Raw genomic sequence first — 144,179 nt, 5'->3', positions numbered from 1 at the left:
GTGAATTCGTTTTGAGTTTCTTCCAGAGAGATACCAGAGATCGATGATTACCTATGTATGCACAAAGCAGGATTTGTCCTATAATACAGAAGTTTTATGCTGGTGTATGTGATTCTAGAAAAAAACTTTCCCTCCATCTCCCTATAGCGTTCTTAGAAATGAATGTGTTACCGCAAAAGATTTAAACTGTTAACTGTACAAAGGAGGATTATAATGGTTTCTAAGGCTAAATCTGTCACCGTGTCTCTCCCTTATTCATCATTTTCTAATTTATCTGTTTCTTTTAAATCTTAACAAAGATTATTTTAACTAAATAATTACTCTGTAAGACTTAGAAATGAAGAGAAAACGAATAAACTGCTTTTGATGCAAAATTTATGAATGACAAAGGAGAATAGGAATTAAGTTATGTGAATTTCTTTCCTGGCTCTACGGAAAAGGTGATTGAGGACACTTTTCTTTCTTTAAGTAACCCACAGTTGTTTTGACTCTTCAGTGAATTAAAGTTTTCGTAAAAGCTTCAGATTGCCCTAACAATCCATTTCTCATTCTATGAAATCCTGGAGTCAGAAGAGATCCCGATACATGAAACACCCATAGAAATTATTCTTTATAAATGCCAAAAGGAAAAATGTCAACAATGACATTTGTCAGGTGAATTTCGGACACCAAAATAATCTGTTCCTTTTTTGACAAAGGTAGATTTCCCAAAGTGAATAAAACATAACGGATTAAGAATTCTGCCTTGAAGAAAAAAGTGTTAATTCACCGAACCGCTGAAATTTAATCAAAGGCGCCCCGTGGTGGTGAGCAAGAAAGTGTTTTGCCGGATTTCTTCTCAGTGTTTTAGGGTGCAAAAACACAGTTAGTACCACTGCTGTTCCTACTGAGTGCATTTGACATCTCAGCAAAAGTTCTACCGTCAGAATTCATTTTTAAGAGGGGAATGACTGAAAAGATTTAGTATAGATAATTTTTTGACAACTAGACTCTGGGTATACTCTGGATTTTTCCGTGTCCCTGCCATAAAGTCATGTTGAAAATGCTTTCATGCCTGAATATTGTGATCAGTATCAAGTGTAAAAAGGTTTTTGTAAAGGCAGTGAAGTACAGGCAGTGGCTAAAACCGCAGGTTTCAAGAGAGAGTGCTGGGCGCACATTATGCACTTGTTTTCCTGGACGCCAGGGCACGTCAGGAAACGATTTAACCTCACTGGGCGTGTGATTCCCTCAATTTTAACATAGGGACAGTAAAACCGACCTTCCTTGATAAAATGAATATGAAGGATATAGTAAACAATACATTCAAAATGCCTCGGAGAAAGCATGGCGCTTGGAATGTCGGGTGTAACTGTCATCCGTGATGAGAGCAAGAGCAGTGCTGGTATCCTTGGCACCCATTGTGTGAGGTGGGCATGTGCCATGATTCCGAGCAAGGCGCGAACGCATGAACGGCACTCAGGACTGCTGCTCCTCGCTGCAGAAGTGCCCAGAGAGGTTCAGGCTGCATCCTACTTTTGAAGGAAAAGCCGATATTTAAACATTTTTCTTAACCTTCCCACCAAAGGCATTCTCTCCCAAGAAAGAAGTGTAATTTAATATAAAAATTGTTTTACAAGGTTTATTTTGCTAGTACGTTTATCCTATGGATCGACATACTTCTTGGGACTATAAATAAGGTCATGTCGCAGTGAATTCGTTTTGAGTTTCTTCCAGAGAGATACCAGAGATCGATGATTACCTATGTATGCACAAAGCAGGATTTGTCCTATAATACAGAAGTTTTATGCTGGTGTATGTGATTCTAGAAAAAAACTTTTCCTCCATCTCCCTATAGCGTTCTTAGAAATGAATGTGTTACCGCAAAAGATTTAAACTGTTAACTGTACAAAGGAGGATTATAATGGTTTCTAAGGCTAAATCTGTCACCGTGTCTCTCCCTTATTCATCATTTTCTAATTTATCTGTTTCTTTTAAATCTTAACAAAGATTATTTTAACTAAATAATTACTCTGTAAGACTTAGAAATGAAGAGAAAACGAATAAACCGCTTTTGATGCAAAATTTATGAATGACAAAGGAGAAAAGGAATTAAGTTATGTGAATTTCTTTCCTTGCTCTACGGAAAAGGTGACTGAGGACACTTTTCTTTCTTTAAGTAACCCACAATTGTTTTGACTCTTCAGTGAATTAAAGTTTTCGTAAAATCTTCAGATTGCCCTAACAATCCATTTCTCATTCTATGAAATCCTGGAGTCAGAAGAGATCCCGATACATGAAACACCCATAGAAATTATTCTTTATAAATGCCAAAAGGAAAAATGTCAACAATGACATTTGTCAGGTGAATTTCGGACACCAAAATAATCTGTTCCTTTTTTGACAAAGGTAGATTTCCCAAAGTGAATAAAACATAACGGATTAAGAATTCTGCCTTGATGAAAAAAGTGTTAATTCACCGAACCGCTGAAATTTAATCAAAGGCGCCCCGTGGTGGTGAGCAAGAAAGTGTTTTGCCGGATTTCTTCTCAGTGTTTTAGGGTGCAAAAACACAGTTAGTACCACTGCTGTTCCTACTGAGTGCATTTGACATCTCAGCAAAAGTTCTACCGTCAGAATTCATTTTTAAGAGGGGAATGACTGAAAAGATTTAGTATAGATAATTTTTTGACCACTAGACTCTGGGTATACTCTGGATTTTTCCGTGTCCCTGCCATAAAGTCATGTTGAAAATGCTTTCATGCCTGAATATTGTGATCAGTATCAAGTGTAAAAAGGTTTTTGTAAAGGCAGTGAAGTACAGGCAGTGGCTAAAACCGCAGGTTTCAAGAGAGAGTGCTGGGCGCACATTATGCACTTGTTTTCCTGGACGCCAGGGCACGTCAGGAAACGATTTAACCTCACTGGGCGTGTGATTCCCTCAATTTTAACATAGGGACAGTAAAACCGACCTTCCTTGATAAAATGAATATGAAGGATATAGTAAACAATACATTAAAAATGCCTCGGAGAAAGCATGGCGCTTGGAATGTCGGGTGTAACTGTCATCCGTGATGAGAGCAAGAGCAGTGCTGGTATCCTTGGCACCCATTGTGTGAGGTGGGCATGTGCCATGATTCCGAGCAAGGCGCGAACGCATGAACGGCACTCAGGACTGCTGCTCCTCGCTGCAGAAGTGCCCAGAGAGGTTCAGGCTGCATCCTACTTTTGAAGGAAAAGCCGATATTTAAACATTTTTCTTAACCTTCCCACCAAAGGCATTCTCTCCCAAGAAAGAAGTGTAATTTAATATAAAAATTGTTTTACAAGGTTTATTTTGCTAGTACGTTTATCCTATGGATCGACATACTTCTTGGGACTATAAACAAGGTCATGTCGCAGTGAATTCGTTTTGAGTTTCTTCCAGAGAGATACCAGAGATCGATGATTACCTATGTATGCACAAAGCAGGATTTGTCCTATAATACAGAAGTTTTATGCTGGTGTATGTGATTCTAGAAAAAAACTTTTCCTCCATCTCCCTATAGCGTTCTTAGAAATGAATGTGTTACCGCAAAAGATTTAAACTGTTAACTGTACAAAGGAGGATTATAATGGTTTCTAAGGCTAAATCTGTCACCGTGTCTCTCCCTTATTCATCATTTTCTAATTTATCTGTTTCTTTTAAATCTTAACAAAGATTATTTTAACTAAATAATTACTCTGTAAGACTTAGAAATGAAGAGAAAACGAATAAACCGCTTTTGATGCAAAATTTATGAATGACAAAGGAGAATAGGAATTAAGTTATGTGAATTTCTTTCCTTGCTCTACGGAAAAGGTGACTGAGGACACTTTTCTTTCTTTAAGTAACCCACAATTGTTTTGACTCTTCAGTGAATTAAAGTTTTCGTAAAAGCTTCAGATTGCCCTAACAATCCATTTCTCATTCTATGAAATCCTGGAGTCAGAAGAGATCCCGATACATGAAACACCCATAGAAATTATTCTTTATAAATGCCAAAAGGAAAAATGTCAACAATGACATTTGTCAGGTGAATTTCGGACACCAAAATAATCTGTTCCTTTTTTGACAAAGGTAGATTTCCCAAAGTGAATAAAACATAACGGATTAAGAATTCTGCCTTGATGAAAAAAGTGTTAATTCACCGAACCGCTGAAATTTAATCAAAGGCGCCCCGTGGTGGTGAGCAAGAAAGTGTTTTGCCGGATTTCTTCTCAGTGTTTTAGGGTGCAAAAACACAGTTAGTACCACTGCTGTTCCTACTGAGTGCATTTGACATCTCAGCAAAAGTTCTACCGTCAGAATTCATTTTTAAGAGGGGAATGACTGAAAAGATTTAGTATAGATAATTTTTTGACAACTAGACTCTGGGTATACTCTGGATTTTTCCGTGTCCCTGCCATAAAGTCATGTTGAAAATGCTTTCATGCCTGAATATTGTGATCAGTATCAAGTGTAAAAAGGTTTTTGTAAAGGCAGTGAAGTACAGGCAGTGGCTAAAACCGCAGGTTTCAAGAGAGAGTGCTGGGCGCACATTATGCACTTGTTTTCCTTGACGCCAGGGCACGTCAGGAAACGATTTAACCTCACTGGGCGTGTGATTCCCTCAATTTTAACATAGGGACAGTAAAACCGACCTTCCTTGATAAAATGAATATGAAGGATATAGTAAACAATACATTCAAAATGCCTCGGAGAAAGCATGGCGCTTGGAATGTCGGGTGTAACTGTCATCCGTGATGAGAGCAAGAGCAGTGCTGGTATCCTTGGCACCCATTGTGTGAGGTGGGCATGTGCCATGATTCCGAGCAAGGCGCGAACGCATGAACGGCACTCAGGACTGCTGCTCCTCGCTGCAGAAGTGCCCAGAGAGGTTCAGGCTGCATCCTACTTTTTAAGGAAAAGCCGATATTTAAACATTTTTCTTAACCTTCCCACCAAAGGCATTCTCTCCCAAGAAAGAAGTGTAATTTAATATAAAAATTGTTTTACAAGGTTTATTTTGCTAGTACGTTTATCCTATGGATCGACATACTTCTTGGGACTATAAATAAGGTCATGTCGCAGTGAATTCGTTTTGAGTTTCTTCCAGAGAGATACCAGAGATCGATGATTACCTATGTATGCACAAAGCAGGATTTGTCCTATAATACAGAAGTTTTATGCTGGTGTATGTGATTCTAGAAAAAAACTTTCCCTCCATCTCCCTATAGCGTTCTTAGAAATGAATGTGTTACCGCAAAAGATTTAAACTGTTAACTGTACAAAGGAGGATTATAATGGTTTCTAAGGCTAAATCTGTCACCGTGTCTCTCCCTTATTCATCATTTTCTAATTTATCTGTTTCTTTTAAATCTTAACAAAGATTATTTTAACTAAATAATTACTCTGTAAGACTTAGAAATGAAGAGAAAACGAATAAACCGCTTTTGATGCAAAATTTATGAATGACAAAGGAGAATAGGAATTAAGTTATGTGAATTTCTTTCCTGGCTCTACGGAAAAGGTGACTGAGGACACTTTTCTTTCTTTAAGTAACCCACAATTGTTTTGACTCTTCAGTGAATTAAAGTTTTCGTAAAAGCTTCAGATTGCCCTAACAATCCATTTCTCATTCTATGAAATCCTGGAGTCAGAAGAGATCCCGATACATGAAACACCCATAGAAATTATTCTTTATAAATGCCAAAAGGAAAAATGTCAACAATGACATTTGTCAGGTGAATTTCGGACACCAAAATAATCTGTTCCTTTTTTGACAAAGGTAGATTTCCCAAAGTGAATAAAACATAACGGATTAAGAATTCTGCCTTGATGAAAAAAGTGTTAATTCACCGAACCGCTGAAATTTAATCAAAGGCGCCCCGTGGTGGTGAGCAAGAAAGTGTTTTGCCGGATTTCTTCTCAGTGTTTTAGGGTGCAAAAACACAGTTAGTACCACTGCTGTTCCTACTGAGTGCATTTGACATCTCAGCAAAAGTTCTACCGTCAGAATTCATTTTTAAGAGGGGAATGACTGAAAAGATTTAGTATAGATAATTTTTTGACAACTAGACTCTGGGTATACTCTGGATTTTTCCGTGTCCCTGCCATAAAGTCATGTTGAAAATGCTTTCATGCCTGAATATTGTGATCAGTATCAAGTGTAAAAAGGTTTTTGTAAAGGCAGTGAAGTACAGGCAGTGGCTAAAACCGCAGGTTTCAAGAGAGAGTGCTGGGCGCACATTATGCACTTGTTTTCCTGGACGCCAGGGCACGTCAGGAAACGATTTAACCTCACTGGGCGTGTGATTCCCTCAATTTTAACATAGGGACAGTAAAACCGACCTTCCTTGATAAAATGAATATGAAGGATATAGTAAACAATACATTAAAAATGCCTCGGAGAAAGCATGGCGCTTGGAATGTCGGGTGTAACTGTCATCCGTGATGAGAGCAAGAGCAGTGCTGGTATCCTTGGCACCCATTGTGTGAGGTGGGCATGTGCCATGATTCCGAGCAAGGCGCGAACGCATGAACGGCACTCAGGACTGCTGCTCCTCGCTGCAGAAGTGCCCAGAGAGGTTCAGGCTGCATCCTACTTTTGAAGGAAAAGCCGATATTTAAACATTTTTCTTAACCTTCCCACCAAAGGCATTCTCTCCCAAGAAAGAAGTGTAATTTAATATAAAAATTGTTTTACAAGGTTTATTTTGCTAGTACGTTTATCCTATGGATCGACATACTTCTTGGGACTATAAATAAGGTCATGTCGCAGTGAATTCGTTTTGAGTTTCTTCCAGAGAGATACCAGAGATCGATGATTACCTATGTATGCACAAAGCAGGATTTGTCCTATAATACAGAAGTTTTATGCTGGTGTATGTGATTCTAGAAAAAAACTTTCCCTCCATCTCCCTATAGCGTTCTTAGAAATGAATGTGTTACCGCAAAAGATTTAAACTGTTAACTGTACAAAGGAGGATTATAATGGTTTCTAAGGCTAAATCTGTCACCGTGTCTCTCCCTTATTCATCATTTTCTAATTTATCTGTTTCTTTTAAATCTTAACAAAGATTATTTTAACTAAATAATTACTCTGTAAGACTTAGAAATGAAGAGAAAACGAATAAACCGCTTTTGATGCAAAATTTATGAATGACAAAGGAGAATAGGAATTAAGTTATGTGAATTTCTTTCCTGGCTCTACGGAAAAGGTGATTGAGGACACTTTTCTTTCTTTAAGTAACCCACAGTTGTTTTGACTCTTCAGTGAATTAAAGTTTTCGTAAAAGCTTCAGATTGCCCTAACAATCCATTTCTCATTCTATGAAATCCTGGAGTCAGAAGAGATCCCGATACATGAAACACCCATAGAAATTATTCTTTATAAATGCCAAAAGGAAAAATGTCAACAATGACATTTGTCAGGTGAATTTCGGACACCAAAATAATCTGTTCCTTTTTTGACAAAGGTAGATTTCCCAAAGTGAATAAAACATAACTGATTAAGAATTATGCCTTGAAGAAAAAAGTGTTAATTCACCGAACCGCTGAAATTTAATCAAAGGCGCCCCGTGGTGGTGAGCAAGAAAGTGTTTTGCCGGATTTCTTCTCAGTGTTTTAGGGTGCAAAAACACAGTTAGTACCACTGCTGTTCCTACTGAGTGCATTTGACATCTCAGCAAAAGTTCTACCGTCAGAATTCATTTTTAAGAGGGGAATGACTGAAAAGATTTAGTATAGATAATTTTTTGACCACTAGACTCTGGGTATACTCTGGATTTTTCCGTGTCCCTGCCATAAAGTCATGTTGAAAATGCTTTCATGCCTGAATATTGTGATCAGTATCAAGTGTAAAAAGGTTTTTGTAAAGGCAGTGAAGTACAGGCAGTGGCTAAAACCGCAGGTTTCAAGAGAGAGTGCTGGGCGCACATTATGCACTTGTTTTCCTGGACGCCAGGGCACGTCAGGAAACGATTTAACCTCACTGGGCGTGTGATTCCCTCAATTTTAACATAGGGACAGTAAAACCGACCTTCCTTGATAAAATGAATATGAAGGATATAGTAAACAATACATTAAAAATGCCTCGGAGAAAGCATGGCGCTTGGAATGTCGGGTGTAACTGTCATCCGTGATGAGAGCAAGAGCAGTGCTGGTATCCTTGGCACCCATTGTGTGAGGTGGGCATGTGCCATGATTCCGAGCAAGGCGCGAACGCATGAACGGCACTCAGGACTGCTGCTCCTCGCTGCAGAAGTGCCCAGAGAGGTTCAGGCTGCATCCTACTTTTGAAGGAAAAGCCGATATTTAAACATTTTTCTTAACCTTCCCACCAAAGGCATTCTCTCCCAAGAAAGAAGTGTAATTTAATATAAAAATTGTTTTACAAGGTTTATTTTGCTAGTACGTTTATCCTATGGATCGACATACTTCTTGGGACTATAAATAAGGTCATGTCGCAGTGAATTCGTTTTGAGTTTCTTCCAGAGAGATACCAGAGATCGATGATTACCTATGTATGCACAAAGCAGGATTTGTCCTATAATACAGAAGTTTTATGCTGGTGTATGTGATTCTAGAAAAAAACTTTCCCTCCATCTCCCTATAGCGTTCTTAGAAATGAATGTGTTACCGCAAAAGATTTAAACTGTTAACTGTACAAAGGAGGATTATAATGGTTTCTAAGGCTAAATCTGTCACCGTGTCTCTCCCTTATTCATCATTTTCTAATTTATCTGTTTCTTTTAAATCTTAACAAAGATTATTTTAACTAAATAATTACTCTGTAAGACTTAGAAATGAAGAGAAAACGAATAAACCGCTTTTGATGCAAAATTTATGAATGACAAAGGAGAATAGGAATTAAGTTATGTGAATTTCTTTCCTGGCTCTACGGAAAAGGTGACTGAGGACACTTTTCTTTCTTTAAGTAACCCACAATTGTTTTGACTCTTCAGTGAATTAAAGTTTTCGTAAAAGCTTCAGATTGCCCTAACAATCCATTTCTCATTCTATGAAATCCTGGAGTCAGAAGAGATCCCGATACATGAAACACCCATAGAAATTATTCTTTATAAATGCCAAAAGGAAAAATGTCAACAATGACATTTGTCAGGTGAATTTCGGACACCAAAATAATCTGTTCCTTTTTTGACAAAGGTAGATTTCCCAAAGTGAATAAAACATAACGGATTAAGAATTCTGCCTTGATGAAAAAAGTGTTAATTCACCGAACCGCTGAAATTTAATCAAAGGCGCCCCGTGGTGGTGAGCAAGAAAGTGTTTTGCCGGATTTCTTCTCAGTGTTTTAGGGTGCAAAAACACAGTTAGTACCACTGCTGTTCCTACTGAGTGCATTTGACATCTCAGCAAAAGTTCTACCGTCAGAATTCATTTTTAAGAGGGGAATGACTGAAAAGATTTAGTATAGATAATTTTTTGACAACTAGACTCTGGGTATACTCTGGATTTTTCCGTGTCCCTGCCATAAAGTCATGTTGAAAATGCTTTCATGCCTGAATATTGTGATCAGTATCAAGTGTAAAAAGGTTTTTGTAAAGGCAGTGAAGTACAGGCAGTGGCTAAAACCGCAGGTTTCAAGAGAGAGTGCTGGGCGCACATTATGCACTTGTTTTCCTGGACGCCAGGGCACGTCAGGAAACGATTTAACCTCACTGGGCGTGTGATTCCCTCAATTTTAACATAGGGACAGTAAAACCGACCTTCCTTGATAAAATGAATATGAAGGATATAGTAAACAATACATTCAAAATGCCTCGGAGAAAGCATGGCGCTTGGAATGTCGGGTGTAACTGTCATCCGTGATGAGAGCAAGAGCAGTGCTGGTATCCTTGGCACCCATTGTGTGAGGTGGGCATGTGCCATGATTCCGAGCAAGGCGCGAACGCATGAACGGCACTCAGGACTGCTGCTCCTCGCTGCAGAAGTGCCCAGAGAGGTTCAGGCTGCATCCTACTTTTGAAGGAAAAGCCGATATTTAAACATTTTTCTTAACCTTCCCACCAAAGGCATTCTCTCCCAAGAAAGAAGTGTAATTTAATATAAAAATTGTTTTACAAGGTTTATTTTGCTAGTACGTTTATCCTATGGATCGACATACTTCTTGGGACTATAAATAAGGTCATGTCGCAGTGAATTCGTTTTGAGTTTCTTCCAGAGAGATACCAGAGATCGATGATTACCTATGTATGCACAAAGCAGGATTTGTCCTATAATACAGAAGTTTTATGCTGGTGTATGTGATTCTAGAAAAAAACTTTCCCTCCATCTCCCTATAGCGTTCTTAGAAATGAATGTGTTACCGCAAAAGATTTAAACTGTTAACTGTACAAAGGAGGATTATAATGGTTTCTAAGGCTAAATCTGTCACCGTGTCTCTCCCTTATTCATCATTTTCTAATTTATCTGTTTCTTTTAAATCTTAACAAAGATTATTTTAACTAAATAATTACTCTGTAAGACTTAGAAATGAAGAGAAAACGAATAAACCGCTTTTGATGCAAAATTTATGAATGACAAAGGAGAATAGGAATTAAGTTATGTGAATTTCTTTCCTGGCTCTACGGAAAAGGTGATTGAGGACACTTTTCTTTCTTTAAGTAACCCACAGTTGTTTTGACTCTTCAGTGAATTAAAGTTTTCGTAAAAGCTTCAGATTGCCCTAACAATCCATTTCTCATTCTATGAAATCCTGGAGTCAGAAGAGATCCCGATACATGAAACACCCATAGAAATTATTCTTTATAAATGCCAAAAGGAAAAATGTCAACAATGACATTTGTCAGGTGAATTTCGGACACCAAAATAATCTGTTCCTTTTTTGACAAAGGTAGATTTCCCAAAGTGAATAAAACATAACTGATTAAGAATTATGCCTTGAAGAAAAAAGTGTTAATTCACCGAACCGCTGAAATTTAATCAAAGGCGCCCCGTGGTGGTGAGCAAGAAAGTGTTTTGCCGGATTTCTTCTCAGTGTTTTAGGGTGCAAAAACACAGTTAGTACCACTGCTGTTCCTACTGAGTGCATTTGACATCTCAGCAAAAGTTCTACCGTCAGAATTCATTTTTAAGAGGGGAATGACTGAAAAGATTTAGTATAGATAATTTTTTGACCACTAGACTCTGGGTATACTCTGGATTTTTCCGTGTCCCTGCCATAAAGTCATGTTGAAAATGCTTTCATGCCTGAATATTGTGATCAGTATCAAGTGTAAAAAGGTTTTTGTAAAGGCAGTGAAGTACAGGCAGTGGCTAAAACCGCAGGTTTCAAGAGAGAGTGCTGGGCGCACATTATGCACTTGTTTTCCTGGACGCCAGGGCACGTCAGGAAACGATTTAACCTCACTGGGCGTGTGATTCCCTCAATTTTAACATAGGGACAGTAAAACCGACCTTCCTTGATAAAATGAATATGAAGGATATAGTAAACAATACATTCAAAATGCCTCGGAGAAAGCATGGCGCTTGGAATGTCGGGTGTAACTGTCATCCGTGATGAGAGCAAGAGCAGTGCTGGTATCCTTGGCACCCATTGTGTGAGGTGGGCATGTGCCATGATTCCGAGCAAGGCGCGAACGCATGAACGGCACTCAGGACTGCTGCTCCTCGCTGCAGAAGTGCCCAGAGAGGTTCAGGCTGCATCCTACTTTTGAAGGAAAAGCCGATATTTAAACATTTTTCTTAACCTTCCCACCAAAGGCATTCTCTCCCAAGAAAGAAGTGTAATTTAATATAAAAATTGTTTTACAAGGTTTATTTTGCTAGTACGTTTATCCTATGGATCGACATACTTCTTGGGACTATAAATAAGGTCATGTCGCAGTGAATTCGTTTTGAGTTTCTTCCAGAGAGATACCAGAGATCGATGATTACCTATGTATGCACAAAGCAGGATTTGTCCTATAATACAGAAGTTTTATGCTGGTGTATGTGATTCTAGAAAAAAACTTTCCCTCCATCTCCCTATAGCGTTCTTAGAAATGAATGTGTTACCGCAAAAGATTTAAACTGTTAACTGTACAAAGGAGGATTATAATGGTTTCTAAGGCTAAATCTGTCACCGTGTCTCTCCCTTATTCATCATTTTCTAATTTATCTGTTTCTTTTAAATCTTAACAAAGATTATTTTAACTAAATAATTACTCTGTAAGACTTAGAAATGAAGAGAAAACGAATAAACCGCTTTTGATGCAAAATTTATGAATGACAAAGGAGAATAGGAATTAAGTTATGTGAATTTCTTTCCTGGCTCTACGGAAAAGGTGATTGAGGACACTTTTCTTTCTTTAAGTAACCCACAGTTGTTTTGACTCTTCAGTGAATTAAAGTTTTCGTAAAAGCTTCAGATTGCCCTAACAATCCATTTCTCATTCTATGAAATCCTGGAGTCAGAAGAGATCCCGATACATGAAACACCCATAGAAATTATTCTTTATAAATGCCAAAAGGAAAAATGTCAACAATGACATTTGTCAGGTGAATTTCGGACACCAAAATAATCTGTTCCTTTTTTGACAAAGGTAGATTTCCCAAAGTGAATAAAACATAACGGATTAAGAATTCTGCCTTGAAGAAAAAAGTGTTAATTCACCGAACCGCTGAAATTTAATCAAAGGCGCCCCGTGGTGGTGAGCAAGAAAGTGTTTTGCCGGATTTCTTCTCAGTGTTTTAGGGTGCAAAAACACAGTTAGTACCACTGCTGTTCCTACTGAGTGCATTTGACATCTCAGCAAAAGTTCTACCGTCAGAATTCATTTTTAAGAGGGGAATGACTGAAAAGATTTAGTATAGATAATTTTTTGACCACTAGACTCTGGGTATACTCTGGATTTTTCCGTGTCCCTGCCATAAAGTCATGTTGAAAATGCTTTCATGCCTGAATATTGTGATCAGTATCAAGTGTAAAAAGGTTTTTGTAAAGGCAGTGAAGTACAGGCAGTGGCTAAAACCGCAGGTTTCAAGAGAGAGTGCTGGGCGCACATTATGCACTTGTTTTCCTGGACGCCAGGGCACGTCAGGAAACGATTTAACCTCACTGGGCGTGTGATTCCCTCAATTTTAACATAGGGACAGTAAAACCGACCTTCCTTGATAAAATGAATATGAAGGATATAGTAAACAATACATTAAAAATGCCTCGGAGAAAGCATGGCGCTTGGAATGTCGGGTGTAACTGTCATCCGTGATGAGAGCAAGAGCAGTGCTGGTATCCTTGGCACCCATTGTGTGAGGTGGGCATGTGCCATGATTCCGAGCAAGGCGCGAACGCATGAACGGCACTCAGGACTGCTGCTCCTCGCTGCAGAAGTGCCCAGAGAGGTTCAGGCTGCATCCTACTTTTGAAGGAAAAGCCGATATTTAAACATTTTTCTTAACCTTCCCACCAAAGGCATTCTCTCCCAAGAAAGAAGTGTAATTTAATATAAAAATTGTTTTACAAGGTTTATTTTGCTAGTACGTTTATCCTATGGATCGACATACTTCTTGGGACTATAAATAAGGTCATGTCGCAGTGAATTCGTTTTGAGTTTCTTCCAGAGAGATACCAGAGATCGATGATTACCTATGTATGCACAAAGCAGGATTTGTCCTATAATACAGAAGTTTTATGCTGGTGTATGTGATTCTAGAAAAAAACTTTCCCTCCATCTCCCTATAGCGTTCTTAGAAATGAATGTGTTACCGCAAAAGATTTAAACTGTTAACTGTACAAAGGAGGATTATAATGGTTTCTAAGGCTAAATCTGTCACCGTGTCTCTCCCTTATTCATCATTTTCTAATTTATCTGTTTCTTTTAAATCTTAACAAAGATTATTTTAACTAAATAATTACTCTGTAAGACTTAGAAATGAAGAGAAAACGAATAAACCGCTTTTGATGCAAAATTTATGAATGACAAAGGAGAATAGGAATTAAGTTATGTGAATTTCTTTCCTGGCTCTACGGAAAAGGTGATTGAGGACACTTTTCTTTCTTTAAGTAACCCACAGTTGTTTTGACTCTTCAGTGAATTAAAGTTTTCGTAAAAGCTTCAGATTGCCCTAACAATCCATTTCTCATTCTATGAAATCCTGGAGTCAGAAGAGATCCCGATACATGAAACACCCATAGAAATTATTCTTTATAAATGCCAAAAGGAAAAATGTCAACAATGACATTTGTCAGGTGAATTTCGGACACCAAAATAATCTGTTCCTTTTTTGACAAAGGTAGATTTCCCAAAGTGAATAAAACATAACTGATTAAGAATTATGCCTTGAAGAAAAAAGTGTTAATTCACCGAACCGCTGAAATTTAATCAAAGGCGCCCCGTGGTGGTGAGCAAGAAAGTGTTTTGCCGGATTTCTTCTCAGTGTTTTAGGGTGCAAAAACACAGTTAGTACCACTGCTGTTCCTACTGAGTGCATTTGACATCTCAGCAAAAGTTCTACCGTCAGAATTCATTTTTAAGAGGGGAATGACTGAAAAGATTTAGTATAGATAATTTTTTGACCACTAGACTCTGGGTATACTCTGGATTTTTCCGTGTCCCTGCCATAAAGTCATGTTGAAAATGCTTTCATGCCTGAATATTGTGATCAGTATCAAGTGTAAAAAGGTTTTTGTAAAGGCAGTGAAGTACAGGCAGTGGCTAAAACCGCAGGTTTCAAGAGAGAGTGCTGGGCGCACATTATGCACTTGTTTTCCTGGACGCCAGGGCACGTCAGGAAACGATTTAACCTCACTGGGCGTGTGATTCCCTCAATTTTAACATAGGGACAGTAAAACCGACCTTCCTTGATAAAATGAATATGAAGGATATAGTAAACAATACATTCAAAATGCCTCGGAGAAAGCATGGCGCTTGGAATGTCGGGTGTAACTGTCATCCGTGATGAGAGCAAGAGCAGTGCTGGTATCCTTGGCACCCATTGTGTGAGGTGGGCATGTGCCATGATTCCGAGCAAGGCGCGAACGCATGAACGGCACTCAGGACTGCTGCTCCTCGCTGCAGAAGTGCCCAGAGAGGTTCAGGCTGCATCCTACTTTTGAAGGAAAAGCCGATATTTAAACATTTTTCTTAACCTTCCCACCAAAGGCATTCTCTCCCAAGAAAGAAGTGTAATTTAATATAAAAATTGTTTTACAAGGTTTATTTTGCTAGTACGTTTATCCTATGGATCGACATACTTCTTGGGACTATAAATAAGGTCATGTCGCAGTGAATTCGTTTTGAGTTTCTTCCAGAGAGATACCAGAGATCGATGATTACCTATGTATGCACAAAGCAGGATTTGTCCTATAATACAGAAGTTTTATGCTGGTGTATGTGATTCTAGAAAAAAACTTTCCCTCCATCTCCCTATAGCGTTCTTAGAAATGAATGTGTTACCGCAAAAGATTTAAACTGTTAACTGTACAAAGGAGGATTATAATGGTTTCTAAGGCTAAATCTGTCACCGTGTCTCTCCCTTATTCATCATTTTCTAATTTATCTGTTTCTTTTAAATCTTAACAAAGATTATTTTAACTAAATAATTACTCTGTAAGACTTAGAAATGAAGAGAAAACGAATAAACCGCTTTTGATGCAAAATTTATGAATGACAAAGGAGAATAGGAATTAAGTTATGTGAATTTCTTTCCTGGCTCTACGGAAAAGGTGACTGAGGACACTTTTCTTTCTTTAAGTAACCCACAATTGTTTTGACTCTTCAGTGAATTAAAGTTTTCGTAAAAGCTTCAGATTGCCCTAACAATCCATTTCTCATTCTATGAAATCCTGGAGTCAGAAGAGATCCCGATACATGAAACACCCATAGAAATTATTCTTTATAAATGCCAAAAGGAAAAATGTCAACAATGACATTTGTCAGGTGAATTTCGGACACCAAAATAATCTGTTCCTTTTTTGACAAAGGTAGATTTCCCAAAGTGAATAAAACATAACGGATTAAGAATTCTGCCTTGATGAAAAAAGTGTTAATTCACCGAACCGCTGAAATTTAATCAAAGGCGCCCCGTGGTGGTGAGCAAGAAAGTGTTTTGCCGGATTTCTTCTCAGTGTTTTAGGGTGCAAAAACACAGTTAGTACCACTGCTGTTCCTACTGAGTGCATTTGACATCTCAGCAAAAGTTCTACCGTCAGAATTCATTTTTAAGAGGGGAATGACTGAAAAGATTTAGTATAGATAATTTTTTGACCACTAGACTCTGGGTATACTCTGGATTTTTCCGTGTCCCTGCCATAAAGTCATGTTGAAAATGCTTTCATGCCTGAATATTGTGATCAGTATCAAGTGTAAAAAGGTTTTTGTAAAGGCAGTGAAGTACAGGCAGTGGCTAAAACCGCAGGTTTCAAGAGAGAGTGCTGGGCGCACATTATGCACTTGTTTTCCTGGACGCCAGGGCACGTCAGGAAACGATTTAACCTCACTGGGCGTGTGATTCCCTCAATTTTAACATAGGGACAGTAAAACCGACCTTCCTTGATAAAATGAATATGAAGGATATAGTAAACAATACATTAAAAATGCCTCGGAGAAAGCATGGCGCTTGGAATGTCGGGTGTAACTGTCATCCGTGATGAGAGCAAGAGCAGTGCTGGTATCCTTGGCACCCATTGTGTGAGGTGGGCATGTGCCATGATTCCGAGCAAGGCGCGAACGCATGAACGGCACTCAGGACTGCTGCTCCTCGCTGCAGAAGTGCCCAGAGAGGTTCAGGCTGCATCCTACTTTTGAAGGAAAAGCCGATATTTAAACATTTTTCTTAACCTTCCCACCAAAGGCATTCTCTCCCAAGAAAGAAGTGTAATTTAATATAAAAATTGTTTTACAAGGTTTATTTTGCTAGTACGTTTATCCTATGGATCGACATACTTCTTGGGACTATAAATAAGGTCATGTCGCAGTGAATTCGTTTTGAGTTTCTTCCAGAGAGATACCAGAGATCGATGATTACCTATGTATGCACAAAGCAGGATTTGTCCTATAATACAGAAGTTTTATGCTGGTGTATGTGATTCTAGAAAAAAACTTTCCCTCCATCTCCCTATAGCGTTCTTAGAAATGAATGTGTTACCGCAAAAGATTTAAACTGTTAACTGTACAAAGGAGGATTATAATGGTTTCTAAGGCTAAATCTGTCACCGTGTCTCTCCCTTATTCATCATTTTCTAATTTATCTGTTTCTTTTAAATCTTAACAAAGATTATTTTAACTAAATAATTACTCTGTAAGACTTAGAAATGAAGAGAAAACGAATAAACCGCTTTTGATGCAAAATTTATGAATGACAAAGGAGAATAGGAATTAAGTTATGTGAATTTCTTTCCTGGCTCTACGGAAAAGGTGATTGAGGACACTTTTCTTTCTTTAAGTAACCCACAGTTGTTTTGACTCTTCAGTGAATTAAAGTTTTCGTAAAAGCTTCAGATTGCCCTAACAATCCATTTCTCATTCTATGAAATCCTGGAGTCAGAAGAGATCCCGATACATGAAACACCCATAGAAATTATTCTTTATAAATGCCAAAAGGAAAAATGTCAACAATGACATTTGTCAGGTGAATTTCGGACACCAAAATAATCTGTTCCTTTTTTGACAAAGGTAGATTTCCCAAAGTGAATAAAACATAACTGATTAAGAATTATGCCTTGAAGAAAAAAGTGTTAATTCACCGAACCGCTGAAATTTAATCAAAGGCGCCCCGTGGTGGTGAGCAAGAAAGTGTTTTGCCGGATTTCTTCTCAGTGTTTTAGGGTGCAAAAACACAGTTAGTACCACTGCTGTTCCTACTGAGTGCATTTGACATCTCAGCAAAAGTTCTACCGTCAGAATTCATTTTTAAGAGGGGAATGACTGAAAAGATTTAGTATAGATAATTTTTTGACCACTAGACTCTGGGTATACTCTGGATTTTTCCGTGTCCCTGCCATAAAGTCATGTTGAAAATGCTTTCATGCCTGAATATTGTGATCAGTATCAAGTGTAAAAAGGTTTTTGTAAAGGCAGTGAAGTACAGGCAGTGGCTAAAACCGCAGGTTTCAAGAGAGAGTGCTGGGCGCACATTATGCACTTGTTTTCCTGGACGCCAGGGCACGTCAGGAAACGATTTAACCTCACTGGGCGTGTGATTCCCTCAATTTTAACATAGGGACAGTAAAACCGACCTTCCTTGATAAAATGAATATGAAGGATATAGTAAACAATACATTCAAAATGCCTCGGAGAAAGCATGGCGCTTGGAATGTCGGGTGTAACTGTCATCCGTGATGAGAGCAAGAGCAGTGCTGGTATCCTTGGCACCCATTGTGTGAGGTGGGCATGTGCCATGATTCCGAGCAAGGCGCGAACGCATGAACGGCACTCAGGACTGCTGCTCCTCGCTGCAGAAGTGCCCAGAGAGGTTCAGGCTGCATCCTACTTTTGAAGGAAAAGCCGATATTTAAACATTTTTCTTAACCTTCCCACCAAAGGCATTCTCTCCCAAGAAAGAAGTGTAATTTAATATAAAAATTGTTTTACAAGGTTTATTTTGCTAGTACGTTTATCCTATGGATCGACATACTTCTTGGGACTATAAATAAGGTCATGTCGCAGTGAATTCGTTTTGAGTTTCTTCCAGAGAGATACCAGAGATCGATGATTACCTATGTATGCACAAAGCAGGATTTGTCCTATAATACAGAAGTTTTATGTGGTGTATGTGATTCTAGAAAAAAACTTTCCCTCCATCTCCCTATAGCGTTCTTAGAAATGAATGTGTTACCGCAAAAGATTTAAACTGTTAACTGTACAAAGGAGGATTATAATGGTTTCTAAGGCTAAATCTGTCACCGTGTCTCTCCCTTATTCATCATTTTCTAATTTATCTGTTTCTTTTAAATCTTAACAAAGATTATTTTAACTAAATAATTACTCTGTAAGACTTAGAAATGAAGAGAAAACGAATAAACCGCTTTTGATGCAAAATTTATGAATGACAAAGGAGAATAGGAATTAAGTTATGTGAATTTCTTTCCTGGCTCTACGGAAAAGGTGATTGAGGACACTTTTCTTTCTTTAAGTAACCCACAGTTGTTTTGACTCTTCAGTGAATTAAAGTTTTCGTAAAAGCTTCAGATTGCCCTAACAATCCATTTCTCATTCTATGAAATCCTGGAGTCAGAAGAGATCCCGATACATGAAACACCCATAGAAATTATTCTTTATAAATGCCAAAAGGAAAAATGTCAACAATGACATTTGTCAGGTGAATTTCGGACACCAAAATAATCTGTTCCTTTTTTGACAAAGGTAGATTTCCCAAAGTGAATAAAACATAACGGATTAAGAATTCTGCCTTGAAGAAAAAAGTGTTAATTCACCGAACCGCTGAAATTTAATCAAAGGCGCCCCGTGGTGGTGAGCAAGAAAGTGTTTTGCCGGATTTCTTCTCAGTGTTTTAGGGTGCAAAAACACAGTTAGTACCACTGCTGTTCCTACTGAGTGCATTTGACATCTCAGCAAAAGTTCTACCGTCAGAATTCATTTTTAAGAGGGGAATGACTGAAAAGATTTAGTATAGATAATTTTTTGACCACTAGACTCTGGGTATACTCTGGATTTTTCCGTGTCCCTGCCATAAAGTCATGTTGAAAATGCTTTCATGCCTGAATATTGTGATCAGTATCAAGTGTAAAAAGGTTTTTGTAAAGGCAGTGAAGTACAGGCAGTGGCTAAAACCGCAGGTTTCAAGAGAGAGTGCTGGGCGCACATTATGCACTTGTTTTCCTGGACGCCAGGGCACGTCAGGAAACGATTTAACCTCACTGGGCGTGTGATTCCCTCAATTTTAACATAGGGACAGTAAAACCGACCTTCCTTGATAAAATGAATATGAAGGATATAGTAAACAATACATTAAAAATGCCTCGGAGAAAGCATGGCGCTTGGAATGTCGGGTGTAACTGTCATCCGTGATGAGAGCAAGAGCAGTGCTGGTATCCTTGGCACCCATTGTGTGAGGTGGGCATGTGCCATGATTCCGAGCAAGGCGCGAACGCATGAACGGCACTCAGGACTGCTGCTCCTCGCTGCAGAAGTGCCCAGAGAGGTTCAGGCTGCATCCTACTTTTGAAGGAAAAGCCGATATTTAAACATTTTTCTTAACCTTCCCACCAAAGGCATTCTCTCCCAAGAAAGAAGTGTAATTTAATATAAAAATTGTTTTACAAGGTTTATTTTGCTAGTACGTTTATCCTATGGATCGACATACTTCTTGGGACTATAAATAAGGTCATGTCGCAGTGAATTCGTTTTGAGTTTCTTCCAGAGAGATACCAGAGATCGATGATTACCTATGTATGCACAAAGCAGGATTTGTCCTATAATACAGAAGTTTTATGCTGGTGTATGTGATTCTAGAAAAAAACTTTCCCTCCATCTCCCTATAGCGTTCTTAGAAATGAATGTGTTACCGCAAAAGATTTAAATTGTTAACTGTACAAAGGAGGATTATAATGGTTTCTAAGGCTAAATCTGTCACCGTGTCTCTCCCTTATTCATCATTTTCTAATTTATCTGTTTCTTTTAAATCTTAACAAAGATTATTTTAACTAAATAATTACTCTGTAAGACTTAGAAATGAAGAGAAAACGAATAAACCGCTTTTGATGCAAAATTTATGAATGACAAAGGAGAATAGGAATTAAGTTATGTGAATTTCTTTCCTTGCTCTACGGAAAAGGTGACTGAGGACACTTTTCTTTCTTTAAGTAACCCACAATTGTTTTGACTCTTCAGTGAATTAAAGTTTTCGTAAAAGCTTCAGATTGCCCTAACAATCCATTTCTCATTCTATGAAATCCTGGAGTCAGAAGAGATCCCGATACATGAAACACCCATAGAAATTATTCTTTATAAATGCCAAAAGGAAAAATGTCAACAATGACATTTGTCAGGTGAATTTCGGACACCAAAATAATCTGTTCCTTTTTTGACAAAGGTAGATTTCCCAAAGTGAATAAAACATAACGGATTAAGAATTATGCCTTGATGAAAAAAGTGTTAATTCACCGAACCGCTGAAATTTAATCAAAGGCGCCCCGTGGTGGTGAGCAAGAAAGTGTTTTGCCGGATTTCTTCTCAGTGTTTTAGGGTGCAAAAACACAGTTAGTACCACTGCTGTTCCTACTGAGTGCATTTGACATCTCAGCAAAAGTTCTACCGTCAGAATTCATTTTTAAGAGGGGAATGACTGAAAAGATTTAGTATAGATAATTTTTTTACAACTAGACTCTGGGTATACTCTGGATTTTTCCGTGTCCCTGCCATAAAGTCATGTTGAAAATGCTTTCATGCCTGAATATTGTGATCAGTATCAAGTGTAAAAAGGTTTTTGTAAAGGCAGTGAAGTACAGGCAGTGGCTAAAACCGCAGGTTTCAAGAGAGAGTGCTGGGCGCACATTATGCACTTGTTTTCCTGGACGCCAGGGCACGTCAGGAAACGATTTAACCTCACTGGGCGTGTGATTCCCTCAATTTTAACATAGGGACAGTAAAACCGACCTTCCTTGATAAAATGAATATGAAGGATATAGTAAACAATACATTCAAAATGCCTCGGAGAAAGCATGGCGCTTGGAATGTCGGGTGTAACTGTCATCCGTGATGAGAGCAAGAGCAGTGCTGGTATCCTTGGCACCCATTGTGTGAGGTGGGCATGTGCCATGATTCCGAGCAAGGCGCGAACGCATGAACGGCACTCAGGACTGCTGCTCCTCGCTGCAGAAGTGCCCAGAGAGGTTCAGGCTGCATCCTACTTTTGAAGGAAAAGCCGATATTTAAACATTTTTCTTAACCTTCCCACCAAAGGCATTCTCTCCCAAGAAAGAAGTGTAATTTAATATAAAAATTGTTTTACAAGGTTTATTTTGCTAGTACGTTTATCCTATGGATCGACATACTTCTTGGGACTATAAATAAGGTCATGTCGCAGTGAATTCGTTTTGAGTTTCTTCCAGAGAGATACCAGAGATCGATGATTACCTATGTATGCACAAAGCAGGATTTGTCCTATAATACAGAAGTTTTATGCTGGTGTATGTGATTCTAGAAAAAAACTTTCCCTCCATCTCCCTATAGCGTTCTTAGAAATGAATGTGTTACCGCAAAAGATTTAAACTGTTAACTGTACAAAGGAGGATTATAATGGTTTCTAAGGCTAAATCTGTCACCGTGTCTCTCCCTTATTCATCATTTTCTAATTTATCTGTTTCTTTTAAATCTTAACAAAGATTATTTTAACTAAATAATTACTCTGTAAGACTTAGAAATGAAGAGAAAACGAATAAACCGCTTTTGATGCAAAATTTATGAATGACAAAGGAGAATAGGAATTAAGTTATGTGAATTTCTTTCCTGGCTCTACGGAAAAGGTGATTGAGGACACTTTTCTTTCTTTAAGTAACCCACAGTTGTTTTGACTCTTCAGTGAATTAAAGTTTTCGTAAAAGCTTCAGATTGCCCTAACAATCCATTTCTCATTCTATGAAATCCTGGAGTCAGAAGAGATCCCGATACATGAAACACCCATAGAAATTATTCTTTATAAATGCCAAAAGGAAAAATGTCAACAATGACATTTGTCAGGTGAATTTCGGACACCAAAATAATCTGTTCCTTTTTTGACAAAGGTAGATTTCCCAAAGTGAATAAAACATAACTGATTAAGAATTATGCCTTGAAGAAAAAAGTGTTAATTCACCGAACCGCTGAAATTTAATCAAAGGCGCCCCGTGGTGGTGAGCAAGAAAGTGTTTTGCCGGATTTCTTCTCAGTGTTTTAGGGTGCAAAAACACAGTTAGTACCACTGCTGTTCCTACTGAGTGCATTTGACATCTCAGCAAAAGTTCTACCGTCAGAATTCATTTTTAAGAGGGGAATGACTGAAAAGATTTAGTATAGATAATTTTTTGACCACTAGACTCTGGGTATACTCTGGATTTTTCCGTGTCCCTGCCATAAAGTCATGTTGAAAATGCTTTCATGCCTGAATATTGTGATCAGTATCAAGTGTAAAAAGGTTTTTGTAAAGGCAGTGAAGTACAGGCAGTGGCTAAAACCGCAGGTTTCAAGAGAGAGTGCTGGGCGCACATTATGCACTTGTTTTCCTGGACGCCAGGGCACGTCAGGAAACGATTTAACCTCACTGGGCGTGTGATTCCCTCAATTTTAACATAGGGACAGTAAAACCGACCTTCCTTGATAAAATGAATATGAAGGATATAGTAAACAATACATTCAAAATGCCTCGGAGAAAGCATGGCGCTTGGAATGTCGGGTGTAACTGTCATCCGTGATGAGAGCAAGAGCAGTGCTGGTATCCTTGGCACCCATTGTGTGAGGTGGGCATGTGCCATGATTCCGAGCAAGGCGCGAACGCATGAACGGCACTCAGGACAGCTGCTCCTCGCTGCAGAAGTGCCCAGAGAGGTTCAGGCTGCATCCTACTTTTGAAGGAAAAGCCGATATTTAAACATTTTTCTTAACCTTCCCACCAAAGGCATTCTCTCCCAAGAAAGAAGTGTAATTTAATATAAAAATTGTTTTACAAGGTTTATTTTGCTAGTACGTTTATCCTATGGATCGACATACTTCTTGGGACTATAAATAAGGTCATGTCGCAGTGAATTCGTTTTGAGTTTCTTCCAGAGAGATACCAGAGATCGATGATTACCTATGTATGCACAAAGCAGGATTTGTCCTATAATACAGAAGTTTTATGCTGGTGTATGTGATTCTAGAAAAAAACTTTTCCTCCATCTCCCTATAGCGTTCTTAGAAATAAATGTGTTACCGCAAAAGATTTAAACTGTTAACTGTACAAAGGAGGATTATAATGGTTTCTAAGGCTAAATCTGTCACCGTGTCTCTCCCTTATTCATCATTTTCTAATTTATCTGTTTCTTTTAAATCTTAACAAAGATTATTTTAACTAAATAATTACTCTGTAAGACTTAGAAATGAAGAGAAAACGAATAAACCGCTTTTGATGCAAAATTTATGAATGACAAAGGAGAATAGGAATTAAGTTATGTGAATTTCTTTCCTGGCTCTACGGAAAAGGTGATTGAGGACACTTTTCTTTCTTTAAGTAACCCACAGTTGTTTTGACTCTTCAGTGAATTAAAGTTTTCGTAAAAGCTTCAGATTGCCCTAACAATCCATTTCTCATTCTATGAAATCCTGGAGTCAGAAGAGATCCCGATACATGAAACACCCATAGAAATTATTCTTTATAAATGCCAAAAGGAAAAATGTCAACAATGACATTTGTCAGGTGAATTTCGGACACCAAAATAATCTGTTCCTTTTTTGACAAAGGTAGATTTCCCAAAGTGAATAAAACATAACTGATTAAGAATTATGCCTTGAAGAAAAAAGTGTTAATTCACCGAACCGCTGAAATTTAATCAAAGGCGCCCCGTGGTGGTGAGCAAGAAAGTGTTTTGCCGGATTTCTTCTCAGTGTTTTAGGGTGCAAAAACACAGTTAGTACCACTGCTGTTCCTACTGAGTGCATTTGACATCTCAGCAAAAGTTCTACCGTCAGAATTCATTTTTAAGAGGGGAATGACTGAAAAGATTTAGTATAGATAATTTTTTGACCACTAGACTCTGGGTATACTCTGGATTTTTCCGTGTCCCTGCCATAAAGTCATGTTGAAAATGCTTTCATGCCTGAATATTGTGATCAGTATCAAGTGTAAAAAGGTTTTTGTAAAGGCAGTGAAGTACAGGCAGTGGCTAAAACCGCAGGTTTCAAGAGAGAGTGCTGGGCGCACATTATGCACTTGTTTTCCTGGACGCCAGGGCACGTCAGGAAACGATTTAACCTCACTGGGCGTGTGATTCCCTCAATTTTAACATAGGGACAGTAAAACCGACCTTCCTTGATAAAATGAATATGAAGGATATAGTAAACAATACATTCAAAATGCCTCGGAGAAAGCATGGCGCTTGGAATGTCGGGTGTAACTGTCATCCGTGATGAGAGCAAGAGCAGTGCTGGTATCCTTGGCACCCATTGTGTGAGGTGGGCATGTGCCATGATTCCGAGCAAGGCGCGAACGCATGAACGGCACTCAGGACTGCTGCTCCTCGCTGCAGAAGTGCCCAGAGAGGTTCAGGCTGCATCCTACTTTTGAAGGAAAAGCCGATATTTAAACATTTTTCTTAACCTTCCCACCAAAGGCATTCTCTCCCAAGAAAGAAGTGTAATTTAATATAAAAATTGTTTTACAAGGTTTATTTTGCTAGTACGTTTATCCTATGGATCGACATACTTCTTGGGACTATAAATAAGGTCATGTCGCAGTGAATTCGTTTTGAGTTTCTTCCAGAGAGATACCAGAGATCGATGATTACCTATGTATGCACAAAGCAGGATTTGTCCTATAATACAGAAGTTTTATGCTGGTGTATGTGATTCTAGAAAAAAACTTTTCCTCCATCTCCCTATAGCGTTCTTAGAAATGAATGTGTTACCGCAAAAGATTTAAACTGTTAACTGTACAAAGGAGGATTATAATGGTTTCTAAGGCTAAATCTGTCACCGTGTCTCTCCCTTATTCATCATTTTCTAATTTATCTGTTTCTTTTAAATCTTAACAAAGATTATTTTAACTAAATAATTACTCTGTAAGACTTAGAAATGAAGAGAAAACGAATAAACCGCTTTTGATGCAAAATTTATGAATGACAAAGGAGAAAAGGAATTAAGTTATGTGAATTTCTTTCCTTGCTCTACGGAAAAGGTGACTGAGGACACTTTTCTTTCTTTAAGTAACCCACAATTGTTTTGACTCTTCAGTGAATTAAAGTTTTCGTAAAATCTTCAGATTGCCCTAACAATCCATTTCTCATTCTATGAAATCCTGGAGTCAGAAGAGATCCCGATACATGAAACACCCATAGAAATTATTCTTTATAAATGCCAAAAGGAAAAATGTCAACAATGACATTTGTCAGGTGAATTTCGGACACCAAAATAATCTGTTCCTTTTTTGACAAAGGTAGATTTCCCAAAGTGAATAAAACATAACGGATTAAGAATTCTGCCTTGATGAAAAAAGTGTTAATTCACCGAACCGCTGAAATTTAATCAAAGGCGCCCCGTGGTGGTGAGCAAGAAAGTGTTTTGCCGGATTTCTTCTCAGTGTTTTAGGGTGCAAAAACACAGTTAGTACCACTGCTGTTCCTACTGAGTGCATTTGACATCTCAGCAAAAGTTCTACCGTCAGAATTCATTTTTAAGAGGGGAATGACTGAAAAGATTTAGTATAGATAATTTTTTGACCACTAGACTCTGGGTATACTCTGGATTTTTCGTGTCCCTGCCATAAAGTCATGTTGAAAATGCTTTCATGCCTGAATATTGTGATCAGTATCAAGTGTAAAAAGGTTTTTGTAAAGGCAGTGAAGTACAGGCAGTGGCTAAAACCGCAGGTTTCAAGAGAGAGTGCTGGGCGCACATTATGCACTTGTTTTCCTGGACGCCAGGGCACGTCAGGAAACGATTTAACCTCACTGGGCGTGTGATTCCCTCAATTTTAACATAGGGACAGTAAAACCGACCTTCCTTGATAAAATGAATATGAAGGATATAGTAAACAATACATTCAAAATGCCTCGGAGAAAGCATGGCGCTTGGAATGTCGGGTGTAACTGTCATCCGTGATGAGAGCAAGAGCAGTGCTGGTATCCTTGGCACCCATTGTGTGAGGTGGGCATGTGCCATGATTCCGAGCAAGGCGCGAACGCATGAACGGCACTCAGGACTGCTGCTCCTCGCTGCAGAAGTGCCCAGAGAGGTTCAGGCTGCATCCTACTTTTGAAGGAAAAGCCGATATTTAAACATTTTTCTTAACCTTCCCACCAAAGGCATTCTCTCCCAAGAAAGAAGTGTAATTTAATATAAAAATTGTTTTACAAGGTTTATTTTGCTAGTACGTTTATCCTATGGATCGACATACTTCTTGGGACTATAAATAAGGTCATGTCGCAGTGAATTCGTTTTGAGTTTCTTCCAGAGAGATACCAGAGATCGATGATTACCTATGTATGCACAAAGCAGGATTTGTCCTATAATACAGAAGTTTTATGCTGGTGTATGTGATTCTAGAAAAAAACTTTCCCTCCATCTCCCTATAGCGTTCTTAGAAATGAATGTGTTACCGCAAAAGATTTAAACTGTTAACTGTACAAAGGAGGATTATAATGGTTTCTAAGGCTAAATCTGTCACCGTGTCTCTCCCTTATTCATCATTTTCTAATTTATCTGTTTCTTTTAAATCTTAACAAAGATTATTTTAACTAAATAATTACTCTGTAAGACTTAGAAATGAAGAGAAAACGAATAAACCGCTTTTGATGCAAAATTTATGAATGACAAAGGAGAATAGGAATTAAGTTATGTGAATTTCTTTCCTGGCTCTACGGAAAAGGTGATTGAGGACACTTTTCTTTCTTTAAGTAACCCACAGTTGTTTTGACTCTTCAGTGAATTAAAGTTTTCGTAAAAGCTTCAGATTGCCCTAACAATCCATTTCTCATTCTATGAAATCCTGGAGTCAGAAGAGATCCCGATACATGAAACACCCATAGAAATTATTCTTTATAAATGCCAAAAGGAAAAATGTCAACAATGACATTTGTCAGGTGAATTTCGGACACCAAAATAATCTGTTCCTTTTTTGACAAAGGTAGATTTCCCAAAGTGAATAAAACATAACTGATTAAGAATTATGCCTTGAAGAAAAAAGTGTTAATTCACCGAACCGCTGAAATTTAATCAAAGGCGCCCCGTGGTGGTGAGCAAGAAAGTGTTTTGCCGGATTTCTTCTCAGTGTTTTAGGGTGCAAAAACACAGTTAGTACCACTGCTGTTCCTACTGAGTGCATTTGACATCTCAGCAAAAGTTCTACCGTCAGAATTCATTTTTAAGAGGGGAATGACTGAAAAGATTTAGTATAGATAATTTTTTGACCACTAGACTCTGGGTATACTCTGGATTTTTCCGTGTCCCTGCCATAAAGTCATGTTGAAAATGCTTTCATGCCTGAATATTGTGATCAGTATCAAGTGTAAAAAGGTTTTTGTAAAGGCAGTGAAGTACAGGCAGTGGCTAAAACCGCAGGTTTCAAGAGAGAGTGCTGGGCGCACATTATGCACTTGTTTTCCTGGACGCCAGGGCACGTCAGGAAACGATTTAACCTCACTGGGCGTGTGATTCCCTCAATTTTAACATAGGGACAGTAAAACCGACCTTCCTTGATAAAATGAATATGAAGGATATAGTAAACAATACATTCAAAATGCCTCGGAGAAAGCATGGCGCTTGGAATGTCGGGTGTAACTGTCATCCGTGATGAGAGCAAGAGCAGTGCTGGTATCCTTGGCACCCATTGTGTGAGGTGGGCATGTGCCATGATTCCGAGCAAGGCGCGAACGCATGAACGGCACTCAGGACTGCTGCTCCTCGCTGCAGAAGTGCCCAGAGAGGTTCAGGCTGCATCCTACTTTTGAAGGAAAAGCCGATATTTAAACATTTTTCTTAACCTTCCCACCAAAGGCATTCTCTCCCAAGAAAGAAGTGTAATTTAATATAAAAATTGTTTTACAAGGTTTATTTTGCTAGTACGTTTATCCTATGGATCGACATACTTCTTGGGACTATAAATAAGGTCATGTCGCAGTGAATTCGTTTTGAGTTTCTTCCAGAGAGATACCAGAGATCGATGATTACCTATGTATGCACAAAGCAGGATTTGTCCTATAATACAGAAGTTTTATGCTGGTGTATGTGATTCTAGAAAAAAACTTTTCCTCCATCTCCCTATAGCGTTCTTAGAAATGAATGTGTTACCGCAAAAGATTTAAACTGTTAACTGTACAAAGGAGGATTATAATGGTTTCTAAGGCTAAATCTGTCACCGTGTCTCTCCCTTATTCATCATTTTCTAATTTATCTGTTTCTTTTAAATCTTAACAAAGATTATTTTAACTAAATAATTACTCTGTAAGACTTAGAAATGAAGAGAAAACGAATAAACCGCTTTTGATGCAAAATTTATGAATGACAAAGGAGAAAAGGAATTAAGTTATGTGAATTTCTTTCCTTGCTCTACGGAAAAGGTGACTGAGGACACTTTTCTTTCTTTAAGTAACCCACAATTGTTTTGACTCTTCAGTGAATTAAAGTTTTCGTAAAATCTTCAGATTGCCCTAACAATCCATTTCTCATTCTATGAAATCCTGGAGTCAGAAGAGATCCCGATACATGAAACACCCATAGAAATTATTCTTTATAAATGCCAAAAGGAAAAATGTCAACAATGACATTTGTCAGGTGAATTTCGGACACCAAAATAATCTGTTCCTTTTTTGACAAAGGTAGATTTCCCAAAGTGAATAAAACATAACGGATTAAGAATTCTGCCTTGATGAAAAAAGTGTTAATTCACCGAACCGCTGAAATTTAATCAAAGGCGCCCCGTGGTGGTGAGCAAGAAAGTGTTTTGCCGGATTTCTTCTCAGTGTTTTAGGGTGCAAAAACACAGTTAGTACCACTGCTGTTCCTACTGAGTGCATTTGACATCTCAGCAAAAGTTCTACCGTCAGAATTCATTTTTAAGAGGGGAATGACTGAAAAGATTTAGTATAGATAATTTTTTGACCACTAGACTCTGGGTATACTCTGGATTTTTCCATGTCCCTGCCATAAGTCATGTTGAAAATGCTTTCATGCCTGAATATTGTGATCAGTATCAAGTGTAGAAAGGTTTTTGTAAAGGCAGTGAAGTACAGGCAGTGGCTAAAACCGCAGGTTTCAAGAGAGAGTGCTGGGCGCACATTATGCACTTGTTTTCCTGGACGCCAGGGCACGTCAGGAAACGATTTAACCTCACTGGGCGTGTGATTCCCTCAATTTTAACATAGGGACAGTAAAACCGACCTTCCTTGATAAAATGAATATGAAGGATATAGTAAACAATACATTCAAAATGCCTCGGAGAAAGCATGGCGCTTGGAATGTCGGGTGTAACTGTCATCCGTGATGAGAGCAAGAGCAGTGCTGGTATCCTTGGCACCCATTGTGTGAGGTGGGCATGTGCCATGATTCCGAGCAAGGCGCGAACGCATGAACGGCACTCAGGACTGCTGCTCCTCGCTGCAGAAGTGCCCAGAGAGGTTCAGGCTGCATCCTACTTTTTAAGGAAAAGCCGATATTTAAACATTTTTCTTAACCTTCCCACCAAAGGCATTCTCTCCCAAGAAAGAAGTGTAATTTAATATAAAAATTGTTTTACAAGGTTTATTTTGCTAGTACGTTTATCCTATGGATCGACATACTTCTTGGGACTATAAATAAGGTCATGTCGCAGTGAATTCGTTTTGAGTTTCTTCCAGAGAGATACCAGAGATCGATGATTACCTATGTATGCACAAAGCAGGATTTGTCCTATAATACAGAAGTTTTATGCTGGTGTATGTGATTCTAGAAAAAAACTTTTCCTCCATCTCCCTATAGCGTTCTTAGAAATAAATGTGTTACCGCAAAAGATTTAAACTGTTAACTGTACAAAGGAGGATTATAATGGTTTCTAAGGCTAAATCTGTCACCGTGTCTCTCCCTTATTCATCATTTTCTAATTTATCTGTTTCTTTTAAATCTTAACAAAGATTATTTTAACTAAATAATTACTCTGTAAGACTTAGAAATGAAGAGAAAACGAATAAACCGCTTTTGATGCAAAATTTATGAATGACAAAGGAGAATAGGAATTAAGTTATGTGAATTTCTTTCCTGGCTCTACGGAAAAGGTGATTGAGGACACTTTTCTTTCTTTAAGTAACCCACAGTTGTTTTGACTCTTCAGTGAATTAAAGTTTTCGTAAAAGCTTCAGATTGCCCTAACAATCCATTTCTCATTCTATGAAATCCTGGAGTCAGAAGAGATCCCGATACATGAAACACCCATAGAAATTATTCTTTATAAATGCCAAAAGGAAAAATGTCAACAATGACATTTGTCAGGTGAATTTCGGACACCAAAATAATCTGTTCCTTTTTTGACAAAGGTAGATTTCCCAAAGTGAATAAAACATAACTGATTAAGAATTATGCCTTGAAGAAAAAAGTGTTAATTCACCGAACCGCTGAAATTTAATCAAAGGCGCCCCGTGGTGGTGAGCAAGAAAGTGTTTTGCCGGATTTCTTCTCAGTGTTTTAGGGTGCAAAAACACAGTTAGTACCACTGCTGTTCCTACTGAGTGCATTTGACATCTCAGCAAAAGTTCTACCGTCAGAATTCATTTTTAAGAGGGGAATGACTGAAAAGATTTAGTATAGATAATTTTTTGACCACTAGACTCTGGGTATACTCTGGATTTTTCCGTGTCCCTGCCATAAAGTCATGTTGAAAATGCTTTCATGCCTGAATATTGTGATCAGTATCAAGTGTAAAAAGGTTTTTGTAAAGGCAGTGAAGTACAGGCAGTGGCTAAAACCGCAGGTTTCAAGAGAGAGTGCTGGGCGCACATTATGCACTTGTTTTCCTGGACGCCAGGGCACGTCAGGAAACGATTTAACCTCACTGGGCGTGTGATTCCCTCAATTTTAACATAGGGACAGTAAAACCGACCTTCCTTGATAAAATGAATATGAAGGATATAGTAAACAATACATTCAAAATGCCTCGGAGAAAGCATGGCGCTTGGAATGTCGGGTGTAACTGTCATCCGTGATGAGAGCAAGAGCAGTGCTGGTATCCTTGGCACCCATTGTGTGAGGTGGGCATGTGCCATGATTCCGAGCAAGGCGCGAACGCATGAACGGCACTCAGGACTGCTGCTCCTCGCTGCAGAAGTGCCCAGAGAGGTTCAGGCTGCATCCTACTTTTGAAGGAAAAGCCGATATTTAAACATTTTTCTTAACCTTCCCACCAAAGGCATTCTCTCCCAAGAAAGAAGTGTAATTTAATATAAAAATTGTTTTACAAGGTTTATTTTGCTAGTACGTTTATCCTATGGATCGACATACTTCTTGGGACTATAAATAAGGTCATGTCGCAGTGAATTCGTTTTGAGTTTCTTCCAGAGAGATACCAGAGATCGATGATTACCTATGTATGCACAAAGCAGGATTTGTCCTATAATACGGAAGTTTTATGCTGGTGTATGTGATTCTAGAAAAAAACTTTTCCTCCATCTCCCTATAGCGTTCTTAGAAATGAATGTGTTACCGCAAAAGATTTAAACTGTTAACTGTACAAAGGAGGATTATAATGGTTTCTAAGGCTAAATCTGTCACCGTGTCTCTCCCTTATTCATCATTTTCTAATTTATCTGTTTCTTTTAAATCTTAACAAAGATTATTTTAACTAAATAATTACTCTGTAAGACTTAGAAATGAAGAGAAAACGAATAAACCGCTTTTGATGCAAAATTTATGAATGACAAAGGAGAATAGGAATTAAGTTATGTGAATTTCTTTCCTGGCTCTACGGAAAAGGTGACTGAGGACACTTTTCTTTCTTTAAGTAACGCACAATTGTTTTGACTCTTCAGTGAATTAAAGTTTTCGTAAAAGCTTCAGATTGCCCTAACAATCCATTTCTCATTCTATGAAATCCTGGAGTCAGAAGAGATCCCGATACATGAAACACCCATAGAAATTATTCTTTATAAATGCCAAAAGGAAAAATGTCAACAATGACATTTGTCAGGTGAATTTCGGACACCAAAATAATCTGTTCCTTTTTTGACAAAGGTAGATTTCCCAAAGTGAATAAAACATAACGGATTAAGAATTCTGCCTTGATGAAAAAAGTGTTAATTCACCGAACCGCTGAAATTTAATCAAAGGCGCCCCGTGGTGGTGAGCAAGAAAGTGTTTTGCCGGATTTCTTCTCAGTGTTTTAGGGTGCAAAAACACAGTTAGTACCACTGCTGTTCCTACTGAGTGCATTTGACATCTCAGCAAAAGTTCTACCGTCAGAATTCATTTTTAAGAGGGGAATGACTGAAAAGATTTAGTATAGATAATTTTTTGACCACTAGACTCTGGGTATACTCTGGATTTTTCCATGTCCCTGCCATAAGTCATGTTGAAAATGCTTTCATGCCTGAATATTGTGATCAGTATCAAGTGTAGAAAGGTTTTTGTAAAGGCAGTGAAGTACAGGCAGTGGCTAAAACCGCAGGTTTCAAGAGAGAGTGCTGGGCGCACATTATGCACTTGTTTTCCTGGACGCCAGGGCACGTCAGGAAACGATTTAACCTCACTGGGCGTGTGATTCCCTCAATTTTAACATAGGGACAGTAAAACCGACCTTCCTTGATAAAATGAATATGAAGGATATAGTAAACAATACATTCAAAATGCCTCGGAGAAAGCATGGCGCTTGGAATGTCGGGTGTAACTGTCATCCGTGATGAGAGCAAGAGCAGTGCTGGTATCCTTGGCACCCATTGTGTGAGGTGGGCATGTGCCATGATTCCGAGCAAGGCGCGAACGCATGAACGGCACTCAGGACTGCTGCTCCTCGCTGCAGAAGTGCCCAGAGAGGTTCAGGCTGCATCCTACTTTTGAAGGAAAAGCCGATATTTAAACATTTTTCTTAACCTTCCCACCAAAGGCATTCTCTCCCAAGAAAGAAGTGTAATTTAATATAAAAATTGTTTTACAAGGTTTATTTTGCTAGTACGTTTATCCTATGGATCGACATACTTCTTGGGACTATAAATAAGGTCATGTCGCAGTGAATTCGTTTTGAGTTTCTTCCAGAGAGATACCAGAGATCGATGATTACCTATGTATGCACAAAGCAGGATTTGTCCTATAATACAGAAGTTTTATGCTGGTGTATGTGATTCTAGAAAAAAACTTTTCCTCCATCTCCCTATAGCGTTCTTAGAAATAAATGTGTTACCGCAAAAGATTTAAACTGTTAACTGTACAAAGGAGGATTATAATGGTTTCTAAGGCTAAATCTGTCACCGTGTCTCTCCCTTATTCATCATTTTCTAATTTATCTGTTTCTTTTAAATCTTAACAAAGATTATTTTAACTAAATAATTACTCTGTAAGACTTAGAAATGAAGAGAAAACGAATAAACCGCTTTTGATGCAAAATTTATGAATGACAAAGGAGAATAGGAATTAAGTTATGTGAATTTCTTTCCTGGCTCTACGGAAAAGGTGATTGAGGACACTTTTCTTTCTTTAAGTAACCCACAGTTGTTTTGACTCTTCAGTGAATTAAAGTTTTCGTAAAAGCTTCAGATTGCCCTAACAATCCATTTCTCATTCTATGAAATCCTGGAGTCAGAAGAGATCCCGATACATGAAACACCCATAGAAATTATTCTTTATAAATGCCAAAAGGAAAAATGTCAACAATGACATTTGTCAGGTGAATTTCGGACACCAAAATAATCTGTTCCTTTTTTGACAAAGGTAGATTTCCCAAAGTGAATAAAACATAACTGATTAAGAATTATGCCTTGAAGAAAAAAGTGTTAATTCACCGAACCGCTGAAATTTAATCAAAGGCGCCCCGTGGTGGTGAGCAAGAAAGTGTTTTGCCGGATTTCTTCTCAGTGTTTTAGGGTGCAAAAACACAGTTAGTACCACTGCTGTTCCTACTGAGTGCATTTGACATCTCAGCAAAAGTTCTACCGTCAGAATTCATTTTTAAGAGGGGAATGACTGAAAAGATTTAGTATAGATAATTTTTTGACCACTAGACTCTGGGTATACTCTGGATTTTTCCGTGTCCCTGCCATAAAGTCATGTTGAAAATGCTTTCATGCCTGAATATTGTGATCAGTATCAAGTGTAAAAAGGTTTTTGTAAAGGCAGTGAAGTACAGGCAGTGGCTAAAACCGCAGGTTTCAAGAGAGAGTGCTGGGCGCACATTATGCACTTGTTTTCCTGGACGCCAGGGCACGTCAGGAAACGATTTAACCTCACTGGGCGTGTGATTCCCTCAATTTTAACATAGGGACAGTAAAACCGACCTTCCTTGATAAAATGAATATGAAGGATATAGTAAACAATACATTCAAAATGCCTCGGAGAAAGCATGGCGCTTGGAATGTCGGGTGTAACTGTCATCCGTGATGAGAGCAAGAGCAGTGCTGGTATCCTTGGCACCCATTGTGTGAGGTGGGCATGTGCCATGATTCCGAGCAAGGCGCGAACGCATGAACGGCACTCAGGACTGCTGCTCCTCGCTGCAGAAGTGCCCAGAGAGGTTCAGGCTGCATCCTACTTTTGAAGGAAAAGCCGATATTTAAACATTTTTCTTAACCTTCCCACCAAAGGCATTCTCTCCCAAGAAAGAAGTGTAATTTAATATAAAAATTGTTTTACAAGGTTTATTTTGCTAGTACGTTTATCCTATGGATCGACATACTTCTTGGGACTATAAACAAGGTCATATCGCAGTGAATTCGTTTTGAGTTTCTTCCAGAGAGATACCAGAGATCGATGATTACCTATGTATGCACAAAGCAGGATTTGTCCTATAATACAGAAGTTTTATGCTGGTGTATGTGATTCTAGAAAAAAACTTTCCCTCCATCTCCCTATAGCGTTCTTAGAAATGAATGTGTTACCGCAAAAGATTTAAACTGTTAACTGTACAAAGGAGGATTATAATGGTTTCTAAGGCTAAATCTGTCACCGTGTCTCTCCCTTATTCATCATTTTCTAATTTATCTGTTTCTTTTAAATCTTAACAAAGATTATTTTAACTAAATAATTACTCTGTAAGACTTAGAAATGAAGAGAAAACGAATAAACCGCTTTTGATGCAAAATTTATGAATGACAAAGGAGAATAGGAATTAAGTTATGTGAATTTCTTTCCTTGCTCTACGGAAAAGGTGACTGAGGACACTTTTCTTTCTTTAAGTAACCCACAATTGTTTTGACTCTTCAGTGAATTAAAGTTTTCGTAAAAGCTTCAGATTGCCCTAACAATCCATTTCTCATTCTATGAAATCCTGGAGTCAGAAGAGATCCCGATACATGAAACACCCATAGAAATTATTCTTTATAAATGCCAAAAGGAAAAATGTCAACAATGACATTTGTCAGGTGAATTTCGGACACCAAAATAATCTGTTCCTTTTTTGACAAAGGTAGATTTCCCAAAGTGAATAAAACATAACGGATTAAGAATTCTGCCTTGATGAAAAAAGTGTTAATTCACCGAACCGCTGAAATTTAATCAAAGGCGCCCCGTGGTGGTGAGCAAGAAAGTGTTTTGCCGGATTTCTTCTCAGTGTTTTAGGGTGCAAAAACACAGTTAGTACCACTGCTGTTCCTACTGAGTGCATTTGACATCTCAGCAAAAGTTCTACCGTCAGAATTCATTTTTAAGAGGGGAATGACTGAAAAGATTTAGTATAGATAATTTTTTGACAACTAGACTCTGGGTATACTCTGGATTTTTCCGTGTCCCTGCCATAAAGTCATGTTGAAAATGCTTTCATGCCTGAATATTGTGATCAGTATCAAGTGTAAAAAGGTTTTTGTAAAGGCAGTGAAGTACAGGCAGTGGCTAAAACCGCAGGTTTCAAGAGAGAGTGCTGGGCGCACATTATGCACTTGTTTTCCTTGACGCCAGGGCACGTCAGGAAACGATTTAACCTCACTGGGCGTGTGATTCCCTCAATTTTAACATAGGGACAGTAAAACCGACCTTCCTTGATAAAATGAATATGAAGGATATAGTAAACAATACATTAAAAATGCCTCGGAGAAAGCATGGCGCTTGGAATGTCGGGTGTAACTGTCATCCGTGATGAGAGCAAGAGCAGTGCTGGTATCCTTGGCACCCATTGTGTGAGGTGGGCATGTGCCATGATTCCGAGCAAGGCGCGAACGCATGAACGGCACTCAGGACTGCTGCTCCTCGCTGCAGAAGTGCCCAGAGAGGTTCAGGCTGCATCCTACTTTTGAAGGAAAAGCCGATATTTAAACATTTTTCTTAACCTTCCCACCAAAGGCATTCTCTCCCAAGAAAGAAGTGTAATTTAATATAAAAATTGTTTTACAAGGTTTATTTTGCTAGTACGTTTATCCTATGGATCGACATACTTCTTGGGACTATAAATAAGGTCATGTCGCAGTGAATTCGTTTTGAGTTTCTTCCAGAGAGATACCAGAGATCGATGATTACCTATGTATGCACAAAGCAGGATTTGTCCTATAATACAGAAGTTTTATGCTGGTGTATGTGATTCTAGAAAAAAACTTTCCCTCCATCTCCCTATAGCGTTCTTAGAAATGAATGTGTTACCGCAAAAGATTTAAACTGTTAACTGTACAAAGGAGGATTATAATGGTTTCTAAGGCTAAATCTGTCACCGTGTCTCTCCCTTATTCATCATTTTCTAATTTATCTGTTTCTTTTAAATCTTAACAAAGATTATTTTAACTAAATAATTACTCTGTAAGACTTAGAAATGAAGAGAAAACGAATAAACCGCTTTTGATGCAAAATTTATGAATGACAAAGGAGAATAGGAATTAAGTTATGTGAATTTCTTTCCTGGCTCTACGGAAAAGGTGATTGAGGACACTTTTCTTTCTTTAAGTAACCCACAGTTGTTTTGACTCTTCAGTGAATTAAAGTTTTCGTAAAAGCTTCAGATTGCCCTAACAATCCATTTCTCATTCTATGAAATCCTGGAGTCAGAAGAGATCCCGATACATGAAACACCCATAGAAATTATTCTTTATAAATGCCAAAAGGAAAAATGTCAACAATGACATTTGTCAGGTGAATTTCGGACACCAAAATAATCTGTTCCTTTTTTGACAAAGGTAGATTTCCCAAAGTGAATAAAACATAACTGATTAAGAATTATGCCTTGAAGAAAAAAGTGTTAATTCACCGAACCGCTGAAATTTAATCAAAGGCGCCCCGTGGTGGTGAGCAAGAAAGTGTTTTGCCGGATTTCTTCTCAGTGTTTTAGGGTGCAAAAACACAGTTAGTACCACTGCTGTTCCTACTGAGTGCATTTGACATCTCAGCAAAAGTTCTACCGTCAGAATTCATTTTTAAGAGGGGAATGACTGAAAAGATTTAGTATAGATAATTTTTTGACCACTAGACTCTGGGTATACTCTGGATTTTTCCGTGTCCCTGCCATAAAGTCATGTTGAAAATGCTTTCATGCCTGAATATTGTGATCAGTATCAAGTGTAAAAAGGTTTTTGTAAAGGCAGTGAAGTACAGGCAGTGGCTAAAACCGCAGGTTTCAAGAGAGAGTGCTGGGCGCACATTATGCACTTGTTTTCCTGGACGCCAGGGCACGTCAGGAAACGATTTAACCTCACTGGGCGTGTGATTCCCTCAATTTTAACATAGGGACAGTAAAACCGACCTTCCTTGATAAAATGAATATGAAGGATATAGTAAACAATACATTCAAAATGCCTCGGAGAAAGCATGGCGCTTGGAATGTCGGGTGTAACTGTCATCCGTGATGAGAGCAAGAGCAGTGCTGGTATCCTTGGCACCCATTGTGTGAGGTGGGCATGTGCCATGATTCCGAGCAAGGCGCGAACGCATGAACGGCACTCAGGACTGCTGCTCCTCGCTGCAGAAGTGCCCAGAGAGGTTCAGGCTGCATCCTACTTTTGAAGGAAAAGCCGATATTTAAACATTTTTCTTAACCTTCCCACCAAAGGCATTCTCTCCCAAGAAAGAAGTGTAATTTAATATAAAAATTGTTTTACAAGGTTTATTTTGCTAGTACGTTTATCCTATGGATCGACATACTTCTTGGGACTATAAATAAGGTCATGTCGCAGTGAATTCGTTTTGAGTTTCTTCCAGAGAGATACCAGAGATCGATGATTACCTATGTATGCACAAAGCAGGATTTGTCCTATAATACAGAAGTTTTATGCTGGTGTATGTGATTCTAGAAAAAAACTTTTCCTCCATCTCCCTATAGCGTTCTTAGAAATGAATGTGTTACCGCAAAAGATTTAAACTGTTAACTGTACAAAGGAGGATTATAATGGTTTCTAAGGCTAAATCTGTCACCGTGTCTCTCCCTTATTCATCATTTTCTAATTTATCTGTTTCTTTTAAATCTTAACAAAGATTATTTTAACTAAATAATTACTCTGTAAGACTTAGAAATGAAGAGAAAACGAATAAACCGCTTTTGATGCAAAATTTATGAATGACAAAGGAGAAAAGGAATTAAGTTATGTGAATTTCTTTCCTTGCTCTATGGAAAAGGTGACTGAGGACACTTTTCTTTCTTTAAGTAACCCACAATTGTTTTGACTCTTCAGTGAATTAAAGTTTTCGTAAAATCTTCAGATTGCCCTAACAATCCATTTCTCATTCTATGAAATCCTGGAGTCAGAAGAGATCCCGATACATGAAACACCCATAGAAATTATTCTTTATAAATGCCAAAAGGAAAAATGTCAACAATGACATTTGTCAGGTGAATTTCGGACACCAAAATAATCTGTTCCTTTTTTGACAAAGGTAGATTTCCCAAAGTGAATAAAACATAACGGATTAAGAATTCTGCCTTGATGAAAAAAGTGTTAATTCACCGAACCGCTGAAATTTAATCAAAGGCGCCCCGTGGTGGTGAGCAAGAAAGTGTTTTGCCGGATTTCTTCTCAGTGTTTTAGGGTGCAAAAACACAGTTAGTACCACTGCTGTTCCTACTGAGTGCATTTGACATCTCAGCAAAAGTTCTACCGTCAGAATTCATTTTTAAGAGGGGAATGACTGAAAAGATTTAGTATAGATAATTTTTTGACCACTAGACTCTGGGTATACTCTGGATTTTTCCATGTCCCTGCCATAAGTCATGTTGAAAATGCTTTCATGCCTGAATATTGTGATCAGTATCAAGTGTAGAAAGGTTTTTGTAAAGGCAGTGAAGTACAGGCAGTGGCTAAAACCGCAGGTTTCAAGAGAGAGTGCTGGGCGCACATTATGCACTTGTTTTCCTGGACGCCAGGGCACGTCAGGAAACGATTTAACCTCACTGGGCGTGTGATTCCCTCAATTTTAACATAGGGACAGTAAAACCGACCTTCCTTGATAAAATGAATATGAAGGATATAGTAAACAATACATTCAAAATGCCTCGGAGAAAGCATGGCGCTTGGAATGTCGGGTGTAACTGTCATCCGTGATGAGAGCAAGAGCAGTGCTGGTATCCTTGGCACCCATTGTGTGAGGTGGGCATGTGCCATGATTCCGAGCAAGGCGCGAACGCATGAACGGCACTCAGGACTGCTGCTCCTCGCTGCAGAAGTGCCCAGAGAGGTTCAGGCTGCATCCTACTTTTGAAGGAAAAGCCGATATTTAAACATTTTTCTTAACCTTCCCACCAAAGGCATTCTCTCCCAAGAAAGAAGTGTAATTTAATATAAAAATTGTTTTACAAGGTTTATTTTGCTAGTACGTTTATCCTATGGATCGACATACTTCTTGGGACTATAAATAAGGTCATGTCGCAGTGAATTCGTTTTGAGTTTCTTCCAGAGAGATACCAGAGATCGATGATTACCTATGTATGCACAAAGCAGGATTTGTCCTATAATACAGAAGTTTTATGCTGGTGTATGTGATTCTAGAAAAAAACTTTTCCTCCATCTCCCTATAGCGTTCTTAGAAATGAATGTGTTACCGCAAAAGATTTAAACTGTTAACTGTACAAAGGAGGATTATAATGGTTTCTAAGGCTAAATCTGTCACCGTGTCTCTCCCTTATTCATCATTTTCTAATTTATCTGTTTCTTTTAAATCTTAACAAAGATTATTTTAACTAAATAATTACTCTGTAAGACTTAGAAATGAAGAGAAAACGAATAAACCGCTTTTGATGCAAAATTTATGAATGACAAAGGAGAATAGGAATTAAGTTATGTGAATTTCTTTCCTGGCTCTACGGAAAAGGTGATTGAGGACACTTTTCTTTCTTTAAGTAACCCACAGTTGTTTTGACTCTTCAGTGAATTAAAGTTTTCGTAAAAGCTTCAGATTGCCCTAACAATCCATTTCTCATTCTATGAAATCCTGGAGTCAGAAGAGATCCCGATACATGAAACACCCATAGAAATTATTCTTTATAAATGCCAAAAGGAAAAATGTCAACAATGACATTTGTCAGGTGAATTTCGGACACCAAAATAATCTGTTCCTTTTTTGACAAAGGTAGATTTCCCAAAGTGAATAAAACATAACTGATTAAGAATTATGCCTTGAAGAAAAAAGTGTTAATTCACCGAACCGCTGAAATTTAATCAAAGGCGCCCCGTGGTGGTGAGCAAGAAAGTGTTTTGCCGGATTTCTTCTCAGTGTTTTAGGGTGCAAAAACACAGTTAGTACCACTGCTGTTCCTACTGAGTGCATTTGACATCTCAGCAAAAGTTCTACCGTCAGAATTCATTTTTAAGAGGGGAATGACTGAAAAGATTTAGTATAGATAATTTTTTGACCACTAGACTCTGGGTATACTCTGGATTTTTCCGTGTCCCTGCCATAAAGTCATGTTGAAAATGCTTTCATGCCTGAATATTGTGATCAGTATCAAGTGTAAAAAGGTTTTTGTAAAGGCAGTGAAGTACAGGCAGTGGCTAAAACCGCAGGTTTCAAGAGAGAGTGCTGGGCGCACATTATGCACTTGTTTTCCTGGACGCCAGGGCACGTCAGGAAACGATTTAACCTCACTGGGCGTGTGATTCCCTCAATTTTAACATAGGGACAGTAAAACCGACCTTCCTTGATAAAATGAATATGAAGGATATAGTAAACAATACATTCAAAATGCCTCGGAGAAAGCATGGCGCTTGGAATGTCGGGTGTAACTGTCATCCGTGATGAGAGCAAGAGCAGTGCTGGTATCCTTGGCACCCATTGTGTGAGGTGGGCATGTGCCATGATTCCGAGCAAGGCGCGAACGCATGAACGGCACTCAGGACTGCTGCTCCTCGCTGCAGAAGTGCCCAGAGAGGTTCAGGCTGCATCCTACTTTTGAAGGAAAAGCCGATATTTAAACATTTTTCTTAACCTTCCCACCAAAGGCATTCTCTCCCAAGAAAGAAGTGTAATTTAATATAAAAATTGTTTTACAAGGTTTATTTTGCTAGTACGTTTATCCTATGGATCGACATACTTCTTGGGACTATAAACAAGGTCATATCGCAGTGAATTCGTTTTGAGTTTCTTCCAGAGAGATACCAGAGATCGATGATTACCTATGTATGCACAAAGCAGGATTTGTCCTATAATACAGAAGTTTTATGCTGGTGTATGTGATTCTAGAAAAAAACTTTTCCTCCATCTCCCTATAGCGTTCTTAGAAATGAATGTGTTACCGCAAAAGATTTAAACTGTTAACTGTACAAAGGAGGATTATAATGGTTTCTAAGGCTAAATCTGTCACCGTGTCTCTCCCTTATTCATCATTTTCTAATTTATCTGTTTCTTTTAAATCTTAACAAAGATTATTTTAACTAAATAATTACTCTGTAAGACTTAGAAATGAAGAGAAAACGAATAAACCGCTTTTGATGCAAAATTTATGAATGACAAAGGAGAATAGGAATTAAGTTATGTGAATTTCTTTCCTTGCTCTACGGAAAAGGTGACTGAGGACACTTTTCTTTCTTTAAGTAACCCACAATTGTTTTGACTCTTCAGTGAATTAAAGTTTTCGTAAAAGCTTCAGATTGCCCTAACAATCCATTTCTCATTCTATGAAATCCTGGAGTCAGAAGAGATCCCGATACATGAAACACCCATAGAAATTATTCTTTATAAATGCCAAAAGGAAAAATGTCAACAATGACATTTGTCAGGTGAATTTCGGACACCAAAATAATCTGTTCCTTTTTTGACAAAGGTAGATTTCCCAAAGTGAATAAAACATAACGGATTAAGAATTCTGCCTTGATGAAAAAAGTGTTAATTCACCGAACCGCTGAAATTTAATCAAAGGCGCCCCGTGGTGGTGAGCAAGAAAGTGTTTTGCCGGATTTCTTCTCAGTGTTTTAGGGTGCAAAAACACAGTTAGTACCACTGCTGTTCCTACTGAGTGCATTTGACATCTCAGCAAAAGTTCTACCGTCAGAATTCATTTTTAAGAGGGGAATGACTGAAAAGATTTAGTATAGATAATTTTTTGACAACTAGACTCTGGGTATACTCTGGATTTTTCCGTGTCCCTGCCATAAAGTCATGTTGAAAATGCTTTCATGCCTGAATATTGTGATCAGTATCAAGTGTAGAAAGGTTTTTGTAAAGGCAGTGAAGTACAGGCAGTGGCTAAAACCGCAGGTTTCAAGAGAGAGTGCTGGGCGCACATTATGCACTTGTTTTCCTGGACGCCAGGGCACGTCAGGAAACGATTTAACCTCACTGGGCGTGTGATTCCCTCAATTTTAACATAGGGACAGTAAAACCGACCTTCCTTGATAAAATGAATATGAAGGATATAGTAAACAATACATTCAAAATGCCTCGGAGAAAGCATGGCGCTTGGAATGTCGGGTGTAACTGTCATCCGTGATGAGAGCAAGAGCAGTGCTGGTATCCTTGGCACCCATTGTGTGAGGTGGGCATGTGCCATGATTCCGAGCAAGGCGCGAACGCATGAACGGCACTCAGGACTGCTGCTCCTCGCTGCAGAAGTGCCCAGAGAGGTTCAGGCTGCATCCTACTTTTGAAGGAAAAGCCGATATTTAAACATTTTTCTTAACCTTCCCACCAAAGGCATTCTCTCCCAAGAAAGAAGTGTAATTTAATATAAAAATTGTTTTACAAGGTTTATTTTGCTAGTACGTTTATCCTATGGATCGACATACTTCTTGGGACTATAAATAAGGTCATGTCGCAGTGAATTCGTTTTGAGTTTCTTCCAGAGAGATACCAGAGATCGATGATTACCTATGTATGCACAAAGCAGGATTTGTCCTATAATACGGAAGTTTTATGCTGGTGTATGTGATTCTAGAAAAAAACTTTTCCTCCATCTCCCTATAGCGTTCTTAGAAATGAATGTGTTACCGCAAAAGATTTAAACTGTTAACTGTACAAAGGAGGATTATAATGGTTTCTAAGGCTAAATCTGTCACCGTGTCTCTCCCTTATTCATCATTTTCTAATTTATCTGTTTCTTTTAAATCTTAACAAAGATTATTTTAACTAAATAATTACTCTGTAAGACTTAGAAATGAAGAGAAAACGAATAAACCGCTTTTGATGCAAAATTTATGAATGACAAAGGAGAATAGGAATTAAGTTATGTGAATTTCTTTCCTGGCTCTACGGAAAAGGTGATTGAGGACACTTTTCTTTCTTTAAGTAACCCACAGTTGTTTTGACTCTTCAGTGAATTAAAGTTTTCGTAAAAGCTTCAGATTGCCCTAACAATCCATTTCTCATTCTATGAAATCCTGGAGTCAGAAGAGATCCCGATACATGAAACACCCATAGAAATTATTCTTTATAAATGCCAAAAGGAAAAATGTCAACAATGACATTTGTCAGGTGAATTTCGGACACCAAAATAATCTGTTCCTTTTTTGACAAAGGTAGATTTCCCAAAGTGAATAAAACATAACTGATTAAGAATTATGCCTTGAAGAAAAAAGTGTTAATTCACCGAACCGCTGAAATTTAATCAAAGGCGCCCCGTGGTGGTGAGCAAGAAAGTGTTTTGCCGGATTTCTTCTCAGTGTTTTAGGGTGCAAAAACACAGTTAGTACCACTGCTGTTCCTACTGAGTGCATTTGACATCTCAGCAAAAGTTCTACCGTCAGAATTCATTTTTAAGAGGGGAATGACTGAAAAGATTTAGTATAGATAATTTTTTGACCACTAGACTCTGGGTATACTCTGGATTTTTCCGTGTCCCTGCCATAAAGTCATGTTGAAAATGCTTTCATGCCTGAATATTGTGATCAGTATCAAGTGTAAAAAGGTTTTTGTAAAGGCAGTGAAGTACAGGCAGTGGCTAAAACCGCAGGTTTCAAGAGAGAGTGCTGGGCGCACATTATGCACTTGTTTTCCTGGACGCCAGGGCACGTCAGGAAACGATTTAACCTCACTGGGCGTGTGATTCCCTCAATTTTAACATAGGGACAGTAAAACCGACCTTCCTTGATAAAATGAATATGAAGGATATAGTAAACAATACATTCAAAATGCCTCGGAGAAAGCATGGCGCTTGGAATGTCGGGTGTAACTGTCATCCGTGATGAGAGCAAGAGCAGTGCTGGTATCCTTGGCACCCATTGTGTGAGGTGGGCATGTGCCATGATTCCGAGCAAGGCGCGAACGCATGAACGGCACTCAGGACTGCTGCTCCTCGCTGCAGAAGTGCCCAGAGAGGTTCAGGCTGCATCCTACTTTTGAAGGAAAAGCCGATATTTAAACATTTTTCTTAACCTTCCCACCAAAGGCATTCTCTCCCAAGAAAGAAGTGTAATTTAATATAAAAATTGTTTTACAAGGTTTATTTTGCTAGTACGTTTATCCTATGGATCGACATACTTCTTGGGACTATAAACAAGGTCATATCGCAGTGAATTCGTTTTGAGTTTCTTCCAGAGAGATACCAGAGATCGATGATTACCTATGTATGCACAAAGCAGGATTTGTCCTATAATACAGAAGTTTTATGCTGGTGTATGTGATTCTAGAAAAAAACTTTTCCTCCATCTCCCTATAGCGTTCTTAGAAATGAATGTGTTACCGCAAAAGATTTAAACTGTTAACTGTACAAAGGAGGATTATAATGGTTTCTAAGGCTAAATCTGTCACCGTGTCTCTCCCTTATTCATCATTTTCTAATTTATCTGTTTCTTTTAAATCTTAACAAAGATTATTTTAACTAAATAATTACTCTGTAAGACTTAGAAATGAAGAGAAAACGAATAAACCGCTTTTGATGCAAAATTTATGAATGACAAAGGAGAATAGGAATTAAGTTATGTGAATTTCTTTCCTTGCTCTACGGAAAAGGTGACTGAGGACACTTTTCTTTCTTTAAGTAACCCACAATTGTTTTGACTCTTCAGTGAATTAAAGTTTTCGTAAAAGCTTCAGATTGCCCTAACAATCCATTTCTCATTCTATGAAATCCTGGAGTCAGAAGAGATCCCGATACATGAAACACCCATAGAAATTATTCTTTATAAATGCCAAAAGGAAAAATGTCAACAATGACATTTGTCAGGTGAATTTCGGACACCAAAATAATCTGTTCCTTTTTTGACAAAGGTAGATTTCCCAAAGTGAATAAAACATAACGGATTAAGAATTCTGCCTTGATGAAAAAAGTGTTAATTCACCGAACCGCTGAAATTTAATCAAAGGCGCCCCGTGGTGGTGAGCAAGAAAGTGTTTTGCCGGATTTCTTCTCAGTGTTTTAGGGTGCAAAAACACAGTTAGTACCACTGCTGTTCCTACTGAGTGCATTTGACATCTCAGCAAAAGTTCTACCGTCAGAATTCATTTTTAAGAGGGGAATGACTGAAAAGATTTAGTATAGATAATTTTTTGACAACTAGACTCTGGGTATACTCTGGATTTTTCCGTGTCCCTGCCATAAAGTCATGTTGAAAATGCTTTCATGCCTGAATATTGTGATCAGTATCAAGTGTAGAAAGGTTTTTGTAAAGGCAGTGAAGTACAGGCAGTGGCTAAAACCGCAGGTTTCAAGAGAGAGTGCTGGGCGCACATTATGCACTTGTTTTCCTGGACGCCAGGGCACGTCAGGAAACGATTTAACCTCACTGGGCGTGTGATTCCCTCAATTTTAACATAGGGACAGTAAAACCGACCTTCCTTGATAAAATGAATATGAAGGATATAGTAAACAATACATTCAAAATGCCTCGGAGAAAGCATGGCGCTTGGAATGTCGGGTGTAACTGTCATCCGTGATGAGAGCAAGAGCAGTGCTGGTATCCTTGGCACCCATTGTGTGAGGTGGGCATGTGCCATGATTCCGAGCAAGGCGCGAACGCATGAACGGCACTCAGGACTGCTGCTCCTCGCTGCAGAAGTGCCCAGAGAGGTTCAGGCTGCATCCTACTTTTGAAGGAAAAGCCGATATTTAAACATTTTTCTTAACCTTCCCACCAAAGGCATTCTCTCCCAAGAAAGAAGTGTAATTTAATATAAAAATTGTTTTACAAGGTTTATTTTGCTAGTACGTTTATCCTATGGATCGACATACTTCTTGGGACTATAAATAAGGTCATGTCGCAGTGAATTCGTTTTGAGTTTCTTCCAGAGAGATACCAGAGATCGATGATTACCTATGTATGCACAAAGCAGGATTTGTCCTATAATACGGAAGTTTTATGCTGGTGTATGTGATTCTAGAAAAAAACTTTTCCTCCATCTCCCTATAGCGTTCTTAGAAATGAATGTGTTACCGCAAAAGATTTAAACTGTTAACTGTACAAAGGAGGATTATAATGGTTTCTAAGGCTAAATCTGTCACCGTGTCTCTCCCTTATTCATCATTTTCTAATTTATCTGTTTCTTTTAAATCTTAACAAAGATTATTTTAACTAAATAATTACTCTGTAAGACTTAGAAATGAAGAGAAAACGAATAAACCGCTTTTGATGCAAAATTTATGAATGACAAAGGAGAATAGGAATTAAGTTATGTGAATTTCTTTCCTGGCTCTACGGAAAAGGTGATTGAGGACACTTTTCTTTCTTTAAGTAACCCACAGTTGTTTTGACTCTTCAGTGAATTAAAGTTTTCGTAAAAGCTTCAGATTGCCCTAACAATCCATTTCTCATTCTATGAAATCCTGGAGTCAGAAGAGATCCCGATACATGAAACACCCATAGAAATTATTCTTTATAAATGCCAAAAGGAAAAATGTCAACAATGACATTTGTCAGGTGAATTTCGGACACCAAAATAATCTGTTCCTTTTTTGACAAAGGTAGATTTCCCAAAGTGAATAAAACATAACTGATTAAGAATTATGCCTTGAAGAAAAAAGTGTTAATTCACCGAACCGCTGAAATTTAATCAAAGGCGCCCCGTGGTGGTGAGCAAGAAAGTGTTTTGCCGGATTTCTTCTCAGTGTTTTAGGGTGCAAAAACACAGTTAGTACCACTGCTGTTCCTACTGAGTGCATTTGACATCTCAGCAAAAGTTCTACCGTCAGAATTCATTTTTAAGAGGGGAATGACTGAAAAGATTTAGTATAGATAATTTTTTGACCACTAGACTCTGGGTATACTCTGGATTTTTCCGTGTCCCTGCCATAAAGTCATGTTGAAAATGCTTTCATGCCTGAATATTGTGATCAGTATCAAGTGTAAAAAGGTTTTTGTAAAGGCAGTGAAGTACAGGCAGTGGCTAAAACCGCAGGTTTCAAGAGAGAGTGCTGGGCGCACATTATGCACTTGTTTTCCTGGACGCCAGGGCACGTCAGGAAACGATTTAACCTCACTGGGCGTGTGATTCCCTCAATTTTAACATAGGGACAGTAAAACCGACCTTCCTTGATAAAATGAATATGAAGGATATAGTAAACAATACATTCAAAATGCCTCGGAGAAAGCATGGCGCTTGGAATGTCGGGTGTAACTGTCATCCGTGATGAGAGCAAGAGCAGTGCTGGTATCCTTGGCACCCATTGTGTGAGGTGGGCATGTGCCATGATTCCGAGCAAGGCGCGAACGCATGAACGGCACTCAGGACTGCTGCTCCTCGCTGCAGAAGTGCCCAGAGAGGTTCAGGCTGCATCCTACTTTTGAAGGAAAAGCCGATATTTAAACATTTTTCTTAACCTTCCCACCAAAGGCATTCTCTCCCAAGAAAGAAGTGTAATTTAATATAAAAATTGTTTTACAAGGTTTATTTTGCTAGTACGTTTATCCTATGGATCGACATACTTCTTGGGACTATAAACAAGGTCATATCGCAGTGAATTCGTTTTGAGTTTCTTCCAGAGAGATACCAGAGATCGATGATTACCTATGTATGCACAAAGCAGGATTTGTCCTATAATACAGAAGTTTTATGCTGGTGTATGTGATTCTAGAAAAAAACTTTTCCTCCATCTCCCTATAGCGTTCTTAGAAATGAATGTGTTACCGCAAAAGATTTAAACTGTTAACTGTACAAAGGAGGATTATAATGGTTTCTAAGGCTAAATCTGTCACCGTGTCTCTCCCTTATTCATCATTTTCTAATTTATCTGTTTCTTTTAAATCTTAACAAAGATTATTTTAACTAAATAATTACTCTGTAAGACTTAGAAATGAAGAGAAAACGAATAAACCGCTTTTGATGCAAAATTTATGAATGACAAAGGAGAATAGGAATTAAGTTATGTGAATTTCTTTCCTTGCTCTACGGAAAAGGTGACTGAGGACACTTTTCTTTCTTTAAGTAACCCACAATTGTTTTGACTCTTCAGTGAATTAAAGTTTTCGTAAAAGCTTCAGATTGCCCTAACAATCCATTTCTCATTCTATGAAATCCTGGAGTCAGAAGAGATCCCGATACATGAAACACCCATAGAAATTATTCTTTATAAATGCCAAAAGGAAAAATGTCAACAATGACATTTGTCAGGTGAATTTCGGACACCAAAATAATCTGTTCCTTTTTTGACAAAGGTAGATTTCCCAAAGTGAATAAAACATAACGGATTAAGAATTCTGCCTTGATGAAAAAAGTGTTAATTCACCGAACCGCTGAAATTTAATCAAAGGCGCCCCGTGGTGGTGAGCAAGAAAGTGTTTTGCCGGATTTCTTCTCAGTGTTTTAGGGTGCAAAAACACAGTTAGTACCACTGCTGTTCCTACTGAGTGCATTTGACATCTCAGCAAAAGTTCTACCGTCAGAATTCATTTTTAAGAGGGGAATGACTGAAAAGATTTAGTATAGATAATTTTTTGACCACTAGACTCTGGGTATACTCTGGATTTTTCCATGTCCCTGCCATAAGTCATGTTGAAAATGCTTTCATGCCTGAATATTGTGATCAGTATCAAGTGTAGAAAGGTTTTTGTAAAGGCAGTGAAGTACAGGCAGTGGCTAAAACCGCAGGTTTCAAGAGAGAGTGCTGGGCGCACATTATGAACTTGTTTTCCTGGACGCCAGGGCACGTCAGGAAACGATTTAACCTCACTGGGCGTGTGATTCCCTCAATTTTAACATAGGGACAGTAAAACCGACCTTCCTAGATAAAATGAATATGAAGGATATAGTAAACAATACATTCAAAATGCCTCGGAGAAAGCATGGCGCTTGGAATGTCGGGTGTAACTGTCATCCGTGATGAGAGCAAGAGCAGTGCTGGTATCCTTGGCACCCATTGTGTGAGGTGGGCATGTGCCATGATTCCGAGCAAGGCGCGAACGCATGAACGGCACTCAGGACTGCTGCTCCTCGCTGCAGAAGTGCCCAGAGAGGTTCAGGCTGCATCCTACTTTTGAAGGAAAAGCCGATATTTAAACATTTTTCTTAACCTTCCCACCAAAGGCATTCTCTCCCAAGAAAGAAGTGTAATTTAATATAAAAATTGTTTTACAAGGTTTATTTTGCTAGTACGTTTATCCTATGGATCGACATACTTCTTGGGACTATAAATAAGGTCATGTCGCAGTGAATTCGTTTTGAGTTTCTTCCAGAGAGATACCAGAGATCGATGATTACCTATGTATGCACAAAGCAGGATTTGTCCTATAATACAGAAGTTTTATGCTGGTGTATGTGATTCTAGAAAAAAACTTTTCCTCCATCTCCCTATAGCGTTCTTAGAAATGAATGTGTTACCGCAAAAGATTTAAACTGTTAACTGTACAAAGGAGGATTATAATGGTTTCTAAGGCTAAATCTGTCACCGTGTCTCTCCCTTATTCATCATTTTCTAATTTATCTGTTTCTTTTAAATCTTAACAAAGATTATTTTAACTAAATAATTACTCTGTAAGACTTAGAAATGAAGAGAAAACGAATAAACCGCTTTTGATGCAAAATTTATGAATGACAAAGGAGAATAGGAATTAAGTTATGTGAATTTCTTTCCTGGCTCTACGGAAAAGGTGATTGAGGACACTTTTCTTTCTTTAAGTAACCCACAGTTGTTTTGACTCTTCAGTGAATTAAAGTTTTCGTAAAAGCTTCAGATTGCCCTAACAATCCATTTCTCATTCTATGAAATCCTGGAGTCAGAAGAGATCCCGATACATGAAACACCCATAGAAATTATTCTTTATAAATGCCAAAAGGAAAAATGTCAACAATGACATTTGTCAGGTGAATTTCGGACACCAAAATAATCTGTTCCTTTTTTGACAAAGGTAGATTTCCCAAAGTGAATAAAACATAACTGATTAAGAATTATGCCTTGAAGAAAAAAGTGTTAATTCACCGAACCGCTGAAATTTAATCAAAGGCGCCCCGTGGTGGTGAGCAAGAAAGTGTTTTGCCGGATTTCTTCTCAGTGTTTTAGGGTGCAAAAACACAGTTAGTACCACTGCTGTTCCTACTGAGTGCATTTGACATCTCAGCAAAAGTTCTACCGTCAGAATTCATTTTTAAGAGGGGAATGACTGAAAAGATTTAGTATAGATAAGTTTTTGACCACTAGACTCTGGGTATACTCTGGATTTTTCCGTGTCCCTGCCATAAAGTCATGTTGAAAATGCTTTCATGCCTGAATATTGTGATCAGTATCAAGTGTAAAAAGGTTTTTGTAAAGGCAGTGAAGTACAGGCAGTGGCTAAAACCGCAGGTTTCAAGAGAGAGTGCTGGGCGCACATTATGCACTTGTTTTCCTGGACGCCAGGGCACGTCAGGAAACGATTTAACCTCACTGGGCGTGTGATTCCCTCAATTTTAACATAGGGACAGTAAAACCGACCTTCCTTGATAAAATGAATATGAAGGATATAGTAAACAATACATTCAAAATGCCTCGGAGAAAGCATGGCGCTTGGAATGTCGGGTGTAACTGTCATCCGTGATGAGAGCAAGAGCAGTGCTGGTATCCTTGGCACCCATTGTGTGAGGTGGGCATGTGCCATGATTCCGAGCAAGGCGCGAACGCATGAACGGCACTCAGGACTGCTGCTCCTCGCTGCAGAAGTGCCCAGAGAGGTTCAGGCTGCATCCTACTTTTGAAGGAAAAGCCGATATTTAAACATTTTTCTTAACCTTCCCACCAAAGGCATTCTCTCCCAAGAAAGAAGTGTAATTTAATATAAAAATTGTTTTACAAGGTTTATTTTGCTAGTACGTTTATCCTATGGATCGACATACTTCTTGGGACTATAAACAAGGTCATATCGCAGTGAATTCGTTTTGAGTTTCTTCCAGAGAGATACCAGAGATCGATGATTACCTATGTATGCACAAAGCAGGATTTGTCCTATAATACAGAAGTTTTATGCTGGTGTATGTGATTCTAGAAAAAAACTTTTCCTCCATCTCCCTATAGCGTTCTTAGAAATGAATGTGTTACCGCAAAAGATTTAAACTGTTAACTGTACAAAGGAGGATTATAATGGTTTCTAAGGCTAAATCTGTCACCGTGTCTCTCCCTTATTCATCATTTTCTAATTTATCTGTTTCTTTTAAATCTTAACAAAGATTATTTTAACTAAATAATTACTCTGTAAGACTTAGAAATGAAGAGAAAACGAATAAACCGCTTTTGATGCAAAATTTATGAATGACAAAGGAGAATAGGAATTAAGTTATGTGAATTTCTTTCCTTGCTCTACGGAAAAGGTGACTGAGGACACTTTTCTTTCTTTAAGTAACCCACAATTGTTTTGACTCTTCAGTGAATTAAAGTTTTCGTAAAAGCTTCAGATTGCCCTAACAATCCATTTCTCATTCTATGAAATCCTGGAGTCAGAAGAGATCCCGATACATGAAACACCCATAGAAATTATTCTTTATAAATGCCAAAAGGAAAAATGTCAACAATGACATTTGTCAGGTGAATTTCGGACACCAAAATAATCTGTTCCTTTTTTGACAAAGGTAGATTTCCCAAAGTGAATAAAACATAACGGATTAAGAATTCTGCCTTGATGAAAAAAGTGTTAATTCACCGAACCGCTGAAATTTAATCAAAGGCGCCCCGTGGTGGTGAGCAAGAAAGTGTTTTGCCGGATTTCTTCTCAGTGTTTTAGGGTGCAAAAACACAGTTAGTACCACTGCTGTTCCTACTGAGTGCATTTGACATCTCAGCAAAAGTTCTACCGTCAGAATTCATTTTTAAGAGGGGAATGACTGAAAAGATTTAGTATAGATAATTTTTTGACAACTAGACTCTGGGTATACTCTGGATTTTTCCGTGTCCCTGCCATAAAGTCATGTTGAAAATGCTTTCATGCCTGAATATTGTGATCAGTATCAAGTGTAAAAAGGTTTTTGTAAAGGCAGTGAAGTACAGGCAGTGGCTAAAACCGCAGGTTTCAAGAGAGAGTGCTGGGCGCACATTATGCACTTGTTTTCCTTGACGCCAGGGCACGTCAGGAAACGATTTAACCTCACTGGGCGTGTGATTCCCTCAATTTTAACATAGGGACAGTAAAACCGACCTTCCTTGATAAAATGAATATGAAGGATATAGTAAACAATACATTAAAAATGCCTCGGAGAAAGCATGGCGCTTGGAATGTCGGGTGTAACTGTCATCCGTGATGAGAGCAAGAGCAGTGCTGGTATCCTTGGCACCCATTGTGTGAGGTGGGCATGTGCCATGATTCCGAGCAAGGCGCGAACGCATGAACGGCACTCAGGACTGCTGCTCCTCGCTGCAGAAGTGCCCAGAGAGGTTCAGGCTGCATCCTACTTTTGAAGGAAAAGCCGATATTTAAACATTTTTCTTAACCTTCCCACCAAAGGCATTCTCTCCCAAGAAAGAAGTGTAATTTAATATAAAAATTGTTTTACAAGGTTTATTTTGCTAGTACGTTTATCCTATGGATCGACATACTTCTTGGGACTATAAATAAGGTCATGTCGCAGTGAATTCGTTTTGAGTTTCTTCCAGAGAGATACCAGAGATCGATGATTACCTATGTATGCACAAAGCAGGATTTGTCCTATAATACAGAAGTTTTATGCTGGTGTATGTGATTCTAGAAAAAAACTTTCCCTCCATCTCCCTATAGCGTTCTTAGAAATGAATGTGTTACCGCAAAAGATTTAAACTGTTAACTGTACAAAGGAGGATTATAATGGTTTCTAAGGCTAAATCTGTCACCGTGTCTCTCCCTTATTCATCATTTTCTAATTTATCTGTTTCTTTTAAATCTTAACAAAGATTATTTTAACTAAATAATTACTCTGTAAGACTTAGAAATGAAGAGAAAACGAATAAACCGCTTTTGATGCAAAATTTATGAATGACAAAGGAGAATAGGAATTAAGTTATGTGAATTTCTTTCCTTGCTCTACGGAAAAGGTGATTGAGGGCACTTTTCTTTCTTTAAGTAACCCACAGTTGTTTTGACTCTTCAGTGAATTAAAGTTTTCGTAAAAGCTTCAGATTGCCCTAACAATCCATTTCTCATTCTATGAAATCCTGGAGTCAGAAGAGATCCCGATACATGAAACACCCATAGAAATTATTCTTTATAAATGCCAAAAGGAAAAATGTCAACAATGACATTTGTCAGGTGAATTTCGGACACCAAAATAATCTGTTCCTTTTTTGACAAAGGTAGATTTCCCAAAGTGAATAAAACATAACGGATTAAGAATTATGCCTTGAAGAAAAAAGTGTTAATTCACCGAACCGCTGAAATTTAATCAAAGGCGCCCCGTGGTGGTGAGCAAGAAAGTGTTTTGCCGGATTTCTTCTCAGTGTTTTAGGGTGCAAAAACACAGTTAGTACCACTGCTGTTCCTACTGAGTGCATTTGACATCTCAGCAAAAGTTCTACCGTCAGAATTCATTTTTAAGAGGGGAATGACTGAAAAGATTTAGTATAGATAATTTTTTGACCACTAGACTCTGGGTATACTCTGGATTTTTCCGTGTCCCTGCCATAAAGTCATGTTGAAAATGCTTTCATGCCTGAATATTGTGATCAGTATCAAGTGTAAAAAGGTTTTTGTAAAGGCAGTGAAGTACAGGCAGTGGCTAAAACCGCAGGTTTCAAGAGAGAGTGCTGGGCGCACATTATGCACTTGTTTTCCTGGACGCCAGGGCACGTCAGGAAACGATTTAACCTCACTGGGCGTGTGATTCCCTCAATTTTAACATAGGGACAGTAAAACCGACCTTCCTTGATAAAATGAATATGAAGGATATAGTAAACAATACATTCAAAATGCCTCGGAGAAAGCATGGCGCTTGGAATGTCGGGTGTAACTGTCATCCGTGATGAGAGCAAGAGCAGTGCTGGTATCCTTGGCACCCATTGTGTGAGGTGGGCATGTGCCATGATTCCGAGCAAGGCGCGAACGCATGAACGGCACTCAGGACTGCTGCTCCTCGCTGCAGAAGTGCCCAGAGAGGTTCAGGCTGCATCCTACTTTTGAAGGAAAAGCCGATATTTAAACATTTTTCTTAACCTTCCCACCAAAGGCATTCTCTCCCAAGAAAGAAGTGTAATTTAATATAAAAATTGTTTTACAAGGTTTATTTTGCTAGTACGTTTATCCTATGGATCGACATACTTCTTGGGACTATAAACAAGGTCATATCGCAGTGAATTCGTTTTGAGTTTCTTCCAGAGAGATACCCGAGATCGATGATTACCTATGTATGCACAAAGCAGGATTTGTCCTATAATACAGAAGTTTTATGCTGGTGTATGTGATTCTAGAAAAAAACTTTTCCTCCATCTCCCTATAGCGTTCTTAGAAATGAATGTGTTACCGCAAAAGATTTAAACTGTTAACTGTACAAAGGAGGATTATAATGGTTTCTAAGGCTAAATCTGTCACCGTGTCTCTCCCTTATTCATCATTTTCTAATTTATCTGTTTCTTTTAAATCTTAACAAAGATTATTTTAACTAAATAATTACTCTGTAAGACTTAGAAATGAAGAGAAAACGAATAAACCGCTTTTGATGCAAAATTTATGAATGACAAAGGAGAATAGGAATTAAGTTATGTGAATTTCTTTCCTTGCTCTACGGAAAAGGTGACTGAGGACACTTTTCTTTCTTTAAGTAACCCACAATTGTTTTGACTCTTCAGTGAATTAAAGTTTTCGTAAAAGCTTCAGATTGCCCTAACAATCCATTTCTCATTCTATGAAATCCTGGAGTCAGAAGAGATCCCGATACATGAAACACCCATAGAAATTATTCTTTATAAATGCCAAAAGGAAAAATGTCAACAATGACATTTGTCAGGTGAATTTCGGACACCAAAATAATCTGTTCCTTTTTTGACAAAGGTAGATTTCCCAAAGTGAATAAAACATAACGGATTAAGAATTCTGCCTTGATGAAAAAAGTGTTAATTCACCGAACCGCTGAAATTTAATCAAAGGCGCCCCGTGGTGGTGAGCAAGAAAGTGTTTTGCCGGATTTCTTCTCAGTGTTTTAGGGTGCAAAAACACAGTTAGTACCACTGCTGTTCCTACTGAGTGCATTTGACATCTCAGCAAAAGTTCTACCGTCAGAATTCATTTTTAAGAGGGGAATGACTGAAAAGATTTAGTATAGATAATTTTTTGACAACTAGACTCTGGGTATACTCTGGATTTTTCCGTGTCCCTGCCATAAAGTCATGTTGAAAATGCTTTCATGCCTGAATATTGTGATCATTATCAAGTGTAAAAAGGTTTTTGTAAAGGCAGTGAAGTACAGGCAGTGGCTAAAACCGCAGGTTTCAAGAGAGAGTGCTGGGCGCACATTATGCACTTGTTTTCCTTGACGCCAGGGCACGTCAGGAAACGATTTAACCTCACTGGGCGTGTGATTCCCTCAATTTTAACATAGGGACAGTAAAACCGACCTTCCTTGATAAAATGAATATGAAGGATATAGTAAACAATACATTCAAAATGCCTCGGAGAAAGCATGGCGCTTGGAATGTCGGGTGTAACTGTCATCCGTGATGAGAGCAAGAGCAGTGCTGGTATCCTTGGCACCCATTGTGTGAGGTGGGCATGTGCCATGATTCCGAGCAAGGCGCGAACGCATGAACGGCACTCAGGACTGCTGCTCCTCGCTGCAGAAGTGCCCAGAGAGGTTCAGGCTGCATCCTACTTTTGAAGGAAAAGCCGATATTTAAACATTTTTCTTAACCTTCCCACCAAAGGCATTCTCTCCCAAGAAAGAAGTGTAATTTAATATAAAAATTGTTTTACAAGGTTTATTTTGCTAGTACGTTTATCCTATGGATCGACATACTTCTTGGGACTATAAATAAGGTCATGTCGCAGTGAATTCGTTTTGAGTTTCTTCCAGAGAGATACCAGAGATCGATGATTACCTATGTATGCACTAAGCAGGATTTGTCCTATAATACGGAAGTTTTATGCTGGTGTATGTGATTCTAGAAAAAAACTTTTCCTCCATCTCCCTATAGCGTTCTTAGAAATGAATGTGTTACCGCAAAAGATTTAAACTGTTAACTGTACAAAGGAGGATTATAATGGTTTCTAAGGCTAAATCTGTCACCGTGTCTCTCCCTTATTCATCATTTTCTAATTTATCTGTTTCTTTTAAATCTTAACAAAGATTATTTTAACTAAATAATTACTCTGTAAGACTTAGAAATGAAGAGAAAACGAATAAACCGCTTTTGATGCAAAATTTATGAATGACAAAGGAGAATAGGAATTAAGTTATGTGAATTTCTTTCCTGGCCCTACGGAAAAGGTGATTGAGGACACTTTTCTTTCTTTAAGTAACCCACAGTTGTTTTGACTCTTCAGTGAATTAAAGTTTTCGTAAAAGCTTCAGATTGCCCTAACAATCCATTTCTCATTCTATGAAATCCTGGAGTCAGAAGAGATCCCGATACATGAAACACCCATAGAAATTATTCTTTATAAATGCCAATAGGAAAAATGTCAACAATGACATTTGTCAGGTGAATTTCGGACACCAAAATAATCTGTTCCTTTTTTGACAAAGGTAGATTTCCCAAAGTGAATAAAACATAACTGATTAAGAATTATGCCTTGATGAAAAAAGTGTTAATTCACCGAACCGCTGAAATTTAATCAAAGGCGCCCCGTGGTGGTGAGCAAGAAAGTGTTTTGCCGGATTTCTTCTCAGTGTTTTAGGGTGCAAAAACACAGTTAGTACCACTGCTGTTCCTACTGAGTGCATTTGACATCTCAGCAAAAGTTCTACCGTCAGAATTCATTTTTAAGAGGGGAATGACTGAAAAGATTTAGTATAGATAATTTTTTGACCACTAGACTCTGGGTATACTCTGGATTTTTCCGTGTCCCTGCCATAAGTCATGTTGAAAATGCTTTCATGCCTGAATATTGTGATCAGTATCAAGTGTAGAAAGGTTTTTGTAAAGGCAGTGAAGTACAGGCAGTGGCTAAAACCGCAGGTTTCAAGAGAGAGTGCTGGGCGCACATTATGCACTTGTTTTCCTTGACTCCAGGGCACGTCAGGAAACGATTTAACCTCACTGGGCGTGTGATTCCCTCAATTTTAACATAGGGACAGTAAAACCGACCTTCCTTGATAAAATGAATATGAAGGATATAGTAAACAATACATTCAAAATGCCTCGGAGAAAGCATGGCGCTTGGAATGTCGGGTGTAACTGTCATCCGTGATGAGAGCAAGAGCAGTGCTGGTATCCTTGGCACCCATTGTGTGAGGTGGGCATGTGCCATGATTCCGAGCAAGGCGCGAACGCATGAACGGCACTCAGGACTGCTGCTCCTCGCTGCAGAAGTGCCCAGAGAGGTTCAGGCTGCATCCTACTTTTGAAGGAAAAGCCGATATTTAAACATTTTTCTTAACCTTCCCACCAAAGGCATTCTCTCCCAAGAAAGAAGTGTAATTTAATATAAAAATTGTTTTACAAGGTTTATTTTGCTAGTACGTTTATCCTATGGATCGACATACTTCTTGGGACTATAAATAAGGTCATGTCGCAGTGAATTCGTTTTGAGTTTCTTCCAGAGAGATACCAGAGATCGATGATTACCTATGTATGCACAAAGCAGGATTTGTCCTATAATACGGAAGTTTTATGCTGGTGTATGTGATTCTAGAAAAAAACTTTTCCTCCATCTCCCTATAGCGTTCTTAGAAATGAATGTGTTACCGCAAAAGATTTAAACTGTTAACTGTACAAAGGAGGATTATAATGGTTTCTAAGGCTAAATCTGTCACCGTGTCTCTCCCTTATTCATCATTTTCTAATTTATCTGTTTCTTTTAAATCTTAACAAAGATTATTTTAACTAAATAATTACTCTGTAAGACTTAGAAATGAAGAGAAAACGAATAAACCGCTTTTGATGCAAAATTTATGAATGACAAAGGAGAATAGGAATTAAGTTATGTGAATTTCTTTCCTGGCTCTACGGAAAAGGTGATTGAGGACACTTTTCTTTCTTTAAGTAACCCACAGTTGTTTTGACTCTTCAGTGAATTAAAGTTTTCGTAAAAGCTTCAGATTGCCCTAACAATCCATTTCTCATTCTATGAAATCCTGGAGTCAGAAGAGATCCCGATACATGAAACACCCATAGAAATTATTCTTTATAAATGCCAAAAGGAAAAATGTCAACAATGACATTTGTCAGGTGAATTTCGGACACCAAAATAATCTGTTCCTTTTTTGACAAAGGTAGATTTCCCAAAGTGAATAAAACATAACTGATTAAGAATTATGCCTTGAAGAAAAAAGTGTTAATTCACCGAACCGCTGAAATTTAATCAAAGGCGCCCCGTGGTGGTGAGCAAGAAAGTGTTTTGCCGGATTTCTTCTCAGTGTTTTAGGGTGCAAAAACACAGTTAGTACCACTGCTGTTCCTACTGAGTGCATTTGACATCTCAGCAAAAGTTCTACCGTCAGAATTCATTTTTAAGAGGGGAATGACTGAAAAGATTTAGTATAGATAATTTTTTGACCACTAGACTCTGGGTATACTCTGGATTTTTCCGTGTCCCTGCCATAAAGTCATGTTGAAAATGCTTTCATGCCTGAATATTGTGATCAGTATCAAGTGTAAAAAGGTTTTTGTAAAGGCAGTGAAGTACAGGCAGTGGCTAAAACCGCAGGTTTCAAGAGAGAGTGCTGGGCGCACATTATGCACTTGTTTTCCTTGACGCCAGGGCACGTCAGGAAACGATTTAACCTCACTGGGCGTGTGATTCCCTCAATTTTAACATAGGGACAGTAAAACCGACCTTCCTTGATAAAATGAATATGAAGGATATAGTAAACAATACATTCAAAATGCCTCGGAGAAAGCATGGCGCTTGGAATGTCGGGTGTAACTGTCATCCGTGATGAGAGCAAGAGCAGTGCTGGTATCCTTGGCACCCATTGTGTGAGGTGGGCATGTGCCATGATTCCGAGCAAGGCGCGAACGCATGAACGGCACTCAGGACTGCTGCTCCTCGCTGCAGAAGTGCCCAGAGAGGTTCAGGCTGCATCCTACTTTTGAAGGAAAAGCCGATATTTAAACATTTTTCTTAACCTTCCCACCAAAGGCATTCTCTCCCAAGAAAGAAGTGTAATTTAATATAAAAATTGTTTTACAAGGTTTATTTTGCTAGTACGTTTATCCTATGGATCGACATACTTCTTGGGACTATAAATAAGGTCATGTCGCAGTGAATTCGTTTTGAGTTTCTTCCAGAGAGATACCAGAGATCGATGATTACCTATGTATGCACAAAGCAGGATTTGTCCTATAATACAGAAGTTTTATGCTGGTGTATGTGATTCTAGAAAAAAACTTTTCCTCCATCTCCCTATAGCGTTCTTAGAAATGAATGTGTTACCGCAAAAGATTTAAACTGTTAACTGTACAAAGGAGGATTATAATGGTTTCTAAGGCTAAATCTGTCACCGTGTCTCTCCCTTATTCATCATTTTCTAATTTATCTGTTTCTTTTAAATCTTAACAAAGATTATTTTAACTAAATAATTACTCTGTAAGACTTAGAAATGAAGAGAAAACGAATAAACCGCTTTTGATGCAAAATTTATGAATGACAAAGGAGAAAAGGAATTAAGTTATGTGAATTTCTTTCCTTGCTCTACGGAAAAGGTGACTGAGGACACTTTTCTTTCTTTAAGTAACCCACAATTGTTTTGACTCTTCAGTGAATTAAAGTTTTCGTAAAATCTTCAGATTGCCCTAACAATCCATTTCTCATTCTATGAAATCCTGGAGTCAGAAGAGATCCCGATACATGAAACACCCGTAGAAATTATTCTTTATAAATGCCAAAAGGAAAAATGTCAACAATGACATTTGTCAGGTGAATTTCGGACACCAAAATAATCTGTTCCTTTTTTGACAAAGGTAGATTTCCCAAAGTGAATAAAACATAACGGATTAAGAATTCTGCCTTGATGAAAAAAGTGTTAATTCACCGAACCGCTGAAATTTAATCAAAGGCGCCCCGTGGTGGTGAGCAAGAAAGTGTTTTGCCGGATTTCTTCTCAGTGTTTTAGGGTGCAAAAACACAGTTAGTACCACTGCTGTTCCTACTGAGTGCATTTGACATCTCAGCAAAAGTTCTACCGTCAGAATTCATTTTTAAGAGGGGAATGACTGAAAAGATTTAGTATAGATAATTTTTTGACCACTAGACTCTGGGTATACTCTGGATTTTTCCATGTCCCTGCCATAAGTCATGTTGAAAATGCTTTCATGCCTGAATATTGTGATCAGTATCAAGTGTAGAAAGGTTTTTGTAAAGGCAGTGAAGTACAGGCAGTGGCTAAAACCGCAGGTTTCAAGAGAGAGTGCTGGGCGCACATTATGCACTTGTTTTCCTTGACTCCAGGGCACGTCAGGAAACGATTTAACCTCACTGGGCGTGTGATTCCCTCAATTTTAACATAGGGACAGTAAAACCGACCTTCCTTGATAAAATGAATATGAAGGATATAGTAAACAATACATTCAAAATGCCTCGGAGAAAGCATGGCGCTTGGAATGTCGGGTGTAACTGTCATCCGTGATGAGAGCAAGAGCAGTGCTGGTATCCTTGGCACCCATTGTGTGAGGTGGGCATGTGCCATGATTCCGAGCAAGGCGCGAACGCATGAACGGCACTCAGGACTGCTGCTCCTCGCTGCAGAAGTGCCCAGAGAGGTTCAGGCTGCATCCTACTTTTGAAGGAAAAGCCGATATTTAAACATTTTTCTTAACCTTCCCACCAAAGGCATTCTCTCCCAAGAAAGAAGTGTAATTTAATATAAAAATTGTTTTACAAGGTTTATTTTGCTAGTACGTTTATCCTATGGATCGACATACTTCTTGGGACTATAAATAAGGTCATGTCGCAGTGAATTCGTTTTGAGTTTCTTCCAGAGAGATACCAGAGATCGATGATTACCTATGTATGCACAAAGCAGGATTTGTCCTATAATACGGAAGTTTTATGCTGGTGTATGTGATTCTAGAAAAAAACTTTTCCTCCATCTCCCTATAGCGTTCTTAGAAATGAATGTGTTACCGCAAAAGATTTAAACTGTTAACTGTACAAAGGAGGATTATAATGGTTTCTAAGGCTAAATCTGTCACCGTGTCTCTCCCTTATTCATCATTTTCTAATTTATCTGTTTCTTTTAAATCTTAACAAAGATTATTTTAACTAAATAATTACTCTGTAAGACTTAGAAATGAAGAGAAAACGAATAAACCGCTTTTGATGCAAAATTTATGAATGACAAAGGAGAATAGGAATTAAGTTATGTGAATTTCTTTCCTGGCTCTACGGAAAAGGTGATTGAGGACACTTTTCTTTCTTTAAGTAACCCACAGTTGTTTTGACTCTTCAGTGAATTAAAGTTTTCGTAAAAACTTCAGATTGCCCTAACAATCCATTTCTCATTCTATGAAATCCTGGAGTCAGAAGAGATCCCGATACATGAAACACCCATAGAAATTATTCTTTATAAATGCCAAAAGGAAAAATGTCAACAATGACATTTGTCAGGTGAATTTCGGACACCAAAATAATCTGTTCCTTTTTTGACAAAGGTAGATTTCCCAAAGTGAATAAAACATAACTGATTAAGAATTATGCCTTGAAGAAAAAAGTGTTAATTCACCGAACCGCTGAAATTTAATCAAAGGCGCCCCGTGGTGGTGAGCAAGAAAGTGTTTTGCCGGATTTCTTCTCAGTGTTTTAGGGTGCAAAAACACAGTTAGTACCACTGCTGTTCCTACTGAGTGCATTTGACATCTCAGCAAAAGTTCTACCGTCAGAATTCATTTTTAAGAGGGGAATGACTGAAAAGATTTAGTATAGATAATTTTTTGACCACTAGACTCTGGGTATACTCTGGATTTTTCCGTGTCCCTGCCATAAAGTCATGTTGAAAATGCTTTCATGCCTGAATATTGTGATCAGTATCAAGTGTAAAAAGGTTTTTGTAAAGGCAGTGAAGTACAGGCAGTGGCTAAAACCGCAGGTTTCAAGAGAGAGTGCTGGGCGCACATTATGCACTTGTTTTCCTGGACGCCAGGGCACGTCAGGAAACGATTTAACCTCACTGGGCGTGTGATTCCCTCAATTTTAACATAGGGACAGTAAAACCGACCTTCCTTGATAAAATGAATATGAAGGATATAGTAAACAATACATTCAAAATGCCTCGGAGAAAGCATGGCGCTTGGAATGTCGGGTGTAACTGTCATCCGTGATGAGAGCAAGAGCAGTGCTGGTATCCTTGGCACCCATTGTGTGAGGTGGGCATGTGCCATGATTCCGAGCAAGGCGCGAACGCATGAACGGCACTCAGGACTGCTGCTCCTCGCTGCAGAAGTGCCCAGAGAGGTTCAGGCTGCATCCTACTTTTGAAGGAAAAGCCGATATTTAAACATTTTTCTTAACCTTCCCACCAAAGGCATTCTCTCCCAAGAAAGAAGTGTAATTTAATATAAAAATTGTTTTACAAGGTTTATTTTGCTAGTACGTTTATCCTATGGATCGACATACTTCTTGGGACTATAAATAAGGTCATGTCGCAGTGAATTCGTTTTGAGTTTCTTCCAGAGAGATACCAGAGATCGATGATTACCTATGTATGCACAAAGCAGGATTTGTCCTATAATACAGAAGTTTTATGCTGGTGTATGTGATTCTAGAAAAAAACTTTTCCTCCATCTCCCTATAGCGTTCTTAGAAATGAATGTGTTACCGCAAAAGATTTAAACTGTTAACTGTACAAAGGAGGATTATAATGGTTTCTAAGGCTAAATCTGTCACCGTGTCTCTCCCTTATTCATCATTTTCTAATTTATCTGTTTCTTTTAAATCTTAACAAAGATTATTTTAACTAAATAATTACTCTGTAAGACTTAGAAATGAAGAGAAAACGAATAAACCGCTTTTGATGCAAAATTTATGAATGACAAAGGAGAATAGGAATTAAGTTATGTGAATTTCTTTCCTTGCTCTACGGAAAAGGTGACTGAGGACACTTTTCTTTCTTTAAGTAACCCACAATTGTTTTGACTCTTCAGTGAATTAAAGTTTTCGTAAAATCTTCAGATTGCCCTAACAATCCATTTCTCATTCTATGAAATCCTGGAGTCAGAAGAGATCCCGATACATGAAACACCCATAGAAATTATTCTTTATAAATGCCAAAAGGAAAAATGTCAACAATGACATTTGTCAGGTGAATTTCGGACACCAAAATAATCTGTTCCTTTTTTGACAAAGGTAGATTTCCCAAAGTGAATAAAACATAACGGATTAAGAATTCTGCCTTGATGAAAAAAGTGTTAATTCACCGAACCGCTGAAATTTAATCAAAGGCGCCCCGTGGTGGTGAGCAAGAAAGTGTTTTGCCGGATTTCTTCTCAGTGTTTTAGGGTGCAAAAACACAGTTAGTACCACTGCTGTTCCTACTGAGTGCATTTGACATCTCAGCAAAAGTTCTACCGTCAGAATTCATTTTTAAGAGGGGAATGACTGAAAAGATTTAGTATAGATAATTTTTTGACCACTAGACTCTGGGTATACTCTGGATTTTTCCATGTCCCTGCCATAAGTCATGTTGAAAATGCTTTCATGCCTGAATATTGTGATCAGTATCAAGTGTAGAAAGGTTTTTGTAAAGGCAGTGAAGTACAGGCAGTGGCTAAAACCGCAGGTTTCAAGAGAGAGTGCTGGGCGCACATTATGCACTTGTTTTCCTGGACGCCAGGGCACGTCAGGAAACGATTTAACCTCACTGGGCGTGTGATTCCCTCAATTTTAACATAGGGACAGTAAAACCGACCTTCCTTGATAAAATGAATATGAAGGATATAGTAAACAATACATTCAAAATGCCTCGGAGAAAGCATGGCGCTTGGAATGTCGGGTGTAACTGTCATCCGTGATGAGAGCAAGAGCAGTGCTGGTATCCTTGGCACCCATTGTGTGAGGTGGGCATGTGCCATGATTCCGAGCAAGGCGCGAACGCATGAACGGCACTCAGGACTGCTGCTCCTCGCTGCAGAAGTGCCCAGAGAGGTTCAGGCTGCATCCTACTTTTGAAGGAAAAGCCGATATTTAAACATTTTTCTTAACCTTCCCACCAAAGGCATTCTCTCCCAAGAAAGAAGTGTAATTTAATATAAAAATTGTTTTACAAGGTTTATTTTGCTAGTACGTTTATCCTATGGATCGACATACTTCTTGGGACTATAAATAAGGTCATGTCGCAGTGAATTCGTTTTGAGTTTCTTCCAGAGAGATACCAGAGATCGATGATTACCTATGTATGCACAAAGCAGGATTTGTCCTATAATACGGAAGTTTTATGCTGGTGTATGTGATTCTAGAAAAAAACTTTTCCTCCATCTCCCTATAGCGTTCTTAGAAATGAATGTGTTACCGCAAAAGATTTAAACTGTTAACTGTACAAAGGAGGATTATAATGGTTTCTAAGGCTAAATCTGTCACCGTGTCTCTCCCTTATTCATCATTTTCTAATTTATCTGTTTCTTTTAAATCTTAACAAAGATTATTTTAACTAAATAATTACTCTGTAAGACTTAGAAATGAAGAGAAAACGAATAAACCGCTTTTGATGCAAAATTTATGAATGACAAAGGAGAATAGGAATTAAGTTATGTGAATTTCTTTCCTGGCTCTACGGAAAAGGTGATTGAGGACACTTTTCTTTCTTTAAGTAACCCACAGTTGTTTTGACTCTTCAGTGAATTAAAGTTTTCGTAAAAGCTTCAGATTGCCCTAACAATCCATTTCTCATTCTATGAAATCCTGGAGTCAGAAGAGATCCCGATACATGAAACACCCATAGAAATTATTCTTTATAAATGCCAAAAGGAAAAATGTCAACAATGACATTTGTCAGGTGAATTTCGGACACCAAAATAATCTGTTCCTTTTTTGACAAAGGTAGATTTCCCAAAGTGAAAAAAACATAACTGATTAAGAATTATGCCTTGAAGAAAAAAGTGTTAATTCACCGAACCGCTGAAATTTAATCAAAGGCGCCCCGTGGTGGTGAGCAAGAAAGTGTTTTGCCGGATTTCTTCTCAGTGTTTTAGGGTGCAAAAACACAGTTAGTACCACTGCTGTTCCTACTGAGTGCATTTGACATCTCAGCAAAAGTTCTACCGTCAGAATTCATTTTTAAGAGGGGAATGACTGAAAAGATTTAGTATAGATAATTTTTTGACCACTAGACTCTGGGTATACTCTGGATTTTTCCGTGTCCCTGCCATAAAGTCATGTTGAAAATGCTTTCATGCCTGAATATTGTGATCAGTATCAAGTGTAAAAAGGTTTTTGTAAAGGCAGTGAAGTACAGGCAGTGGCTAAAACCGCAGGTTTCAAGAGAGAGTGCTGGGCGCACATTATGCACTTGTTTTCCTGGACGCCAGGGCACGTCAGGAAACGATTTAACCTCACTGGGCGTGTGATTCCCTCAATTTTAACATAGGGACAGTAAAACCGACCTTCCTTGATAAAATGAATATGAAGGATATAGTAAACAATACATTCAAAATGCCTCGGAGAAAGCATGGCGCTTGGAATGTCGGGTGTAACTGTCATCCGTGATGAGAGCAAGAGCAGTGCTGGTATCCTTGGCACCCATTGTGTGAGGTGGGCATGTGCCATGATTCCGAGCAAGGCGCGAACGCATGAACGGCACTCAGGACTGCTGCTCCTCGCTGCAGAAGTGCCCAGAGAGGTTCAGGCTGCATCCTACTTTTGAAGGAAAAGCCGATATTTAAACATTTTTCTTAACCTTCCCACCAAAGGCATTCTCTCCCAAGAAAGAAGTGTAATTTAATATAAAAATTGTTTTACAAGGTTTATTTTGCTAGTACGTTTATCCTATGGATCGACATACTTCTTGGGACTATAAACAAGGTCATATCGCAGTGAATTCGTTTTGAGTTTCTTCCAGAGAGATACCCGAGATCGATGATTACCTATGTATGCACAAAGCAGGATTTGTCCTATAATACAGAAGTTTTATGCTGGTGTATGTGATTCTAGAAAAAAACTTTTCCTCCATCTCCCTATAGCGTTCTTAGAAATGAATGTGTTACCGCAAAAGATTTAAACTGTTAACTGTACAAAGGAGGATTATAATGGTTTCTAAGGCTAAATCTGTCACCGTGTCTCTCCCTTATTCATCATTTTCTAATTTATCTGTTTCTTTTAAATCTTAACAAAGATTATTTTAACTAAATAATTACTCTGTAAGACTTAGAAATGAAGAGAAAACGAATAAACCGCTTTTGATGCAAAATTTATGAATGACAAAGGAGAATAGGAATTAAGTTATGTGAATTTCTTTCCTTGCTCTACGGAAAAGGTGACTGAGGACACTTTTCTTTCTTTAAGTAACCCACAATTGTTTTGACTCTTCAGTGAATTAAAGTTTTCGTAAAAGCTTCAGATTGCCCTAACAATCCATTTCTCATTCTATGAAATCCTGGAGTCAGAAGAGATCCCGATACATGAAACACCCATAGAAATTATTCTTTATAAATGCCAAAAGGAAAAATGTCAACAATGACATTTGTCAGGTGAATTTCGGACACCAAAATAATCTGTTCCTTTTTTGACAAAGGTAGATTTCCCAAAGTGAATAAAACATAACGGATTAAGAATTCTGCCTTGATGAAAAAAGTGTTAATTCACCGAACCGCTGAAATTTAATCAAAGGCGCCCCGTGGTGGTGAGCAAGAAAGTGTTTTGCCGGATTTCTTCTCAGTGTTTTAGGGTGCAAAAACACAGTTAGTACCACTGCTGTTCCTACTGAGTGCATTTGACATCTCAGCAAAAGTTCTACCGTCAGAATTCATTTTTAAGAGGGGAATGACTGAAAAGATTTAGTATAGATAACTTTTTGACAACTAGACTCTGGGTATACTCTGGATTTTTCCGTGTCCCTGCCATAAAGTCATGTTGAAAATGCTTTCATGCCTGAATATTGTGATCAGTATCAAGTGTAAAAAGGTTTTTGTAAAGGCAGTGAAGTACAGGCAGTGGCTAAAACCGCAGGTTTCAAGAGAGAGTGCTGGGCGCACATTATGCACTTGTTTTCCTTGACTCCAGGGCACGTCAGGAAACGATTTAACCTCACTGGGCGTGTGATTCCCTCAATTTTAACATAGGGACAGTAAAACCGACCTTCCTTGATAAAATGAATATGAAGGATATAGTAAACAATACATTCAAAATGCCTCGGAGAAAGCATGGCGCTTGGAATGTCGGGTGTAACTGTCATCCGTGATGAGAGCAAGAGCAGTGCTGGTATCCTTGGCACCCATTGTGTGAGGTGGGCATGTGCCATGATTCCGAGCAAGGCGCGAACGCATGAACGGCACTCAGGACTGCTGCTCCTCGCTGCAGAAGTGCCCAGAGAGGTTCAGGCTGCATCCTACTTTTGAAGGAAAAGCCGATATTTAAACATTTTTCTTAACCTTCCCACCAAAGGCATTCTCTCCCAAGAAAGAAGTGTAATTTAATATAAAAATTGTTTTACAAGGTTTATTTTGCTAGTACGTTTATCCTATGGATCGACATACTTCTTGGGACTATAAATAAGGTCATGTCGCAGTGAATTCGTTTTGAGTTTCTTCCAGAGAGATACCAGAGATCGATGATTACCTATGTATGCACTAAGCAGGATTTGTCCTATAATACGGAAGTTTTATGCTGGTGTATGTGATTCTAGAAAAAAACTTTTCCTCCATCTCCCTATTGCGTTCTTAGAAATGAATGTGTTACCGCAAAAGATTTAAACTGTTAACTGTACAAAGGAGAATTATAATGGTTTCTAAGGCTAAATCTGTCACCGTGTCTCTCCCTTATTCATCATTTTCTAATTTATCTGTTTCTTTTAAATCTTAACAAAGATTATTTTAACTAAATAATTACTCTGTAAGACTTAGAAATGAAGAGAAAACGAATAAACCGCTTTTGATGCAAAATTTATGAATGACAAAGGAGAATAGGAATTAAGTTATGTGAATTTCTTTCCTGGCCCTACGGAAAAGGTGATTGAGGACACTTTTCTTTCTTTAAGTAACCCACAATTGTTTTGACTCTTCAGTGAATTAAAGTTTTCGTAAAAGCTTCAGATTGCCCTAACAATCCATTTCTCATTCTATGAAATCCTGGAGTCAGAAGAGATCCCGATACATGAAACACCCATAGAAATTATTCTTTATAAATGCCAATAGGAAAAATGTCAACAATGACATTTGTCAGGTGAATTTCGGACACCAAAATAATCTGTTCCTTTTTTGACAAAGGTAGATTTCCCAAAGTGAATAAAACATAACTGATTAAGAATTATGCCTTGATGAAAAAAGTGTTAATTCACCGAACCGCTGAAATTTAATCAAAGGCGCCCCGTGGTGGTGAGCAAGAAAGTGTTTTGCCGGATTTCTTCTCAGTGTTTTAGGGTGCAAAAACACAGTTAGTACCACTGCTGTTCCTACTGAGTGCATTTGACATCTCAGCAAAAGTTCTACCGTCAGAATTCATTTTTAAGATGGGAATGACTGAAAAGATTTAGTATAGATAATTTTTTGACCACTAGACTCTGGGTATACTCTGGATTTTTCCATGTCCCTGCCATTAGTCATGTTGAAAATGCTTTCATGCCTGAATATTGTGATCAGTATCAAGTGTAGAAAGGTTTTTGTAAAGGCAGTGAAGTACAGGCAGTGGCTAAAACCGCAGGTTTCAAGAGAGAGTGCTGGGCGCACATTATGCACTTGTTTTCCTTGACTCCAGGGCACGTCAGGAAACGATTTAACCTCACTGGGCGTGTGATTCCCTCAATTTTAACATAGGGACAGTAAAACCGACCTTCCTTGATAAAATGAATATGAAGGATATAGTAAACAATACATTCAAAATGCCTCGGAGAAAGCATGGCGCTTGGAATGTCGGGTGTAACTGTCATCCGTGATGAGAGCAAGAGCAGTGCTGGTATCCTTGGCACCCATTGTGTGAGGTGGGCATGTGCCATGATTCCGAGCAAGGCGCGAACGCATGAACGGCACTCAGGACTGCTGCTCCTCGCTGCAGAAGTGCCCAGAGAGGTTCAGGCTGCATCCTACTTTTGAAGGAAAAGCCGATATTTAAACATTTTTCTTAACCTTCCCACCAAAGGCATTCTCTCCCAAGAAAGAAGTGTAATTTAATATAAAAATTGTTTTACAAGGTTTATTTTGCTAGTACGTTTATCCTATGGATCGACATACTTCTTGGGACTATAAATAAGGTCATGTCGCAGTGAATTCGTTTTGAGTTTCTTCCAGAGAGATACCAGAGATCGATGATTACCTATGTATGCACAAAGCAGGATTTGTCCTATAATACGGAAGTTTTATGCTGGTGTATGTGATTCTAGAAAAAAACTTTTCCTCCATCTCCCTATAGCGTTCTTAGAAATGAATGTGTTACCGCAAAAGATTTAAACTGTTAACTGTACAAAGGAGGATTATAATGGTTTCTAAGGCTAAATCTGTCACCGTGTCTCTCCCTTATTCATCATTTTCTAATTTATCTGTTTCTTTTAAATCTTAACAAAGATTATTTTAACTAAATAATTACTCTGTAAGACTGAGAAATGAAGAGAAAACGAATAAACCGCTTTTGATGCAAAATTTATGAATGACAAAGGAGAATAGGAATTAAGTTATGTGAATTTCTTTCCTGGCTCTACGGAAAAGGTGATTGAGGACACTTTTCTTTCTTTAAGTAACCCACAGTTGTTTTGACTCTTCAGTGAATTAAAGTTTTCGTAAAAGCTTCAGATTGCCCTAACAATCCATTTCTCATTCTATGAAATCCTGGAGTCAGAAGAGATCCCGATACATGAAACACCCATAGAAATTATTCTTTATAAATGCCAAAAGGAAAAATGTCAACAATGACATTTGTCAGGTGAATTTCGGACACCAAAATAATCTGTTCCTTTTTTGACAAAGGTAGATTTCCCAAAGTGAAAAAAACATAACTGATTAAGAATTATGCCTTGAAGAAAAAAGTGTTAATTCACCGAACCGCTGAAATTTAATCAAAGGCGCCCCGTGGTGGTGAGCAAGAAAGTGTTTTGCCGGATTTCTTCTCAGTGTTTTAGGGTGCAAAAACACAGTTAGTACCACTGCTGTTCCTACTGAGTGCATTTGACATCTCAGCAAAAGTTCTACCGTCAGAATTCATTTTTAAGAGGGGAATGACTGAAAAGATTTAGTATAGATAATTTTTTGACCACTAGACTCTGGGTATACTCTGGATTTTTCCGTGTCCCTGCCATAAAGTCATGTTGAAAATGCTTTCATGCCTGAATATTGTGATCAGTATCAAGTGTAAAAAGGTTTTTGTAAAGGCAGTGAAGTACAGGCAGTGGCTAAAACCGCAGGTTTCAAGAGAGAGTGCTGGGCGCACATTATGCACTTGTTTTCCTGGACGCCAGGGCACGTCAGGAAACGATTTAACCTCACTGGGCGTGTGATTCCCTCAATTTTAACATAGGGACAGTAAAACCGACCTTCCTTGATAAAATGAATATGAAGGATATAGTAAACAATACATTCAAAATGCCTCGGAGAAAGCATGGCGCTTGGAATGTCGGGTGTAACTGTCATCCGTGATGAGAGCAAGAGCAGTGCTGGTATCCTTGGCACCCATTGTGTGAGGTGGGCATGTGCCATGATTCCGAGCAAGGCGCGAACGCATGAACGGCACTCAGGACTGCTGCTCCTCGCTGCAGAAGTGCCCAGAGAGGTTCAGGCTGCATCCTACTTTTGAAGGAAAAGCCGATATTTAAACATTTTTCTTAACCTTCCCACCAAAGGCATTCTCTCCCAAGAAAGAAGTGTAATTTAATATAAAAATTGTTTTACAAGGTTTATTTTGCTAGTACGTTTATCCTATGGATCGACATACTTCTTGGGACTATAAATAAGGTCATGTCGCAGTGAATTCGTTTTGAGTTTCTTCCAGAGAGATACCAGAGATCGATGATTACCTATGTATGCACAAAGCAGGATTTGTCCTATAATACGGAAGTTTTATGCTGGTGTATGTGATTCTAGAAAAAAACTTTTCCTCCATCTCCCTATAGCGTTCTTAGAAATGAATGTGTTACCGCAAAAGATTTAAACTGTTAACTGTACAAAGGAGGATTATAATGGTTTCTAAGGCTAAATCTGTCACCGTGTCTCTCCCTTATTCATCATTTTCTAATTTATCTGTTTCTTTTAAATCTTAACAAAGATTATTTTAACTAAATAATTACTCTGTAAGACTTAGAAATGAAGAGAAAACGAATAAACCGCTTTTGATGCAAAATTTATGAATGACAAAGGAGAATAGGAATTAAGTTATGTGAATTTCTTTCCTGGCTCTACGGAAAAGGTGATTGAGGACACTTTTCTTTCTTTAAGTAACCCACAGTTGTTTTGACTCTTCAGTGAATTAAAGTTTTCGTAAAAGCTTCAGATTGCCCTAACAATCCATTTCTCATTCTATGAAATCCTGGAGTCAGAAGAGATCCCGATACATGAAACACCCATAGAAATTATTCTTTATAAATGCCAAAAGGAAAAATGTCAACAATGACATTTGTCAGGTGAATTTCGGACACCAAAATAATCTGTTCCTTTTTTGACAAAGGTAGATTTCCCAAAGTGAAAAAAACATAACTGATTAAGAATTATGCCTTGAAGAAAAAAGTGTTAATTCACCGAACCGCTGAAATTTAATCAAAGGCGCCCCGTGGTGGTGAGCAAGAAAGTGTTTTGCCGGATTTCTTCTCAGTGTTTTAGGGTGCAAAAACACAGTTAGTACCACTGCTGTTCCTACTGAGTGCATTTGACATCTCAGCAAAAGTTCTACCGTCAGAATTCATTTTTAAGAGGGGAATGACTGAAAAGATTTAGTATAGATAATTTTTTGACAACTAGACTCTGGGTATACTCTGGATTTTTCCGTGTCCCTGCCATAAAGTCATGTTGAAAATGCTTTCATGCCTGAATATTGTGATCAGTATCAAGTGTAAAAAGGTTTTTGTAAAGGCAGTGAAGTACAGGCAGTGGCTAAAACCGCAGGTTTCAAGAGAGAGTGCTGGGCGCACATTATGCACTTGTTTTCCTGGACGCCAGGGCACGTCAGGAAACGATTTAACCTCACTGGGCGTGTGATTCCCTCAATTTTAACATAGGGACAGTAAAACCGACCTTCCTTGATAAAATGAATATGAAGGATATAGTAAACAATACATTCAAAATGCCTCGGAGAAAGCATGGCGCTTGGAATGTCGGGTGTAACTGTCATCCGTGATGAGAGCAAGAGCAGTGCTGGTATCCTTGGCACCCATTGTGTGAGGTGGGCATGTGCCATGATTCCGAGCAAGGCGCGAACGCATGAACGGCACTCAGGACTGCTGCTCCTCGCTGCAGAAGTGCCCAGAGAGGTTCAGGCTGCATCCTACTTTTGAAGGAAAAGCCGATATTTAAACATTTTTCTTAACCTTCCCACCAAAGGCATTCTCTCCCAAGAAAGAAGTGTAATTTAATATAAAAATTGTTTTACAAGGTTTATTTTGCTAGTACGTTTATCCTATGGATCGACATACTTCTTGGGACTATAAATAAGGTCATGTCGCAGTGAATTCGTTTTGAGTTTCTTCCAGAGAGATACCAGAGATCGATGATTACCTATGTATGCACAAAGCAGGATTTGTCCTATAATACGGAAGTTTTATGCTGGTGTATGTGATTCTAGAAAAAAACTTTTCCTCCATCTCCCTATAGCGTTCTTAGAAATGAATGTGTTACCGCAAAAGATTTAAACTGTTAACTGTACAAAGGAGGATTATAATGGTTTCTAAGGCTAAATCTGTCACCGTGTCTCTCCCTTATTCATCATTTTCTAATTTATCTGTTTCTTTTAAATCTTAACAAAGATTATTTTAACTAAATAATTACTCTGTAAGACTTAGAAATGAAGAGAAAACGAATAAACCGCTTTTGATGCAAAATTTATGAATGACAAAGGAGAATAGGAATTAAGTTATGTGAATTTCTTTCCTGGCTCTACGGAAAAGGTGATTGAGGACACTTTTCTTTCTTTAAGTAACCCACAGTTGTTTTGACTCTTCAGTGAATTAAAGTTTTCGTAAAAGCTTCAGATTGCCCTAACAATCCATTTCTCATTCTATGAAATCCTGGAGTCAGAAGAGATCCCGATACATGAAACACCCATAGAAATTATTCTTTATAAATGCCAAAAGGAAAAATGTCAACAATGACATTTGTCAGGTGAATTTCGGACACCAAAATAATCTGTTCCTTTTTTGACAAAGGTAGATTTCCCAAAGTGAATAAAACATAACTGATTAAGAATTATGCCTTGAAGAAAAAAGTGTTAATTCACTGAACCGCTGAAATTTAATCAAAGGCGCCCCGTGGTGGTGAGCAAGAAAGTGTTTTGCCGGATTTCTTCTCAGTGTTTTAGGGTGCAAAAACACAGTTAGTACCACTGCTGTTCCTACTGAGTGCATTTGACATCTCAGCAAAAGTTCTACCGTCAGAATTCATTTTTAAGAGGGGAATGACTGAAAAGATTTAGTATAGATAATTTTTTGACAACTAGACTCTGGGTATACTCTGGATTTTTCCGTGTCCCTGCCATAAAGTCATGTTGAAAATGCTTTCATGCCTGAATATTGTGATCAGTATCAAGTGTAAAAAGGTTTTTGTAAAGGCAGTGAAGTACAGGCAGTGGCTAAAACCGCAGGTTTCAAGAGAGAGTGCTGGGCGCACATTATGCACTTGTTTTCCTGGACGCCAGGGCACGTCAGGAAACGATTTAACCTCACTGGGCGTGTGATTCCCTCAATTTTAACATAGGGACAGTAAAACCGACCTTCCTTGATAAAATGAATATGAAGGATATAGTAAACAATACATTCAAAATGCCTCGGAGAAAGCATGGCGCTTGGAATGTCGGGTGTAACTGTCATCCGTGATGAGAGCAAGAGCAGTGCTGGTATCCTTGGCACCCATTGTGTGAGGTGGGCATGTGCCATGATTCCGAGCAAGGCGCGAACGCATGAACGGCACTCAGGACTGCTGCTCCTCGCTGCAGAAGTGCCCAGAGAGGTTCAGGCTGCATCCTACTTTTGAAGGAAAAGCCGATATTTAAACATTTTTCTTAACCTTCCCACCAAAGGCATTCTCTCCCAAGAAAGAAGTGTAATTTAATATAAAAATTGTTTTACAAGGTTTATTTTGCTAGTACGTTTATCCTATGGATCGACATACTTCTTGGGACTATAAATAAGGTCATGTCGCAGTGAATTCGTTTTGAGTTTCTTCCAGAGAGATACCAGAGATCGATGATTACCTATGTATGCACAAAGCAGGATTTGTCCTATAATACAGAAGTTTTATGCTGGTGTATGTGATTCTAGAAAAAAACTTTTCCTCCATCTCCCTATAGCGTTCTTAGAAATGAATGTGTTACCGCAAAAGATTTAAACTGTTAACTGTACAAAGGAGGATTATAATGGTTTCTAAGGCTAAATCTGTCACCGTGTCTCTCCCTTATTCATCATTTTCTAATTTATCTGTTTCTTTTAAATCTTAACAAAGATTATTTTAACTAAATAATTACTCTGTAAGACTTAGAAATGAAGAGAAAACGAATAAACCGCTTTTGATGCGAAATTTATGAATGACAAAGGAGAATAGGAATTAAGTTATGTGAATTTCTTTCCTTGCTCTACGGAAAAGGTGACTGAGGACACTTTTCTTTCTTTAAGTAACCCACAATTGTTTTGACTCTTCAGTGAATTAAAGTTTTCGTAAAATCTTCAGATTGCCCTAACAATCCATTTCTCATTCTATGAAATCCTGGAGTCAGAAGAGATCCCGATACATGAAACACCCATAGAAATTATTCTTTATAAATGCCAAAAGGAAAAATGTCAACAATGACATTTGTCAGGTGAATTTCGGACACCAAAATAATCTGTTCCTTTTTTGACAAAGGTAGATTTCCCAAAGTGAATAAAACATAACGGATTAAGAATTCTGCCTTGATGAAAAAAGTGTTAATTCACCGAACCGCTGAAATTTAATCAAAGGCGCCCCGTGGTGGTGAGCAAGAAAGTGTTTTGCCGGATTTCTTCTCAGTGTTTTAGGGTGCAAAAACACAGTTAGTACCACTGCTGTTCCTACTGAGTGCATTTGACATCTCAGCAAAAGTTCTACCGTCAGAATTCATTTTTAAGAGGGGAATGACTGAAAAGATTTAGTATAGATAATTTTTTGACCACTAGACTCTGGGTATACTCTGGATTTTTCCATGTCCCTGCCATAAGTCATGTTGAAAATGCTTTCATGCCTGAATATTGTGATCAGTATCAAGTGTAGAAAGGTTTTTGTAAAGGCAGTGAAGTACAGGCAGTGGCTAAAACCGCAGGTTTCAAGAGAGAGTGCTGGGCGCACATTATGCACTTGTTTTCCTTGACTCCAGGGCACGTCAGGAAACAATTTAACCTCACTGGGCGTGTGATTCCCTCAATTTTAACATAGGGACAGTAAAACCGACCTTCCTTGATAAAATGAATATGAAGGATATAGTAAACAATACATTCAAAATGCCTCGGAGAAAGCATGGCGCTTGGAATGTCGGGTGTAACTGTCATCCGTGATGAGAGCAAGAGCAGTGCTGGTATCCTTGGCACCCATTGTGTGAGGTGGGCATGTGCCATGATTCCGAGCAAGGCGCGAACGCATGAACGGCACTCAGGACTGCTGCTCCTCGCTGCAGAAGTGCCCAGAGAGGTTCAGGCTGCATCCTACTTTTGAAGGAAAAGCCGATATTTAAACATTTTTCTTAACCTTCCCACCAAAGGCATTCTCTCCCAAGAAAGAAGTGTAATTTAATATAAAAATTGTTTTACAAGGTTTATTTTGCAAGTACGTTTATCCTATGGATCGACATACTTCTTGGGACTATAAATAAGGTCATGTCGCAGTGAATTCGTTTTGAGTTTCTTCCAGAGAGATACCAGAGATCGATGATTACCTATGTATGCACAAAGCAGGATTTGTCCTATAATACGGAAGTTTTATGCTGGTGTATGTGATTCTAGAAAAAAACTTTTCCTCCATCTCCCTATAGCGTTCTTAGAAATGAATGTGTTACCGCAAAAGATTTAAACTGTTAACTGTACAAAGGAGGATTATAATGGTTTCTAAGGCTAAATCTGTCACCGTGTCTCTCCCTTATTCATCATTTTCTAATTTATCTGTTTCTTTTAAATCTTAACAAAGATTATTTTAACTAAATAATTACTCTGTAAGACTTAGAAATGAAGAGAAAACGAATAAACCGCTTTTGATGCAAAATTTATGAATGACAAAGGAGAATAGGAATTAAGTTATGTGAATTTCTTTCCTGGCTCTACGGAAAAGGTGATTGAGGACACTTTTCTTTCTTTAAGTAACCCACAGTTGTTTTGACTCTTCAGTGAATTAAAGTTTTCGTAAAAGCTTCAGATTGCCCTAACAATCCATTTCTCATTCTATGAAATCCTGGAGTCAGAAGAGATCCCGATACATGAAACACCCATAGAAATTATTCTTTATAAATGCCAAAAGGAAAAATGTCAACAATGACATTTGTCAGGTGAATTTCGGACACCAAAATAATCTGTTCCTTTTTTGACAAAGGTAGATTTCCCAAAGTGAATAAAACATAACGGATTAAGAATTCTGCCTTGATGAAAAAAGTGTTAATTCACCGAACCGCTGAAATTTAATCAAAGGCGCCCCGTGGTGGTGAGCAAGAAAGTGTTTTGCCGGATTTCTTCTCAGAGTTTTAGGGTGCAAAAACACAGTTAGTACCACTGCTGTTCCTACTGAGTGCATTTGACATCTCAGCAAAAGTTCTACCGTCAGAATTCATTTTTAAGAGGGGAATGACTGAAAAGATTTAGTATAGATAATTTTTTGACAACTAGACTCTGGGTATACTCTGGATTTTTCCGTGTCCCTGCCATAAAGTCATGTTGAAAATGCTTTCATGCCTGAATATTGTGATCAGTATCAAGTGTAAAAAGGTTTTTGTAAAGGCAGTGAAGTACAGGCAGTGGCTAAAACCGCAGGTTTCAAGAGAGAGTGCTGGGCGCACATTATGCACTTGTTTTCCTTGACGCCAGGGCACGTCAGGAAACGATTTAACCTCACTGGGCGTGTGATTCCCTCAATTTTAACATAGGGACAGTAAAACCGACCTTCCTTGATAAAATGAATATGAAGGATATAGTAAACAATACATTCAAAATGCCTCGGAGAAAGCATGGCGCTTGGAATGTCGGGTGTAACTGTCATCCGTGATGAGAGCAAGAGCAGTGCTGGTATCCTTGGCACCCATTGTGTGAGGTGGGCATGTGCCATGATTCCGAGCAAGGCGCGAACGCATGAACGGCACTCAGGACTGCTGCTCCTCGCTGCAGAAGTGCCCAGAGAGGTTCAGGCTGCATCCTACTTTTTAAGGAAAAGCCGATATTTAAACATTTTTCTTAACCTTCCCACCAAAGGCATTCTCTCCCAAGAAAGAAGTGTAATTTAATATAAAAATTGTTTTACAAGGTTTATTTTGCTAGTACGTTTATCCTATGGATCGACATACTTCTTGGGACTATAAATAAGGTCATGTCGCAGTGAATTCGTTTTGAGTTTCTTCCAGAGAGATACCAGATCTCGATGATTACCTATGTATGCACTAAGCAGGATTTGTCCTATAATACAGAAGTTTTATGCTGGTGTATGTGATTCTAGAAAAAAACTTTTCCTCCATCTCCCTATAGCGTTCTTAGAAATGAATGTGTTACCGGAAAAGATTTAAACTGTTAACTGTACAAAGGAGGATTATAATGGTTTCTAAGGCTAAATCTGTCACCGTGTCTCTCCCTTATTCATCATTTTCTAATTTATCTGTTTCTTTTAAATCTTAACAAAGATTATTTTAACTAAATAATTACTCTGTAAGACTTAGAAATGAAGAGAAAACGAATAAACCGCTTTTGATGCAAAATTTATGAATGACAAAGGAGAATAGGAATTAAGTTATGTGAATTTCTTTATTTGCTCTACGGAAAAGGTGACTGAGGACACTTTTCTTTCTTTAAGTAACCCACAATTGTTTTGACTCTTCAGTGAATTAAAGTTTTCGTAAAAGCTTCAGATTGCCCTAACAATCCATTTCTCATTCTATGAAATCCTGGAGTCAGAAGAGATCCCGATACATGAAACACCCATAGAAATTATTCTTTATAAATGCCAAAAGGAAAAATGTCAACAATGACATTTGTCAGGTGAATTTCGGACACCAAAATAATCTGTTCCTTTTTTGACAAAGGTAGATTTCCCAAAGTGAATAAAACATAACGGATTAAGAATTCTGCCTTGATGAAAAAAGTGTTAATTCACCGAACCGCTGAAATTTAATCAAAGGCGCCCCGTGGTGGTGAGCAAGAAAGTGTTTTGCCGGATTTCTTCTCAGTGTTTTAGGGTGCAAAAACACAGTTAGTACCACTGCTGTTCCTACTGAGTGCATTTGACATCTCAGCAAAAGTTCTACCGTCAGAATTCATTTTTAAGAGGGGAATGACTGAAAAGATTTAGTATAGAAAATTTTTTGACCACTAGACTCTGGGTATACTCTGGATTTTTGCATGTCCCTGCCATAAGTCATGTTGAAAATGCTTTCATGCCTGAATATTGTGATCAGTATCAAGTGTAGAAAGGTTTTTGTAAAGGCAGTGAAGTACAGGCAGTGGCTAAAACCGCAGGTTTCAAGAGAGAGTGCTGGGCGCACATTATGCACTTGTTTTCCTTGACGCCAGGGCACGTCAGGAAACGATTTAACCTCACTGGGCGTGTGATTCCCTCAATTTTAACATAGGGACAGTAAAACCGACCTTCCTTGATAAAATGAATATGAAGGATATAGTAAACAATACATTCAAAATGCCTCGGAGAAAGCATGGCGCTTGGAATGTCGGGTGTAACTGTCATCCGTGATGAGAGCAAGAGCAGTGCTGGTATCCTTGGCACCCATTGTGTGAGGTGGGCATGTGCCATGATTCCGAGCAAGGCGCGAACGCATGAACGGCACTCAGGACTGCTGCTCCTCGCTGCAGAAGTGCCCAGAGAGGTTCAGGCTGCATCCTACTTTTTAAGGAAAAGCCGATATTTAAACATTTTTCTTAACCTTCCCACCAAAGGCATTCTCTCCCAAGAAAGAAGTGTAATTTAATATAAAAATTGTTTTACAAGGTTTATTTTGCTAGTACGTTTATCCTATGGATCGACATACTTCTTGGGACTATAAATAAGGTCATGTCGCAGTGAATTCGTTTTGAGTTTCTTCCAGAGAGATACCAGATCTCGATGATTACCTATGTATGCACTAAGCAGGATTTGTCCTATAATACAGAAGTTTTATGCTGGTGTATGTGATTCTAGAAAAAAACTTTTCCTCCATCTCCCTATAGCGTTCTTAGAAATGAATGTGTTACCGGAAAAGATTTAAACTGTTAACTGTACAAAGGAGGATTATAATGGTTTCTAAGGCTAAATCTGTCACCGTGTCTCTCCCTTATTCATCATTTTCTAATTTATCTGTTTCTTTTAAATCTTAACAAAGATTATTTTAACTAAATAATTACTCTGTAAGACTTAGAAATGAAGAGAAAACGAATAAACCGCTTTTGATGCAAAATTTATGAATGACAAAGGAGAATAGGAATTAAGTTATGTGAATTTCTTTATTTGCTCTACGGAAAAGGTGACTGAGGACACTTTTCTTTCTTTAAGTAACCCACAATTGTTTTGACTCTTCAGTGAATTAAAGTTTTCGTAAAAGCTTCAGATTGCCCTAACAATCCATTTCTCATTCTATGAAATCCTGGAGTCAGAAGAGATCCCGATACATGAAACACCCATAGAAATTATTCTTTATAAATGCCAAAAGGAAAAATGTCAACAATGACATTTGTCAGGTGAATTTCGGACACCAAAATAATCTGTTCCTTTTTTGACAAAGGTAGATTTCCCAAAGTGAATAAAACATAACGGATTAAGAATTCTGCCTTGATGAAAAAAGTGTTAATTCACCGAACCGCTGAAATTTAATCAAAGGCGCCCCGTGGTGGTGAGCAAGAAAGTGTTTTGCCGGATTTCTTCTCAGTGTTTTAGGGTGCAAAAACACAGTTAGTACCACTGCTGTTCCTACTGAGTGCATTTGACATCTCAGCAAAAGTTCTACCGTCAGAATTCATTTTTAAGAGGGGAATGACTGAAAAGATTTAGTATAGAAAATTTTTTGACCACTAGACTCTGGGTATACTCTGGATTTTTGCATGTCCCTGCCATAAGTCATGTTGAAAATGCTTTCATGCCTGAATATTGTGATCAGTATCAAGTGTAGAAAGGTTTTTGTAAAGGCAGTGAAGTACAGGCAGTGGCTAAAACCGCAGGTTTCAAGAGAGAGTGCTGGGCGCACATTATGCACTTGTTTTCCTTGACTCCAGGGCACGTCAGGAAACAATTTAACCTCACTGGGTGTGTGATTCCCTCAATTTTAACATAGGGACAGTAAAACCGACCTTCCTTGATAAAATGAATATGAAGGATATAGTAAACAATACATTCAAAATGCCTCGGAGAAAGCATGGCGCTTGGAATGTCGGGTGTAACTGTCATCCGTGATGAGAGCAAGAGCAGTGCTGGTATCCTTGGCACCCATTGTGTGAGGTGGGCATGTGCCATGATTCCGAGCAAGGCGCGAACGCATGAACGGCACTCAGGACTGCTGCTCCTCGCTGCAGAAGTGCCCAGAGAGGTTCAGGCTGCATCCTACTTTTGAAGGAAAAGCCGATATTTAAACATTTTTCTTAACCTTCCCACCAAAGGCATTCTCTCCCAAGAAAGAAGTGTAATTTAATATAAAAATTGTTTTACAAGGTTTATTTTGCTAGTACGTTTATCCTATGGATCGACATACTTCTTGGGACTATAAATAAGGTCATGTCGCAGTGAATTCGTTTTGAGTTTCTTCCAGAGAGATACCAGAGATGGATGATTACCTATGTATGCACAAAGCAGGATTTGTCCTATAATACAGAAGTTTTATGCTGGTGTATGTGATTCTAGAAAAAAACTTTTCCTCCATCTCCCTATAGCGTTCTTAGAAATGAATGTGTTACCGCAAAAGATTTAAACTGTTAACTGTACAAAGGAGGATTATAATGGTTTCTAAGGCTAAATCTGTCACCGTGTCTCTCCCTTATTCATCATTTTCTAATTTATCTGTTTCTTTTAAATCTTAACAAAGATTATTTTAACTAAATAATTACTCTGTAAGACTTAGAAATGAAGAGAAAACGAATAAACCGCTTTTGATGCAAAATTTATGAATGACAAAGGAGAATAGGAATTAAGTTATGTGAATTTCTTTCCTGGCTCTACGGAAAAGGTGATTGAGGACACTTTTCTTTCTTTAAGTAACCCACAGTTGTTTTGACTCTTCAGTGAATTAAAGTTTTCGTAAAAGCTTCAGATTGCCCTAACAATCCATTTCTCATTCTATGAAATCCTGGAGTCAGAAGAGATCCCGATACATGAAACACCCATAGAAATTATTCTTTATAAATGCCAAAAGGAAAAATGTCAACAATGACATTTGTCAGGTGAATTTCGGACACCAAAATAATCTGTTCCTTTTTTGACAAAGGTAGATTTCCCAAAGTGAATAAAACATAACGGATTAAGAATTCTGCCTTGATGAAAAAAGTGTTAATTCACCGAACCGCTGAAATTTAATCAAAGGCGCCCCGTGGTGGTGAGCAAGAAAGTGTTTTGCCGGATTTCTTCTCAGTGTTTTAGGGTGCAAAAACACAGTTAGTACCACTGCTGTTCCTACTGAGTGCATTTGACATCTCAGCAAAAGTTCTACCGTCAGAATTCATTTTTAAGAGGGGAATGACTGAAAAGATTTAGTATAGATAATTTTTTGACAACTAGACTCTGGGTATACTCTGGATTTTTCCGTGTCCCTGCCATAAAGTCATGTTGAAAATGCTTTCATGCCTGAATATTGTGATCAGTATCAAGTGTAAAAAGGTTTTTGTAAAGGCAGTGAAGTACAGGCAGTGGCTAAAACCGCAGGTTTCAAGAGAGAGTGCTGGGCGCACATTATGCACTTGTTTTCCTTGACGCCAGGGCACGTCAGGAAACGATTTAACCTCACTGGGCGTGTGATTCCCTCAATTTTAACATAGGGACAGTAAAACCGACCTTCCTTGATAAAATGAATATGAAGGATATAGTAAACAATACATTCAAAATGCCTCGGAGAAAGCATGGCGCTTGGAATGTCGGGTGTAACTGTCATCCGTGATGAGAGCAAGAGCAGTGCTGGTATCCTTGGCACCCATTGTGTGAGGTGGGCATGTGCCATGATTCCGAGCAAGGCGCGAACGCATGAACGGCACTCAGGACTGCTGCTCCTCGCTGCAGAAGTGCCCAGAGAGGTTCAGGCTGCATCCTACTTTTGAAGGAAAAGCCGATATTTAAACATTTTTCTTAACCTTCCCACCAAAGGCATTCTCTCCCAAGAAAGAAGTGTAATTTAATATAAAAATTGTTTTACAAGGTTTATATTGCTAGTACGTTTATCCTATGGATCGACATACTTCTTGGGACTATAAATAAGGTCATGTCGCAGTGAATTCGTTTTGAGTTTCTTCCAGAGAGATACCAGAGATCGATGATTACCTATGTATGCACAAAGCAGGATTTGTCCTATAATACAGAAGTTTTATGCTGGTGTATGTGATTCTAGAAAAAAACTTTCCCTCCATCTCCCTATAGCGTTCTTAGAAATGAATGTGTTACCGCAAAAGATTTAAACTGTTAACTGTACAAAGGAGGATTATAATGGTTTCTAAGGCTAAATCTGTCACCGTGTCTCTCCCTTATTCATCATTTTCTAATTTATCTGTTTCTTTTAAATCTTAACAAAGATTATTTTAACTAAATAATTACTCTGTAAGACTTAGAAATGAAGAGAAAACGAATAAACCGCTTTTGATGCAAAATTTATGAATGACAAAGGAGAATAGGAATTAAGTTATGTGAATTTCTTTCCTGGCTCTACGGAAAAGGTGATTGAGGACACTTTTCTTTCTTTAAGTAACCCACAGTTGTTTTGACTCTTCAGTGAATTAAAGTTTTCGTAAAAGCTTCAGATTGCCCTAACAATCCATTTCTCATTCTATGAAATCCTGGAGTCAGAAGAGATCCCGATACATGAAACACCCATAGAAATTATTCTTTATAAATGCCAAAAGGAAAAATGTCAACAATGACATTTGTCAGGTGAATTTCGGACACCAAAATAATCTGTTCCTTTTTTGACAAAGGTAGATTTCCCAAAGTGAATAAAACATAACTGATTAAGAATTATGCCTTGAAGAAAAAAGTGTTAATTCACCGAACCGCTGAAATTTAATCAAAGGCGCCCCGTGGTGGTGAGCAAGAAAGTGTTTTGCCGGATTTCTTCTCAGTGTTTTAGGGTGCAAAAACACAGTTAGTACCACTGCTGTTCCTACTGAGTGCATTTGACATCTCAGCAAAAGTTCTACCGTCAGAATTCATTTTTAAGAGGGGAATGACTGAAAAGATTTAGTATAGATAATTTTTTGACCACTAGACTCTGGGTATACTCTGGATTTTTCCGTGTCCCTGCCATAAAGTCATGTTGAAAATGCTTTCATGCCTGAATATTGTGATCAGTATCAAGTGTAAAAAGGTTTTTGTAAAGGCAGTGAAGTACAGGCAGTGGCTAAAACCGCAGGTTTCAAGAGAGAGTGCTGGGCGCACATTATGCACTTGTTTTCCTGGACGCCAGGGCACGTCAGGAAACGATTTAACCTCACTGGGCGTGTGATTCCCTCAATTTTAACATAGGGACAGTAAAACCGACCTTCCTTGATAAAATGAATATGAAGGATATAGTAAACAATACATTCAAAATGCCTCGGAGAAAGCATGGCGCTTGGAATGTCGGGTGTAACTGTCATCCGTGATGAGAGCAAGAGCAGTGCTGGTATCCTTGGCACCCATTGTGTGAGGTGGGCATGTGCCATGATTCCGAGCAAGGCGCGAACGCATGAACGGCACTCAGGACTGCTGCTCCTCGCTGCAGAAGTGCCCAGAGAGGTTCAGGCTGCATCCTACTTTTGAAGGAAAAGCCGATATTTAAACATTTTTCTTAACCTTCCCACCAAAGGCATTCTCTCCCAAGAAAGAAGTGTAATTTAATATAAAAATTGTTTTACAAGGTTTATTTTGCTAGTACGTTTATCCTATGGATCGACATACTTCTTGGGACTATAAATAAGGTCATGTCGCAGTGAATTCGTTTTGAGTTTCTTCCAGAGAGATACCAGAGATCGATGATTACCTATGTATGCACAAAGCAGGATTTGTCCTATAATACGGAAGTTTTATGCTGGTGTATGTGATTCTAGAAAAAAACTTTTCCTCCATCTCCCTATAGCGTTCTTAGAAATGAATGTGTTACCGCAAAAGATTTAAACTGTTAACTGTACAAAGGAGGATTATAATGGTTTCTAAGGCTAAATCTGTCACCGTGTCTCTCCCTTATTCATCATTTTCTAATTTATCTGTTTCTTTTAAATCTTAACAAAGATTATTTTAACTAAATAATTACTCTGTAAGACTTAGAAATGAAGAGAAAACGAATAAACCGCTTTTGATGCAAAATTTATGAATGACAAAGGAGAATAGGAATTAAGTTATGTGAATTTCTTTCCTTGCTCTACGGAAAAGGTGACTGAGGACACTTTTCTTTCTTTAAGTAACCCACAATTGTTTTGACTCTTCAGTGAATTAAAGTTTTCGTAAAAGCTTCAGATTGCCCTAACAATCCATTTCTCATTCTATGAAATCCTGGAGTCAGAAGAGATCCCGATACATGAAACACCCATAGAAATTATTCTTTATAAATGCCAAAAGGAAAAATGTCAACAATGACATTTGTCAGGTGAATTTCGGACACCAAAATAATCTGTTCCTTTTTTGACAAAGGTAGATTTCCCAAAGTGAATAAAACATAACGGATTAAAAATTCTGCCTTGATGAAAAAAGTGTTAATTCACCGAACCGCTGAAATTTAATCAAAGGCGCCCCGTGGTGGTGAGCAAGAAAGTGTTTTGCCGGATTTCTTCTCAGTGTTTTAGGGTGCAAAAACACAGTTAGTACCACTGCTGTTCCTACTGAGTGCATTTGACATCTCAGCAAAAGTTCTACCGTCAGAATTCATTTTTAAGAGGGGAATGACTGAAAAGATTTAGTATAGATAATTTTTTGACAACTAGACTCTGGGTATACTCTGGATTTTTCCGTGTCCCTGCCATAAAGTCATGTTGAAAATGCTTTCATGCCTGAATATTGTGATCAGTATCAAGTGTAAAAAGGTTTTTGTAAAGGCAGTGAAGTACAGGCAGTGGCTAAAACCGCAGGTTTCAAGAGAGAGTGCTGGGCGCACATTATGCACTTGTTTTCCTTGACGCCAGGGCACGTCAGGAAACGATTTAACCTCACTGGGCGTGTGATTCCCTCAATTTTAACATAGGGACAGTAAAACCGACCTTCCTTGATAAAATGAATATGAAGGATATAGTAAACAATACATTAAAAATGCCTCAGAGAAAGCATGGCGCTTGGAATGTCGGGTGTAACTGTCATCCGTGATGAGAGCAAGAGCAGTGCTGGTATCCTTGGCACCCATTGTGTGAGGTGGGCATGTGCCATGATTCCGAGCAAGGCGCGAACGCATGAACGGCACTCAGGACTGCTGCTCCTCGCTGCAGAAGTGCCCAGAGAGGTTCAGGCTGAATCCTACTTTTTAAGGAAAAGCCGATATTTAAACATTTTTCTTAACCTTCCCACCAAAGGCATTCTCTCCCAAGAAAGAAGTGTAATTTAATATAAAAATTGTTTTACAAGGTTTATTTTGCTAGTACGTTTATCCTATGGATCGACATACTTCTTGGGACTATAAATAAGGTCATGTCGCAGTGAATTCGTTTTGAGTTTCTTCCAGAGAGATACCAGATCTCGATGATTACCTATGTATGCACTAAGCAGGATTTGTCCTATAATACAGAAGTTTTATGCTGGTGTATGTGATTCTAGAAAAAAACTTTTCCTCCATCTCCCTATAGCGTTCTTAGAAATGAATGTGTTACCGGAAAAGATTTAAACTGTTAACTGTACAAAGGAGGATTATAATGGTTTCTAAGGCTAAATCTGTCACCGTGTCTCTCCCTTATTCATCATTTTCTAATTTATCTGTTTCTTTTAAATCTTAACAAAGATTATTTTAACTAAATAATTACTCTGTAAGACTTAGAAATGAAGAGAAAACGAATAAACCGCTTTTGATGCAAAATTTATGAATGACAAAGGAGAATAGGAATTAAGTTATGTGAATTTCTTTCCTGGCTCTACGGAAAAGGTGATTGAGGACACTTTTCTTTCTTTAAGTAACCCACAGTTGTTTTGACTCTTCAGTGAATTAAAGTTTTCGTAAAAGCTTCAGATTGCCCTAACAATCCATTTCTCATTCTATGAAATCCTGGAGTCAGAAGAGATCCCGATACATGAAACACCCATAGAAATTATTCTTTATAAATGCCAAAAGGAAAAATGTCAACAATGACATTTGTCAGGTGAATTTCGGACACCAAAATAATCTGTTCCTTTTTTGACAAAGGTAGATTTCCCAAAGTGAATAAAACATAACGGATTAAGAATTCTGCCTTGATGAAAAAAGTGTTAATTCACCGAACCGCTGAAATTTAATCAAAGGCGCCCCGTGGTGGTGAGCAAGAAAGTGTTTTGCCGGATTTCTTCTCAGTGTTTTAGGGTGCAAAAACACAGTTAGTACCACTGCTGTTCCTACTGAGTGCATTTGACATCTCAGCAAAAGTTCTACCGTCAGAATTCATTTTTAAGAGGGGAATGACTGAAAAGATTTAGTATAGATAATTTTTTGACCACTAGACTCTGGGTATACTCTGGATTTTTCCATGTCCCTGCCATAAGTCATGTTGAAAATGCTTTCATGCCTGAATATTGTGATCAGTATCAAGTGTAAAAAGGTTTTTGTAAAGGCAGTGAAGTACAGGCAGTGGCTAAAACCGCAGGTTTCAAGAGAGAGTGCTGGGTGCACATTATGCACTTCTTTTCCTTGACGCCAGGGCACGTCAGGAAACGATTTAACCTCACTGGGCGTGTGATTCCCTCAATTTTAACATAGGGACAGTAAAACCGACCTTCCTTGATAAAATGAATATGAAGGATATAGTAAACCATACATTCAAAATGCCTCGGAGAAAGCATGGCGCTTGGAATGTCGGGTGTAACTGTCATCCGTGATGAGAGCAAGAGCAGTGCTGGTATCCTTGGCACCCATTGTGTGAGGTGGGCATGTGCCATGATTCCGAGCAAGGCGCGAACGCATGAACGGTACTCAGGACTGCTGCTCCTCGCTGCAGAAGTGCCCAGAGAGGTTCAGGCTGCATCCTACTTTTTAAGGAAAAGCCGATATTTAAACATTTTTCTTAACCTTCCCACCAAAGGCATTCTCTCCCAAGAAAGAAGTGTAATTTAATATAAAAATTGTTTTACAAGGTTTATTTTGCTAGTACGTTTATCCTATGGATCGACATACTTCTTGGGACTATAAATAAGGTCATGTCGCAGTGAATTCGTTTTGAGTTTCTTCCAGAGAGATACCAGAGATCGATGATTACCTATGTATGCACTAAGCAGGATTTGTCCTATAATACAGAAGTTTTATGCTGGTGTATGTGATTCTAGAAAAAAACTTTTCCTCCATCTCCCTATAGCGTTCTTAGAAATGAATGTGTTACCGCAAAAGATTTAAACTGTTAACTGTACAAAGGAGAATTATAATGGTTTCTAAGGCTAAATCTGTCACCGTGTCTCTCCCTTATTCATCATTTTCTAATTTATCTGTTTCTTTTAAATCTTAACAAAGATTATTTTAACTAAATAATTACTCTGTAAGACTGAGAAATGAAGAGAAAACGAATAAACCGCTTTTGATGCAAAATTTATGAATGACAAAGGAGAATAGGAATTAAGTTATGTGAATTTCTTTCCTGGCTCTACGGAAAAGGTGATTGAGGACACTTTTCTTTCTTTAAGTAACCCACAATTGTTTTGACTCTTCAGTGAATTAAAGTTTTCGTAAAAGCTTCAGATTGCCCTAACAATCCATTTCTCATTCTATGAAATCCTGGAGTCAGAAGAGTTCCCGATACATGAAACACCCATAGAAATTATTCTTTATAAATGCCAATAGGAAAAATGTCAACAATGACATTTGTCAGGTGAATTTCGGACACCAAAATAATCTGTTCCTTTTTTGACAAAGGTAGATTTCCCAAAGTGAATAAAACATAACTGATTAAGAATTATGCCTTGATGAAAAAAGTGTTAATTCACCGAACCGCTGAAATTTAATCAAAGGCGCCCCGTGGTGGTGAGCAAGAAAGTGTTTTGCCGGATTTCTTCTCAGTGTTTTAGGGTGCAAAAACACAGTTAGTACCACTGCTGTTCCTACTGAGTGCATTTGACATCTCAGCAAAAGTTCTACCGTCAGAATTCATTTTTAAGAGGGGAATGACTGAAAAGATTTAGTATAGATAAATTTTTGACAACTAGACTCTGGGTATACTCTGGATTTTTCCATGTCCCTACCATAAGTCATGTTGAAAATGCTTTCATGCCTGAATATTGTGATCAGTATCAAGTGTAAAAAGGTTTTTGTAAAGGCAGTGAAGTACAGGCAGTGGCTAAAACCGCAGGTTTCAAGAGAGAGTGCTGGGCGCACATCACGCACTTCTTTTCCTTGACGCCAGGGCACGTCAGGAAACGATTTAACCTCACTGGGCGTGTGATTCCCTCAATTTTAACATAGGGACAGTAAAACCGACCTTCCTTGATAAAATGAATATGAAGGATATAGTAAACCATACATTCAAAATGCCTCGGAGAAAGCATGGCGCTTGGAATGTCGGGTGTAACTGTCATCCGTGATGAGAGCAAGAGCAGTGCTGGTATCCTTGGCACCCATTGTGTGAGGTGGGCATGTGCCATGATTCCGAGCAAGGCGCGAACGCATGAACGGTACTCAGGACTGCTGCTCCTCGCTGCAGAAGTGCCCAGAGAGGTTCAGGCTGCATCCTACTTTTGAAGGAAAAGCCGATATTTAAACATTTTTCTTAACCTTCCCACCAAAGGCATTCTCTCCCAAGAAAGAAGTGTAATTTAATATAAAAATTGTTTTACAAGGTTTATTTTGCTAGTACGTTTATCCTATGGATCGACATACTTCTTGGGACTATAAATAAGGTCATGTCGCAGTGAATTCGTTTTGAGTTTCTTCCAGAGAGATACCAGAGATCGATGATTACCTATGTATGCACTAAGCAGGATTTGTCCTATAATACAGAAGTTTTATGCTGGTGTATGTGATTCTAGAAAAAAACTTTTCCTCCATCTCCCTATAGCGTTCTTAGAAATGAATGTGTTACCGCAAAAGATTTAAACTGTTAACTGTACAAAGGAGGATTATAATGGTTTCTAAGGCTAAATCTGTCACCGTGTCTCTCCCTTATTCATCATTTTCTAATTTATCTGTTTCTTTTAAATCTTAACAAAGATTATTTTAACTAAATAATTACTCTGTAAGACTTAGAAATGAAGAGAAAACGAATAAACCGCTTTTGATGCAAAATTTATGAATGACAAAGGAGAATAGGAATTAAGTTATGTGAATTTCTTTCCTTGCTCTACGGAAAAGGTGACTGAGGACACTTTTCTTTCTTTAAGTAACCCACAATTGTTTTGACTCTTCAGTGAATTAAAGTTTTCGTAAAAGCTTCAGATTGCCCTAACAATCCATTTCTCATTCTATGAAATCCTGGAGTCAGAAGAGATCCCGATACATGAAACACCCATAGAAATTATTCTTTATAAATGCCAAAAGGAAAAATGTCAACAATGACATTTGTCAGGTGAATTTCGGACACCAAAATAATCTGTTCCTTTTTTGACAAAGGTAGATTTCCCAAAGTGAATAAAACATAACGGATTAAGAATTCTGCCTTGATGAAAAAAGTGTTAATTCACCGAACCGCTGAAATTTAATCAAAGGCGCCCCGTGGTGGTGAGCAAGAAAGTGTTTTGCCGGATTTCTTCTCAGTGTTTTAGGGTGCAAAAACACAGTTAGTACCACTGCTGTTCCTACTGAGTGCATTTGACATCTCAGCAAAAGTTCTACCGTCAGAATTCATTTTTAAGAGGGGAATGACTGAAAAGATTTAGTATAGATAATTTTTTGACAACTAGACTCTGGTTATACTCTGGATTTTTCCGTGTCCCTGCCATAAAGTCATGTGGAAAATGCTTTCATGCCTGAATATTGTGATCAGTATCAAGTGTAAAAAGGTTTTTGTAAAGGCAGTGAAGTACAGGCAGTGGCTAAAACCGCAGGTTTCAAGAGAGAGTGCTGGGCGCACATTATGCACTTGTTTTCCTTGACGCCAGGGCACGTCAGGAAACGATTTAACCTCACTGGGCGTGTGATTCCCTCAATTTTAACATAGGGACAGTAAAACCGACCTTCCTTGATAAAATGAATATGAAGGATATAGTAAACAATACATTAAAAATGCCTCAGAGAAAGCATGGCGCTTGGAATGTCGGGTGTAACTGTCATCCGTGATGAGAGCAAGAGCAGTGCTGGTATCCTTGGCACCCATTGTGTGAGGTGGGCATGTGCCATGATTCCGAGCAAGGCGCGAACGCATGAACGGCACTCAGGACTGCTGCTCCTCGCTGCAGAAGTGCCCAGAGAGGTTCAGGCTGCATCCTACTTTTTAAGGAAAAGCCGATATTTAAACATTTTTCTTAACCTTCCCACCAAAGGCATTCTCTCCCAAGAAAGAAGTGTAATTTAATATAAAAATTGTTTTACAAGGTTTATTTTGCTAGTACGTTTATCCTATGGATCGACATACTTCTTGGGACTATAAATAAGGTCATGTCGCAGTGAATTCGTTTTGAGTTTCTTCCAGAGAGATACCAGATCTCGATGATTACCTATGTATGCACTAAGCAGGATTTGTCCTATAATACAGAAGTTTTATGCTGGTGTATGTGATTCTAGAAAAAAACTTTTCCTCCATCTCCCTATAGCGTTCTTAGAAATGAATGTGTTACCGGAAAAGATTTAAACTGTTAACTGTACAAAGGAGGATTATAATGGTTTCTAAGGCTAAATCTGTCACCGTGTCTCTCCCTTATTCATCATTTTCTAATTTATCTGTTTCTTTTAAATCTTAACAAAGATTATTTTAACTAAATAATTACTCTGTAAGACTTAGAAATGAAGAGAAAACGAATAAACCGCTTTTGATGCAAAATTTATGAATGACAAAGGAGAATAGGAATTAAGTTATGTGAATTTCTTTCCTGGCTCTACGGAAAAGGTGATTGAGGACACTTTTCTTTCTTTAAGTAACCCACAGTTGTTTTGACTCTTCAGTGAATTAAAGTTTTCGTAAAAGCTTCAGATTGCCCTAACAATCCATTTCTCATTCTATGAAATCCTGGAGTCAGAAGAGATCCCGATACATGAAACACCCATAGAAATTATTCTTTATAAATGCCAAAAGGAAAAATGTCAACAATGACATTTGTCAGGTGAATTTCGGACACCAAAATAATCTGTTCCTTTTTTGACAAAGGTAGATTTCCCAAAGTGAATAAAACATAACTGATTAAGAATTATGCCTTGAAGAAAAAAGTGTTAATTCACCGAACCGCTGAAATTTAATCAAAGGCACCCCGTGGTGGTGAGCAAGAAAGTGTTTTGCCGGATTTCTTCTCAGTGTTTTAGGGTGCAAAAACACAGTTCGTACCACTGCTGTTCCTACTGAGTGCATTTGACATCTCAGCAAAAGTTCTACCGTCAGAATTCATTTTTAAGAGGGGAATGACTGTAAAGATTTAGTATAGATAATTTTTTGACCACTAGACTCTGGGTATACTCTGGATTTTTCCGTGTCCCTGCCATAAAGTCATGTTGAAAATGCTTTCATGCCTGAATATTGTGATCAGTATCAAGTGTAAAAAGGTTTTTGTAAAGGCAGTGAAGTACAGGCAGTGGCTAAAACCGCAGGTTTCAAGAGAGAGTGCTGGGCGCACATTATGCACTTGTTTTCCTTGACTCCAGGGCACGTCAGGAAACAATTTAACCTCACTGGGCGTGTGATTCCCTCAATTTTAACATAGGGACAGTAAAACCGACCTTCCTTGATAAAATGAATATGAAGGATATAGTAAACAATACATTCAAAATGCCTCGGAGAAAGCATGGCGCTTGGAATGTCGGGTGTAACTGTCATCCGTGATGAGAGCAAGAGCAGTGCTGGTATCCTTGGCACCCATTGTGTGAGGTGGGCATGTGCCATGATTCCGAGCAAGGCGCGAACGCATGAACGGCACTCAGGACTGCTGCTCCTCGCTGCAGAAGTGCCCAGAGAGGTTCAGGCTGCATCCTACTTTTGAAGGAAAAGCCGATATTTAAACATTTTTCTTAACCTTCCCACCAAAGGCATTCTCTCCCAAGAAAGAAGTGTAATTTAATATAAAAATTGTTTTACAAGGTTTATTTTGCTAGTACGTTTATCCTATGGATCGACATACTTCTTGGGACTATAAATAAGGTCATGTCGCAGTGAATTCGTTTTGAGTTTCTTCCAGAGAGATACCAGAGATCGATGATTACCTATGTATGCACTAAGCAGGATTTGTCCTATAATACGGAAGTTTTATGCTGGTGTATGTGATTCTAGAAAAAAACTTTTCCTCCATCTCCCTATAGCGTTCTTAGAAATGAATGTGTTACCGCAAAAGATTTAAACTGTTAACTGTACAAAGGAGAATTATAATGGTTTCTAAGGCTAAATCTGTCACCGTGTCTCTCCCTTATTCATCATTTTCTAATTTATCTGTTTCTTTTAAATCTTAACAAAGATTATTTTAACTAAATAATTACTCTGTAAGACTTAGAAATGAAGAGAAAACGAATAAACCGCTTTTGATGCAAAATTTATGAATGACAAAGGAGAATAGGAATTAAGTTATGTGAATTTCTTTCCTGGCCCTACGGAAAAGGTGATTGAGGACACTTTTCTTTCTTTAAGTAACCCACAATTGTTTTGACTCTTCAGTGAATTAAATTTTTCGTAAAAGCTTCAGATTGCCCTAACAATCCATTTCTCATTCTATGAAATCCTGGAGTCAGAAGAGATCCCGATACATGAAACACCCATAGAAATTATTCTTTATAAATGCCAAAAGGAAAAATGTCAACAATGACATTTGTCAGGTGAATTTCGGACACCAAAATAATCTGTTCCTTTTTTGACAAAGGTAGATTTCCCAAAGTGAATAAAACATAACTGATTAAGAATTATGCCTTGATGAAAAAAGTGTTAATTCACCGAACCGCTGAAATTTAATCAAAGGCGCCCCGTGGTGGTGAGCAAGAAAGTGTTTTGCCGGATTTCTTCTCAGTGTTTTAGGGTGCAAAAACACAGTTAGTACCACTGCTGTTCCTACTGAGTGCATTTGACATCTCAGCAAAAGTTCTACCGTCAGAATTCATTTTTAAGAGGGGAATGACTGAAAAGATTTAGTATAGATAATTTTTTGACCACTAGACTCTGGGTATACTCTGGATTTTTCCATGTCCCTGCCATAAGTCATGTTGAAAATGCTTTCATGCCTGAATATTGTGATCAGTATCAAGTGTAAAAAGGTTTTTGTAAAGGCAGTGAAGTACAGGCAGTGGCTAAAACCGCAGGTTTCAAGAGAGAGTGCTGGGTGCACATTATGCACTTCTTTTCCTTGACGCCAGGGCACGTCAGGAAACGATTTAACCTCACTGGGCGTGTGATTCCCTCAATTTTAACATAGGGACAGTAAAACCGACCTTCCTTGATAAAATGAATATGAAGGATATAGTAAACCATACATTCAAAATGCCTCGGAGAAAGCATGGCGCTTGGAATGTCGGGTGTAACTGTCATCCGTGATGAGAGCAAGAGCAGTGCTGGTATCCTTGGCACCCATTGTGTGAGGTGGGCATGTGCCATGATTCCGAGCAAGGCGCGAACGCATGAACGGTACTCAGGACTGCTGCTCCTCGCTGCAGAAGTGCCCAGAGAGGTTCAGGCTGCATCCTACTTTTTAAGGAAAAGCCGATATTTAAACATTTTTCTTAACCTTCCCACCAAAGGCATTCTCTCCCAAGAAAGAAGTGTAATTTAATATAAAAATTGTTTTACAAGGTTTATTTTGCTAGTACGTTTATCCTATGGATCGACATACTTCTTGGGACTATAAATAAGGTCATGTCGCAGTGAATTCGTTTTGAGTTTCTTCCAGAGAGATACCAGAGATCGATGATTACCTATGTATGCACTAAGCAGGATTTGTCCTATAATACAGAAGTTTTATGCTGGTGTATGTGATTCTAGAAAAAAACTTTTCCTCCATCTCCCTATAGCGTTCTTAGAAATGAATGTGTTACCGCAAAAGATTTAAACTGTTAACTGTACAAAGGAGAATTATAATGGTTTCTAAGGCTAAATCTGTCACCGTGTCTCTCCCTTATTCATCATTTTCTAATTTATCTGTTTCTTTTAAATCTTAACAAAGATTATTTTAACTAAATAATTACTCTGTAAGACTGAGAAATGAAGAGAAAACGAATAAACCGCTTTTGATGCAAAATTTATGAATGACAAAGGAGAATAGGAATTAAGTTATGTGAATTTCTTTCCTGGCTCTACGGAAAAGGTGATTGAGGACACTTTTCTTTCTTTAAGTAACCCACAATTGTTTTGACTCTTCAGTGAATTAAAGTTTTCGTAAAAGCTTCAGATTGCCCTAACAATCCATTTCTCATTCTATGAAATCCTGGAGTCAGAAGAGATCCCGATACATGAAACACCCATAGAAATTATTCTTTATAAATGCCAATAGGAAAAATGTCAACAATGACATTTGTCAGGTGAATTTCGGACACCAAAATAATCTGTTCCTTTTTTGACAAAGGTAGATTTCCCAAAGTGAATAAAACATAACTGATTAAGAATTATGCCTTGATGAAAAAAGTGTTAATTCACCGAACCGCTGAAATTTAATCAAAGGCGCCCCGTGGTGGTGAGCAAGAAAGTGTTTTGCCGGATTTCTTCTCAGTGTTTTAGGGTGCAAAAACACAGTTAGTACCACTGCTGTTCCTACTGAGTGCATTTGACATCTCAGCAAAAGTTCTACCGTCAGAATTCATTTTTAAGAGGGGAATGACTGAAAAGATTTAGTATAGATAATTTTTTGACAACTAGACTCTGGGTATACTCTGGATTTTTCCATGTCCCTACCATAAGTCATGTTGAAAATGCTTTCATGCCTGAATATTGTGATCAGTATCAAGTGTAAAAAGGTTTTTGTAAAGGCAGTGAAGTACAGGCAGTGGCTAAAACCGCAGGTTTCAAGAGAGAGTGCTGGGCGCACATCACGCACTTCTTTTCCTTGACGCCAGGGCACGTCAGGAAACGATTTAACCTCACTGGGCGTGTGATTCCCTCAATTTTAACATAGGGACAGTAAAACCGACCTTCCTTGATAAAATGAATATGAAGGATATAGTAAACCATACATTCAAAATGCCTCGGAGAAAGCATGGCGCTTGGAATGTCGGGTGTAACTGTCATCCGTGATGAGAGCAAGAGCAGTGCTGGTATCCTTGGCACCCATTGTGTGAGGTGGGCATGTGCCATGATTCCGAGCAAGGCGCGAACGCATGAACGGTACTCAGGACTGCTGCTCCTCGCTGCAGAAGTGCCCAGAGAGGTTCAGGCTGCATCCTACTTTTTAAGGAAAAGCCGATATTTAAACATTTTTCTTAACCTTCCCACCAAAGGCATTCTCTCCCAAGAAAGAAGTGTAATTTAATATAAAAATTGTTTTACAAGGTTTATTTTGCTAGTACGTTTATCCTATGGATCGACATACTTCTTGGGACTATAAATAAGGTCATGTCGCAGTGAATTCGTTTTGAGTTTCTTCCAGAGAGATACCAGAGATCGATGATTACCTATGTATGCACTAAGCAGGATTTGTCCTATAATACAGAAGTTTTATGCTGGTGTATGTGATTCTAGAAAAAAACTTTTCCTCCATCTCCCTATAGCGTTCTTAGAAATGAATGTGTTACCGCAAAAGATTTAAACTGTTAACTGTACAAAGGAGGATTATAATGGTTTCTAAGGCTAAATCTGTCACCGTGTCTCTCCCTTATTCATCATTTTCTAATTTATCTGTTTCTTTTAAATCTTAACAAAGATTATTTTAACTAAATAATTACTCTGTAAGACTTAGAAATGAAGAGAAAACGAATAAACCGCTTTTGATGCAAAATTTATGAATGACAAAGGAGAATAGGAATTAAGTTATGTGAATTTCTTTCCTGGCTCTACGGAAAAGGTGATTGAGGACACTTTTCTTTCTTTAAGTAACCCACAATTGTTTTGACTCTTCAGTGAATTAAAGTTTTCGTAAAAGCTTCAGATTGCCCTAACAATCCACTTCTCATTCTATGAAATCCTGGAGTCAGAAGAGATCCCGATACATGAAACACCCATAGAAATTATTCTTTATAAATGCCAAAAGGAAAAATGTCAACAATGACATTTGTCAGGTGAATTTCGGACACCAAAATAATCTGTTCCTTTTTTGACAAAGGTAGATTTCCCAAAGTGAAAAAAACATAACTGATTAAGAATTATGCCTTGAAGAAAAAAGTGTTAATTCACCGAACCGCTGAAATTTAATCAAAGGCGCCCCGTGGTGGTGAGCAAGAAAGTGTTTTGATGGATTTCTTCTCAGTGTTTTAGGGTGCAAAAACACAGTTAGTACCACTGCTGTTCCTACTGAGTGCATTTGACATCTCAGCAAAAGTTCTACCGTCAGAATTCATTTTTAAGAGGGGAATGACTGAAAAGATTTAGTATAGATAATTTTTTGACCACTAGACTCTGGGTATACTCTGGATTTTTCCGTGTCCCTGCCATAAAGTCATGTTGAAAATGCTTTCATGCCTGAATATTGTGATCAGTATCAAGTGTAAAAAGGTTTTTGTAAAGGCAGTGAAGTACAGGCAGTGGCTAAAACCGCAGGTTTCAAGAGAGAGTGCTGGGCGCACATTATGCACTTGTTTTCCTGGACGCCAGGGCACGTCAGGAAACGATTTAACCTCACTGGGCGTGTGATTCCCTCAATTTTAACATAGGGACAGTAAAACCGACCTTCCTTGATAAAATGAATATGAAGGATATAGTAAACAATACATTCAAAATGCCTCGGAGAAAGCATGGCGCTTGGAATGTCGGGTGTAACTGTCATCCGTGATGAGAGCAAGAGCAGTGCTGGTATCCTTGGCACCCATTGTGTGAGGTGGGCATGTGCCATGATTCCGAGCAAGGCGCGAACGCATGAACGGCACTCAGGACTGCTGCTCCTCGCTGCAGAAGTGCCCAGAGAGGTTCAGGCTGCATCCTACTTTTGAAGGAAAAGCCGATATTTAAACATTTTTCTTAACCTTCCCACCAAAGGCATTCTCTCCCAAGAAAGAAGTGTAATTTAATATAAAAATTGTTTTACAAGGTTTATTTTGCTAGTACGTTTATCCTATGGATCGACATACTTCTTGGGACTATAAATAAGGTCATGTCGCAGTGAATTCGTTTTGAGTTTCTTCCAGAGAGATACCAGAGATCGATGATTACCTATGTATGCACAAAGCAGGATTTGTCCTATAATACAGAAGTTTTATGCTGGTGTATGTGATTCTAGAAAAAAACTTTTCCTCCATCTCCCTATAGCGTTCTTAGAAATGAATGTGTTACCGCAAAAGATTTAAACTGTTAACTGTACAAAGGAGGATTATAATGGTTTCTAAGGCTAAATCTGTCACCGTGTCTCTCCCTTATTCATCATTTTCTAATTTATCTGTTTCTTTTAAATCTTAACAAAGACTATTTTAACTAAACAATTACTCTGTAAGACTTAGAAATGAAGAGAAAACGAATAAACCGCTTTTGATGCAAAATTTATGAATGACAAAGGAGAATAGGAATTAAGTTATGTGAATTTCTTTCCTGGCTCTACGGAAAAGGTGATTGAGGACACTTTTCTTTCTTTAAGTAACCCACAGTTGTTTTGACTCTTCAGTGAATTAAAGTTTTCGTAAAAGCTTCAGATTGCCCTAACAATCCATTTCTCATTCTATGAAATCCTGGAGTCAGAAGAGATCCCGATACATTAAACACCCATAGAAATTATTCTTTATAAATGCCAAAAGGAAAAATGTCAACAATGACATTTGTCAGGTGAATTTCGGACACCAAAATAATCTGTTCCTTTTTTGACAAAGGTAGATTTCCCAAAGTGAATAAAACATAACTGATTAAGAATTATGCCTTGAAGAAAAAAGTGTTAATTCACCGAACCGCTGAAATTTAATCAAAGGCGCCCCGTGGTGGTGAGCAAGAAAGTGTTTTGCCGGATTTCTTCTCAGTGTTTTAGGGTGCAAAAACACAGTTAGTACCACTGCTGTTCCTACTGAGTGCATTTGACATCTCAGCAAAAGTTCTACCGTCAGAATTCATTTTTAAGAGGGGAATGACTGAAAAGATTTAGTATAGATAATTTTTTGACCACTAGACTCTGGGTATACTCTGGATTTTTCCGTGTCCCTGCCATAAAGTCATGTTGAAAATGCTTTCATGCCTGAATATTGTGATCAGTATCAAGTGTAAAAAGGTTTTTGTAAAGGCAGTGAAGTACAGGCAGTGGCTAAAACCGCAGGTTTCAAGAGAGAGTGCTGGGCGCACATTATGCACTTGTTTTCCTGGACGCCAGGGCACGTCAGGAAACGATTTAACCTCACTGGGCGTGTGATTCCCTCAATTTTAACATAGGGACAGTAAAACCGACCTTCCTTGATAAAATGAATATGAAGGATATAGTAAACAATACATTAAAAATGCCTCGGAGAAAGCATGGCGCTTGGAATGTCGGGTGTAACTGTCATCCGTGATGAGAGCAAGAGCAGTGCTGGTATCCTTGGCACCCATTGTGTGAGGTGGGCATGTGCCATGATTCCGAGCAAGGCGCGAACGCATGAACGGCACTCAGGACTGCTGCTCCTCGCTGCAGAAGTGCCCAGAGAGGTTCAGGCTGCATCCTACTTTTGAAGGAAAAGCCGATATTTAAACATTTTTCTTAACCTTCCCACCAAAGGCATTCTCTCCCAAGAAAGAAGTGTAATTTAATATAAAAATTGTTTTACAAGGTTTATTTTGCTAGTACGTTTATCCTATGGATCGACATACTTCTTGGGACTATAAATAAGGTCATGTCGCAGTGAATTCGTTTTGAGTTTCTTCCAGAGAGATACCAGAGATCGATGATTACCTATGTATGCACAAAGCAGGATTTGTCCTATAATACAGAAGTTTTATGCTGGTGTATGTGATTCTAGAAAAAAACTTTTCCTCCATCTCCCTATAGCGTTCTTAGAAATGAATGTGTTACCGCAAAAGATTTAAACTGTTAACTGTACAAAGGAGGATTATAATGGTTTCTAAGGCTAAATCTGTCACCGTGTCTCTCCCTTATTCATCATTTTCTAATTTATCTGTTTCTTTTAAATCTTAACAAAGATTATTTTAACTAAATAATTACTCTGTAAGACTTAGAAATGAAGAGAAAACGAATAAACCGCTTTTGATGCAAAATTTATGAATGACAAAGGAGAATAGGAATTAAGTTATGTGAATTTCTTTCCTGGCTCTACGGAAAAGGTGATTGAGGACACTTTTCTTTCTTTAAGTAACCCACAGTTGTTTTGACTCTTCAGTGAATTAAAGTTTTCGTAAAAGCTTCAGATTGCCCTAACAATCCATTTCTCATTCTATGAAATCCTGGAGTCAGAAGAGATCCCGATACATTAAACACCCATAGAAATTATTCTTTATAAATGCCAAAAGGAAAAATGTCAACAATGACATTTGTCAGGTGAATTTCGGACACCAAAATAATCTGTTCCTTTTTTGACAAAGGTAGATTTCCCAAAGTGAATAAAACATAACTGATTAAGAATTATGCCTTGAAGAAAAAAGTGTTAATTCACCGAACCGCTGAAATTTAATCAAAGGCGCCCCGTGGTGGTGAGCAAGAAAGTGTTTTGCCGGATTTCTTCTCAGTGTTTTAGGGTGCAAAAACACAGTTAGTACCACTGCTGTTCCTACTGAGTGCATTTGACATCTCAGCAAAAGTTCTACCGTCAGAATTCATTTTTAAGAGGGGAATGACTGAAAAGATTTAGTATAGATAATTTTTTGACCACTAGACTCTGGGTATACTCTGGATTTTTCCGTGTCCCTGCCATAAAGTCATGTTGAAAATGCTTTCATGCCTGAATATTGTGATCAGTATCAAGTGTAAAAAGGTTTTTGTAAAGGCAGTGAAGTACAGGCAGTGGCTAAAACCGCAGGTTTCAAGAGAGAGTGCTGGGCGCACATTATGCACTTGTTTTCCTTGACGCCAGGGCACGTCAGGAAACGATTTAACCTCACTGGGCGTGTGATTCCCTCAATTTTAACATAGGGACAGTAAAACCGACCTTCCTTGATAAAATGAATATGAAGGATATAGTAAACAATACATTAAAAATGCCTCGGAGAAAGCATGGCGCTTGGAATGTCGGGTGTAACTGTCATCCGTGATGAGAGCAAGAGCAGTGCTGGTATCCTTGGCACCCATTGTGTGAGGTGGGCATGTGCCATGATTCCGAGCAAGGCGCGAACGCATGAACGGCACTCAGGACTGCTGCTCCTCGCTGCAGAAGTGCCCAGAGAGGTTCAGGCTGCATCCTACTTTTGAAGGAAAAGCCGATATTTAAACATTTTTCTTAACCTTCCCACCAAAGGCATTCTCTCCCAAGAAAGAAGTGTAATTTAATATAAAAATTGTTTTACAAGGTTTATTTTGCTAGTACGTTTATCCTATGGATCGACATACTTCTTGGGACTATAAATAAGGTCATGTCGCAGTGAATTCGTTTTGAGTTTCTTCCAGAGAGATACCAGAGATCGATGATTACCTATGTATGCACTAAGCAGGATTTGTCCTATAATACGGAAGTTTTATGCTGGTGTATGTGATTCTAGAAAAAAACTTTTCCTCCATCTCCCTATAGCGTTCTTAGAAATGAATGTGTTACCGCAAAAGATTTAAACTGTTAACTGTACAAAGGAGGATTATAATGGTTTCTAAGGCTAAATCTGTCACCGTGTCTCTCCCTTATTCATCATTTTCTAATTTATCTGTTTCTTTTAAATCTTAACAAAGATTATTTTAACTAAATAATTACTCTGTAAGACTTAGAAATGAAGAGAAAACGAATAAACCGCTTTTGATGCAAAATTTATGAATGACAAAGGAGAATAGGAATTAAGTTATGTGAATTTCTTTCCTGGCTCTACGGAAAAGGTGATTGAGGACACTTTTCTTTCTTTAAGTAACCCACAATTGTTTTGACTCTTCAGTGAATTAAAGTTTTCGTAAAAGCTTCAGATTGCCCTAACAATCCACTTCTCATTCTATGAAATCCTGGAGTCAGAAGAGATCCCGATACATGAAACACCCATAGAAATTATTCTTTATAAATGCCAAAAGGAAAAATGTCAACAATGACATTTGTCAGGTGAATTTCGGACACCAAAATAATCTGTTCCTTTTTTGACAAAGGTAGATTTCCCAAAGTGAATAAAACATAACTGATTAAGAATTATGCCTTGATGAAAAAAGTGTTAATTCACCGAACCGCTGAAATTTAATCAAAGGCGCCCCGTGGTGGTGAGCAAGAAAGTGTTTTGCCGGATTTCTTCTCAGTGTTTTAGGGTGCAAAAACACAGTTAGTACCACTGCTGTTCCTACTGAGTGCATTTGACATCTCAGCAAAAGTTCTACCGTCAGAATTCATTTTTAAGAGGGGAATGACTGAAAAGATTTAGTATAGATAATTTTTTGACCACTAGACTCTGGGTATACTCTGGATTTTTCCGTGTCCCTGCCATAAAGTCATGTTGAAAATGCTTTCATGCCTGAATATTGTGATCAGTATCAAGTGTAAAAAGGTTTTTGTAAAGGCAGTGAAGTACAGGCAGTGGCTAAAACCGCAGGTTTCAAGAGAGAGTGCTGGGCGCACATTATGCACTTGTTTTCCTTGACGCCAGGGCACGTCAGGAAACGATTTAACCTCACTGGGCGTGTGATTCCCTCAATTTTAACATAGGGACAGTAAAACCGACCTTCCTTGATAAAATGAATATGAAGGATATAGTAAACAATACATTAAAAATGCCTCGGAGAAAGCATGGCGCTTGGAATGTCGGGTGTAACTGTCATCCGTGATGAGAGCAAGAGCAGTGCTGGTATCCTTGGCACCCATTGTGTGAGGTGGGCATGTGCCATGATTCCGAGCAAGGCGCGAACGCATGAACGGCACTCAGGACTGCTGCTCCTCGCTGCAGAAGTGCCCAGAGAGGTTCAGGCTGCATCCTACTTTTGAAGGAAAAGCCGATATTTAAACATTTTTCTTAACCTTCCCACCAAAGGCATTCTCTCCCAAGAAAGAAGTGTAATTTAATATAAAAATTGTTTTACAAGGTTTATTTTGCTAGTACGTTTATCCTATGGATCGACATACTTCTTGGGACTATAAATAAGGTCATGTCGCAGTGAATTCGTTTTGAGTTTCTTCCAGAGAGATACCAGAGATCGATGATTACCTATGTATGCACTAAGCAGGATTTGTCCTATAATACGGAAGTTTTATGCTGGTGTATGTGATTCTAGAAAAAAACTTTTCCTCCATCTCCCTATAGCGTTCTTAGAAATGAATGTGTTACCGCAAAAGATTTAAACTGTTAACTGTACAAAGGAGGATTATAATGGTTTCTAAGGCTAAATCTGTCACCGTGTCTCTCCCTTATTCATCATTTTCTAATTTATCTGTTTCTTTTAAATCTTAACAAAGATTATTTTAACTAAATAATTACTCTGTAAGACTTAGAAATGAAGAGAAAACGAATAAACCGCTTTTGATGCAAAATTTATGAATGACAAAGGAGAATAGGAATTAAGTTATGTGAATTTCTTTCCTGGCTCTACGGAAAAGGTGATTGAGGACACTTTTCTTTCTTTAAGTAACCCACAATTGTTTTGACTCTTCAGTGAATTAAAGTTTTCGTAAAAGCTTCAGATTGCCCTAACAATCCACTTCTCATTCTATGAAATCCTGGAGTCAGAAGAGATCCCGATACATGAAACACCCATAGAAATTATTCTTTATAAATGCCAAAAGGAAAAATGTCAACAATGACATTTGTCAGGTGAATTTCGGACACCAAAATAATCTGTTCCTTTTTTGACAAAGGTAGATTTCCCAAAGTGAATAAAACATAACGGATTAAGAATTCTGCCTTGATGAAAAAAGTGTTAATTCACCGAACCGCTGAAATTTAATCAAAGGCGCCCCGTGGTGGTGAGCAAGAAAGTGTTTTGCCGGATTTCTTCTCAGTGTTTTAGGGTGCAAAAACACAGTTAGTACCACTGCTGTTCCTACTGAGTGCATTTGACATCTCAGCAAAAGTTCTACCGTCAGAATTCATTTTTAAGAGGGGAATGACTGAAAAGATTTAGTATAGATAATTTTTTGACAACTAGACTCTGGGTATACTCTGGATTTTTCCGTGTCCCTGCCATAAAGTCATGTTGAAAATGCTTTCATGCCTGAATATTGTGATCAGTATCAAGTGTAAAAAGGTTTTTGTAAAGGCAGTGAAGTACAGGCAGTGGCTAAAACCGCAGGTTTCAAGAGAGAGTGCTGGGCGCACATTATGCACTTGTTTTCCTTGACGCCAGGGCACGTCAGGAAACAATTTAACCTCACTGGGCGTGTGATTCCCTCAATTTTAACATAGGGACAGTAAAACCGACCTTCCTTGATAAAATGAATATGAAGGATATAGTAAACAATACATTCAAAATGCCTCGGAGAAAGCATGGCGCTTGGAATGTCGGGTGTAACTGTCATCCGTGATGAGAGCAAGAGCAGTGCTGGTATCCTTGGCACCCATTGTGTGAGGTGGGCATGTGCCATGATTCCGAGCAAGGCCTGAACGCATGAACGGCACTCCGGACTGCTGCTCCTCGCTGCAGAAGTGCCCAGAGAGGTTCAGGCTGCATCCTACTTTTGAAGGAAAAGCCGATATTTAAACATTTTTCTTAACCTTCCCACCAAAGGCATTCTCTCCCAAGAAAGAAGTGTAATTTAATATAAAAATTGTTTTACAAGGTTTATTTTGCTAGTACGTTTATCCTATGGATCGACATACTTCTTGGGACTATAAATAAGGTCATGTCGCAGTGAATTCGTTTTGAGTTTCTTCCAGAGAGATACCAGAGATCGATGATTACCTATGTATGCACAAAGCAGGATTTGTCCTATAATACAGAAGTTTTATGCTGGTGTATGTGATTCTAGAAAAAAACTTTTCCTCCATCTCCCTATAGCGTTCTTAGAAATGAATGTCTTACCGCAAAAGATTTAAACTGTTAACTGTACAAAGGAGGATTATAATGGTTTCTAAGGCTAAATCTGTCACCGTGTCTCTCCCTTATTCATCATTTTCTAATTTATCTGTTTCTTTTAAATCTTAACAAAGATTATTTTAACTAAATAATTACTCTGTAAGACTTAGAAATGAAGAGAAAACGAATAAACCGCTTTTGATGCAAAATTTATGAATGACAAAGGAGAATAGGAATTAAGTTATGTGAATTTCTTTCCTTGCTCTACGGAAAAGGTGACTGAGGACACTTTTCTTTCTTTAAGTAACCCACAATTGTTTTGACTCTTCAGTGAATTAAAGTTTTCGTAAAAGCTTCAGATTGCCCTAACAATCCATTTCTCATTCTATGAAATCCTGGAGTCAGAAGAGATCCCGATACATGAAACACCCATAGAAATTATTCTTTATAAATAACAAAAGGAAAAATGTCAACAATGACATTTGTCAGGTGAATTTCGGACACCAAAATAATCTGTTCCTTTTTTGACAAAGGTAGATTTCCCAAAGTGAATAAAACATAACTGATTAAGAATTATGCCTTGAAGAAAAAATTGTTAATTCACCGAACCGCTGAAATTTAATCAAAGGCGCCCCGTGGTGGTGAGCAAGAAAGTGTTTTGCCGGATTTCTTCTCAGTGTTTTAGGGTGCAAAAACACAGTTAGTACCACTGCTGTTCCTACTGAGTGCATTTGACATCTCAGCAAAAGTTCTACCGTCAGAATTCATTTTTAAGAGGGGAATGACTGAAAAGATTTAGTATAGATAATTTTTTGACAACAAGACTCTGGGTATACTCTGGATTTTTCCGTGTCCCTGCCATAAAGTCATGTGGAAAATGCTTTCATGCCTGAATATTGTGATCAGTATCAAGTGTAAAAAGGTTTTTGTAAAGGCAGTGAAGTACAGGCAGTGGCTAAAACCGCAGGTTTCAAGAGAGAGTGCTGGGCGCACATTATTCATTTGTTTTCCTTGACGCCAGGGCACGTCAGGAAACGATTTAACCTCACTGGGCGTGTGATTCCCTCAATTTTAACATAGGGACAGTAAAACCGACCTTCCTTGATAAAATGAATATGAAGGATATAGTAAACAATACATTAAAAATGCCTCGGAGAAAGCATGGCGCTTGGAATGTCGGGTGTAACTGTCATCCGTGATGAGAGCAAGAGCAGTGCTGGTATCCTTGGCACCCATTGTGTGAGGTGGGCATGTGCCATGATTCCGAGCAAGGCGCGAACGCATGAACGGCACTCAGGACTGCTGCTCCTCGCTGCAGAAGTGCCCAGAGAGGTTCAGGCTGCATCCTACTTTTGAAGGAAAAGCCGTTATTTAAACATTTTTCTTAACCTTCCCACCAAAGGCATTCTCTCCCAAGAAAGAAGTGTAATTTAATATAAAAATTGTTTTACAAGGTTTATTTTGCTAGTACGTTTATCCTATGGATCGACATACTTCTTGGGACTATAAATAAGGTCATGTCGCAGTGAATTCGTTTTGAGTTTCTTCCAGAGAGATACCAGAGATCGATGATTACCTATGTATGCACAAAGCAGGATTTGTCCTATAATACAGAAGTTTTATGCTGGTGTATGTGATTCTAGAAAAAAACTTTTCCTCCATCTCCCTATAGCGTTCTTAGAAATGAATGTGTTACCGCAAAAGATTTAAACTGTTAACTGTACAAAGGAGGATTATAATGGTTTCTAAGGCTAAATCTGTCACCGTGTCTCTCCCTTATTCATCATTTTCTAATTTATCTGTTTCTTTTAAATCTTAACAAAGATTATTTTAACTAAATAATTACTCTGTAAGACTTAGAAATGAAGAGAAAACGAATAAACCGCTTTTGATGCAAAATTTATGAATGACAAAGGAGAATAGGAATTAAGTTATGTGAATTTCTTTCCTTGCTCTACGGAAAAGGTGACTGAGGACACTTTTCTTTCTTTAAGTAACCCACAATTGTTTTGACTCTTCAGTGAATTAAAGTTTTCGTAAAAGCTTCAGATTGCCCTAACAATCCATTTCTCATTCTATGAAATCCTGGAGTCAGAAGAGATCCCGATACATGAAACACCCATAGAAATTATTCTTTATAAATGCCAAAAGGAAAAATGTCAACAATGACATTTGTCAGGTGAATTTCGGACACCAAAATAATCTGTTCCTTTTTTGACAAAGGTAGATTTCCCAAAGTGAATAAAACATAACTGATTAAGAATTATGCCTTGAAGAAAAAAGTGTTAATTCACCGAACCGCTGAAATTTAATCAAAGGCGCCCCGTGGTGGTGAGCAAGAAAGTGTTTTGCCGGATTTCTTCTCAGTGTTTTAGGGTGCAAAAACACAGTTAGTACCACTGCTGTTCCTACTGAGTGCATTTGACATCTCAGCAAAAGTTCTACCGTCAGAATTCATTTTTAAGAGGGGAATGACTGAAAAGATTTAGTATAGATAATTTTTTGACCACTAGACTCTGGGTATACTCTGGATTTTTCCATGTCCCTGCCATAAGTCATGTTGAAAATGCTTTCATGCCTGAATATTGTGATCAGTATCAAGTGTAGAAAGGTTTTTGTAAAGGCAGTGAAGTACAGGCAGTGGCTAAAACCGCAGGTTTCAAGAGAGAGTGCTGGGCGCACATTATGCACTTGTTTTCCTTGACGCCAGGGCACGTCAGGAAACAATTTAACCTCACTGGGCGTGTGATTCCCTCAATTTTAACATAGGGACAGTAAAACCGACCTTCCTTGATAAAATGAATATGAAGGATATAGTAAACAATACATTCAAAATGCCTCGGAGAAAGCATGGCGCTTGGAATGTCGGGTGTAACTGTCATCCGTGATGAGAGCAAGAGCAGTGCTGGTATCCTTGGCACCCATTGTGTGAGGTGGGCATGTGCCATGATTCCGAGCAAGGCGCGAACGCATGAACGGCACTCAGGACTGCTGCTCCTCGCTGCAGAAGTGCCCAGAGAGGTTCAGGCTGCATCCTACTTTTGAAGGAAAAGCCGATATTTAAACATTTTTCTTAACCTTCCCACCAAAGGCATTCTCTCCCAAGAAAGAAGTGTAATTTAATATAAAAATTGTTTTACAAGGTTTATTTTGCTAGTACGTTTATCCTATGGATCGACATACTTCTTGGGACTATAAATAAGGTCATGTCGCAGTGAATTCGTTTTGAGTTTCTTCCAGAGAGATACCAGAGATCGATGATTACCTATGTATGCACTAAGCAGGATTTGTCCTATAATACGGAAGTTTTATGCTGGTGTATGTGATTCTAGAAAAAAACTTTTCCTCCATCTCCCTATAGCGTTCTTAGAAATGAATGTGTTACCGCAAAAGATTTAAACTGTTAACTGTACAAAGGAGGATTATAATGGTTTCTAAGGCTAAATCTGTCACCGTGTCTCTCCCTTATTCATCATTTTCTAATTTATCTGTTTCTTTTAAATCTTAACAAAGATTATTTTAACTAAATAATTACTCTGTAAGACTTAGAAATGAAGAGAAAACGAATAAACCGCTTTTGATGCAAAATTTATGAATGACAAAGGAGAATAGGAATTAAGTTATGTGAATTTCTTTCCTGGCTCTACGGAAAAGGTGATTGAGGACACTTTTCTTTCTTTAAGTAACCCACAATTGTTTTGACTCTTCAGTGAATTAAAGTTTTCGTAAAAGCTTCAGATTGCCCTAACAATCCACTTCTCATTCTATGAAATCCTGGAGTCAGAAGAGATCCCGATACATGAAACACCCATAGAAATTATTCTTTATAAATGCCAAAAGGAAAAATGTCAACAATGACATTTGTCAGGTGAATTTCGGACACCAAAATAATCTGTTCCTTTTTTGACAAAGGTAGATTTCCCAAAGTGAATAAAACATAACTGATTAAGAATTATGCCTTGATGAAAAAAGTGTTAATTCACCGAACCGCTGAAATTTAATCAAAGGCGCCCCGTGGTGGTGAGCAAGAAAGTGTTTTGCCGGATTTCTTCTCAGTGTTTTAGGGTGCAAAAACACAGTTAGTACCACTGCTGTTCCTACTGAGTGCATTTGACATCTCAGCAAAAGTTCTACCGTCAGAATTCATTTTTAAGAGGGGAATGACTGAAAAGATTTAGTATAGATAATTTTTTGACCACTAGACTCTGGGTATACTCTGGATTTTTCCGTGTCCCTGCCATAAAGTCATGTTGAAAATGCTTTCATGCCTGAATATTGTGATCAGTATCAAGTGTAAAAAGGTTTTTGTAAAGGCAGTGAAGTACAGGCAGTGGCTAAAACCGCAGGTTTCAAGAGAGAGTGCTGGGCGCACATTATGCACTTGTTTTCCTGGACGCCAGGGCACGTCAGGAAACGATTTAACCTCACTGGGCGTGTGATTCCCTCAATTTTAACATAGGGACAGTAAAACCGACCTTCCTTGATAAAATGAATATGAAGGATATAGTAAACAATACATTCAAAATGCCTCGGAGAAAGCATGGCGCTTGGAATGTCGGGTGTAACTGTCATCCGTGATGAGAGCAAGAGCAGTGCTGGTATCCTTGGCACCCATTGTGTGAGGTGGGCATGTGCCATGATTCCGAGCAAGGCGCGAACGCATGAACGGCACTCAGGACTGCTGCTCCTCGCTGCAGAAGTGCCCAGAGAGGTTCAGGCTGCATCCTACTTTTGAAGGAAAAGCCGATATTTAAACATTTTTCTTAACCTTCCCACCAAAGGCATTCTCTCCCAAGAAAGAAGTGTAATTTAATATAAAAATTGTTTTACAAGGTTTATTTTGCTAGTACGTTTATCCTATGGATCGACATACTTCTTGGGACTATAAATAAGGTCATGTCGCAGTGAATTCGTTTTGAGTTTCTTCCAGAGAGATACCAGAGATCGATGATTACCTATGTATGCACAAAGCAGGATTTGTCCTATAATACAGAAGTTTTATGCTGGTGTATGTGATTCTAGAAAAAAACTTTTCCTCCATCTCCCTATAGCGTTCTTAGAAATGAATGTGTTACCGCAAAAGATTTAAACTGTTAACTGTACAAAGGAGGATTATAATGGTTTCTAAGGCTAAATCTGTCACCGTGTCTCTCCCTTATTCATCATTTTCTAATTTATCTGTTTCTTTTAAATCTTAACAAAGATTATTTTAACTAAATAATTACTCTGTAAGACTTAGAAATGAAGAGAAAACGAATAAACCGCTTTTGATGCAAAATTTATGAATGACAAAGGAGAATAGGAATTAAGTTATGTGAATTTCTTTCCTTGCTCTACGGAAAAGGTGACTGAGGACACTTTTCTTTCTTTAAGTAACCCACAATTGTTTTGACTCTTCAGTGAATTAAAGTTTTCGTAAAAGCTTCAGATTGCCCTAACAATCCATTTCTCATTCTATGAAATCCTGGAGTCAGAAGAGATCCCGATACATGAAACACCCATAGAAATTATTCTTTATAAATGCCAAAAGGAAAAATGTCAACAATGACATTTGTCAGGTGAATTTCGGACACCAAAATAATCTGTTCCTTTTTTGACAAAGGTAGATTTCCCAAAGTGAATAAAACATAACGGATTAAGAATTCTGCCTTGATGAAAAAAGTGTTAATTCACCGAACCGCTGAAATTTAATCAAAGGCGCCCCGTGGTGGTGAGCAAGAAAGTGTTTTGCCGGATTTCTTCTCAGTGTTTTAGGGTGCAAAAACACAGTTAGTACCACTGCTGTTCCTACTGAGTGCATTTGACATCTCAGCAAAAGTTCTACCGTCAGAATTCATTTTTAAGAGGGGAATGACTGAAAAGATTTAGTATAGATAATTTTTTGACAACTAGACTCTGGGTATACTCTGGATTTTTCCGTGTCCCTGCCATAAAGTCATGTTGAAAATGCTTTCATGCCTGAATATTGTGATCAGTATCAAGTGTAAAAAGGTTTTTGTAAAGGCAGTGAAGTACAGGCAGTGGCTAAAACCGCAGGTTTCAAGAGAGAGTGCTGGGCGCACATTATGCACTTGTTTTCCTTGACGCCAGGGCACGTCAGGAAACGATTTAACCTCACTGGGCGTGTGATTCCCTCAATTTTAACATAGGGACAGTAAAACCGACCTTCCTTGATAAAATGAATATGAAGGATATAGTAAACAATACATTAAAAATGCCTCGGAGAAAGCATGGCGCTTGGAATGTCGGGTGTAACTGTCATCCGTGATGAGAGCAAGAGCAGTGCTGGTATCCTTGGCACCCATTGTGTGAGGTGGGCATGTGCCATGATTCCGAGCAAGGCGCGAACGCATGAACGGCACTCAGGACTGCTGCTCCTCGCTGCAGAAGTGCCCAGAGAGGTTCAGGCTGCATCCTACTTTTTAAGGAAAAGCCGATATTTAAACATTTTTCTTAACCTTCCCACCAAAGGCATTCTCTCCCAAGAAAGAAGTGTAATTTAATATAAAAATTGTTTTACAAGGTTTATTTTGCTAGTACGTTTATCCTATGGATCGACATACTTCTTGGGACTATAAATAAGGTCATGTCGCAGTGAATTCGTTTTGAGTTTCTTCCAGAGAGATACCAGATCTCGATGATTACCTATGTATGCACTAAGCAGGATTTGTCCTATAATACAGAAGTTTTATGCTGGTGTATGTGATTCTAGAAAAAAACTTTTCCTCCATCTCCCTATAGCGTTCTTAGAAATGAATGTGTTACCGCAAAAGATTTAAACTGTTAACTGTACAAAGGAGGATTATAATGGTTTCTAAGGCTAAATCTGTCACCGTGTCTCTCCCTTATTCATCATTTTCTAATTTATCTGTTTCTTTTAAATCTTAACAAAGATTATTTTAACTAAATAATTACTCTGTAAGACTGAGAAATGAAGAGAAAACGAATAAACCGCTTTTGATGCAAAATTTATGAATGACAAAGGAGAATAGGAATTAAGTTATGTGAATTTCTTTCCTGGCTCTACGGAAAAGGTGATTGAGGACACTTTTCTTTCTTTAAGTAACCCACAGTTGTTTTGACTCTTCAGTGAATTAAAGTTTTCGTAAAAGCTTCAGATTGCCCTAACAATCCATTTCTCATTCTATGAAATCCTGGAGTCAGAAGAGATCCCGATACATGAAACACCCATAGAAATTATTCTTTATAAATGCCAAAAGGAAAAATGTCAACAATGACATTTGTCAGGTGAATTTCGGACACCAAAATAATCTGTTCCTTTTTTGACAAAGGTAGATTTCCCAAAGTGAATAAAACATAACTGATTAAGAATTATGCCTTGAAGAAAAAAGTGTTAATTCACCGAACCGCTGAAATTTAATCAAAGGCGCCCCGTGGTGGTGAGCAAGAAAGTGTTTTGCCGGATTTCTTCTCAGTGTTTTAGGGTGCAAAAACACAGTTCGTACCACTGCTGTTCCTACTGAGTGCATTTGACATCTCAGCAAAAGTTCTACCGTCAGAATTCATTTTTAAGAGGGGAATGACTGTAAAGATTTAGTATAGATAATTTTTTGACCACTAGACTCTGGGTATACTCTGGATTTTTCCGTGTCCCTGCCATAAAGTCATGTTGAAAATGCTTTCATGCCTGAATATTGTGATCAGTATCAAGTGTAAAAAGGTTTTTGTAAAGGCAGTGAAGTACAGGCAGTGGCTAAAACCGCAGGTTTCAAGAGAGAGTGCTGGGAGCACATTATGCACTTGTTTTCCTGGACGCCAGGGCACGTCAGGAAACGATTTAACCTCACTGGGCGTGTGATTCCCTCAATTTTAACATAGGGACAGTAAAACCGACCTTCCTTGATAAAATGAATATGAAGGATATAGTAAACAATACATTCAAAATGCCTCGGAGAAAGCATTGCGCTTGGAATGTCGGGTGTAACTGTCATCCGTGATGAGAGCAAGAGCAGTGCTGGTATCCTTGGCACCCATTGTGTGAGGTGGGCATGTGCCATGATTCCGAGCAAGGCGCGAACGCATGAACGGCACTCAGGACTGCTGCTCCTCGCTGCAGAAGTGCCCAGAGAGGTTCAGGCTGCATCCTACTTTTGAAGGAAAAGCCGATATTTAAACATTTTTCTTAACCTTCCCACCAAAGGCATTCTCTCCCAAGAAAGAAGTGTAATTTAATATAAAAATTGTTTTACAAGGTTTATTTTGCTAGTACGTTTATCCTATGGATCGACATACTTCTTGGGACTATAAATAAGGTCATGTCGCAGTGAATTCGTTTTGAGTTTCTTCCAGAGAGATACCAGAGATCGATGATTACCTATGTATGCACAAAGCAGGATTTGTCCTATAATACAGAAGTTTTATGCTGGTGTATGTGATTCTAGAAAAAAACTTTTCCTCCATCTCCCTATAGCGTTCTTAGAAATGAATGTGTTACCGCAAAAGATTTAAACTGTTAACTGTACAAAGGAGGATTATAATGGTTTCTAAGGCTAAATCTGTCACCGTGTCTCTCCCTTATTCATCATTTTCTAATTTATCTGTTTCTTTTAAATCTTAACAAAGATTATTTTAACTAAATAATTACTCTGTAAGACTTAGAAATGAAGAGAAAACGAATAAACCGCTTTTGATGCAAAATTTATGAATGACAAAGGAGAATAGGAATTAAGTTATGTGAATTTCTTTCCTTGCTCTACGGAAAAGGTGACTGAGGACACTTTTCTTTCTTTAAGTAACCCACAATTGTTTTGACTCTTCAGTGAATTAAAGTTTTCGTAAAAGCTTCAGATTGCCCTAACAATCCATTTCTCATTCTATGAAATCCTGGAGTCAGAAGAGATCCCGATACATGAAACACCCATAGAAATTATTCTTTATAAATGCCAAAAGGAAAAATGTCAACAATGACATTTGTCAGGTGAATTTCGGACACCAAAATAATCTGTTCCTTTTTTGACAAAGGTAGGTTTCCCAAAGTGAATAAAACATAACGGATTAAGAATTCTGCCTTGATGAAAAAAGTGTTAATTCACCGAACCGCTGAAATTTAATCAAAGGCGCCCCGTGGTGGTGAGCAAGAAAGTGTTTTGCCGGATTTCTTCTCAGTGTTTTAGGGTGCAAAAACACAGTTAGTACCACTGCTGTTCCTACTGAGTGCATTTGACATCTCAGCAAAAGTTCTACCGTCAGAATTCATTTTTAAGAGGGGAATGACTGAAAAGATTTAGTATAGATAATTTTTTGACAACTAGACTCTGGGTATACTCTGGATTTTTCCGTGTCCCTGCCATAAAGTCATGTTGAAAATGCTTTCATGCCTGAATATTGTGATCAGTATCAAGTGTAAAAAGGTTTTTGTAAAGGCAGTGAAGTACAGGCAGTGGCTAAAACCGCAGGTTTCAAGAGAGAGTGCTGGGCGCACATTATGCACTTGTTTTCCTTGACGCCAGGGCACGTCAGGAAACGATTTAACCTCACTGGGCGTGTGATTCCCTCAATTTTAACATAGGGACAGTAAAACCGACCTTCCTTGATAAAATGAATATGAAGGATATAGTAAACAATACATTAAAAATGCCTCGGAGAAAGCATGGCGCTTGGAATGTCGGGTGTAACTGTCATCCGTGATGAGAGCAAGAGCAGTGCTGGTATCCTTGGCACCCATTGTGTGAGGTGGGCATGTGCCATGATTCCGAGCAAGGCGCGAACGCATGAACGGCACTCAGGACTGCTGCTCCTCGCTGCAGAAGTGCCCAGAGAGGTTCAGGCTGCATCCTACTTTTGAAGGAAAAGCCGATATTTAAACATTTTTCTTAACCTTCCCACCAAAGGCATTCTCTCCCAAGAAAGAAGTGTAATTTAATATAAAAATTGTTTTACAAGGTTTATTTTGCTAGTACGTTTATCCTATGGATCGACATACTTCTTGGGACTATAAATAAGGTCATGTCGCAGTGAATTCGTTTTGAGTTTCTTCCAGAGAGATACCAGATCTCGATGATTACCTATGTATGCACTAAGCAGGATTTGTCCTATAATACAGAAGTTTTATGCTGGTGTATGTGATTCTAGAAAAAAACTTTTCCTCCATCTCCCTATAGCGTTCTTAGAAATGAATGTGTTACCGCAAAAGATTTAAACTGTTAACTGTACAAAGGAGGATTATAATGGTTTCTAAGGCTAAATCTGTCACCGTGTCTCTCCCTTATTCATCATTTTCTAATTTATCTGTTTCTTTTAAATCTTAACAAAGATTATTTTAACTAAATAATTACTCTGTAAGACTTAGAAATGAAGAGAAAACGAATAAACCGCTTTTGATGCAAAATTTATGAATGACAAAGGAGAATAGGAATTAAGTTATGTGAATTTCTTTCCTGGCTCTACGGAAAAGGTGATTGAGGACACTTTTCTTTCTTTAAGTAACCCACAGTTGTTTTGACTCTTCAGTGAATTAAAGTTTTCGTAAAAGCTTCAGATTGCCCTAACAATCCATTTCTCATTCTATGAAATCCTGGAGTCAGAAGAGATCTCGATACATGAAACACCCATAGAAATTATTCTTTATAAATGCCAAAAGGAAAAATGTCAACAATGACATTTGTCAGGTGAATTTCGGACACCAAAATAATCTGTTCCTTTTTTGACAAAGGTAGATTTCCCAAAGTGAATAAAACATAACTGATTAAGAATTATGCCTTGAAGAAAAAAGTGTTAATTCACCGAACCGCTGAAATTTAATCAAAGGCGCCCCGTGGTGGTGAGCAAGAAAGTGTTTTGCCGGATTTCTTCTCAGTGTTTTAGGGTGCAAAAACACAGTTAGTACCACTGCTGTTCCTACTGAGTGCATTTGACATCTCAGCAAAAGTTCTACCGTCAGAATTCATTTTTAAGAGGGGAATGACTGAAAAGATTTAGTATAGATAATTTTTTGACCACTAGACTCTGGGTATACTCTGGATTTTTCCGTGTCCCTGCCATAAAGTCATGTTGAAAATGCTTTCATGCCTGAATATTGTGATCAGTATCAAGTGTAAAAAGGTTTTTGTAAAGGCAGTGAAGTACAGGCAGTGGCTAAAACCGCAGGTTTCAAGAGAGAGTGCTGGGAGCACATTATGCACTTGTTTTCCTGGACGCCAGGGCACGTCAGGAAACGATTTAACCTCACTGGGCGTGTGATTCCCTCAATTTTAACATAGGGACAGTAAAACCGACCTTCCTTGATAAAATGAATATGAAGGATATAGTAAACAATACATTCAAAATGCCTCGGAGAAAGCATGGCGCTTGGAATGTCGGGTGTAACTGTCATCCGTGATGAGAGCAAGAGCAGTGCTGGTATCCTTGGCACCCATTGTGTGAGGTGGGCATGTGCCATGATTCCGAGCAAGGCGCGAACGCATGAACGGCACTCAGGACTGCTGCTCCTCGCTGCAGAAGTGCCCAGAGAGGTTCAGGCTGCATCCTACTTTTGAAGGAAAAGCCGATATTTAAACATTTTTCTTAACCTTCCCACCAAAGGCATTCTCTCCCAAGAAAGAAGTGTAATTTAATATAAAAATTGTTTTACAAGGTTTATTTTGCTAGTACGTTTATCCTATGGATCGACATACTTCTTGGGACTATAAATAAGGTCATGTCGCAGTGAATTCGTTTTGAGTTTCTTCCAGAGAGATACCAGAGATCGATGATTACCTATGTATGCACAAAGCAGGATTTGTCCTATAATACAGAAGTTTTATGCTGGTGTATGTGATTCTAGAAAAAAACTTTTCCTCCATCTCCCTATAGCGTTCTTAGAAATGAATGTGTTACCGCAAAAGATTTAAACTGTTAACTGTACAAAGGAGGATTATAATGGTTTCTAAGGCTAAATCTGTCACCGTGTCTCTCCCTTATTCATCATTTTCTAATTTATCTGTTTCTTTTAAATCTTAACAAAGATTATTTTAACTAAATAATTACTCTGTAAGACTTAGAAATGAAGAGAAAACGAATAAACCGCTTTTGATGCAAAATTTATGAATGACAAAGGAGAATAGGAATTAAGTTATGTGAATTTCTTTCCTTGCTCTACGGAAAAGGTGACTGAGGACACTTTTCTTTCTTTAAGTAACCCACAATTGTTTTGACTCTTCAGTGAATTAAAGTTTTCGTAAAAGCTTCAGATTGCCCTAACAATCCATTTCTCATTCTATGAAATCCTGGAGTCAGAAGAGATCCCTATACATGAAACACCCATAGAAATTATTCTTTATAAATGCCAAAAGGAAAAATGTCAACAATGACATTTGTCAGGTGAATTTCGGACACCAAAATAATCTGTTCCTTTTTTGACAAAGGTAGATTTCCCAAAGTGAATAAAACATAACTGATTAAGAATTATGCCTTGAAGAAAAAAGTGTTAATTCACCGAACCGCTGAAATTTAATCAAAGGCGCCCCGTGGTGGTGAGCAAGAAAGTGTTTTGCCGGATTTCTTCTCAGTGTTTTAGGGTGCAAAAACACAGTTAGTACCACTGCTGTTCCTACTGAGTGCATTTGACATCTCAGCAAAAGTTCTACCGTCAGAATTCATTTTTAAGAGGGGAATGACTGAAAAGATTTAGTATAGATAATTTTTTGACCACTAGACTCTGGGTATACTCTGGATTTTTCCATGTCCCTGCCATAAGTCATGTTGAAAATGCTTTCATGCCTGAATATTGTGATCAGTATCAAGTGTAAAAAGGTTTTTGTAAAGGCAGTGAAGTACAGGCAGTGGCTAAAACCGCAGGTTTCAAGAGAGAGTGCTGGGCGCACATTATGCACTTGTTTTCCTTGACGCCAGGGCACGTCAGGAAACGATTTAACCTCACTGGGCGTGTGATTCCCTCAATTTTAACATAGGGACAGTAAAACCGACCTTCCTTGATAAAATGAATATGAAGGATATAGTAAACAATACATTCAAAATGCCTCGGAGAAAGCATGGCGCTTGGAATGTCGGGTGTAACTGTCATCCGTGATGAGAGCAAGAGCAGTGCTGGTATCCTTGGCACCCATTGTGTGAGGTGGGCATGTGCCATGATTCCGAGCAAGGCGCGAACGCATGAACGGCACTCAGGACTGCTGCTCCTCGCTGCAGAAGTGCCCAGAGAGGTTCAGGCTGCATCCTACTTTTTAAGGAAAAGCCGATATTTAAACATTTTTCTTAACCTTCCCACCAAAGGCATTCTCTCCCAAGAAAGAAGTGTAATTTAATATAAAAATTGTTTTACAAGGTTTATTTTGCTAGTACGTTTATCCTATGGATCGACATACTTCTTGGGACTATAAATAAGGTCATGTCGCAGTGAATTCGTTTTGAGTTTCTTCCAGAGAGATACCAGATCTCGATGAGTACCTATGTATGCACAAAGCAGGATTTGTCCTATAATACAGAAGTTTTATGCTGGTGTATGTGATTCTAGAAAAAAACTTTTCCTCCATCTCCCTATAGCGTTCTTAGAAATGAATGTGTTACCGCAAAAGATTTAAACTGTTAACTGTACAAAGGAGGATTATAATGGTTTCTAAGGCTAAATCTGTCACCGTGTCTCTCCCTTATTCATCATTTTCTAATTTATCTGTTTCTTTTAAATCTTAACAAAGATTATTTTAACTAAATAATTACTCTGTAAGACTTAGAAATGAAGAGAAAACGAATAAACCGCTTTTGATGCAAAATTTATGAATGACAAAGGAGAATAGGAATTAAGTTATGTGAATTTCTTTCCTTGCTCTACGGAAAAGGTGACTGAGGACACTTTTCTTTCTTTAAGTTACCCACAATTGTTTTGACTCTTCAGTGAATTAAAGTTTTCGTAAAAGCTTCAGATTGCCCTAACAATCCATTTCTCATTCTATGAAATCCTGGAGTCAGAAGAGATCCCGATACATGAAACACCCATAGAAATTATTCTTTATAAATGCCAAAAGGAAAAATGTCAACAATGACATTTGTCAGGTGAATTTCGGACACCAAAATAATCTGTTCCTTTTTTGACAAAGGTAGATTTCCCAAAGTGAATAAAACATAACGGATTAAGAATTCTGCCTTGATGAAAAAAGTGTTAATTCACCGAACCGCTGAAATTTAATCAAAGGCGCCCCGTGGTGGTGAGCAAGAAAGTGTTTTGCCGGATTTCTTCTCAGTGTTTTAGGGTGCAAAAACACAGTTAGTACCACTGCTGTTCCTACTGAGTGCATTTGACATCTCAGCAAAAGTTCTACCGTCAGAATTCAATTTTAAGAGGGGAATGACTGAAAAGATTTAGTATAGATAATTTTTTGACCACTAGACTCTGGGTATACTCTGGATTTTTCCGTGTCCCTGCCATAAAGTCATGTTGAAAATGCTTTCATGCCTGAATATTGTGATCAGTATCAAGTGTAAAAAGGTTTTTGTAAAGGCAGTGAAGTACAGGCAGTGGCTAAAACCGCAGGTTTCAAGAGAGAGTGCTGGGCGCACATTATGCACTTGTTTTCCTTGACGCCAGGGCACGTCAGGAAACGATTTAACCTCACTGGGCGTGTGATTCCCTCAATTTTAACATAGGGACAGTAAAACCGACCTTCCTTGATAAAATGAATATGAAGGATATAGTAAACAATACATTAAAAATGCCTCGGAGAAAGCATGGCGCTTGGAATGTCGGGTGTAACTGTCATCCGTGATGAGAGCAAGAGCAGTGCTGGTATCCTTGGCACCCATTGTGTGAGGTGGGCATGTGCCATGATTCCGAGCAAGGCGCGAACGCATGAACGGCACTCAGGACTGCTGCTCCTCGCTGCAGAAGTGCCCAGAGAGGTTCAGGCTGCATCCTACTTTTGAAGGAAAAGCCGATATTTAAACATTTTTCTTAACCTTCCCACCAAAGGCATTCTCTCCCAAGAAAGAAGTGTAATTTAATATAAAAATTGTTTTACAAGGTTTATTTTGCTAGTACGTTTATCCTATGGATCGACATACTTCTTGGGACTATAAATAAGGTCATGTCGCAGTGAATTCGTTTTGAGTTTCTTCCAGAGAGATACCAGATCTCGATGAGTACCTATGTATGCACAAAGCAGGATTTGTCCTATAATACAGAAGTTTTATGCTGGTGTATGTGATTCTAGAAAAAAACTTTTCCTCCATCTCCCTATAGCGTTCTTAGAAATGAATGTGTTACCGCAAAAGATTTAAACTGTTAACTGTACAAAGGAGGATTATAATGGTTTCTAAGGCTAAATCTGTCACCGTGTCTCTCCCTTATTCATCATTTTCTAATTTATCTGTTTCTTTTAAATCTTAACAAAGATTATTTTAACTAAATAATTACTCTGTAAGACTTAGAAATGAAGAGAAAACGAATAAACCGCTTTTGATGCAAAATTTATGAATGACAAAGGAGAATAGGAATTAAGTTATGTGAATTTCTTTCCTTGCTCTACGGAAAAGGTGACTGAGGACACTTTTCTTTCTTTAAGTTACCCACAATTGTTTTGACTCTTCAGTGAATTAAAGTTTTCGTAAAAGCTTCAGATTGCCCTAACAATCCATTTCTCATTCTATGAAATCCTGGAGTCAGAAGAGATCCCGATACATGAAACACCCATAGAAATTATTCTTTATAAATGCCAAAAGGAAAAATGTCAACAATGACATTTGTCAGGTGAATTTCGGACACCAAAATAATCTGTTCCTTTTTTGACAAAGGTAGATTTCCCAAAGTGAATAAAACATAACGGATTAAGAATTCTGCCTTGATGAAAAAAGTGTTAATTCACCGAACCGCTGAAATTTAATCAAAGGCGCCCCGTGGTGGTGAGCAAGAAAGTGTTTTGCCGGATTTCTTCTCAGTGTTTTAGGGTGCAAAAACACAGTTAGTACCACTGCTGTTCCTACTGAGTGCATTTGACATCTCAGCAAAAGTTCTACCGTCAGAATTCAATTTTAAGAGGGGAATGACTGAAAAGATTTAGTATAGATAATTTTTTGACCACTAGACTCTGGGTATACTCTGGATTTTTCCGTGTCCCTGCCATAAAGTCATGTTGAAAATGCTTTCATGCCTGAATATTGTGATCAGTATCAAGTGTAAAAAGGTTTTTGTAAAGGCAGTGAAGTACAGGCAGTGGCTAAAACCGCAGGTTTCAAGAGAGAGTGCTGGGCGCACATTATGCACTTGTTTTCCTTGACGCCAGGGCACGTCAGGAAACGATTTAACCTCACTGGGCGTGTGATTCCCTCAATTTTAACATAGGGACAGTAAAACCGACCTTCCTTGATAAAATGAATATGAAGGATATAGTAAACAATACATTAAAAATGCCTCGGAGAAAGCATGGCGCTTGGAATGTCGGGTGTAACTGTCATCCGTGATGAGAGCAAGAGCAGTGCTGGTATCCTTGGCACCCATTGTGTGAGGTGGGCATGTGCCATGATTCCGAGCAAGGCGCGAACGCATGAACGGCACTCAGGACTGCTGCTCCTCGCTGCAGAAGTGCCCAGAGAGGTTCAGGCTGCATCCTACTTTTGAAGGAAAAGCCGATATTTAAACATTTTTCTTAACCTTCCCACCAAAGGCATTCTCTCCCAAGAAAGAAGTGTAATTTAATATAAAAATTGTTTTACAAGGTTTATTTTGCTAGTACGTTTATCCTATGGATCGACATACTTCTTGGGACTATAAATAAGGTCATGTCGCAGTGAATTCGTTTTGAGTTTCTTCCAGAGAGATACCAGAGATCGATGATTACCTATGTATGCACAAAGCAGGATTTGTCCTATAATACAGAAGTTTTATGCTGGTGTATGTGATTCTAGAAAAAAACTTTTCCTCCATCTCCCTATAGCGTTCTTAGAAATGAATGTGTTACCGCAAAAGATTTAAACTGTTAACTGTACAAAGGAGGATTATAATGGTTTCTAAGGCTAAATCTGTCACCGTGTCTCTCCCTTATTCATCATTTTCTAATTTATCTGTTTCTTTTAAATCTTAACAAAGATTATTTTAACTAAATAATTACTCTGTAAGACTTAGAAATGAAGAGAAAACGAATAAACCGCTTTTGATGCAAAATTTATGAATGACAAAGGAGAATAGGAATTAAGTTATGTGAATTTCTTTCCTTGCTCTACGGAAAAGGTGACTGAGGACACTTTTCTTTCTTTAAGTAACCCACAATTGTTTTGACTCTTCAGTGAATTAAAGTTTTCGTAAAAGCTTCAGATTGCCCTAACAATCCATTTCTCATTCTATGAAATCCTGGAGTCAGAAGAGATCCCGATACATGAAACACCCATAGAAATTATTCTTTATAAATGCCAAAAGGAAAAATGTCAACAATGACATTTGTCAGGTGAATTTCGGACACCAAAATAATCTGTTCCTTTTTTGACAAAGGTAGATTTCCCAAAGTGAATAAAACATAACTGATTAAGAATTATGCCTTGAAGAAAAAAGTGTTAATTCACCGAACCGCTGAAATTTAATCAAAGGCGCCCCGTGGTGGTGAGCAAGAAAGTGTTTTGCCGGATTTCTTCTCAGTGTTTTAGGGTGCAAAAACACAGTTAGTACCACTGCTGTTCCTACTGAGTGCATTTGACATCTCAGCAAAAGTTCTACCGTCAGAATTCATTTTTAAGAGGGGAATGACTGAAAAGATTTAGTATAGATAATTTTTTGACCACTAGACTCTGGGTATACTCTGGATTTTTCCATGTCCCTGCCATAAGTCATGTTGAAAATGCTTTCATGCCTGAATATTGTGATCAGTATCAAGTGTAAAAAGGTTTTTGTAAAGGCAGTGAAGTACAGGCAGTGGCTAAAACCGCAGGTTTCAAGAGAGAGTGCTGGGCGCACATTATGCACTTGTTTTCCTTGACGCCAGGGCACGTCAGGAAACGATTTAACCTCACTGGGCGTGTGATTCCCTCAATTTTAACATAGGGACAGTAAAACCGACCTTCCTTGATAAAATGAATATGAAGGATATAGTAAACAATACATTCAAAATGCCTCGGAGAAAGCATGGCGCTTGGAATGTCGGGTGTAACTGTCATCCGTGATGAGAGCAAGAGCAGAGCTGGTATCCTTGGCACCCATTGTGTGAGGTGGGCATGTGCCATGATTCCGAGCAAGGCGCGAACGCATGAACGGCACTCAGGACTGCTGCTCCTCGCTGCAGAAGTGCCCAGAGAGGTTCAGGCTGCATCCTACTTTTTAAGGAAAAGCCGATATTTAAACATTTTTCTTAACCTTCCCACCAAAGGCATTCTCTCCCAAGAAAGAAGTGTAATTTAATATAAAAATTGTTTTACAAGGTTTATTTTGCTAGTACTTTTATCGTATTGTTCGACATACTTCTTGGGACTATAAATAAGGTCATGTCGCAGTGAATTCGTTTTGAGTTTCTTCCAGAGAGATACCAGAGATCGATGATTACCTATGTATGCACTAAGCAGGATTTGTCCTATAATACAGAAGTTTTATGCTGGTGTATGTGATTCTAGAAAAAAACTTTTCCTCCATCTCCCTATAGCGTTCTTAGAAATGAATGTGTTACCGCAAAAGATTTAAACTGTTAACTGTACAAAGGAGGATTATAATGGTTTCTAAGGCTAAATCTGTCACCGTGTCTCTCCCTTATTCATCATTTTCTAATTTATCTGTTTCTTTTAAATCTTAACAAAGATTATTTTAACTAAATAATTACTCTGTAAGACTTAGAAATGAAGAGAAAACGAATAAACCGCTTTTGATGCAAAATTTATGAATGACAAAGGAGAATAGGAATTAAGTTATGTGAATTTCTTTCCTTGCTCTACGGAAAAGGTGACTGAGGACACTTTTCTTTCTTTAAGTAACCCACAATTGTTTTGACTCTTCAGTGAATTAAAGTTTTCGTAAAAGCTTCAGATTGCCCTAACAATCCATTTCTCATTCTATGAAATCCTGGAGTCAGAAGAGATCCCGATACATGAAACACCCATAGAAATTATTCTTTATAAATGCCAAAAGGAAAAATGTTAACAATGACATTTGTCAGGTGAATTTCGGACACCAAAATAATCTGTTCCTTTTTTGACAAAGGTAGATTTCCCAAAGTGAATAAAACATAACTGATTAAGAATTATGCCTTGAAGAAAAAAGTGTTAATTCACCGAACCGCTGAAATTTAATCAAAGGCGCCCCGTGGTGTTGAGCAAGAAAGTGTTTTGCCGGATTTCTTCTCAGTGTTTTAGGGTGCAAAAACACAGTTAGTACCACTGCTGTTCCTACTGAGTGCATTTGACATCTCAGCAAAAGTTCTACCGTCAGAATTCATTTTTAAGAGGGGAATGACTGAAAAGATTTAGTATAGATAATTTTTTGACCACTAGACTCTGGGTATACTCTGGATTTTTCCATGTCCCTGCCATAAGTCATGTTGAAAATGCTTTCATGCCTGAATATTGTGATCAGTATCAAGTGTAAAAAGGTTTTTGTAAAGGCAGTGAAGTACAGGCAGTGGCTAAAACCGCAGGTTTCAAGAGAGAGTGCTGGGCGCACATTATGCACTTGTTTTCCTTGACGCCAGGGCACGTCAGGAAACAATTTAACCTCACTGGGCGTGTGATTCCCTCAATTTTAACATAGGGACAGTAAAACCGACCTTCCTTGATAAAATGAATATGAAGGATATAGTAAACCATACATTCAAAATGCCTCGGAGAAAGCATGGCGCTTGGAATGTCGGGTGTAACTGTCATCCGTGATGAGAGCAAGAGCAGTGCTGGTATCCTTGGCACCCATTGTGTGAGGTGGGCATGTGCCATGATTCCGAGCAAGGCGCGAACGCATGAACGGCACTCAGGACTGCTGCTCCTCGCTGCAGAAGTGCCCAGAGAGGTTCAGGCTGCATCCTACTTTTTGAGGAAAAGGAGATATTTAAACATTTTTCTTAACCTTCCCACCAAAGGCATTCTCTCCCAAGAAAGAAGTGTAATTTAATATAAAAATTGTTTTACAAGGTTTATTTTGCTAGGACGTTTTTCCTATGGATCGACATACTTCTTGGGACTATAAATAAGGTCATGTCGCAGTGAATTCGTTTTGAGTTTCTTCCAGAGAGATACCAGAGATCGATGATTACCTATGTATGCACTAAGCAGGATTTGTCCTATAATACAGAAGTTTTATGCTGGTGTATGTGATTCTAGAAAAAAACTTTTCCTCCATCTCCCTATAGCGTTCTTAGAAATGAATGTGTTACCGCAAAAGATTTAAACTGTTAACTGTACAAAGGAGGATTATAATGGTTTCTAAGGCTAAATCTGTCACCGTGTCTCTCCCTTATTCATCATTTTCTAATTTATCTGTTTCTTTTAAATCTTAACAAAGATTATTTTAACTAAATAATTACTCTGTAAGACTTAGAAATGAAGAGAAAACGAATTAACCGCTTTTGATATAAAATTTATGAATGACAAAGGAGAATAGGAATTAAGTTATGTGAATTTCTTTCCTTGCTCTACGGAAAAGGTGACTGAGGACACTTTTCTTTCTTTAAGTAACCCACAATTGTTTTGACTCTTCAGTGAGTTAAAGTTTTCGTAAAAGCTTCAGATTGCCCTAACAATCCATTTCTCATTCTATGAAATCCTGGAGTCAGAAGAGATCCCGATACATGAAACACCCATAGAAATTATTCTTTATAAATGCCAAAAGGAAAAATGTCAACAATGACATTTGTCAGGTGAATTTCGGACACCAAAATAATCTGTTCCTTTTTTGACAAAGGTAGATTTCCCAAAGTGAATAAAACATAACTGATTAAGAATTATGCCTTGAAGAAAAAAGTGTTAATTCACCGAACCGCTGAAATTTAATCAAAGGCGCCCCGTGGTGGTGAGCAAGAAAGTGTTTTGCCGGATTTCTTCTCAGTGTTTTAGGGTGCAAAAACACAGTTAGTACCACTGCTGTTCCTACTGAGTGCATTTGACATCTCAGCAAAAGTTCTACCGTCAGAATTCATTTTTAAGAGGGGAATGACTGAAAAGATTTAGTATAGATAATTTTTTGACCACTAGACTCTGGGTATACTCTGGATTTTTCCGTGTCCCTGCCATAAGTCATGTTGAAAATGCTTTCATGCCTGAATATTGTGATCAGTATCAAGTGTAAAAAGGTTTTTGTAAAGGCAGTGAAGTACAGGCAGTGGCTAAAACCGCAGGTTTCAAGAGAGAGTGCTGGGCGCACATTATGCCCTTGTTTTCCTTGACGCCAGGGCACGTCAGGAAACAATTTAACCTCACTGGGCGTGTGATTCCCTCAATTTTAACATAGGGACAGTAAAACCGACCTTCCTTGATAAAATGAATATGAAGGATATAGTAAACAATACATTCAAAATGCCTCGGAGAAAGCATGGCGCTTGGAATGTCGGGTGTAACTGTCATCCGTGATGAGAGCAAGAGCAGTGCTGGTATCCTTGGCACCCATTGTGTGAGGTGGGCATGTGCCATGATTCCGAGCAAGGCGCGAACGCATGAACGGCACTCAGGACTGCTGCTCCTCGCTGCAGAAGTGCCCAGAGAGGTTCAGGCTGCATCCTACTTTTTAAGGAAAAGCCGATATTTAAACATTTTTCTTAACCTTCCCACCAAAGGCATTCTCTCCCAAGAAAGAAGTGTAATTTAATATAAAAATTGTTTTACAAGGTTTATTTTGCTAGTACGTTTATCGTATGGATCGACATACTTCTTGGGACTATAAATAAGGTCATGTCGCAGTGAATTCGTTTTGAGTTTCTTCCAGAGAGATACCAGAGATCGATGATTACCTATGTATGCACTAAGCAGGATTTGTCCTATAATACAGAAGTTTTATGCTGGTGTATGTGATTCTAGAAAAAAACTTTTCCTCCATCTCCCTATAGCGTTCTTAGAAATGAATGTGTTACCGCAAAAGATTTAAACTGTTAACTGTACAAAGGAGGATTATAATGGTTTCTAAGGCTAAATCTGTCACCGTGTCTCTCCCTTATTCATCATTTTCTAATTTATCTGTTTCTTTTAAATCTTAACAAAGATTATTTTAACTAAATAATTACTCTGTAAGACTTAGAAATGAAGAGAAAACGAATAAACCGCTTTTGATGCAAAATTTATGAATGACAAAGGAGAATAGGAATTAAGTTATGTGAATTTCTTTCCTGGCTCTACGGAAAAGGAGACTGAGGACACTTTTCTTTCTTTAAGTAACCCACAATTGTTTTGACTCTTCAGTGAATTAAAGTTTTCGTAAAAGCTTCAGATTGCCCTAACAATCCATTTCTCATTCTATGAAATCCTGGAGTCAGAAGAGATCCCGATACATGAAACACCCATAGAAATTATTCTTTATAAATGCCAAAAGGAAAAATGTCAACAATGACATTTGTCAGGTGAATTTCGGACACCAAAATAATCTGTTCCTTTTTTGACAAAGGTAGATTTCCCAAAGTGAATAAAACATAACTGATTAAGAATTATGCCTTGAAGAAAAAAGTGTTAATTCACCGAACCGCTGAAATTTAATCAAAGGCGCCCCGTGGTGGTGAGCAAGAAAGTGTTTTGCCGGATTTCTTCTCAGTGTTTTAGGGTGCAAAAACACAGTTAGTACCACTGCTGTTCCTACTGAGTGCATTTGACATCTCAGCAAAAGTTCTACCGTCAGAATTCATTTTTAAGAGGGGAATGACTGAAAAGATTTAGTATAGATAATTTTTTGACCACTAGACTCTGGGTATACTCTGGATTTTTCCGTGTCCCTGCCATAAGTCATGTTGAAAATGCTTTCATGCCTGAATATTGTGATCAGTATCAAGTGTAAAAAGGTTTTTGTAAAGGCAGTGAAGTACAGGCAGTGGCTAAAACCGCAGGTTTCAAGAGAGAGTGCTGGGCGCACATTATGCACTTGTTTTCCTTGACGCCAGGGCACGTCAGGAAACAATTTAACCTCACTGGGCGTGTGATTCCCTCAATTTTAACATAGGGACAGTAAAACCGACGTTCCTTGATAAAATGAATATGAAGGATATAGTAAACAATACATTCAAAATGCCTCGGAGAAAGCATGGCGCTTGGAATGTCGGGTGTAACTGTCATCCGTGATGAGAGCAAGAGCAGTGCTGGTATCCTTGGCACCCATTGTGTGAGGTGGGCATGTGCCATGATTCCGAGCAAGGCGAGAACGCATGAACGGCACTCAGGACTGCTGCTCCTCGCTGCAGAAGTGCCCAGAGAGGTTCAGGCTGCATCCTACTTTTTAAGGAAAAGCCGATATTTAAACATTTTTCTTAACCTTCCCACCAAAGGCATTCTCTCCCAAGAAAGAAGTGTAATTTAATATAAAAATTGTTTTACAAGGTTTATTTTGCTAGTACGTTTATCGTATGGATCGACATACTTCTTGGGACTATAAATAAGGTCATGTCGCAGTGAATTCGTTTTGAGTTTCTTCCAGAGAGATACCAGAGATCGATGATTACCTATGTATGCACTAAGCAGGATTTGTCCTATAATACAGAAGTTTTATGCTGGTGTATGTGATTCTAGAAAAAAACTTTTCCTCCATCTCCCTATAGCGTTCTTAGAAATGAATGTGTTACCGCAAAAGATTTAAACTGTTAACTGTACAAAGGAGGATTATAATGGTTTCTAAGGCTAAATCTGTCACCGTGTCTCTCCCTTATTCATCATTTTCTAATTTATCTGTTTCTTTTAAATCTTAACAAAGATTATTTTAACTAAATAATTACTCTGTAAGACTTAGAAATGAAGAGAAAACGAATAAACCGCTTTTGATGCAAAATTTATGAATGACAAAGGAGAATAGGAATTAAGTTATGTGAATTTCTTTCCTGGCTCTACGGATAAGGTGATTGAGGACACTTTTCTTTCTTTAAGTAACCCACAATTGTATTGACTCTTCAGTGAATTAAAGTTTTCGTAAAAGCTTCAGATTGCCCTAACAATCCATTTCTCATTCTATGAAATCCTGGAGTCAGAAGAGATCCCGATACATGAAACACCCATAGAAATTATTCTTTATAAATGCCAAAAGGAAAAATGTCAACAATGACATTTGTCAGGTGAATTTCGGACACCAAAATAATCTGTTCCTTTTTTGACAAAGGTAGATTTCCCAAAGTGAATAAAACATAACTGATTAAAAATTATGCCTTGAAGAAAAAAGTGTTAATTCACCGAACCGCTGAAATTTAATCAAAGGCGCCCCGTGGTGGTGAGCAAGAAAGTGTTTTGCCGGATTTCTTCTCAGTGTTTTAGGGTGCAAAAACACAGTTAGTACCACTGCTGTTCCTACTGAGTGCATTTGACATCTCAGCAAAAGTTCTACCGTCAGAATTCATTTTTAAGAGGGGAATGACTGAAAAGATTTAGTATAGATAATTTTTTGACCACTAGACTCTGGGTATACTCTGGATTTTTCCGTGTCCCTGCCATAAGTCATGTTGAAAATGCTTTCATGCCTGAATATTGTGATCAGTATCAAGTGTAAAAAGGTTTTTGTAAAGGCAGTGAAGTACAGGCAGTGGCTAAAACCGCAGGTTTCAAGAGAGAGTGCTGGGCGCACATTATGCCCTTGTTTTCCTTGACGCCAGGGCACGTCAGGAAACAATTTAACCTCACTGGGCGTGTGATTCCCTCAATTTTAACATAGGGACAGTAAAACCGACCTTCCTTGATAAAATGAATATGAAGGATATAGTAAACAATACATTCAAAATGCCTCGGAGAAAGCATGGCGCTTGGAATGTCGGGTGTAACTGTCATCCGTGATGAGAGCAAGAGCAGTGCTGGTATCCTTGCCACCCATTGTGTGAGGTGGGCATGTGCCATGATTCCGAGCAAGGCGCGAACGCATGAACGGCACTCAGGACTGCTGCTCCTCGCTGCAGAAGTGCCCAGAGAGGTTCAGGCTGCATCCTACTTTTTAAGGAAACGCCGATATTTAAACATTTTTCTTAACCTTCCCACCAAAGGCATTCTCTCCCAAGAAAGAAGTGTAATTTAATATAAAAATTGTTTTACAAGGTTTATTTTGCTAGTACGTTTATCGTATGGATCGACATACTTCTTGGGACTATAAATAAGGTCATGTCGCAGTGAATTCGTTTTGAGTTTCTTCCAGAGAGATACCAGAGATCGATGATTACCTATGTATGCACTAAGCAGGATTTGTCCTATAATACAGAAGTTTTATGCTGGTGTATGTGATTCTAGAAAAAAACTTTTCCTCCATCTCCCTATAGAGTTCTTAGAAATGAATGAGTTACCGCAAAAGATTTAAACTGTTAACTGTACAAAGGAGGATTATAATGGTTTCTAAGGCTAAATCTGTCACCGTGTCTCTCCCTTATTCATCATTTTCTAATTTATCTGTTTCTTTTAAATCTTAACAAAGATTATTTTAACTAAATAATTACTCTGTAAGACTTAGAAATGAAGAGAAAACGAATAAACCGCTTTTGATGCAAAATTTATGAATGACAAAGGAGAATAGGAATTAAGTTATGTGAATTTCTTTCCTGGCTCTACGGTAAAGGTGATTGAGGACACTTTTCTTTCTTTAAGTAACCCACAATTGTTTTGACTCTTCAGTGAGTTAAAGTTTTCGTAAAAGCTTCAGATTGCCCTAACAATCCATTTCTCATTCTATGAAATCCTGGAGTCAGAAGAGATCCCGATACATGAAACACCCATAGAAATTATTCTTTATAAATGCCAAAAGAAATAATGTCAACAATGACATTTCTCAGGTGAATTTCGGACACCAAAATAATCTGTTCCTTTTTTGACAAAGGTAGATTTCCCAAAGTGAATAAAACATAACGGATTAAGAATTCTGCCTTGATGAAAAAAGTGTTAATTCACCGAACCGCTGAAATTTAATCAAAGGCGCCCCGTGGTGGTGAGCAAGAAAGTGTTTTGCCGGATTTCTTCTCAGTGTTTTAGGGTGCAAAAACACAGTTAGTACCACTGCTGTTCCTACTGAGTGCATTTGACATCTCAGCAAAAGTTCTACCGTCAGAATTCATTTTTAAGAGGGGAATGACTGAAAAGATTTAGTATAGATAATTTTTTGACCACTAGACTCTGGGTATACTCTGGATTTTTCCGTGTCCCTGCCATAAGTCATGTTGAAAATGCTTTCATGCCTGAATATTGTGATCAGTATCAAGTGTAAAAAGGTTTTTGTAAAGGCAGTGAAGTACAGGCAGTGGCTAAAACCGCAGGTTTCAAGAGAGAGTGCTGGGCGCACATTATGCCCTTGTTTTCCTTGACGCCAGGGCACGTCAGGAAACAATTTAACCTCACTGGGCGTGTGATTCCCTCAATTTTAACATAGGGACAGTAAAACCGACCTTCCTTGATAAAATGAATATGAAGGATATAGTAAACAATACATTCAAAATGCCTCGGAGAAAGCATGGCGCTTGGAATGTCGGGTGTAACTGTCATCCGTGATGAGAGCAAGAGCAGTGCTGGTATCCTTGCCACCCATTGTGTGAGGTGGGCATGTGCCATGATTCCGAGCAAGGCGCGAACGCATGAACGGCACTCAGGACTGCTGCTCCTCGCTGCAGAAGTGCCCAGAGAGGTTCAGGCTGCATCCTACTTTTTAAGGAAACGCCGATATTTAAACATTTTTCTTAACCTTCCCACCAAAGGCATTCTCTCCCAAGAAAGAAGTGTAATTTAATATAAAAATTGTTTTACAAGGTTTATTTTGCTAGTACGTTTATCGTATGGATCGACATACTTCTTGGGACTATAAATAAGGTCATGTCGCAGTGAATTCGTTTTGAGTTTCTTCCAGAGAGATACCAGAGATCGATGATTACCTATGTATGCACTAAGCAGGATTTGTCCTATAATACAGAAGTTTTATGCTGGTGTATGTGATTCTAGAAAAAAACTTTTCCTCCATCTCCCTATAGAGTTCTTAGAAATGAATGAGTTACCGCAAAAGATTTAAACTGTTAACTGTACAAAGGAGGATTATAATGGTTTCTAAGGCTAAATCTGTCACCGTGTCTCTCCCTTATTCATCATTTTCTAATTTATCTGTTTCTTTTAAATCTTAACAAAGATTATTTTAACTAAATAATTACTCTGTAAGACTTAGAAATGAAGAGAAAACGAATAAACCGCTTTTGATGCAAAATTTATGAATGACAAAGGAGAATAGGAATTAAGTTATGTGAATTTCTTTCCTGGCTCTACGGTAAAGGTGATTGAGGACACTTTTCTTTCTTTAAGTAACCCACAATTGTTTTGACTCTTCAGTGAGTTAAAGTTTTCGTAAAAGCTTCAGATTGCCCTAACAATCCATTTCTCATTCTATGAAATCCTGGAGTCAGAAGAGATCCCGATACATGAAACACCCATAGAAATTATTCTTTATAAATGCCAAAAGAAATAATGTCAACAATGACATTTCTCAGGTGAATTTCGGACACCAAAATAATCTGTTCCTTTTTTGACAAAGGTAGATTTCCCAAAGTGAATAAAACATAACGGATTAAGAATTCTGCCTTGATGAAAAAAGTGTTAATTCACCGAACCGCTGAAATTTAATCAAAGGCGCCCCGTGGTGGTGAGCAAGAAAGTGTTTTGCCGGATTTCTTCTCAGTGTTTTAGGGTGCAAAAACACAGTTAGTACCACTGCTGTTCCTACTGAGTGCATTTGACATCTCAGCAAAAGTTCTACCGTCAGAATTCATTTTTAAGAGGGGAATGACTGAAAAGATTTAGTATAGATAATTTTTTGACAACTAGACTCTGGGTATACTCTGGATTTTTCCGTGTCCCTGCCATAAGTCATGTTGAAAATGCTTTCATGCCTGAATATTGTGATCAGTATCAAGTGTAAAAAGGTTTTTGTAAAGGCAGTGAAGTACAGGCAGTGGCTAAAACCGCAGGTTTCAAGAGAGAGTGCTGGGCGCACATTATGCACTTGTTTTCCTTGACGCCAGGGCACGTCAGGAAACAATTTAACCTCACTGGGCGTGTGATTCCCTCAATTTTAACATAGGGACAGTAAAACCGACCTTCCTAGATAAAATGAATATGAAGGATATAGTAAACAATACATTCAAAATGCCTCGGAGAAAGCATGGCGCTTGGAATGTCGGGTGTAACTGTCATCCGTGATGAGAGCAAGAGCAGTGCTGGTATCCTTGGCACCCATTGTGTGAGGTGGGCATGTGCCATGATTCCGAGCAAGGCGCGAACGCATGAACGGCACTCAGGACTGCTGCTCCTCGCTGCAGAAGTGCCCAGAGAGGTTCAGGCTGCATCCTACTTTTGAAGGAAAAGCCGATATTTAAACATTTTTCTTAACCTTCCCACCAAAGGCATTCTCTCCCAAGAAAGAAGTGTAATTTAATATAAAAATTGTTTTACAAGGTTTATTTTGCTAGTACGTTTATCCTATGGATCGACATACTTCTTGGGACTATAAATAAGGTCATGTCGCAGTGAATTCGTTTTGAGTTTCTTCCAGAGAGATACCAGAGATCGATGATTACCTATGTATGCACTAAGCAGGATTTGTCCTATAATACAGAAGTTTTATGCTGGTGTATGTGATTCTAGAAAAAAACTTTTCCTCCATCTCCCTATAGCGTTCTTAGAAATGAATGTGTTACCGCAAAAGATTTAAACTGTTAACTGTACAAAGGAGGATTATAATGGTTTCTAAGGCTAAATCTGTCACCGTGTCTCTCCCTTATTCATCATTTTCTAATTTATCTGTTTCTTTTAAATCTTAACAAAGATTATTTTAACTAAATAATTACTCTGTAAGACTTAGAAATGAAGAGAAAACGAATAAACCGCTTTTGATGCAAAATTTATGAATGACAAAGGAGAATAGGTATTAAGTTATGTGAATTTCTTTCCTTGCTCTACGGAAAAGGTGACTGAGGACACTTTTCTTTCTTTAAGTAACCCACAATTGTTTTGACTCTTCAGTGAGTTAAAGTTTTCGTAAAAGCTTCAGATTGCCCTAACAATCCATTTCTCATTCTATGAAATCCTGGAGTCAGAAGAGATCCCGATACATGAAACACCCATAGAAATTATTCTTTATAAATGCCAAAAGGAAAAATGTCAACAATGACATTTGTCAGGTGAATTTCGGACACCAAAATAATCTGTTCCTTTTTTGACAAAGGTAGATTTCCCAAAGTGAATAAAACATAACTGATTAAGAATTATGCCTTGAAGAAAAAAGTGTTAATTCACCGAACCGCTGAAATTTAATCAAAGGCGCCCCGTGGTGGTGAGCAAGAAAGTGTTTTGCCGGATTTCTTCTCAGTGTTTTAGGGTGCAAAAACACAGTTAGTACCACTGCTGTTCCTACTGAGTGCATTTGACATCTCAGCAAAAGTTCTACCGTCAGAATTCATTTTTAAGAGGGGAATGACTGAAAAGATTTAGTATAGATAATTTTTTGACAACTAGACTCTGGGTATACTCTGGATTTTTCCGTGTCCCTGCCATAAGTCATGTTGAAAATGCTTTCATGCCTGAATATTGTGATCAGTATCAAGTGTAAAAAGGTTTTTGTAAAGGCAGTGAAGTACAGGCAGTGGCTAAAACCGCAGGTTTCAAGAGAGAGTGCTGGGCGCACATTATGCACTTGTTTTCCTTGACGCCAGGGCACGTCAGGAAACAATTTAACCTCACTGGGCGTGTGATTCCCTCAATTTTAACATAGGGACAGTAAAACCGACCTTCCTAGATAAAATGAATATGAAGGATATAGTAAACAATACATTCAAAATGCCTCGGAGAAAGCATGGCGCTTGGAATGTCGGGTGTAACTGTCATCCGTGATGAGAGCAAGAGCAGTGCTGGTATCCTTGGCACCCATTGTGTGAGGTGGGCATGTGCCATGATTCCGAGCAAGGCGCGAACGCATGAACGGCACTCAGGACTGCTGCTCCTCGCTGCAGAAGTGCCCAGAGAGGTTCAGGCTGCATCCTACTTTTGAAGGAAAAGCCGATATTTAAACATTTTTCTTAACCTTCCCACCAAAGGCATTCTCTCCCAAGAAAGAAGTGTAATTTAATATAAAAATTGTTTTACAAGGTTTATTTTGCTAGTACGTTTATCCTATGGATCGACATACTTCTTGGGACTATAAATAAGGTCATGTCGCAGTGAATTCGTTTTGAGTTTCTTCCAGAGAGATACCAGAGATCGATGATTACCTATGTATGCACTAAGCAGGATTTGTCCTATAATACAGAAGTTTTATGCTGGTGTATGTGATTCTAGAAAAAAACTTTTCCTCCATCTCCCTATAGCGTTCTTAGAAATGAATGTGTTACCGCAAAAGATTTAAACTGTTAACTGTACAAAGGAGGATTATAATGGTTTCTAAGGCTAAATCTGTCACCGTGTCTCTCCCTTATTCATCATTTTCTAATTTATCTGTTTCTTTTAAATCTTAACAAAGATTATTTTAACTAAATAATTACTCTGTAAGACTTAGAAATGAAGAGAAAACGAATAAACCGCTTTTGATGCAAAATTTATGAATGACAAAGGAGAATAGGTATTAAGTTATGTGAATTTCTTTCCTTGCTCTACGGAAAAGGTGACTGAGGACACTTTTCTTTCTTTAAGTAACCCACAATTGTTTTGACTCTTCAGTGAGTTAAAGTTTTCGTAAAAGCTTCAGATTGCCCTAACAATCCATTTCTCATTCTATGAAATCCTGGAGTCAGAAGAGATCCCGATACATGAAACACCCATAGAAATTATTCTTTATAAATGCCAAAAGGAAAAATGTCAACAATGACATTTGTCAGGTGAATTTCGGACACCAAAATAATCTGTTCCTTTTTTGACAAAGGTAGATTTCCCAAAGTGAATAAAACATAACTGATTAAGAATTATGCCTTGAAGAAAAAAGTGTTAATTCACCGAACCGCTGAAATTTAATCAAAGGCGCCCCGTGGTGGTGAGCAAGAAAGTGTTTTGCCGGATTTCTTCTCAGTGTTTTAGGGTGCAAAAACACAGTTAGTACCACTGCTGTTCCTACTGAGTGCATTTGACATCTCAGCAAAAGTTCTACCGTCAGAATTCATTTTTAAGAGGGGAATGACTGAAAAGATTTAGTATAGATAATTTTTTGACAACTAGACTCTGGGTATACTCTGGATTTTTCCGTGTCCCTGCCATAAGTCATGTTGAAAATGCTTTCATGCCTGAATATTGTGATCAGTATCAAGTGTAAAAAGGTTTTTGTAAAGGCAGTGAAGTACAGGCAGTGGCTAAAACCGCAGGTTTCAAGAGAGAGTGCTGGGCGCACATTATGCACTTGTGTTCCTTGACGCCAGGGCACGTCAGGAAACAATTTAACCTCACTGGGCGTGTGATTCCCTCAATTTTAACATAGGGACAGTAAAACCGACCTTCCTAGATAAAATGAATATGAAGGATATAGTAAACAATACATTCAAAATGCCTCGGAGAAAGCATGGCGCTTGGAATGTCGGGTGTAACTGTCATCCGTGATGAGAGCAAGAGCAGTGCTGGTATCCTTGGCACCCATTGTGTGAGGTGGGCATGTGCCATGATTCCGAGCAAGGCGCGAACGCATGAACGGCACTCAGGACTGCTGCTCCTCGCTGCAGAAGTGCCCAGAGAGGTTCAGGCTGCATCCTACTTTTTAAGGAAAAGCCGATATTTAAACATTTTTCTTAACCTTCCCACCAAAGGCATTCTCTCCCAAGAAAGAAGTGTAATTTAATATAAAAATTGTTTTACAAGGTTTATTTTGCTAGTACGTTTATCGTATTGATCGACATACTTCTTGGGACTATAAATAAGGTCATGTCGCAGTGAATTCGTTTTGAGTTTCTTCCAGAGAGATACCAGAGATCGATGATTACCTATGTATGCACTAAGCAGGATTTGTCCTATAATACAGAAGTTTTATGCTGGTGTATGTGATTCTAGAAAAAAACTTTTCCTCCATCTCCCTATAGCGTTCTTAGAAATGAATGTGTTACCGCAAAAGATTTAAACTGTTAACTGTACAAAGGAGGATTATAATGGTTTCTAAGGCTAAATCTGTCACCGTGTCTCTCCCTTATTCATCATTTTCTAATTTATCTGTTTCTTTTAAATCTTAACAAAGATTATTTTAACTAAATAATTACTCTGTAAGACTTAGAAATGAAGAGAAAACGAATAAACCGCTTTTGATGCAAAATTTATGAATGACAAAGGAGAATAGGAATTAAGTTATGTGAATTTCTTTCCTTGCTCTACGGAAAAGGTGACTGAGGACACTTTTCTTTCTTTAAGTAACCCACAATTGTTTTGACTCTTCAGTGAGTTAAAGTTTTCGTAAAAGCTTCAGATTGCCCTAACAATCCATTTCTCATTCTATGAAATCCTGGAGTCAGAAGAGATCCCGATACATGAAACACCCATAGAAATTATTCTTTATAAATGCCAAAAGGAAAAATGTCAACAATGACATTTGTCAGGTGAATTTCGGACACCAAAATAATCTGTTCCTTTTTTGACAAAGGTAGATTTCCCAAAGTGAATAAAACATAACTGATTAAGAATTCTGCCTTGATGAAAAAAGTGTTAATTCACCGAACCGCTGAAATTTAATCAAAGGCGCCCCGTGGTGGTGAGCAAGAAAGTGTTTTGCCGGATTTCTTCTCAGTGTTTTAGGGTGCAAAAACACAGTTAGTACCACTGCTGTTCCTACTGAGTGCATTTGACATCTCAGCAAAAGTTCTACCGTCAGAATTCATTTTTAAGAGGGGAATGACTGAAAAGATTTAGTATAGATAATTTTTTGACCACTAGACTCTGGGTATACTCTGGATTTTTCCGTGTCCCTGCCATAAGTCATGTTGAAAATGCTTTCATGCCTGAATATTGTGATCAGTATCAAGTGTAAAAAGGTTTTTGTAAAGGCAGTGAAGTACAGGCAGTGGCTAAAACCGCAGGTTTCAAGAGAGAGTGCTGGGCGCACATTATGCACTTGTTTTCCTTGACGCCAGGGCACGTCAGGAAACAATTTAACCTCACTGGGCGTGTGATTCCCTCAATTTTAACATAGGGACAGTAAAACCGACCTTCCTAGATAAAATGAATATGAAGGATATAGTAAACAATACATTCAAAATGCCTCGGAGAAAGCATGGCGCTTGGAATGTCGGGTGTAACTGTCATCCGTGATGAGAGCAAGAGCAGTGCTGGTATCCTTGGCACCCATTGTGTGAGGTGGGCATGTGCCATGATTCCGAGCAAGGCGCGAACGCATGAACGGCACTCAGGACTGCTGCTCCTCGCTGCAGAAGTGCCCAGAGAGGTTCAGGCTGCATCCTACTTTTTAAGGAAAAGCCGATATTTAAACATTTTTCTTAACCTTCCCACCAAAGGCATTCTCTCCCAAGAAAGAAGTGTAATTTAATATAAAAATTGTTTTACAAGGTTTATTTTGCTAGTACGTTTATCGTATGGATCGACATACTTCTTGGGACTATAAATAAGGTCATGTCGCAGTGAATTCGTTTTGAGTTTCTTCCAGAGAGATACCAGAGATCGATGATTACCTATGTATGCACTAAGCAGGATTTGTCCTATAATACAGAAGTTTTATGCTGGTGTATGTGATTCTAGAAAAAAACTTTTCCTCCATCTCCCTATAGCGTTCTTAGAAATGAATGTGTTACCGCAAAAGATTTAAACTGTTAACTGTACAAAGGAGGATTATAATGGTTTCTAAGGCTAAATCTGTCACCGTGTCTCTCCCTTATTCATCATTTTCTAATTTATCTGTTTCTTTTAAATCTTAACAAAGATTATTTTAACTAAATAATTACTCTGTAAGACTTAGAAATGAAGAGAAAACGAATAAACCGCTTTTGATGCAAAATTTATGAATGACAAAGGAGAATAGGAATTAAGTTATGTGAATTTCTTTCCTTGCTCTACGGAAAAGGTGACTGAGGACACTTTTCTTTCTTTAAGTAACCCACAATTGTTTTGACTCTTCAGTGAGTTAAAGTTTTCGTAAAAGCTTCAGATTGCCCTAACAATCCATTTCTCATTCTATGAAATCCTGGAGTCAGAAGAGATCCCGATACATGAAACACCCATAGAAATTATTCTTTATAAATGCCAAAAGGAAAAATGTCAACAATGACATTTGTCAGGTGAATTTCGGACACCAAAATAATCTGTTCCTTTTTTGACAAAGGTAGATTTCCCAAAGTGAATAAAACATAACTGATTAAGAATTATGCCTTGAAGAAAAAAGTGTTAATTCACCGAACCGCTGAAATTTAATCAAAGGCGCCCCGTGGTGGTGAGCAAGAAAGTGTTTTGCCGGATTTCTTCTCAGTGTTTTAGGGTGCAAAAACACAGTTAGTACCACTGCTGTTCCTACTGAGTGCATTTGACATCTCAGCAAAAGTTCTACCGTCAGAATTCATTTTTAAGAGGGGAATGACTGAAAAGATTTAGTATAGATAATTTTTTGACAACTAGACTCTGGGTATACTCTGGATTTTTCCGTGTCCCTGCCATAAGTCATGTTGAAAATGCTTTCATGCCTGAATATTGTGATCAGTATCAAGTGTAAAAAGGTTTTTGTAAAGGCAGTGAAGTACAGGCAGTGGCTAAAACCGCAGGTTTCAAGAGAGAGTGCTGGGCGCACATTATGCACTTGTTTTCCTTGACGCCAGGGCACGTCAGGAAACAATTTAACCTCACTGGGCGTGTGATTCCCTCAATTTTAACATAGGGACAGTAAAACCGACCTTCCTAGATAAAATGAATATGAAGGATATAGTAAACAATACATTCAAAATGCCTCGGAGAAAGCATGGCGCTTGGAATGTCGGGTGTAACTGTCATCCGTGATGAGAGCAAGAGCAGTGCTGGTATCCTTGGCACCCATTGTGTGAGGTGGGCATGTGCCATGATTCCGAGCAAGGCGCGAACGCATGAACGGCACTCAGGACTGCTGCTCCTCGCTGCAGAAGTGCCCAGAGAGGTTCAGGCTGCATCCTACTTTTTAAGGAAAAGCCGATATTTAAACATTTTTCTTAACCTTCCCACCAAAGGCATTCTCTCCCAAGAAAGAAGTGTAATTTAATATAAAAATTGTTTTACAAGGTTTATTTTGCTAGTACGTTTATCGTATGGATCGACATACTTCTTGGGACTATAAATAAGGTCATGTCGCAGTGAATTCGTTTTGAGTTTCTTCCAGAGAGATACCAGAGATCGATGATTACCTATGTATGCACTAAGCAGGATTTGTCCTATAATACAGAAGTTTTATGCTGGTGTATGTGATTCTAGAAAAAAACTTTTCCTCCATCTCCCTATAGCGTTCTTAGAAATGAATGTGTTACCGCAAAAGATTTAAACTGTTAACTGTACAAAGGAGGATTATAATGGTTTCTAAGGCTAAATCTGTCACCGTGTCTCTCCCTTATTCATCATTTTCTAATTTATCTGTTTCTTTTAAATCTTAACAAAGATTATTTTAACTAAATAATTACTCTGTAAGACTTAGAAATGAAGAGAAAACGAATAAACCGCTTTTGATGCAAAATTTATGAATGACAAAGGAGAATAGGAATTAAGTTATGTGAATTTCTTTCCTTGCTCTACGGAAAAGGTGACTGAGGACACTTTTCTTTCTTTAAGTAACCCACAATTGTTTTGACTCTTCAGTGAGTTAAAGTTTTCGTAAAAGCTTCAGATTGCCCTAACAATCCATTTCTCATTCTATGAAATCCTGGAGTCAGAAGAGATCCCGATACATGAAACACCCATAGAAATTATTCTTTATAAATGCCAAAAGGAAAAATGTCAACAATGACATTTGTCAGGTGAATTTCGGACACCAAAATAATCTGTTCCTTTTTTGACAAAGGTAGATTTCCCAAAGTGAATAAAACATAACTGATTAAGAATTCTGCCTTGAAGAAAAAAGTGTTAATTCACCGAACCGCTGAAATTTAATCAAAGGCGCCCCGTGGTGGTGAGCAAGAAAGTGTTTTGCCGGATTTCTTCTCAGTGTTTTAGGGTGCAAAAACACAGTTAGTACCACTGCTGTTCCTACTGAGTGCATTTGACATCTCAGCAAAAGTTCTACCGTCAGAATTCATTTTTAAGAGGGGAATGACTGAAAAGATTTAGTATAGATAATTTTTTGACCACTAGACTCTGGGTATACTCTGGATTTTTCCGTGTCCCTGCCATAAGTCATGTTGAAAATGCTTTCATGCCTGAATATTGTGATCAGTATCAAGTGTAAAAAGGTTTTTGTAAAGGCAGTGAAGTACAGGCAGTGGCTAAAACCGCAGGTTTCAAGAGAGAGTGCTGGGCGCACATTATGCCCTTGCTTTCCTTGACGCCAGGGCACGTCAGGAAACAATTTAACCTCACTGGGCGTGTGATTCCCTAAATTTTAACATAGGGACAGTAAAACCGACCTTCCTTGATAAAATGAATATGAAGGATATAGTAAACAATACATTCAAAATGCCTCGGAGAAAGCATGGCGCTTGGAATGTCGGGTGTAACTGTCATCCGTGATGAGAGCAAGAGCAGTGCTGGTATCCTTGGCACCCATTGTGTGAGGTGGGCATGTGCCATGATTCCGAGCAAGGCGCGAACGCATGAACGGCACTCAGGACTGCTGCTCCTCGCTGCAGAAGTGCCCAGAGAGGTTCAGGCTGCATCCTACTTTTTAAGGAAAAGCCGATATTTAAACATTTTTCTTAACCTTCCCACCAAAGGCATTCTCTCCCAAGAAAGAAGTGTAATTTAATATAAAAATTGTTTTACAAGGTTTATTTTGCTAGTACGTTTATCGTATGGATCGACATACTTCTTGGGACTATAAATAAGGTCATGTCGCAGTGAATTCGTTTTGAGTTTCTTCCAGAGAGATACCAGATCTCGATGATTACCTATGTATGCACTAAGCAGGATTTGTCCTATAATACAGAAGTTTTATGCTGGTGTATGTGATTCTAGAAAAAAACTTTTCCTCCATCTCCCTATAGCGTTCTTAGAAATGAATGTGTTACCGCAAAAGATTTAAACTGTTAACTGTACAAAGGAGGATTATAATGGTTTCTAAGGCTAAATCTGTCACCGTGTCTCTCCCTTATTCATCATTTTCTAATTTATCTGTTTCTTTTAAATCTTAACAAAGATTATTTTAACTAAATAATTACTCTGTAAGACTTAGAAATGAAGAGAAAACGAATAAACCGCTTTTGATGCAAAATTTATGAATGACAAAGGAGAATAGGAATTAAGTTATGTGAATTTCTTTCCTGGCTCTACGGAAAAGGTGATTGAGGACACTTTTCTTTCTTTAAGTAACCCACAATTGTTTTGACTCTTCAGTGAATTAAAGTTTTCGTAAAAGCTTCAGATTGCCCTAACAATCCATTTCTCATTCTATGAAATC

The sequence above is a fragment of the Manis pentadactyla genome, chromosome 17 (genome assembly GCF_030020395.1).
Source record: "Manis pentadactyla isolate mManPen7 chromosome 17, mManPen7.hap1, whole genome shotgun sequence".
Lineage (NCBI taxonomy): Eukaryota > Metazoa > Chordata > Mammalia > Pholidota > Manidae > Manis > Manis pentadactyla.
Note: the sequence above shows the minus strand (reverse complement) of the source record.